Below are 136,102 nucleotides of genomic sequence, written 5' to 3'. Positions count from 1 at the left end.
TATTGATTTGGAATTTATCTTTGTGCACATGGATGATTTCCAGGCAGGACTAAGAGAGGATGCACCTTCACTCTTCAGCCCCCACAGGTGTGCTCTGCCCCAGCTCACTCCTTCCTCCCCTCCAGCAGGGCTGGACCTTCAGCATCCTCAGGACAACGCCCGTGCCGGGGTTTCAGGGCAGGGTGCTTCTCCAGGTCCCAAAGGAAAAGCACACAGGGATGTTGATTTTAGGGATATGCCCGTGCAGTGGGAGGCTCCCCTGTCCGGGTACCAGCCCTAGGGATGTGGAGAACCGGGACCACGTTATCAAACATTCTGGCCATGCCATCCTGCTCCCCCTCCGCTTCTTTCATCTTCCAGGAGCGGTGGGTGCTGGCAGCCGCATTCCCATGGTGATGGGTGGGCAAGCGACAGCCAGTGGGTTTGATGCCAAGTGCCGGAGCCGGCAGCTGATGGGCAGGACTGTGTGTTCATCCTCACACCACCCTTCCCCAGACAGAGCAGACGGGAGCGGGGGCTGCCCCACCTACATCACCTGCTATTTCCAAGGGGCTTTGTTAGTCCATCCTCTTCTAAGAGCTTTTAATTATGGTACTTAATGACCAGGCGTTGGAGACAGCATCTCCAGGCAGATGCCGGCTGACTCCCCGGGGAAGGGAGGCTGCCACGTCAAAAGCACGAAGGCAACAGGCAACGCCTGCCTGGGCAGGGGGCCAGCACCGGACCCCCGGAGCAGCCAGGTGTGAGCCAGGACCGGGGCAGGCAGCATCCCGCTCCAGGAACCCACGGCGAGGCAGACAGCAGGCAGGAATCCTGCTCCGCCGGTTCGCTGCCAGCACAAACCCTCCGCGGGGAGGATGCTGAGGGTTCAGGGCGATGGGGTGGGGTGGGGATGGTGCTGCTCAGGATTTTCCCCACGCGAGTGGGTGCTGGCTGCATGCTGCCCTGCACATCCCTGGCAGCAGTGGGAGAGCTGATGGCTCCGCACCAGAGAAGGAAGCAGGTTTATGTCCAAAAGCACAAAAGAAGTTCTCAAGACCAACAGCTTTTCTAAAACAAAAAGGAAAACACGATGGTAAAATGAAAAAAACACCACAAGATCTGGCAAGGTGACAGCCAGAGTCAAACTTCCTTTTAACCTGATTTTTAGAAGCTTCTCAGGTGCCTTTTAAAAAACCACAGTGGTTATTTAAAAGACACCAGATGGAAATGTCAGCCTGAGTCCCACACACAGACCTCAGGCCCTCAGAAACACCATACGGCACTGGTGGGCTCCCATCACACAGACGGGTGCTGAGCCACAGCCGCACGTCATGGACCACCGGAGAAAGAGGCCTGGAAAATGCTGTTTTCTGGTGGGTTTCTGAGCAAAGCCCTGGCCCAGGCTCCACTGGAGAGGAGGCTCGGCGAGGAGGCTTAGCCATAGCGCTCTTAATCCAGCTGCCCTGACAAACACAATCAGCATCCGAGTGGATTCCCCGGCATGGCCGGGGGCCCAGAGCACCCTGCGGGCTGGATCCGACCCCAGGGCAGGCAGGGAGTGCAACCAGTGGCTGGGGAAGCCCTTTACTATCAGCACTTCAAATCTCAGACATATGCAGGAGGAAGGGGAAAATGGTTGAAAAGCTTTTCTAAACCCACCCCACCCCCAGCATGGTTTGGGGGCTGCAGTTTCGCCCTGACCAGAGTTACTGGCCATAAATGCTCCCTGGGGAACCACTGCACCCCAGAAAGCCAGAGAGGCACCAGAGGTGACAAGAGGGGATGAAACCATCTCAGTCAGCAGCTTGCAGTACTCTTCCCTTAACCTCTGGTGGGATTTTGCAGGGGTGCAATGGGAGGATTAAATATAAGCAAGGAAGTGCAAGCAGATCCGGAGGAGAGGGAAGGGTCGGCAGTCCCCAGCAGACAATCGCAGCAGGGTGTGATTTATTGGGGAGTGTAATAGGTCCGGCCTCAGGTGCAAGCAGTGAAGATCAGACAGGTCACAGGTCCCAGCTGTCGGATAAATCAACTGTCCCAACCCCACGGCCCAGGGATGGGAAGTGAGCTCAAAACCACGGGCGTGACACGGCAAGAAATTGCTCACACATCTCCCTCGCACCACTTTGGAAAGGGCTGCAAGGGAGGGAGCCAGTGTCCACCTTCATGGAGAAAAGACCCCAACCCCTGACCAGTAGCTCACAGACCCCCAACATTCAACCCACAGAGATGGGGTCACATCCTGAACACCACAGCCAGGGGTGAACCTGCTCCTCTACTGCCAGCACCCTTCGGGTGGGCACCACTGCTCCTCCCTCCTCATGGCCGCAGGGAGAGCCCCACCATGCCGGCACCGCTGGGTCATCACCCCGGCACCGCCACGCCAGCTCCACTGCTCCACGTAAGCCAGCCCTGGGGGTTAAGCCTGGCTGGAGGAGGATTTAGAGGCAGGATGCTAAAGTGCATCGCCCAGCTCAGCAATTTGCAATCGCTTCTGCTCGCTCCAACGCTTCCCTTCCCTTGTCCGACCACCACAGGGAATGCGGCCGGCTCGGCCCCACCAACACATCCGCTTCGTCTCCCACTCGGATATTTGATGGCCAAAGGGTACCGGAAGGTCTAAATTCGGCCAGGTGGGACCCAGGTCCCCAGCAAGGTGACAGAGCTCAGCCCACCATGCCTCCTGTCTCTGCCATGCCTCACGCGTCCTCAGCAATCACTAACTGGTGCCCTGCAGCCCCAAGAATCATGACTACCTGTAAAAGATGCACAAAAGGCAGCCAAATTATTATTAATAGGTTTAAGTTCCCTCTAGAGGGAATCCCCTTCACTCTGCTGGCAATATTTAGAGGGCTGCAGATCTAAAACCACTGAGCTAAGCACGTCCTTAGAGAGATTAATGCCACCATATTATTCAAGAGACAACCACGAGCTTAAGACAGGGGAGCTTGCTTTGAAAATGAGAAAGTAACCAGCGTGAAAAACCTGCTTTTAAACACCTAATTCTGCACCGCTGCCTTTATCAGCTCTTAACGGCAGCGATCCCAACTGCAACTGGAAATATCTGCAAAGGGTTGGGACTACTGGCAGGGGAGAAGAGCCATCAGAAGGTGCAGAAGACCACCGTCTGCCCCTGTCCCCATCACCTCCCTCCGCAGCCAGGGCCAGATCCCTGGCCAAGAGAAGACTCAATCAGGAGATGAACTCCTTTGCTTTGGCACGTGGTGGTGTGACGATGCACATTGGTATCAAAGCACAGGAGGCACCGGGTCACAGCTCCCTGCGCGTCCCACCGAGGTGCTCCTCGAGCAGGGACCGAAGCCCTGCACCGGAGAGGACAAAGGTGCAGCAGCCCAGGGAGAGGAACCCGGCACAAAAGCTTCAACCATTGCAACACCAGGGGATTTTCCTAGCGATCCCCACTTACTGACAGCCTGGGTAAGCCTTTAGGATGGGCCCAACGAGACACGGACAGAGGGATGAGGTGTACAGACATCCAGCTGCCTCCTGCCAGGCTGCAAACCCAGGGAGTCCAGGCAGGGGAGAGGGATGTGGAGCAGACAAAGAGAGGAAAACAAGCAGGAGGACAGAAACAAGCAGAAACAAGCTCGTCCTGGCCACCTGCTCTTGCCAAGGCTGCTCACACACCACTGGCATGGTTTTACAATGCCAGATAAGGAGCATCCTAGTGGTAGATTACACAGGCTGCTTAAGCACTTTGCAAACAGTAGTTACAACAAGCCAGGGAGAAAAACACTCTGCTGCTGGCAGTGGGACAGCCCCAGCACCACTTTCCCAAGGACACTGGCATTTCCCCAGTGTCCAAAAGATGCAAAATTAAAGAAGGACAACAGCAGCCCCGGCAGCTGCCCTTGCGACGGGCAGCCACTGGCGCTGCTCCCACTCAAACCCACTCAGTTTGGCTTCTCCCCACCGTGCACAGGCTGGATAGGAGCAAACACAAGGGAATATCTGGAAAATTTATCCCTGATTTATTCAAGGTCTGGAGCGTTTGCACCCCAGGAGGAGTTCAGCAGGAAAATCCTCCCTTTTTCTCAGCACTTTATTTAAGATCTGATTGATAAAGCCTGGCCAGAAGCGAGCAGTCAGAGCATCCACCTGAATTGCTGCTGCTGGACCAAGTTTTCCCCTCTGGAAATAAACCTCCGGCTCTGGCTGCCCACCACCTGCCTGCTCCTGTGGGAAGGAAACCAAGATGAGCAATGAGCCCAGTGAAAGCGGTCAAAGATTGTCACTTAAAAAAATAAGTTATTTTTGGCCAAAGCGCCTAGCTCTGGAAGAGACATTTTTCACCCAGAAAACCCTGTTAGCACTTCAGTTTTACTGGAAAAGATAAAAAAGTAATGTTTTTCTCAGGTTTTCTTCAAAAAAACAATCACAAAAATGGTTCTTCCCCTGCAGAGGGATGGAAAGGCAAGGTTCAGTGTGCGGTGAATCGCTGCAAATATTTGCTGAATTTTTAGAGGAGAAAAAACCCAAACAAACTAAAAAACCCCCCAAAACCCAAAGAACTGGGTGCAGTTTCTGGAAGCCTGTGATTAAAACTTTTTCTATGGCAGGGCAGCTGGCAAGCTTGACTGGCAGGGCTTTTAAGACCAGCTCTAGCAAATCCCGTGTCTTAACCCCACTCTCCAGGCTCTGCCCCTGCTAACTCCCATCTCTGAGGTGCTGCAGCCCCCCACCAGTGAGGCTACAGAGACGAGCCCCCCAGGAGGTCACCCCTTTTCTGAGCCTTGGGCACTGGTAGCTGGAAGGTGGCACCAGCGGCTGCCACCTGCCTTGTCCCCAGCACCCCGATCTGGAAGAGCACCTCTCCATGCTCCCCCCGCCCCCATCTCCCAACACCCACGTGAAATCATCCTCCTCCATAAACTAGGCCAGCAATTAGCAGCACTCATTAGCTTTCCTACGCCCCAGGGATGCCAGGCTGGCCAGCCAATGCCCCCCCAGCGCCAATGCTCCCCAACGCCACCCCAACCAAACACCTCAACACCCCACGGCCAGATTACGGTTTGGGTCGTGCCGCTGCGTCCCCCCAAAAAAGCCCGAGCCCTTTGCAGGTTGCTCCTCCTCATGGGTGTTTTTTGCCCTTGAATCCTCAGGAACAGCCTTGCTCCAGAGGAAGCGGAGCTGGGGGAATTCTCCCAAACCTTAATTGAAAGAGGCGCTTAACGAGGAGAGTTTCTTTTGTCTGTTAATTGAAACAGGTTCTTACTGACAAAACTCTCCATGAATTTTAAGTGGATTCGCAGGGGGGGAAAAAATCCACTCAATGAATCAGGTTTTCCTGCTTTGAAATGTGCAGTGTTGGTTCCTGGGGCTCTCCAAGCGTGCAAGAGTCCTTCTGGATAAGCAGGGCCTGAATCCCAAGTATTTTAAAAATACAAAGGATGAGGGGAAAAATAATCTCACATGAATTTTTATATTTCACCGGAGTGGCAGCCTGCAGTCTCACCAGCAGGTCGCACGAGGACTCCTACCCAAAAAAACACTGACTGAAAACCCCTCAACGCCACCTTTTGCTGCTTCTGACACTTTGCTTGGCCAGATTTTCCCTGCAGGGATGCTGGTCCCACCACCGGTGCGAGGGTGATGCCGGATCGCAGAGAGCTGCAGGGCAGCAGCAATTCCCCTGCCTCCGCCACGGCAGCGCTGCGAGCCCCACGGGACGGGCCAGCTGCTTCGTTTTCTTGACAGCTTCCCATTATGGGGAATTTGAAGTTGGTAGGAGAGCAGATCCATCCTGCCACAGAAGAACTGCCAGCTGTTCCAGGGAGCGCAGGCTGCCCTGCCGAGCGCTAACATGGCCCCAAAATGGCACTTTTGCAAAGCAGAATCATAAAACCACAGAGTGAACCAGCTCATGGAGAGCAACCAACCCCCCAGCACCCCCATTTGGGAGAAATCCCTGCAAGGATGGAGCTCTGCACAAGCTGTCCCCTCCTCCCAGGGGCTTCTGAGGATGCTCCTGTCAGAGCACTCCATCCTGCCTGATGCCACGATGCTTTGCTGAGCTGCAGCCGACCTCCACTTCCCTGCAGCCTGCCAGGACAGACCCCGCCGGGAGCCCAAAGCACCCGCGGGGCTGGGTGCTCACAACCAGTATTGAATCAGGAGTCAGGTAAGTGCCTGGTGTGGGCCCAGACGTGCTCCGGCAGCGGCTCCCAGGCTGGCAGGTCCTTTGGGGAAGGGCCGGGCAGCGCACACTGACGCATGAGCGGGATGCTCCAGGGGCTGGCACACTCCAAGGTCGCGGCCGGGCCAGGCGGAGGTCAGATCTTTTATTAGACCAACAGACACAGTTGGAAAAACCGACACATTTTGGGCGCACAGGCATTCCTCAGGCCCAAGAGCACATCTGTTTTTTCCTAAAGGTATTAGTTAGGCTAATAAAAGACATTACCTCTGCACGCAAACTTTGTCACCCTTAAAAAGTATCAGAGGCTGCAATGCTCACCAGCCCTGGGGAAATGCAGAGAGCTGGAACAGGCACACAGTACAAGACACTTGCAAGATCTGTCTGGTTTCCACCCTCTAAGACACCGCTGGTAAAGCCCACGCTTACCCCCAGCAAGCGCAGCACCCGAGCTGCCTCCTGCCTCCCCTGTTTCCAGATCCGCATCTGAGGTTGCATGAACCAAGCAGCACGTCCACGGGAAGCCTGTTGCTTTAGTTTACCTGCTCCCAGGCTACAGCATCAGCCCTGTCCTCTCCTTCTCCTCTGCATGGGCTCCAAGCAAAGCAAATGCTCAAGGAACCAACCTTTGATGCCCCAACCTGCACCTCCATGCCAGCGCCGCACTGCCTGCCCCACGCACACCAGCTCCTGCTTCCAGCCGGTGAGAGCCGATAAAGCACTGGGGACACGTGCTGCTTCACATCCCACCGGCCAGCTGGGCCAGGGGACCGCACCACTCCCAGCCTCTCTACCCGGGGACACTCCCCACTCAGGTGGGCTCCCACGTCCCCACTCAGCCATCAGGCAAAGCATCCCCACCCCAGGTACCACACACAGCCTCCCTCCCTCCCCGCCTTCATCCGACGTAAATCCACGAGGCCAGCAGTGCACCAGCGCAGGCAAGGGATGAATCAAGGCTGCTGAAGAAGATGTAAAATGGCCTGAGCTGTACGTTTAGACTTCAGGCATCAATAGCATTTTGCAGCCGTACTTCAGAACTGTGCTGTTAACACTTTTTAGCGCATTCCTTTTCTTTATTTTAGCTGGTAACACCGCTCCAGGCTCCAAGCCCTGGGGCTGCAGGGCTGTTATAAGGCTGTGAAGAAGCAGGCGGTGGTCGGGAAGGAAGGGGGATACTCAGTGAGATGCTGACAAGTAGCTGGAAGGCATTTGGGTTTTGCTGAGGCCAAGGTACGGGAGGCAGAGCCAATAGAGCCACCCCGAGGAGCAGCAACACCCCGGGGTCTGTCATCCTCCTGGACCATACGCAGAGCTGTCGGGTGAGACACACATCTCCCTGTGCAGTGGAGTGAGCCGAGAGGGACACCCTGCACTGTACTTCCAAACCTCAACATGCCCAAGCCCAGAGAGACAGAAAACAGAGCCCCTGGGAGAGAGTCTCAGTCTCTCCGAGACAACCTGCATCTCCATGGCTTTGGACCAGAGCAGCAGCAGGGCTGAACTCTAGGCATGTCCCTTGCATAAATACCAGGGCAGCTCCTCCCGAGATAGCCCAAATTTAGGCATCTCTTGACCTTTCTAAACCCCTCTAGGAAGGCTCGTGCCACCTGAAGCAGCACGGAGGATCTCGGCCCCTTCCCTGGGCAGAGGGCTGCAGCAAGGTCCTGCTGTTTTTGGGGAAGACACGGCAACTGAGGCAACCCCAGCCCCCTCGCCGCCTGGCCGGCAGTCACGTGTGGGATTTACGGCTCGATATTGATTCGTCTTCTGCAAGCTCTGCCATTACAGTCGGTGGCTTTTGCAGGAAAACAACATGAATCATAAGCTACAGGCCGCCCTCTCCCTGCGTCCGCGCTGCGTGACTCACCGAGCCCTTCCAGGGGTCCCAGCGCGAGGGCTGCTCTGCTCCTCCGCACCTGGGGACGGGCGCAGAGGTGGGGTGCAGGAGGCACCATCTCCCGTAGGCACTTGGGGACTGAGCCATCGCAGCCCCTGAAGGTTATGAGGTGGTCTCCAAGAAGCAGTATCACACTCTCCCTCCACCCGAGTCCACCTTCCCCCTTCTCAGGCTCCAAAGCCGACGGCACACGCGTTGACGATGGTACATTGTAAAAATGCACAAAGCGATGCCACCACCTCGGCCAAAAACACGCAAGGAAGCTGAAGCCATTCCTGAGGTCCTAAAGTACCTTCAAGAACAGGGCTGGAAATATCAGCAAGATGGATTGGGAACCCCAGCCCTCCATGGCCATGAAGCAGTCGCAAGGTATAGGGGTTTAACATCTTGCCTCTCTCTGCTTTAAGTCCTAACCTCATTCTAGCAGGCTCTACCTCAAAAGCCAAAAATAAACAACTCAATAAGATACATCTAGGAGGTAAAATTCCACAAATCTCTTTTAAACAAAGCCCTCCATGACCCTGTCCCAGAGCACAAACAGCCAAAAGAGCAGCTCCATCTCCAGCACCCAGCCGGAAGCCCCCGAGATGGGATGCTCAGTGGGACCACAGCCCTCTGTCCCCACCCCAGGCACCCAGAGATGCCCCCAAAATCAAACCTGATCATAAAAGCCTGGAGGCAGAGAGGGGCAGGCGGTGCCGGTGACACTCTGCAGCAGGGACACGCTCATCCGTGCCATGCTTCACCATGACACGCTACTGAAAAAAATATTCATCATCCCCTCTTTGTTCCAGCCTAGTTTTTGACTTGTGAGGCATCTTTTTTCTTCTGTTTAAATTACCACCAGCAGCACATTAAAGGTGTCATGTTCTAGAGCACTGACAGCACCGTACAGAAAGAAAAGGGGGAGAAAACCCCAAAACAACCTGTAATAAAAAGTCTGTTTAGCTGGGGTGGGTTTTCCATTTCCACCCAAACACAACCAGACCAGACCCATCAGCTTCCTAAAGGTGCAGGAAGCGGGAAAGGCTTCGCATACGTGAGCTTTCCCATCAGCATCCATGCCCTGTGCCAGTGGCTCTGGGTTGGAAAGGCGGCATTTGGGGGCTGCAGCCGGCGGGGTGGCACAGCACGCACCAGCGCCGAGCGAGGTGACCCTGCAGGGTGGCTCAGGGACCAGCAGGATGGCAACGCCAGAGGTCCTGGCTTCCTCGCACCCACGCCCCAGGCACAGAGGGGTGTCGGGAAACACAAGCATTGCCATCACTGTCCTTGCTAAAAAGGAGCACCAACACGGCAAAGGGAAGATGCTCCGGCCATCCTGTCAGAGGCCAGCAAGGTTGGGGTTTTTTTTCCCTACTGTATAAAGCCCCGCACGTTTTTTCTATTGTTTAATTTCCTTCTTCTCCACCCACGGCAAGTTCACCCAGAAGCAAGAAACTTATTTCCTATTGAATTCGTCCTGGTTGTTTTATTTGGAAAAGGACAACTTCCTCAGCCACGGTGCCCATGTGCAGCCGAGCAGAGCAGGCGTGGGGCTGTTCACCTCCCCGTCTGCACCAGCCCAGCCCCAGTAAAAACCACTCTCAAGATTAAAGTAACAAAGATGCTGCTTTGCTGCAGGAAAAGCTGCTGTTTCAAGGCTGTCGGTGACAAAGGAGCATTGCAAGGCGCTGGCTTCCCAGCCCTGCGAGCACCGGTAGCGGGAAGCAGAGCAGCCCCACGGTGTGCTGCGGCAGCTGGGACCGCGGGACGGGAGAGCCCCGGCGAAGGGACGCGGTCGCAGCGCGGGGAGCGAGCACCAGCCTCGGCGGGACGCAAAGCCGTGCAGGCGATGCCGAAAGGTGGCCGAGCTGGCACGGCTCCTGTGCCACCGGGCATCACGGGCTGGCCCCCATCAGCAGGGACAGCCTGCCTGTGCAGCAGTGGAGGCAAAAAAAAACACAAAAGACTTGGGGGAAATAATAAATACAGCTATGCATGAGGGGCCCGGGAGTTCAGCGGTGGCTGGGTAAATGCTCGGACCCCTTCCAGAGGGGTGATAAGGTGCTTTACGGGGACTGCAGCCAGACCAGCCAAGCCATGCTGTGCCCCATCAAACCTGCTCTTGGCCGCACTGCCCTCATCTCCTTCAATCCTTTCTTATTTTGAACTAACGCCACTTGGGCTGCTCCTCCGGAGCGGGGACGCCTTAGGCCCCGCACCCCACTCCCGCGCTGCCCGTACTGCAGCTCGGCCTCGACTTTCCCAGCGGCGCCCGGCCCCGCTGCCCCGACCCCGCGGGGGGATGCCCGGGCAGCGGCGGGGCGAGGGCACCCCCGGCCACCCCGCACGGCTCCGCCGCTTCCTCCGGAGCCCCCCACCCCGTGCAGCGGGGAGGAGGGACGGGTGGGAAGATACCGGGGGGACGCGAGGCCTGAAGGAGCCGGGGGGTGGCGGGGCTGCGAGGGGCGGGGGGGGGCGCTCTGCGCCGGACCCCTCACTCGGCCACCCCCAGCCAGGCCCCGCCGGACCCCCGGCCCCTCCCGAGGGGCACCGGGCACCCCGGGGACCTGCCGGGGGAGGGCGGGCGCGGAGGGGAGCGGCTGTGCCCGGGGTGAGGGGAGGTGGGAGAAGCGTGGCGGGGCCCGGTCCCCCCAGCCCCGGTGCGAGGCCCGGCGGGTCCCGGCCCAGCGCTTACCGGCCGCCCTTTGTCTGCGCCTCCCGCCCCGGTCGGTCCGTACCTGCCTGCCCGGCCGGGCCCGCTCCGCTCCGCCAGGCCGCCGCCACCGCCGCCCGCTCGGCTCGGCTCGGCTCGGCTGGGCCCGGCCCCGCTCGGCGCGTCCCGCCCGCCGCCCCGGCCAGGCACCGCCCCCCCGCCCGGCCCGGCCCGGCCCCCCGCCGCCCCGGGGGCCGCGCTGGGCTCCCTGCCCGGGCCGGGGCGGGGGGGCGGCGGTACACCCCGAAAAGCGGGGGGCGGGCTGGCGGCCATACGGGCTGGGAGGGCAGCGGCGTCCCCGCTGCCGGCGGGGTTGGCCCCCCCCCGGGGCTCCGAGCACAGCTCCCAGCTCCTCTGCCCCGAGAGGAGAGTCGTGCCCGGCCCCCGTGGTGTCGGGGTGCGGGGGTGACCATGAGCCGTGCGACAATCTCCCGACGGGAGGGCTCCGTCCACCCCCCGGGCCTGGGGCGCGAGCGGTGATCGACCCGGCGATGCTCCCGCCGGGTCCCTGCGCTCACGCTGCTCCCCGGGACCAGCACCGTGGCGTGTCCCGAGGGTAAGGCCCAGGCAGCGGGTTTGGTGTAACTGGGGTGTCAGGCTGACGTCTCCTACAAAGAGTCCTTTTATCTTTCTCCCAGCACGTGTGCGCCCTTCGTGTTGCATTTTTGAAGCCAGTTAAGCCTGAGGTTGTCCCCATCCTCCTCCCCAGCCACAGAACCCATGTGTGATTTCAGAGCGCTGGTACATCGCATCGTTTCAGCTTTTCCACCCCAAGACAAGCTCAAGGTGCGCATCTGAGTCACGGGCTGGCTGCCCTCCGACCTGCATGCACACACACAGAATTCCCTTCATTCCTCAGAGAGGGGAAAAACGAGCTTAACACGGCTCAGCCGCTCCTCTCCTGCCCCTGCCCTCCCGGCGGAGGCTGCCGGGGGCATGTGGAGACACGCTCCGGTCCAGGGGAAGGGAGCCCGGGTTAATCTCCAGCAAGAGCCGCCCGGGTCCATCTCACCGCCCGCGTGAGAAGGGATGCAGTGCATGAAGAAGACCCCGCCAGGTTTCGTGTCCAGCCCATGGGGACAAGTTTCATGTCCAGCCGGCGGGGATGAGATGTGGCAGAAGGTCTGTTGGGTTTGGTTTTGGCAGTGTGCTCTGGGAGAGCTTCCGACTTAACAGGAGGCAAGGAAACAATTTCAGTCGAATGAAACGGGCAGATAAACAAACAAAAAAAAAAGAAGAAAGGAAATCGTAGGGAAGGAGACACAAAGAATTGCAGACAATTATGGCTGCAAATTTTCTAACGCACTCCGAATCGCTCATTGAAGTCGAAGGCTCCTTATCCTTAAACATTTCACTTCCCTCACAAGCCTTTTCTCTGAAGATCCCTGAATATCTTGCCTACCAGTAACCAAAGGTACTTGAAAGCTCAGAAAATAAAAAGGGACAAACAGGAAGTTTTTCAACTGCAAACTGCTGTAAAGGGTATTAAAGGGATTTTTTTTTCAGCCTTAAATGATTTGCAAACTCAGCCTGAAAATGTATCTCCACTGGGAACAGATTTCTGAGGCCATGCTAACCTCTGTCAGAGTTCTAGCAGAGGAGATTCATGCACAAATCATTGAGCAAAAAGCCAGCAATGAGTAATCAAAGGCATGCACCAAACTCCGAGGACAATCTGCAGAATCCACAATCTCCAGCGGTAAAGTTTTCCACTGGATAATTACTTCTGAGAAAAAGGAATTTGTTGAATTCTTGGTCTGGCATTTGCTAATACATTTTTTTAAAAAGTATGACCTACTCACTGGAAACAGAAGGCTGCTCAGAAAGGCATTGGTATTTATTAATACCAGTTCTACCATTTTACATGAGTATCAGGTAGCTTTTTTTTTGCCTGTCTTCTATTTGCAAACACAAAGGAAACCAGTTCCTTTCCTGCATGCTTTAACTTACAGGCTCTTCTTCAGCACATCTGTCGGAAAGAAGTGCAGCGGCTTTCCTCCGCATTGTCTCCAATTTATTAATCAACACTTTCAGCTCCCTACTGAGTTACAGCCAAATTATAGTCCCCTTGAAGTCCATGGCAGCACTTCCACCAACTTCATTAGGACCAGAAACTGGCTCTTGAAGTCTCTGCCAATTCCTTAAGTGCTTTAACTTCAGCGTTGGAGATTTCTTTTTTAATCTTCTTACGCCTGTTTCTGACACATCATTTTACATGTGTGCATGCACAAACTGCCTTTCTGAAACTAAAACCAGCCTTAAAAGTGAATGGAAAAGCTTCTTCTTTTTTTTACCTGTGAATGGCTGCATTTGGGACTCTGAATTTCTCTTTGCTGGGGCTATTAGAGGAAAGATGCCATTTTGAGGGGCCTGGAACTGTTGGAGAGCCCCAGCCACAGACCCTGCTCCATTCCAGGCAGACAGCAAGGGTTCAGCCTCCGAGGAGAGTTTTGGCCTCTTCCACTTCCAGTCTCTGTTTCAAGGCCACCAGTAAGGCCACTGGTCTGGTGGCTCGTGGGAACAAGACGCAGTCACGGAAACAGTGACATTCGAATGCCAAAAATTCCTGCTTGCAGGAAGCTCGGAGCTGGGGCCTTTGCAGGTCAGGCCAGTTGCTTCCCACTGACCCCTCTCAGCCAGGACCAGTTTACACCAGGACCAAAGCCCGGCAGGAGAAGAGGTCGAGGGCAGCATTTCCATTTGCTTTGGCTCTTGGGCTCCCTTTTTGTTTAGTCACCGGCTGAGTTATGAAATCCGCCTGCAGCGTCACTGTGTCTGTGGGTTTCCCATGGGCTGGAGAGGCTATTACCAAGGAGCAGCTGGAATGTTAATTACCATTAAGGAACTAAATCTGGGGGATTTCTCAAAGCAAATACACATCATCTCTGGCACTGACCCCACTGTGGCCTGAGCATCCTTCCCTGCCAGGCTGGAGGATGCAATCCTTGCAGTCCCTGCCGGGTGCCTCCCTTCTTGTTCATCCCAGCCTGGGAAGGTCCTCAGCGCTGTCCTCGGCAGCTAGGACAGCCTGGCCAGAGCTGGCATTTGAGCCCCAGGAACATTTTGCAGGGCAGGCAGTTCCCTTGCAGACACTCCAGGACTGATGCGAGGCAAAGCGAAAGAAAAGAATTTGTGCTTGGGAGTGGAGAAAGCCCCATCCCACACAGAGCCTGGAGGGACTGGGAGCAGCCGGCCTCTCAGCTGCTTTGGGGCTGAGAGCAGTGTTGTATTTTGAACTGCTGGGTGGTTTTTTTTTTTTTTTAGAAGCTCATCTGGTTATTTCAGCCTGTTGCCCCATAAGTGGAGGCTTGCCCGTTTCCTTGCCTCTGGCTTACAGCTGTTCCAGGGGAACATCTGTAGGCTGGTGCAAGCCTTGCGGAGGATCGTCACAGCCTGCCCTGCACACGTGGCTCCCTGGGGAGAAACCCACCCTGCCTGGCTCGGGCTGCCCGCGCACCCTTCACTGTCCCCACAGCTCCTTTTCGGACGGGTCACTGCACACGTGGCCTGACACAGGCTGGCCTCTGCAGCGCTCAGCTGCTGCTAACCCCTTCCTTCCCTCTTCCTTCAAATCAGGCCACGGTCGGTGTCACTGGAGCCCCTGGCTGGAATTACAGCAGTCTCGCCAATGTATCTTTTAAAAGCCTCTCCTTCAATATTTAAACAGGAAGATCCCCGACGCAGTGGCAAACTGCTAACAGAGAGAGAAGCGGGTGTGGGTGGCCCGCGGGGTCAAGGCAGGCGTTATGGTGGCACCCGTGAGTTACAGAGAGCTTTCCTGAGGAACGAGCCCAGCACTGTGGAGTGCAGGGAGTCTCACGGACCAAACCCTGGTGGCAGCTGAGAGGTTTTGCATCCTGAAGGGACCTGGGATGCTTGACCAGAGAAAGGAAAAGGTACCCAAAAAGACATCAGCCTTGCTGGGCACGTGGATGCTCCCCTAAAAAAATATTTGCTTGTTGGACCACCTTAATGTAAAACTTTACAAATTTACATTCTGTTTACTGTAGAGGTGGAACAAATCTCCCTTGGTAATTGCTCTGGGTGGTAGTCCCTGCACCATCGCTCACAGCTGCGAAGCCTACACCACTCCCATCGGCCACCTGAGTTCCCAACAGAGAATTAGGTGTATTGAAACCAATCCTCATTAAAATACTCGACTTCCATATAGGAAAACCACTATGGGAATTTACCCATAAGGGGATGTACAAACACCTTCTTGCGGTCAGGGCTGTGGCCTGAGCTCAGGGCAGGGACAAGCCTGGGCCCCCACCACCCCTCGCCACGCTCAGCCACCCGACAGCGGAGCAAGGGGGCAAGGCCTGCACCTCTAGCTGAGCCCGGGCAGCGCCGGCTGGCTGCGTGGCTGGGAGGAAGGGGCTGCGTGCTGGCATTACACCGATTTTCCTCCAGTTGTTTTTTAAACCGGTTCAGGCCTGCGTTTCCAACGCTCTCCCAGAACGGCTCTGTCTGGAGCACAAATACCCAACTGCGCATCCGCGCCCGCCGCCATCTTGGGAAGGGACCCTCGGCAAGCAGCCGCCGCCATCTTGGGGAGGGACCCGGGCGGGCGAGGCGGCCGCGCCATCTTGAGGAGGTCGGCCCGGCTTGCCCCCGGGAGCGCCGTTCACGGTTTTACGGCGGCGGCCGGCGCGGCGGGATCGGGGCAGAGTCCTCCGCCTGCGAGCGGGGACACGCCGCTTCCCCCGCGGCTCTCGGCCGCCTCCCGCCATCACTTCCGGGTGAGCGGCGGTGACCTCCGCCCCCTGACCCTACCGCTTCCTTTCCAGCGGCGGCCGCCGGAGGAGACGTGCAGGTGAGTGTGGGGCTGTGGCGTATCCGCCGCCATCCGCCTGCCTGCGCCTTGCCGCGGCCTCTCCGTCCGCCGCTCCCCTCCTCGGGCCCGGGGCTCCCCGGGGCAGTGCGGCCGGCGTGGGGGAGCCGCGCCCGGCGGAGCGGGGCGCTAGGCCGCGGGCGAGCCGGGGGCTGGCGTAGTTGGGCACCCGGGGGAATGCCGGCGCTCCGGGCCTGGCGGGGTGGAGGAGCGGGGAGGCCGGGCCGCGGGGTAAGGCCGCGGCTCTGTGCTTGGCCGAGGCTGCGGGAGGCGGTTGTGAGCCGGCTCAGCTCCGGGCGCGGCGGCGGTGCGAGCCTCCCCCCGCCCGCCGGGCCCTGAGGGCCGGGGCTGTGTCCGGTGCGGTGTCGGGTGGGCGCTGAGGAGCGGCGGGTCCGTGGCTCTGAGGTCAGGATCGGTGTTACAGCGCCCGGCGCTCGGTGTCCGTCTGTCGGGGCGGTATCGCTGGGCTCTGGCTCCCGGCTGGGGCCGGTGGCGGCCATGGAGCCGTCGGCCGGCTCTGTCAGAGGGGCCGTGGGGGCCTTGGTTTAACAGCCGGTGCTGTTTTCTGTGGGGAAGGGATCGTGGGGCTGAGGCCTGCGGGTGGAAGTAGGTTGTGCTCGGGTTGATTTCCTTGATGAACTCAGACGTCATTAGACACAGTTAAACTTTTCTCTTGTGCGAGGCGCCAGTTGCAGCTGGTCTCTGGCTGGAGAAGGCAACAGGCCACCTCCTCCCTGTGCTCAGCAGCACACAGGAACCCCGGGCACCTTCCATGGCTGGGTGTAGGCTCCAGGGACAGGAGGCTGACCTGGGCTAGTCCCAAGGATGTGGTTAGGAGACCAGTAACATGGAAAAACCCAAGCTACAACTTGAACGGTTTTCAGAGTCAGAGCTTTGTGACAGTACCTGGGTCTTTAATAATTGTTTAGTTAGGTATTTTCTTTCCTTAAAGCCATATAAACGGGAAAGGGGAAGGCCTTAGCGTTGCTGGCTGTCAAGGAAAGGCGCTCCCTCCCTGCAGTGGTGCCTGGGGACATCAGCTGCCCTGAAGCACAGCTCGGGTAGCTCCTGCTGTGAAGTGCAGCAGCAGAGACCCCACTACGCAGTTGTGGGTGGTGACCTGTCTGGCAGCATACAGCAAAGCCGGGAGTCATGGGGTTTGTAAGAAGCCCGCTTGTACCCCAAAATTACTACCTGTGTTTTGCCAGCGGTAACTCATTTATCTGGTTTAGTAAAAGGTTGCAGTAGCAGGGAATTTCATAAAGTCCTGTAAGAGAATGCTGAGAAATCCACCATCGCTCACACTTCTCTCTTGTTGTTGTTCAGAAATGGCACCTCGTAAGGGCAAGGAGAAGAAGGAAGAGCAGGTCATCAGCTTGGGCCCTCAGGTTGCTGAAGGAGAAAACGTCTTCGGCGTCTGCCATATCTTTGCTTCCTTCAATGACACTTTTGTCCATGTGACTGATCTCTCTGGCAAGTGAGTATTGAACGCTGGCCACTTCCCTGCAGTACCTGGCTTCTTTGGCTTTGGAAACGTCAATAACATTTGGCTAGAGGTTCCACCAAAGTCCTTGACTTTCTGCTGAGCTGTAAGATACGATGGTGTGTGTATGTGAACCACATGGCTTGGTGTGCTCCTCTGTGATGAATATTGTCTTCAGGGTACTGGATGGCAGCGCATTGATCCAGTAACATTCAAAATAACAGGTTCTGTCTGTACCCAGAAGCTGGTTTGTGGGGAGGAAAGAGGAAGGGCTTTTTTTCTGAATGTTGTCTTTCCCTTCCACAGGGAAACTATCTGCCGTGTGACTGGTGGCATGAAGGTGAAGGCAGACAGAGATGAGTCTTCTCCCTACGCGGCTATGCTGGCAGCCCAGGACGTTGCCCAGCGGTGCAAGGAACTGGGCATCACTGCCCTGCACATCAAGCTGCGTGCTACCGGTGGAAATAGGTACGTTGGAGGGGCTTGGCCTGGCATTCCCAGAGGATGTGTCCGGTCTTAGAACCATGCCAGATGGCACCACATCCCTTCTTTGCACTGCCTCAGTTGGTAAGGGAGATGCACCCTCCAAACTTAACTTTAAACTTGACCCGAAGGGTGTCTGTCACTTTGTATGACTACTGGCTGATGTCGTCTCTCACTGAGCATCTGGAGCTCGTCCTGAGTGGGTGTCTCCAGTTGACTGGAGCTGGGGTGTGCTCTTAGTTACCCGGTAGTAGTGGATGGGGAGCTGCTGTCAAACTTGGAGGCGTGTTACCTTGGAATGACAGTGAAGTGCCTGTCTGGTGGCTGATTGTGAATGGTTTAGGTCTGGGAACGGAGGAGGGTGAGTTCTAGTACTTGAACGTTTTGGGATGGGGAAACTGGTTTTAAGATTGTCGGTTGTGTTCAACTTCTGAATCATTGAAGGGGTTATTGGTTCTAACTCTCTCCTCCAGGACCAAAACTCCTGGACCTGGTGCCCAGTCAGCCCTGAGAGCTCTGGCCCGATCTGGAATGAAGATCGGCCGCATTGGTGAGTGGTGGAGACAGCGATAGCTAGATCTGTGTGTCATGGTATATCAGTGTAGAGCAAACAAACCAAACCAAAACCAAACAAATACCAGAGTTTTGAGGCATTTTTTAGTAAAAGGAGCTCTGTAGACATATGTGCCACTTGGTATGATGATTTGATGATTTAACTTTGGGATGTTCGTCTTGGCCTCTGTCAGATGGCACTGAAGGTATGATTTAATTTAAACAGATTCTTAACCTGACAGTTCACCAGGAGGTGGCGAGAGCAGCCTTCAGAAACCAAGTTTCTGTCTGCACAGTAAACCCCAGCTGCACAGCAGGGTGCTGATGCTCCTCTGACGTAACAGCATTTGTGCCAGAGCTGTTCAGTCTCCCAGCGATGCTGTGTTGGTCTCGGTTTAGGACTGTGACTCAGTAATAATGGAGTTTCTCTAACTGTTTGAGGGAGAGTCCCAAACTGCAGGGGAGTCACAAGAAGCACTGGTGTTGGCTGCTCTGAAAGTTTCATCGAGCACCCTCTGTTTCTTCGGAAGTGCTGTGTGATTTGAGTGGGATGGGAGATAGGGATTTTTGTTTCCTAAGCATTAAAGCCCCGGCTACCCAGCCCTGGGTGAGTTCCCAAACATCTCCACTCCCCTGGAGCATTGGCTCTGCCTGTGCGTGGCTCCTGCAGTGGCTGACTGCCGAGGTGTGGCTGTGGGGTGTTGGGGTGACTGCTGCGGTCGGGTGGCTGTGCCTGCTCGGTTTCTTGGGGTACCTCTGGAAGGTAACTGTGTTTTTTGTTCTCTTCTCCCTGCAGAGGATGTCACCCCCATCCCCTCTGACAGCACTCGCAGAAAGGGTGGTCGCCGTGGACGTCGTCTGTAAACAACGCTGCACCTTTCGTTATTAAAGCTCTCTTTTAAACCTCTTCTCAGCTGCGTGTTTTCTTACTGAGGTACAATCAGTTGAGTGGCTTCAGGTTAATTACATCCACAAATGGCTTATGCTCTGAAGCTGGGCTCTGAAGTTGGGCTTCTGCTTTGGGGTTGTTGTTAGTACTGTTGGCTTTTGAATATCATGGGAGAAGCTTCTAAAAGCCCTGGAATTACAGCTCTCAGCTGCTCTGTTTATATATTTATACTTCCAGAGGTATTTAAGAAAAATGCCTTCTCATTGTTAGTCATGCCCTGCTTCCCCCACTGATGTTTGCCCTCTGTGGAATGTGCTGCCATCACCTGGAATAAATGCCCACTTCCACCTTTGCCAGTGTTCTCTTCCGAGCTCTCCAGGCTTTGATACCGCTCCTGTTCCTGCCGCTTCCTCGGCTGGACCAGGATTTTAGGCCAAGAGGAGATTCATGGGCGTACAGTACTTGAAGTATAGTTTAAGATAGGAGGGTTCTGGCTGCTCATGGTGTCAAAGTTCTTCTCCAGCTCGAGAGAGATGAAACTGTTGGGATTCCTCCTGTGCGGCGGTGATGTCAGCCCTCGGAGCGCAGCGCCTGTTGCGCCGGGGGTCTGTCGCTGTCCTGCCCCCTCCCCAGCGCTGCGGGGCCTGTGGTGCTTTAGTGTAGAGGTGGCTGCAGCTCGTGGTGCGGTGCCTCTGCCCCTGCGGTCACGTACTGTTCAGTGGGACTCCTGGCGAGGAGTGAGCGAGCTCCTCTGGAGCTGGGAGAATGTTTGTCCAGGAATACTTGTGGTCAGGTTTAAGTGATTTTTATCAGATTGGTTGAAAAACTTTAGGATCCTTAGCACAGTTATATGGCAAATATGAATAGTTTTATACATGTGTGACCTATAAAGTGAAGCTGGAAGGCAGCATTCTGATGTCCTGGGCTCTTGGACAAGGTCTGCCTGCAGATCCCGAGACCCTCAGCCTTCACCACTTTCACGTTGGCTCTTTCCCACACCTTTGCATCTTAAAAGGCTTCGTGGGGGATTCCTTCCCCTGCCCACCTCTCCTGAGCCTCCCTCCCCTGACGGGAAGGGCCCCTGTGCCTGGTGGTGGTGCTGGAGGCGCTCTGTTCTCAGAGCAGTCTCTGTTCTGGTTAAGTTACTCCGGCTGGACCGGATCCAGGGCACGTTGCTCCTGTCAAGCTCTGTCTTCAGTTGTCGAGCCACAGCTCTTGCACAGTAAAAGGGAGCGAGTAGCAAAGCGGGCTGGCTGATCGGCAGCCGTGGTGCATGTCAGTCTTTGCAGTGAAAACTACTTGGATGCTTGCGGTTTCAGAGTGAGTCGTGATCTCTTGGAGATGTCCTTGCTGTGGAAAAGAAAGCTGGGCTTGTGAGCAAGCTAACTGCTGCTGGGTTTTCTGCAAACTGTTGCTTAATACATGAGTTCCTCTTTCTGTGGAAAAAATCTCAGCCTGGACCAATGTTCCCAAGCCAGCGTTTCCCTTGGCGCAGCCGTAGTGTTTAATTTGTAATTTTATATGTGGCCATGGAAGACTTTAGCATAAACTTCCCTTACTGTCTTAAAAGTGCACTATTTGCTGTTCAAATCACTGTTTTCCTGCACTTAAAGTATTCTTTGAAGTCTGTGTGGAGAAGGTGCTGAAAGCATGAAACCAGCAGCGGCTCGGGCAATGTGGAGCTGAACTGAGGAGGGAACGGGGCAGAGGAGTGCAGGGGAGCGAGACGCTGTTTGCGGGAGCTGAGGGTGTGTGTAACTAACAGCTCTAGTCAGTATTTTTTTTTTTACATACAGTGAAACCTGTTGCTGTTCTGATGTGTGTTACTCTGTCCCAGGTGACGTTAACGTGGCTGCTTCACAGGGTATGTTTGGGGAAAGCTCTGCAGGAATATAAAATCCAACGCAGGACCTTTGCAGCGGTACAAAGGTAACAGACCCTCGCTCATTGTTCTGAGTGCTGTTTGGGATGTTTTCTGCTCAGTTCTGTCTCCCTTCCGCAGCCACCCTGGTGCCAGCTACTTTATCCCTGCTGGTTGTAAGGGTGGATGTGGGAATGGGAAGGTGTCTGCTCCGTACTGCTCCAAGGGCGTGAGAAGGGAAGCGGTTTTTCATCCAGATGCTGGGTTCCCCCCATGTAGCAGGATCAGGCCGACCTCTGGGCAGCACGGACCTGGTTGGCACCCCGGTGGCCTTGGCCTTGCTTGGCTCTGGAGAGGAAGTTGCTGAAGCACCAGCTGGGACCCTCCTGTTGAACCCAGAGCTACTGCCTTGCTGGGTGTATCCTCCTCTGGGGAGGTTTTCTGGGGCTCACACAGGTGCTGGGAGCTTTGCCCAGCACAGGAAGGAGGATTTGCTTTATTAGCCCTTAATCTTTGGAAGCAGGAGCTCTGCTGGGTGCACGGGGCTGTTGAGGCTGAGCTCCTGTAAGCCCAACCTGTGCCACTTGCCACCCGGGCCAGCTCTTCCCTGGGCTCACTGCACAATTAATGGCAAAAATGGCTTTTATTTCTTAGCTGGCCTGACGTCTTTGAAACAACTTCCTGCACTGGTGTGAAACCCCCCAGGGAGGAAATGGTGATTGAGGAAGAGAAACCGGAGAGCCAGGCTTGTCCCTGCGCAGAGCAGGCTGCCCAGCACGCGTCCCGGGGCTCTCTGGAGGGAAAGACTCTCTGGGCTGAGCGGCGTGGAGGTGTTTCATGTGTCTTGCAGTTCCTGCCCCTATGCAGCTGGTTTGTCTTGTGTGATTTGGCCAGGAGCTGCATCACCTGCAAACCCCCTGCAGCTGGGGGATGGCTCCCTGGGTGGGTGGGGGACACGTGGCTGCCCACCCTGTGTCTCCCTGGCAGGGATGCTTGTCCCAGCGAGGTCATGGGGCTGCTTGGGGCGGGGGGGTGGGGCTGCAGTGCACCCCCAGCCCACAAAGTCCCTGGAGATGGGTCTGTGTTTGCTGGTGAGCCCTGCAGCTCAGCCGTTCCCCTTGGGTTTCCTTGGAGCTCTCCTGGGTGTCGTCTCACGAGCAGTGAGAAATGTGGGTTTGTTCACCAAACGTGGGTCTGTGCAGGGGCTGAGGGCTGCGAGGTGGAGGCTCAGCTGGTGATGAATGGTTTCATGTGAATGCCCGTGGGGTTATTTCCACCTCCCTGCCTCAAATAATTGCTCTGCCAGCTTGGGTTGAGGTCCCTGGGGGAACAGGCAGGTCTGAGCTGAGACCTGAAACTGCTCCTTGCTCCAGATGGTTTCTTTTTCCCCCAAAAGACAGATGCTTCCCCACCCTCCTGTAATGGTGCCTGTCAAGTTTTTCATGGACAGCACAAAATGTACACAAATATGAAGCCTCGGGGGTGACAGGGTGGTGATGAGCCTGTGCTGTGTCTGGGTGTCAGCCTCAGGCTGTGGAAGAGAGAGGGGGGTAAGGCAGGCTGAGAGCTGCTCTGTAAAAAGATCTGCAGCTTCCCAGGAAAATCAGTTTACAGACTGAAGACACTTTAGACGCTGCAGCCCTGTGCAGAAAGGTACAGCGGGGGGGAAGTGCTGTAGAAGTTAATGGAAATGTCTGTGTGCAGAGCGAGGGCTGATTTGGTGCTGTGGGGGGAGCCGGGCTCCCCCCCACCCCCCAGTTCATCGCCTGTGTTTGTGGTTTGCAGTCAGGCCCAGCTCCATGAAATTGTTGGGGCTTTCGCTCGCCGAGTTCCTGTTCAGGCTTTCCTTAGTTCCCCTTAGGGCTGAGGGTGCTCATGGATGCGCCCAGAGCGCATGGGGGGCTTGTGGCCTCGGTGAGGAGCCGAGCGAGGGCTGGGGCTGCGAGAAAAACCTGTGTCCCCCCAAACCCCCCAGTGCCTGCCGTGGGCTGAGAGCAACGGGAGAGACGAAAAATTTATGGAGCTGGAGACGGAGGTGGCTGGGGTCTGGCTGATGGACACCCTGGGGCCTGGGGGTCTGGGCACCCCTGGGTGCCCCGGGGATTTCTGGCTGGGTCCCATGAGCTGGGGGACGGGAGTGGGCTCTGAGCACGGGCGCTGTGATTTCCCACCCAGGAAGCTGGAGCATCGTCCCACCAGCACCTGCTTCTCCTCCAGAAACAGCATTTTCCCTGAGCCCCTGCCCTGCTCCTCAGAAATGCGTTTAGATTACTCCTCAAGGCCGCTCTCCCAGGGCGCTGCCGGGGTCTGGCCGTGCCAGCGGGGCGGCTGCGGGACTGACCCAGGAGAAGGGATGGAGTCGCTGCAGAAACCGGCCCATGCTCGCCCTAATTTTACCACTTTCTGGTGCTGGGGCCGTGCAGCGGGAGGTTTGCCTGGTAACTGGTGATGCCCGGACAGATTGCTTTTAATTTCACGCTTGGAGTTTCACTTGTGGCTCAACCCTGGCCGTGGTCGTGCTGGGTCCTGACGCTGGAGCTGGCTCGGTGCTGGGTGTGACGTGCCTGGCAAGGCCTAGCCCCCCAGCGCAGCGCTGGCATCGGGGTTGTGTTACCCTCGGGGTGCCCCCACGTTCTTGTATAAAATCCCCTAAAATCAGCATTATGGGGGTGGATGGCTGCTCTCGCCTACGTAGCGCTGGGTGGGCTGGGGGGGGGCTGGGGACCCACGCTGCCCCACTCCCACTGGTGCTTTGGGGGTCACACACCTTGAGGGGTGGCTGTTCCTCTCAGGTTTGGGGGTTCAGCCCCCCGAAGCTGTTGCAGGCAGGGCGAGAGGGGTGCTGCAAGAGGGAGGGGGCTTGAAAACACTTGGTGGTCCTCGAATCATTACCGCCTCAGTCGGAGAGGTGCTGGCCAAGCACCGCCCACCCAGGGGGGCTCCAAAATGACCCTCGAGGTGGGGGTTTGGGCCAAAGTGCAGCTTTTCCCTGACGGTGGAGGTGAGGGAGGAGGGGTGTACCCTGACGACAGGCCCCCGCAGAGGGTCCTGCTCAGCCTTTAGCGTGGGGACCCCTCCCCACAGCATCCCACCCCGTGGCCTCCCACCTCCCCCATCCCACCTCCACATCCTGGACCCCCATATCCCACCTCCTGCCCCCCCAAGGGGTACCAGAGCCCCCAGGCCCATGGCACCGGGTGTCACCAGGCTGAACGTCGTGACCTGCCCGCGGTGGGGGGGTGGCAAGCGATACCCCCCAAAGTGGCCACGGCGCTCACGGCCGCATCCAGCGTTATTTCTGGACCAGAGACCTGCCGAGCAGATGTCTGCCTGGCAACAGGTGATGCCAGTGCTGGCAGCCAATGGGGCTTTTTTTTGGGGGGCCCCCCCGGTGTGGTGGGGCAGGGTGGGGGCCTGGGGGGTATTTCCAGCGGCAGCACTCGGGGTGCTCATTGCCGATTGGGGTGTCGACAGCGGAGCTATGGCTGAAGAGCAGCGGGATCTCCTCTCCGACCGCGCCAGCGGCGTGCTCAGTGTTGGGGACAGCCAGAGGTGCCACTGCTGGGGACACGGGGGTGTGGGATCAAGGGGGCACAGGGAGGACAAAACGGGCACGACGGGGATGTGGGGCAGAGGGGGAAATGCATGGCTGTGGGGCGGAAGGGGATGCAGTTGGGCCAAGGGGGCACAGAGTGACTGTGGGGTGGAAGGTGGGGGTCACACTGTGGCTATGGGGTGCTGAGGAGCCAAGGTGGCCATGGCGTGGCTATGGGGTGGAAGGGGCTGGAGCATGGCTGTGGGGCAGGCAGGGGCACAGCGTGGCTATGGGGCGTGTGGGGGGTCACTGTATCTCTGGGTCAGATGGGGACACAGCATGGCTGTGGGGTGGCCGGGTTCACAGTGTGGCTATGGGGCAGGTGAGGGCATGGCCGTGGGGCAGAGGGGTTCAAGTCATGGCTGTGGGGTGGATGGGGAGCAGCACGGCTGCGGGGGGCTGGGGGCACTGCGTGGCTGTGGGGCAGACAGGCCGATGACGTGGCTATGGGGCAGGTGAGGCAGAGAGGATGGCCATGGGGCAGGCAGGGACACAGGGCAGACCCCGAGCCCAGCGGCTTTGTGGGGCCACCCGCCACTTCCCAGCCAGCCCCCATCTCCCAACCGCCTTGGGGGCCCCCCCACTCCAAACAGGGCCCCCCCCAAACCACTTCCAGCTAATCAGAAGCCCGGGAGCTCTGACATCATCAGTCACCAGGCAGACATCCCGGCAGCGAGGCCAACTCCGGACACTGCCTGCAGCAGCGGTGGCGGGCGGGCAGCACCCATGGGTGCCCCCCCCCTCTCATCGGGCAGCGGAGGCAGATGGTGGCTCCCTGGGGTGCTGCTGCACCCCACCAGTGCCCCGGTCATCCCGACAGGGCAGGATCTGGCCCGGGGAGGCCTCGGCAACAGGGCAAGCAGCCATGTGGTGCTTGGCTTTGCCTTCCCTCGGCACCCGAGTGCGACGGCAGTACTGTGTCACCCACCTGCCCAGCCTGCCTGGGTGCTGTCTCTGTGCTCGGGGTGCCCCACACCTTCGCTTTTTGCACAAAAAATTTTAACAATTAAATGCAGTCTGGCATTCCGTGGGATATGTCCGCTGCCCTCTGGGACCAGTGAGGTTTCAGGTGGCTTCATCACCCTACAAAAGGCGATGCCCAGAGTGATGCTGTGCCCCAAAATCCCCCGGCAGCGCCCTGCCCGCAGCCCCCGTGTGCCCACATGCTCCTCGGGTACCCCTCCCGTGCCTGCCCCCGCAGCGGGTTTCGGTTCCCCCAGTGTGACCTTCATGCTGAGATTTCACTTCTGCACGCTGCGATGGGGGAATTTGCATTTGTCTGGCTGCAAACCCCCCAGGAGGGGGGTGTTTGGGGTGGCGCAGACGGGGTGACGTGGGCTGCAGGAGGGGTTTTTGTGAGCGGGTGATGGCAGGGTATGAGGATATCTCCCGCTGCCGGTGGCTGGGGCTGAGCTCCCTCTCCATGTCCTGCAGGTCTGCGTTGGGCCGCAAAGCTGCCCTCTCTACATTCTCCATCCTGGTGGCCCTCCTGATCGCTGGCCAGGCTGTCACCGTCTACTTTGTCTACCAGCAGAGCGGGCAGATCAGCAAGCTGACCAAGACCACCCAGAACCTGCAGCTGGAGGCACTGCAGAGGAAACTGCCTGCCAGTCAGTAGCCCCACAGGCACCAGTGTGGTGGTGGGGGGGTGGCCAGGGAGAGGGGACAGGTCCCCCCGTCCCGGACCACCCGACCCGGCGCCCCTCACGCTGCTCCTTCCTCGGCAGGTGCCAAGCCGGTGAGCAAGATGAAGATGGCCATGGTGAACACGCCCCTGGCCATGAGGGTCATGCCGCTTGCCCCCTCTGTGGGCAACATGGTAAGAGATGCCCACCCACCGCTGCTTGGTGGCTGCTGCCGCTGCCAGCCCTCGTGCTCACGCTGTCCCTTTTGCCTTTTCTCTTGAGGACATGGCCCCCGCTAGCAACAAAACCGAGGACCAAGTGAAGCACCTGCTGCTGGTAAGGTCCCTTCTCCCCCTCTGACCCTGTAGCTGCAGGAGGTGATGCGACCCTCTGCTTCCAGCTTGCTGTCTCTTGGCTGGCTCTGGGGGCTCTTGGGGCACTCAGAGGTGGTGGGAGCTCCTCGCCTCCTGCAATGTCCAGCTGGTGGATATAAGTAGAGCTTCACCTTCCCCTTGCCCTTGTTTTTCTTTGCCCTGTCTCACCATGGTTGTCACTCTGCAGCAAGCAGACCCCAAGAATATGTTCCCGGAGCTGAAGGACAACCTGATGGGCAACATGAAGACCCTGAAGAACACCATGACTGATGCGGACTGGAAGGTCAGTGCTTGCTGCCACCCTACTCTTCCCCTTCTGGGAGCACCCCACTTTGGGGAGGGACTGGGCTGTCCCCACTTGGAAAAACAAAGCCCTGCTTGAGCCAGGCTTGGGTTACTCCCACTCTGAGGAAGGCGGTGGTGCTCACGACCTTCCTTGGCCCAAGCTGGAGCTTGTGGGATGGGTCCCCTGTGGTGCACACCACCCCCCCCGCCCCATGCCGGTTAACGTGCTGGTTCCCCTTGTTGCAGTCCTTTGAATCCTGGATGCACAAGTGGCTGCTCTTTGAAATGGCCAAGAACCCCAAGGAGCAGGACCAGAAGGCGATTCCGGCCCAGAAAGGTAACAGGAACGGGGGCTGCCGAGCTGGGGAGGGATGGGCCTGCCCCTTCGGGACCATCCCCAGCAGGTGCCAGCACGGGGCTACCCAAAGGCGACCAACCCTCCATCCCCTGACCATGGAACCTCTTTGTTCCATGGGAACCTCTGGTTGGTGGCCTTTGGGACATCACAGAGCCACTGCACGCTGCCTGCAGGGCATCTGGGACCAGCAAATGTCCAAAAAGTGGGAGCACCACACCAAACCCTCAGTCCTGGGCTGGCCCAAGAGCTTTAGAAAGGTCACTGGGGGGGGCGGGGCTTGCTCACCTTTTACATTTCATTTAACTGCTTCTGGAAGAAAAAGCTCCCACCGAGGCTGCTGGGCAGTAGAAGGGCCTGGGGGGGCCTCACGGTGTCTCCCCTTTGTTTTTTATTGCCCTAGTGCAAACTAAGTGCCAGGCGGAGGCCAATTCTGGGGGTGTCTGGCCGGGTCACTTCCGCCCGCAGTGCGATGAGAACGGCGACTACCTGCCCAAGCAGTGCAATGCCTCCACGGGCTACTGCTGGTGCTCCTACAAAAATGGCACCAGGATTGAGGGCACGGCTACTCGGGAAAAGCTGGACTGCCCTGGTAGGTCATGGGGAAGGGCAAGGAGAGGAACAAGCAGCTTGCATGGATGCTGCCCCCTCGTTCTGCTTGCGATTAGGGAGGAGGAGAGCTGCCAGGGAGAGGCGGGTGCCCAAGCTGTAGAGAACGTCCCTCACCCCCCTTTGAAAGCCTTAAAGCAGGAGGGGACCCTAAAATCCACAGCCCTCCTTGGGTAGCTGCAGCTAGAGCCAAGGCACACAGCCAACGTTTTCCATGGGCCCCCTCTTGCCCGCAAACCTGCAGTTCAGTGGAGGGGGGTGCAGGCTCGCCCCTGCTGCCCTCAGAGGGGTGTGGGGGGGGCAATGGGGCAGCCCCCAGGGGTGCAGCACCCAGGTCCTGCCCTCTCTCTGCAGATGCTGCCACCATGGAGCCGGAGGAGATGATCTTCTCCGGGGTGGACATGCTGAAGCTGGGTACGGAGAAAGGTGAGTCCAAACACGAGCACGGGGAAGGGGAAAGGGAAAGCCCTGGGGGCTGGGGGGGTACAGGTCCACCCCCAAGAGCTAGGGCAGCACCAAAGCACTGCTGGGGAGGGGGAGGTTGTGATGGAAAAAGCAGTTTGGGCTTTGGGAAGTCCTGGAGCCACCTTACTGACGTCCTTCTCTTTCCCCCACAACAGCCAAGTAGAAGAGGATGCCAGTGGATGCCTGTCCAGTCTTCAGCATCCCAGCTCCTGCGTTTTATTTTTTTTTTTGCTCTGTTTCATTTCTGCTCTTATATTGCTTTTCCAAGGCGATTAACAGCGGGCACCCCTGCCCCTCCAGGCATCGATTGTGACCCTTCCCCTGCTGCAGGGCTGAGCTGCCAACAGGATCAGTGCTAGAGGCAAAGTGTTCCCTCAGAGAGAGGGTAAAGCGGCTGGAAAGTGATTTTAACAACGTCAGACCCATAAATCCTGTTCCCTTTTGCTCATCAGCAGCCACAGCACCCAGGCAGCAGCAGAGCTCACCCCTGCTAAAGAACGAGCCATTAATGCTTTCTTATACTGAATGAACATTAAACGCAGCAAAACAACCTCCACCAGCTTCTTAACTGACCCCCGTAGGTTGAAGCCCTGTTAGATTACTACAGTAGAGGGTTTTTATTGTGGGATTGCTCAGCATTGTATAGATATTCGCCTTCAGCTTCTGCCTTCAGGATGGAGAACAGATACAGCAGCAGGTAACAGTGGGCAGAGGAGCTGACCCTGGAGTCACGAGGGGCTTCTAGTTTTTCTGAATATATCTAGTAGTTCCTTTATAAATGATCTCATAAGCTAATTATTTCAAATAAACTTTTGAATAAAAAAGTCTTATAAGCAACTCTAGCAGGATAGTGCTTGCAGTTTGCAGCTGTCCTAGGTTAAAAATAAATGAATCTTAAGAAAAAGGGGAAGAAGAAAGAAAATCTCTGCAAAGACACTTGGACATCCGTGTCCCCCGCCCCAGGATCAAACATAATCCTTGACCCATTCCTGGTCCACCCCTTGGTCAATCTCCCCAGTGCCCTGGGGTCCCCCTGCACCCCAGCACAGCCCGGGAGGCTGAAGTCACCTTTAAGAGAGTCACAGTGTGGGGGGAGAGGAGGAGAGCAGCCCCCTGCACCGGGAGCCATCTCCCTCCTGCGCCCGGGCCGCAGCCAGAGAGCTCTGCCCTCGCCTGCACAGCACAGGAGGGAGGAGGGCAAGGGGATCCGGTCCCTTTTTTCCCCCCCTCACCTAAACGCCAGGGAGTGAAGCAAGGAAACCGGGCACAAGCCCAGTACCAGGTGCGGGGTAGCAGCTGCCAGGGAGGCAGCAGGCTGGGTCTGCGCAGGGGGATGCACAAACCTGCTCTCCGCACCTGCCCCTACACAGCACTTTAGGAATGAAAAAAAAACCCCAAACCAATGCTAGAACAACACGTGGTTCAAAGCTGAGGAGCAACAGCATCTGCTTGTCCTCAGGGAGCAGGCAGAAAGCAATTAATTTTTCCCCAGGGGTTGAAGCAGTGCCTATGAACCTGGGCAGACCCTGGGCTCTGCTCTCATACCTGCAACATCCTCCTGAGACAGCTGAGCCCTGCCCCAGGCTCAGCCCCAGCGCCTGCCCTGCCTCTCTCGCCCGGCCTTCATCACCTCCCTTCCCTTGAAAGCAGCTGAAGCAAAATCTCACTGTTCTGTTTTAATTTTGTATTCCATAAAAAAAAATCCACAAAAAATTACACCGCCTTGGCTGAGAACAGCTGCTGGACACAGCTGTTCAGTGCAACTCGAGGGACACGATAATTACTTCCATCAGTGTTAGAATAAAAAGTAAACCCAAGAGCTCTCTTCCATAGTAGCAAAAGGACTGACACCACAAATCACAGAAGAGGAAAAAAAAAAAAAAGGTAAAAGTTTCTCTTAAAAATATAGCTCTGTGATGAGAAAGAGAAGGATGGCTGAGTGTCAACTAGGAGGAAAGCAGTTTAGGCAAGCTGGCTCTTCTCTGGTCAAACTGCCTCCTTCAGTTCAGTTCTTGTGCAACAGGCAAACCGTCGGGAGGGGCAATAAACATGTCTCTGGGCCCCAGCAGGGCAAGAGGAGGCAGAAGGTTACACTGCTCTGCTCTAAAAGTCACAGTTAAAAGAAGTTATAAATTATTATTTTTAAAAAAAAGTTGGAATTCTCCCGATGAACTTTCTTTTTCTCTCTTCTGTTTGATCTTCACCCATAAATCCTTAATCACAGGGATGCGGTACCTTTGGGGAGAGGAGTTAAAAAAGTTAGGGATGGGGAGGAGAACAGCCTTACAGCTGAGCAGAGCAAGGGCAGAGTCATCTGGTCCACTTCCAGGTGGCTACATCACCATCTAATCCACACTACTTCTCCGAGCTCCCTGTGGTCAGCAGCGACAGACAGACACAGGCCGCTTATCTCTGCTGATGACAGAGGACAGCAACATCCAGGCTGGACATCCAGTTCTCAGCAGCTAAAGAGTTGAGGTCAAACACATCCAGAGAAGCCAGCACGCTGCTGCGTAACTTTCCTTACACCGCTCCACTCCCTGGCCCTCTAATCTAAGGCCAGGCTGACTCAGGGAGCATTTAGAGGGCACATTGTCTTCTCAAGACCAGCCCAGGAGTACTGAATTTGGTCAAGGTTACCGCCGTTCAGAGGTACCAACGGATAGTCCCCACAGGCCATGTACCTTCTCACAATCCTTCAGGCTCAGCTGTTTTCTTCTTCTAAAAAGAAAAGGGTGAAAAATAAATCAGTATCATCCGCACCACAAACATGAAGGACCCCACAAAGCCACAGAGGCTTCTTGGCTACCATCTCTACAGGGACATACCCATTACAAGGAACATCCTATAGTCTCCCTCTGCCCCCCTTCCTAGCCCTTGGGATGGGATGCAGTAGCCTGCCAAGTCCTCAGGAGCTCCAGTTTCTGCTGGAAACCACTAGATCAACAGAGAGCTGAAGAGCACTTACTCCTTGGGCAGGTCCTCTGCAACCAAAAGGACCCCTGGGTTTGACACTTCCAGGGAAAAGGATCTCTCCTGGGGAAGTGATACAGGAACAAGCCTTTCTTCAAGCTTCCCCAATCCCAACTGACCAAAGGTCAGGGTGTCTCAAGAGTAGCCACAATTAACTGCAGCCTCCTCTGGGCTGCCAGCAAGGCCAGGACACGGCTCCGTTCCTCCCAGCCTGGCATGCTGCAGGGATGAGCATCACAACCACAGTTCAGAACGGCTCTCCCCACACTACCCCATCCCAGGGTCTCGCATATACCTTCTTCTTCTTCTTGTGAACCTCAGCAGAGCCATCTGCTACAGGGGCCCCTTCTGAAGACACCTTTTTGCTCTTCTTCTTTTCTTTTCCAGTCTTTTTTTCTGGCAGAGGGAAATAAAAGTCAGCTAAGAAAGGGACTCTGGTACTGCTAACCTGAGATGGAGCACAGTAGTAGAAGCATCTCCAGTAAGTTCCTGATCACATCCAAACCTGAGCAAGCTTTCCAGAGCAGTAACCAGGTGAGGGCAGAGCCCTCAAGGCAGCTGCACCCAGGGCTGTTTCTCCAGTAGAGCCAGAGCAGTTTGATCCCACCATCCATGCACACGTGTGGGCAGAATTACACAGGATCCCCTTCTTTCCATCTCCTGCTGCCCACCCACTCCAAGGCACTGCTTCAGCACTGGAGTAGCTGGACACATGCCAGAAATCAGAGCAAGGGGAGCTGCTAACACAGGATGGACACAAGGTTCAGCTCAACCCAACTGCTCCAGGAGGCTCCAGCTCACCCCTGTGCAACAGCCCACACAAGGGCTGCATCTCTGTGGAACAGAGACCCCAACAGATCTGGCCCACCCATTCCATCTCCCTTTTTTTAAAAAAAAAATCCTACAAGATCTAGCACAGAACCAGCTCTGATTTGCAAATGCAGTCTGCACTGCAAAGAAAAAAAATTGCCTTTGCATTAGGACAGCAGACAGACAGAGCATTAGAGAGGCGTGCAGACAGGAGGGGCAGGAAACACTCTCAGTTGGGAGCAAAGAGCAGGAGGCTGGTACCATCCTGCTCCTCCTCCAGGAGACTGGAAGCAGCAGTAATAGCCCTGAGTCAAATCTCTGGAATGAGCTGCTCACCATGGTGCAGCACAGACACTGATCAGGCAGGGTCAGGAAGGGGCAGTGCCACCCCGCGGGGACCAGCAGTGGCTGACATGGCAGATGACAGCGCAGATTTCAAGGCTGATCTCTTTTAAAGAGGCTGGCAGCAAGGGGCCGTGTTCAGGAAGCTCTGACTAACACAAAACCCTGCAAACATCAGCGCTGGGCTTCCTCTGCCATGGCCACAGCATGTCAGGGACCTTCTGCCTGCTGTCCCCAGCCACATTTCACCTTAGCTCTCCGCTAGCACGTGTTGTGTTTGCCACAGAGGAGCCAGGGCAGGCGGCTGGGTTAGCGGAGCGGTTCTGCCCTGCAGACTCAGAGCAGGCCACCACGAGAGCACAGAACACAGGCCTCACGGCTTACAACTAGCGAGAACTCTCCTGAGCCCAGCGCAGGCGGGCAGGCCACGCGAGGAGGGCAAAGAGACCTCGGGAGGTTCAACGCAGACTCACCTCAGCCCTTGGCCAGGCCTCAGCTAGATAGCTGTTTGCAGCCAGGACAAAGGTCAGGAAAGGAGAAAGCCCTGGAGGAACAGGTCATGCTGTAGAAGGTGCACAGGGACACCAGCTTGCTCTGCAAGCAGCAAGGATCAGTGTGAGTACTAACACAGTTCTCACTGTGCCAGATGCAGGACAGAGGGGCAGGAGAGCCCAGCTTGCTGCCTGCAACATGATCTGGTGCTGAGACTGCAGAAAAACACTCAAGTGGGGTGTTAAAAATCTGGCGTTGGCTTGGGGTGGGCCAAGAGGGAAGGAGCCAAGCAGGAAGCTAACAGGGAAGTGGGTGCTACTTACAAGGCCCCGTGCCAGAGGCTGAATGTGCATCAGCTGCAAGAACCTATTGCAAATGCAGCCCTAAGTGAGGGATGCTTACTTTTAGCTGATTTTTTCTTTTCCTTGCTGCCTGGCAGCTTCTCCAGGACACCAGCTGTTTTCTTCTTTTTCTTTTTGGGTACTTCTTCGATAGCTTGTCCTTTCCACTTCTTCTCCTTGGGCTGCCCAACAGCCACATCCTCTCCTGGAAGTTTCCGCTTCTGAGATGTTTTCTGTTTCTTGTTCTCTTTGTCTTTGCTCTTAGATGTTTTTGCAGCCTTGTCTGCTGTGGAGGAAGCTTTCTTCTTTTCCTTCTTTTCTTTTTTCTCCTTTTTCTTCTTCTTCTTCACTTCCAACCCTTCTAATGTTTGCACTGCAGGAACTTTGGCAGCAGTGGTGACCTCGGTGTCGCTCCCCGAGCTTGACCCCTCTGACTGGGGGATGGAGGACAGTGCATGTGACGCTGGGGTCACTTGCACCCCTTTTGCCCCAACATCATTCTCTTTCACGGCCAGGGCTTTCTTGAGTGGGGAAGGCTTAAGGCTGGCATGACCTGGCTCCATTTTTCCTGCCACCTTCTCTTTGTTGGAGTCTCCTGTGACTTCCTGCCTTGGAGGAGGGTTGTTTTCTGCAGAAACAGTGACAAGAGAGAGAAGACAACTCAGGGAGTGTTCATTACATACACCACAGAGTTACTGGAGGATGGAAACATGCATCTGAAGAGAAACATCCACTTCTTCCCGCAAGAGCAAAACCTGCTGGTCATCTCAACTACAGCAGAGCCAGAGGAAGATGCCTCAGCCTGAGATCAAGTATCTGGTGAGGGAAGTGGGTGACAACAGCCACAACAGCTTTGGCTGTTTGACCAGAGGAAACTGTAGCACAGGACAGGTGAGCACAGACAAAGCAGTCCTTCCCCAGGACACCACCCCCAGTAAGTCAGGGACTTCCCAAGGTGGAGGGGGTACCCACATCACCACGATTAACCATCACCTATCCCTCAGCACCTAGGCCTTCTTCAGCCTGTATATAGTTCTGACCTCCTCAACAGCCCTTTGCACAACTTAACAATGTGCCCAAGAGGACAAGAGAACTATCTGAGCCTCTAGAGGGGGCCAGAGCTCATGGGCAGACTAGAGCTCATCTGAAGGTGCCAGGGTCACACCCCAGCAGAAGCAGCTTCCAGCTCTGAGTTTTACAATTTGCCAACAAACCAGGGCAATAGGGAAATGGCAGGACATTTTGTTTCTCCAGAGGTCTTCCCACTTGCTTCCCAGCCTCTGCCCTTCAGATATGCTACAGAGCCCAGAAAGGCCAAGGAGAGGCTTGAATACCAGCACTGTATAGCAGATGTTCTTCAGCCAGTGTTTAAACCTTCCGTAGAAGCCATCACTACTGCAGCACACCAATGCAGCGTGCATCAGTTTCAGGGAGAGCCCTACCTGCTCCCATTAATTGCATTAATTATTGCAGTTAAAGCAGAACTTGCAGGAGGCAAAGGCACAAAGCACAGACTCGCAAGCCAGCCAGCACAAGGGTGTTCAAGGAGGAGAGGGCTGTGTCGTGGCCAGGGAAGCCAGCAGACGGCAGCAGCACTCCACGCGACTGGGCGCTGCGGTGCGGACACACTGGGAACAGGGCCCCGTCCCACTGCCACCCTCCCCTGCCAGCACGGCTTTGCTCCTGGGCCAAGCACATTCCCGACCATGCCAAAGGAGACCCACCTGCTTTGTGGTTTGCAGCCACCTGGTCGACGTCTGTGTCAGAGTCACTGCTGTCGCTGCTGTCGCTGTCGGCTGGGGCTGCTTTCACGGAGGCCTTGGCGAGGGAGTTTGCAGCAGTCACGGCTGCCTTTCCTTGCCCCGCTTTGCCTACAGGCTGGGGGGGAACCGTCTTTGGTGCCTGGGGTGCTGCTGGAGTCCTGGAGAGGCCCAGATAGCCTGTGAGGAGGGACTGAAACAGCACAGACGCACTGAGGAGTCACAGCAGGGCAGCCTCTCACCCACCAGACAGGCAGATCTGTCTCTGCTGCTATTGCCCCCATTCTCCAAGTGAAGGGCCCACCTTTGGCCACCCGTGGAGTAATCCTGCACCCTCAGCCAGCCCTGCAGAGAGGCCAGGGCTGCCAGGAGAGGGGGCCAGCACTGACAGACACTGGCTGAGCCGACAGCAGCAAGACCTGATGGTGAGAGGTTCTCCTCTTTGTTCTCGCCCAGTAAAGCAGGCGTGGGGGAGGCTCCTGGCCATTAGCATGCACCCAAGCACAGCTAATGCACTGCAGATGTGCTGCACGCCCTGCACGTTACTTACAAAGGGAATTTAATGGCTTGGACACGGGTTAAGTTACAAAAAAAAGTGGGGAAAAAAAGTCCTGCTGCTCTTGGCACTGTGCATCAGTTCTCCTGGTTTAACCCTTGCAAGGCACCATCTCCTCCCATCCCTTCCCCTGAGGAAGGCACCACAAGCCCTGGACCCAAGGCCCGGCTGCCTGGGGAAGCATTCCTGGTTCAAAAGCCTCTCTGCCCCCATCAGAAGGCCCTGCTCTCACAGCACTACACTGGGGAGCCCCCACTTCTGTGTTGGCAAAACCACTCAGTACCCCATTTGCTATGGCCGAGAAATGAATCCTCTCTCTGTCCTATTTAGGAGCCGGTTGCAAGACCCGAGAGGATCCCAGCCTGCTCAGGTACTGTACCTGTGACGCTGCCTCCTCCTCCTCACTGGACTCTGAGGAGGAGCTGTGGGCTGGCTGGGTCCCTCCTGGTTTCTGCAGCGAACCTGCTGGAAGAGCAGAGATTCATCCCATTAAACCCACCACTGCTGCCTGGGGCTGAGCTCGCCTACTCAGCACAGTTACTGCCACCAAAAGGCCTCCAAAGAAAGGGGAGCGCTCTGCCAAGCTGGAGAGGAGGAACCCCGCTCCAACCACCACGTGAAGGTGACACACCTCCCATGGGGTAACAAAACGCTGTCCCCACCCTGGCCTGGCCAGCAGCACTGAGAGTATCTTCTTGGGAGAACTGACCAGGTTTGGGGGGCTGCTTGGGTGTCTCCTCCTCGCTGCTGTCCGAGGAGCTGCTACTGTCCGAGTCCTCCGCTGCCGGGGCAGGCGGCGCGGCCTGGCTCAGCCGGGTGTCCTGCGCTGGCTGCAGGTCTGGCTTCTTCGACTTGGCAGAGGGATTCACCAGGAGCGAAGCAGCCGGTGGGGCAGCAGTGTTGGCTGGAGGAGCTTTTCCCACAGGAACCGTTTGCTTTAGGCAAGGAGCAGTGGGAGCCTAGGGAGAGGAAGATGAAATGCATCGGGGAAAGAGGAATAACTGCTTGTGCCTGTGAACTATAACAAGCAGCCCAGAGCACATGGGCTTGGACCACCTCGGCCCTTCTTCAGCCATACTGCTCCAGTTTGTGTCACGGTTAGCCCAAGAACCTCTCATGCAGGGCAGAGACCCCACCTCACCCTCGCTCACAGATGAAGCGGGCAGCTGTGGCCAAGCAGACAACTCCTGACCATACAGGGCACTGCTATCACAAGAGGAGGAAGAAACCAGCCAGCCAGCAGGGAGGCAGCAACAGCAAAGGTACTAGGGCTACCCTCTGCTCACCTACCTCACCCCATGGCATGATAACAGTGGTAAAAATAAAGCAGCCCCTCTCTAACTCCTCCACAAACATGCTCCCTCAGCCAGGGACATGGCACCAGCCTCAGACTCCATCTACCCGCTCTCCTCAGGGAACTCCCCACTTTAGTCTCCTCCGTCATTACCTCTCCCGCCAGCACGTCATGCTCCGAGGACTCGCTGCCCGAGCTCTCAGACACTCTGCTAACTGGAGGGACAGCGGGTGCTTTTATCCCCCTCCCCAAAGGCTGCGTGGCATTAGCCTTAGCAGCCCCTGCACTCGAAACCTTGGTTGCTTTGACGTTCTGCTGGGACAGACTCTAAAATAGATGAGAAAGAAAATCAGGACAGAGCACACCTTGGAGGGAAAAGAGGCAGAAGCACCGATCCACCACTAACTTCTGAGCCCTTCCATTATTTTCCGCACAGCACCAAGGCTTATGTTTATTTTTTTTTCCCTTTACCAGCCAGCTCCGTCTCCTACGAGCCTCTGGCACAGCCAGGAGCAGAGAAGTGAGGGACTGCCTAAAGCATCAGCTCAGTGCCCCAAAGGCACCCACCCTGAGGGCAGGCAGGCAAAATGCGATGTGCTTGCAGGCTGCGAGATCCCTACCCACTGCAGCACCAGCAACACTGCAGTTGCAAACCCTGCTTTTTGCAAAGTGGACACTTGGACTCCAGGATGCCTCCTACACTCTAAAAATCACACAAAGAGTTAACTGGCAACAGAGATAAAGCAAAGACACCAACCACAGGGCAAATCTGCCTTCAGGTCCACAGGCAAGCCACAGATTCGAGAGCAAATTAACAAGAAACAATTTTGTTGCCTCACATTTGAAACCTCCCATCAAACTAAACGTAAGAGGGGTTAAAAATAGAAGAGCCAAGGGCATGGAAATCAGACACTGACATCAGGTCTAAGACACAAATGCCAGCAGAGGAGGGAGCAGGAGCAACGAAGGAGTGCTCAGCCTCCTGGCTTGTGTTACAAACCAGGCTACGTGAGCAGCCCTCCCTCTCCAGATCTCTGACAAGTTGGGCCTTTGTGGGCTGACATTTCCCTCACACAACATCTGGCCTTCAGAAAAGAAAGCAAGGCTCCACCATGTAGAGAGCCGCCAATCCAACGTGAGCTCTCAGCCGTCTCTGCACAAAGCTCAAGTTACAGCAACTGCATTATTTTATACAATCTTGGTACTATAAACATGCTTTAATCAAGGACTGCTCAGGCTGGCTGCCTGCCCACCAGCTGGAGGGGATGGCCTTTCCACTGGCCACAGCCTCAGGCCAACTTGGGGAAGGGTTTCCTTGAGTGCACATAATCCCCCTCTCCGAGCAAGGGCACTGGCCAGAGAGGGGACGTGCATGTGCAGGACAAGAAGCACACTTGGCCACTAAGCCCTGGACTCAGAGCACCAGCCAAGCCACCACCACGTAGGAACAGTAGCCACGTTCCTCTCAGTCAATGCTTCTTCACGTGGTTTGTTTCTCAGGCTCAAACCGCAGCCGAGGCGCAGAGACACCCAAGACAGCTTCACAGCGAGGCAGCTCAGGCCCTAGGGAGCTCAGCCACGGCCCCACGAGACACGACACGAGGAGACTCGGGTGAGAGAGCTGGGATCAGCAAAATGACACTCGGCAGTGCCCTTGGCACAGATATGGAGTCACCTCCCTTCTCCAAGGCAGGAGTTTGGCTCCTCCAGCTGAAAAGCAGCAGGACCACTGTGCTACCCTTGAGGGCAGATCCTTCCAGCCTCACCAGACTTGTGCAGGGGGAGTCCAGAGAGCTCCAGCTGCACCCCACACCCAGGGGTTTGGGAGGAACCAGGGGGCAGGTTGCCTTGGAGCTACCCAGCTCATGGAAAGACTCTGCTGCAAGGATTTGGCTGCTTTTCCAGTCTAACTCCCTGGAGTAGGGCAAAAGGGACAGAGTCCCAGAGGAGGTCTAGGCTCGTGCATCTACTCATGTTCCTGCCAAAACATTCACACCCTCCACTGCTCTCACACACTGCAAGCTTGCTGCGGCCAACACATGCACCCAGAGCCAGGGTCAGTGAGACCCAGGGATGCTGCCAAGAAAACCTGATCCAGCCAACAGGAGAGCTCCTCTCTGCATCACTCATCACCCACCCCCAACTACCACCTCACAAGTCCTGAGATCTCCTGAGCATGCAGGGCTGAGTGTCCACACCCAGTGGGTCAGTGGCTCCTTACCTGAGAAGGGGGGACTATTTCCTCCTCTGAATCCGACTCCTCACTGGAATCATCGCTGCTGTCCACAGCTGGAGGGGCTGGTGCTGGAGCTGGAGCCTTCTTCACATTTGTTGGCTGGGGCACAGTATTGGTTTTTACTGCAGCAAAAGCGTAAGAGAAATGAGAAAGAGTTCACCATGAGAAAGAGTTGCTCTCTGTGGGTGCCCAGAGCAGGAGCTATCACAACAGGCTGGGCCATTCCACGTGCAAGAAGGAGAAGGAAATCCATGAGGACGAAGGTGAGAGATCCTGGCCACTACCAGTAGACTTACCAGCTTGTGAAGGCTGTGTCTGTGCCGCAGGGGACTCCTCTTCACTGTCAGACGAGTCACTGCTCCCACTTTCTGAAGCCTGGCTTTTCAAGGCGCTTCCCACTGCTTTTTGAGGCGGCCCAGCTTTAGCAGCTTGGCTCAGGTTGGGAACAGGCCCAGGCTGTTCTGTTAATCTCTTAACAAAAAAGAAACACAGGCCCAGAAATGTGGTATTAGTACAGGTGTTGTTTAGGAGTTTAAGTGCAGTTTCAGCTCAAGTTGGGTTTTGTTTTACCCTAACACAGCTGTTACTAAGACTCACTTCATCCTTGGCGTGTCAAGATTGGAAGGGGCTGCAGTTACTGCCCGGACTGAGCTGCCGAAGACACGTATCACTGCATTTAGCAACATGCTTTTGACAGGAAGCCCGAGCGTGTTTTACCACACGAGCACGCAGGGCTAACAGTGCTCAAACTCGTAACAGCAATTCCTTATTGAGGCCGAGACACTGGCTGGACAGGAGCCCGAGGGCAGGAGAAGCACCGCAACCCTGAGACCCCAAGAAAACCTCTCATTTAAGCGTGACCTCCCCCCAGCTTGGGGAATCAGCAGGAGCTGGGAAGCATTGTGCCAAAACACTTGCAAGATTCAGAGGCGGTATCAGAGCAGCTACATCCTAGAGCTGCTGGAGAGCTCAGCGTAGACACAAGGGCTGACACAAGCGTTTGGGAATACAGAGGGCAGGCAGAGACAGACCACGACCCACCTTGGACACTGATCTGTCAACTGGTCTAAGAATTTAGAAATCACCAGACAACAAAAAAACCATGCAACTCACTTGGCACCCATCAACACTCTGATGTCCCAGGACAGGCCATGAGCTACTGCCCCAAGCAACTGGTGTGTCAGGACTAGGAAGCCACAGTTATTGCAGCACCAGACACACAACTGCCAGGTGAGATTATCTCTTCCTGGCCCCTCTTCCGACTTGGGCCGAGGGTTGCAGACTCCCCTCCTGCCCGCTGCTGAAGGCTAGCGGTGCCAGAGGGAGAGGGAGCACTTGCTGAGAGATCTGGTAACTTCACCACCCGCAGATATTCTCCAGGCTCACAGTGCTCTGCGCCCACTCAGTTTACTCCACTCATCGCTCATCTCCGGGCTGCTCTGCCAAAGAGTACATCACGCTTGCCAGGGCGGGCAGACCCCATCCAAGCCGCACGTGACGGCAGCCCGCTTCAGCGCTCCGTCTCCAGGCCTCCCACAAGAAGGTGAGAGAGACTCCTGCCCAGCTGCAGAGCCCCTGCCAGCCCCCTCTCCCAACCCTGCCACGCTGGTAATGCAGCGACACCCTCTCGGCCCGCAGCAGAGGACCAGGACCACTTCGGCAGTGCCGCCTCACCTGGGGGCTGCTCCTGGCCTGCAGCCGAGAGCACCAGCCTAGCAGCCTCCGGGAGGATGGATCTTATGGTGCTTCCTGGCACAGCCCCACTGAGGGCTGCCACTGGGGCAGTGTTTATCATCTCCAAGCCAAACACTAAACAGACAACAGCATCTGCATGTTTATCCCATTACAGAACAGCTCTCCGAACAAGCCAAGCACATTTTGACTCTGCTTAGAGAAACAGAAACCTCCACAAGCGCTTCGGGAGGGGGGGATTGCAAACCTCACTTGTCTGTTTTGTTTTGATACCAGTGAGTCATTATCTCCAGGAGAGAGGCCAGATTTGCAATGCTGAAGAGAGAGAACTACTTGAAGCAGACGCAAGAATTCACACGCTCTACTTGAACGCGCTCGCTCCTCTCCCTCTCATCCCAAGCACTGCTGTGCAAGGAAGAGTCTACCACGATCAGACCCCCACTCACTCTTGAGACCTTCATAGCAACAGGACTGGCTTCTCCCTCTGCTTGGATGCACAGCACAAGGGCTGCTTCATTTCCTAATGCAGCAAGAGATTGGGAAAGAGCTGCCATACAGAGGCAGCCTGACACAGAAAGAACATAACAGCATCCACAGAGAAACCACCGTAAGCTTTACACAGCCTCGGGACTCCTCAGATCTTCCTGGGAGGAGGCCAAGGTCCCTCCATCCACCTCATCTTGGTCACTGCCAGATGGCTGACAGCTGCCACGTCCTATGGCACGGCCCTGGGTGGGATCGAGTCAGCAGCGTGGCTGAGTTACACCCAGGGAGCAGGGTAATGCAGGCAGAGAGCTCCTGACAACTTAAGAATCACAGGTAATGAAGTAACTCAGAGAGGAGAAAAATCATTCAGGAGGAAATAATTTTTCCTGCTCTCTCTCTCCAGCCCCCAAACCAGGAGCTGCCTGCGGCTCAGTACGAGTGTGATGACTCAGCTCCCGCACAACCCATCTGCCACTCTGCTGGGTCCATTTGCATCATGCAGCGCTGCATGACAAGAGGGGGAAACAACACCGAGCCACGTGCGCTCAGCACGTTGTAACCATCACACTCCAGTGCTGCCTGTGCCCTGCGGAAGCACTGTTAAGAGACATTAAGTCATTTAGCTTAGCTAAGTAAGTTTTAAATGGAGTCACTTAAGAGTTATAACATTGTGTGTGCGATTTAGTACGCTGTCTGCTTAGCTTCACTCACTTCACCTGAGTAGCTAGATTTGCCGAAGCCTTAGGCCACAAGCTGTAAACTTTCACCCAGATTTACTGAACTTCGACCAAACTTGTACCTACTCAAGCAAAACAAGGCCTCCAGCGCAAACCAGAAGATGAGGGTAACAAGCACCAACAGCAGCTGCAACCAGACAGGGGCCTGCCTGGAGACAGTGAAGAAATCCAAAGAGGAGTCAGAAGGTGTCAGAAGATCTCAGGCCAGAATCACCACTGGACCAAAGGGTGTGTGAAAGGCACATGGAGATCACATGAAGGGGGATGCAAAGTCTGTAAGGGTATAATTGCCCAGGGATTTCTTTGTTTGGGGTCCCTCTCCGGAGGCACCCAGCTTGAGTTGATTCTGCTGCTGTACTGCTTAAATAAATTACTTATTTTTCTAAGATTCAATGTCTGAGACTCTGCTTCGGGGAACCTAAGGTTTGAACTTTTTTAACAAGCACCGTCAATGTATCAGGACTGGGACCAGTTAGCTCAGCTGTATCACAACACAGCAAAGGTGCGACTGGGACCTGCAAGGGAGCAGGGACGGGGTTCAGGGAGGGAAAGAGACCCTCTCTCCATCTCTTGGGAGATTTGGCCTCTCCCCACAGGGTCTGTGGTTCAAGATGAAAACTTGCAGGCACAACTTCCACCAGTGCAGCCAGCACAGGTTTTCCTGGGATGCTCAAGGAAGACACAGGTTCCCAACACACACATGCATGCACATCTGGCACCCAGTCCTGGTAAGCAGAAGCCAAAGCCTGTCCACAGAGGGCTCACATGCCATCTTTGCCCCAAAACGTCCAGGAAAGAGGAAGCAGAGCAGAATTAGCAGTTCCAAAAGAAAAGCAGCTCACAGCATCTTTAAGGTCAATCCAGACTGTCCCCCATCACCATTCTTCCGCCCTAAAATATGCAAACACCTTGTCAATTTCTTTGACTAAATATTCCTGAGTCTTCAGGGGTAAACATACCAATTAAGCAGTTCAATTTAGGCATGATGTTCATTTTAATTGTACTAATCCACCCCCACAGGGAAAGATGAAGCAGCTTCCAACGCTCTGTATCTGTTTGGATCTTGCACAGAAGCCAGAGGAAGTTGCAGGATACAGTAAGTCAGTGGTTAGCATATGCCCAAGTAGCAGATGGCGAGGATGAGTTAAGAAGAGTTTGACTGGGAGGACAGGACTCTGGACACAGCTAAGCCTTATCTTCAGGCTTTGCTCATGGTCCCTGCCTGTAGGCTACTAACACAGGAAGAAACAGCCTGTTTGGCAAAAATTGAGCTCCCTCGATGACAAGCTCTTCCTTGCTGACTGGCTGTTGAGGGGTAATTGCCTGTTTGCAAGAGGGAAGATGCTGAAGTAGTTAAATAGCCATTGACAAGATGGTTACCTGCTGCTGCCAGCTTCAAATCAACACTGGGGGGAAAGAAGCCTACCCCAGCATGTCCTTCACCTACAACCCTGCTAGAATGGGCAAGTCTTGATAGTTTTACAGCGGGACCCCGTGGCACAGCTATCAGAATAGCTGCTCCTGCCACCCAGTGCTGAATCTTCACATATAATCACGCAGGAAGAGAGCAGCACAGAGCCAACTGTTAGAGATGCGTCCCCCTCCACCCACTTTAGCAGACCAAAGCTATAAAGACAAAAATGCAGAGCCTCTCTGGCTCCTGCCTGTCAATAGTGAAAGGACGTGTTGACAAAGAGCCTCCTTGCAAGGACACGTGAGGCTCTGCCCCCGGCTTCCCTTCCTCCCTTGCAGATAATCACCGTCATCTCCAAAACGTTGCTTTCAGGGCACTTCCCAAAGGGCCCTGCAGCTCAGCATCAATGCAGAAGGTCTCTGTACAATGTGCCTAAGGATGCTCTCAGGAAGGGATTTGTTTCCTTACGAGTTCAGCCACCTAAGTCTGAGTCCAGCGTGAGCTCGTGGTCCTTCTCTCAAGAGAGACCTAAACAAACCCACACAGGAGAGCCAAGACCAGGCTATCTGTGTCCCCACACACAAGGCCCACTCCAGAGGGGCAAGGCACGAGTGGAGTGAACCAGCTGGTATCAAACAGGTTACCCCCCACGCTCCTCTGGTATGGCTGGGTGAGAACAGTTAGGCTATACTTGTTTCCAAGCAGGAAGATCTTCCTTCTCTGAGGGACTAAGATACAGCATACTACATGCTACTGGTGTTTCAAGGAGATCAGTAGTAGCATTTAAGGGCTAAACAACTGTCTTGCATATCCCATCCCTTCGCACTGAGCTGAATGCAGCATCACCTACCTTCTGGCTGACAGGCACAGGGAGATCCTCCTCTTCACTGCCTGAGGAGTCAGAGCTCTCCACTGGCTTGGTACTTTCAGCAGGCTTCGTGGGAGCAGCAGTCCTTCCCAGTGTGGTTTTGGCCTGCTTTGGCACTGCTGGTTTTGGTGCTGGCTTCCCCTGGGGCAGTGGAAGTGTTTTTCCTGGAGCTGCTCTGCCAGAGAGTGATGCTGCTGGTGTAGGTTTCACTGGGGATGGGATGGCCTGGGAGGATTTTGGTGGTGCCTTTGTCTGGACAAGACAAGAACAGCATGAAACAAGGCAAATCCCACAGCAGCATAATTCACTTGCTCAGACTGTAGTCAAGGGAGGAGATTTCAGAGCCCCCTGGGAAAGGCAAATGCTGAAGGAAGATTAGCAACTTGCAGGATACAAGGCATCCTCTCATTTAATTGTACGGGGATAGTCTCCCAAGATGAGAAAGCTGATACTACCAGTCCCCTCCAGTGAGGTACACTGCAGCACTCTGCACTCTCCACAGCAGGGGAGCTAAGCTGCACTCCAGTCCAACAAATTAAAACACTATTTAGTGCAATTTATAGCAGAGAGGCAAATTCAACCATGACTATTTGCCTCTTCAGGTGGGAAAAGAATTGCCGGGGATTTTTTATTTAAGAGTACTGATAGATTTTTTTCTGTAATATTTTTTTTTTAAGAAAAGTACAATTACTTGACTAAAGCTCAGAGCAAAGACATTGAGGTGTCTTTAAATATCTGTCCTGGTTTTGGCTGGGATAGAGTTAATTTTTCTTCTTAGTAGCTAGAACAGTGCTGTGTTTTGGATTCAGTATGGGATTTGGTATGAGAAGAATGCTGATAATACACTGATGTTTTCAGTTGTTGCTATGAGATCAGGGACTCTCCAACTCCCATGTCCTGCCCGTGCACAGGTGTACAAGATGCTAGGAGGGAGCACAGCCAAAACAACGGACCCAAATCAGCCAATGCAATATTCCATATCATGTAACATCACGCTTGGTATATAAAGGAGGGGCGGCCAGGAAGGAGGGGGTCCTCCCTCTCTTCTGGGATTGCAGTTGTGGGATCCTGGTATTTCAGGATCGCTAGCTGGGAACGGGCTGGCTATCAGTCAGCGAGTGGCAAACAATCACATTGTGCATTAACCATTTGTACTTTCTATTATTGTTAGTTTTATTATAATTACTAAACTGTTTTTATCTCAGCCTACAAGTCTCCCTTTACCCTTCCAATTCTAACCCCCAGGCAGAGGGAGGGTGAACGAGCAGCTTCGTGGTGTTTGGCTGCTGGCCACCTTTAAACCACAACAAATCTTTCCTCCCACCCCCAACATGACTTTGTTACACACTACATGCATTTATAAAGTTTTCTTTTCACTCCAATTCCTAGCCCTGGAGAGGTGTGCAAGGAGAGACAGGGTCTCGGATAGACACACCTGGGTTACTGATGGAGTTTCCTCATCTTCGCTGTCTGATGAGTCGCTGCTCTCTGATGTGTCATCAGGCTTTGCAGCCCCAGGAACCGTTGTGGACGGGGGTTTGGCCTGGTTTGGTGGCAGTGCTGTTTGCCTCACTGCATTCTTCTTGAGGGACACTGGAGCAGCAGGTGCACTTTTCACAGGTGCTGCATTAACCTGCACTGTTTTCACAGCTGGTTTTGCCTGGGAACAGGAGAATCAGGTAACATCTCAGAAGAAACCAGCTGAGAACTGCAACTACGTGGAATCTGTTTTAAAGAAGGCTACCTTGCTAAGTTTGACCAGTACAGGTTTGTTCAGACCCACGGGCTGTTGAGTATCTGAAGCAAGTCACCTTCTCCACAGACTGCCTGACTACATCTGTGGAGTTGCACACCAATCACCTCTTACAGATCAAAGGATCTCCCTCAACTTCAGGCACTAGGAGGAACAGGGATGGAATGGTTGATGCTGGCTGGGGTTAGCGGAGCTCTTGGCCACACAGTGTGTTTCTCTGGCCTTGGGTTTGAGGATCTTGCACACCCAGGGAAGGGGGTGTTGTCAGACTACAGCACTGCAGCATTTCCTCTCTCCTTCAAGGGAAGGGATTTCCTAGAAAGGACCCTGGGTTGGAGAAGTTACCTGGACCACTGGAGTTGCAAGCTCCTCCTCCTCAGAGGATGTCTCATCACTTGATTCCTCACTGCTGCTCTCAGCGGCCCCAGCTGCCTGCTTTGTCTCTGAAACACAAGCAAGGAAATGTCACAGCTGCTGCCCTGAGCTCCCAGAGCATGATGTTAATGTGGCTTTTGAAGTCAGGAAAATAAAACAAGCTGCAGAGAGGGCTAAGGGGATTTGCAGGGAAGAGGGTCTAGCCCTGCTGAAAGCATCAGTGGCCTGCTGGGGATGGCTTCTCCAGTTAAATGTTGGCCCACAAACACCAATGCCCCGAGTGCAGGCAGAGATGGGAAATCCTTGGAACTGCCCAGCCACACACAGGAGGCCTGGCTGGGCCTCCTCTGGAAAAGAGCCAAGAGAAGGACCATTTACAGAGCTTCTATGAGCTATTCCTCACCACATACCCCCCCGCCAAACACACACACTTCAAAGCAGTAAAAGATTCCCTAAAGACTTCAAAACCCCAGAACAATCACTTTGCAATTAGGAATAAAGAGAAGATGCTGCAGTGCCTTTCCAAAAAGCTGAAAGCATCTGCAGTATTAGTTCTGCATCTCCTCCAGATATGCTACGCTGTTATCTCCAACCCCGTATTGCTGGGTGCTGCCAGACAGACATCTTAGCACAGAATCTGCCGCTTGAAATGGGAGCAAGCATGCTGGATTCATCCCAGAGCTCCAGAGCTGGCTCTATTGCAGTATTCTCACAGCCTCCCCAAGGAACAAGCATCCCTCTGAGCTTTCCAGCAAGGGAGCTGAAAGAAACAAGCTGAAGGCACAGTTCAGCCCTGATTCCAGCGAAGCTGGAGCACACATGCATTTACCACACCCCGCAGGCTCCTTACCCACTTTGGGGGCTGTGGCCTTCGCAGCCGGTGTCTCTTTTTCCTCCTCGCTCTCTGATGAGGAGCTGCTGCTGGAGCCTTCCGGTGCTTTGGTCGTTACTGGTGCTTTGCTTTGACCTACTTTGGCCACAGCTGTTGTGGCAGGTCCAGGCTTCCCAGGACCGGGCAGTTTCTGCCCAGCCTTGGCTGGAGCTGCAGATGCAGCCGGTGCACTGGGCTGCTGCTTATTTGAGACCACAGTTCTGTTTGCAGCAGAGAGCGTCGCCGGTTTGCCCGCTGGGGCAGTGGGTTTGTTAGGAGAATGCAGGGAGTTGGCAGCTTTGCCACTCACCACAGCTGGCGTCACCTACAGGAAACAAAAGAAATTAGAAGTTTATAGACAGATGAGGGGCTAAATTGGACAGAACATACCTTAAATAGCAATCTGTCAGCCAGGCAAGCCATAGAGCCCTTTAGGGAAGCACTTGGGGGACAGATATCTAAGAGAAGGCTTCTGCCAGCACAGGAGGGTGATTTAAATACGAATTCCACGCCAGTCCACAATTCTACACATGCCAACAAGTCTGGGACAGTCCTGGCCTCAGAGTACTATCAGCCTTCAAAGCCAAGAGAAGAATTGCCTTACCGTAACTGCACCTTTTCCAGCTGGTGTGTCATCTTCTGATGAGGAGTCATCATCTTCACTGCTTTCTACATTCACCCCTGAGTTTGTGGCCAGGGAAACGCTGGCTGCTGCACAGGAGAGAGCCACAGAGAAATCACATGAGCACGTTTCTCACATCAAGGTGGCCTCTGGTTTGCAGGAAGGCCCCAGCAGGCAGGGCAGGGTCCCATCTCCACACCTGCCCCAACACCACTGCCACTGTCCTCGTGACAGGAGAGTGCTTTGCTCCTCCACCCCATCCTTCTCCCCACCACCGAGACAAGGAACCTGCCAAGATCTGCACGGTTCCACGGGCTGGTCTACAGCAGATGAGACTGAGCCAAAACAGATCAGACACATGGGTTTTTGTTAGACTGTGCAAGCCAACGCCTCCCACATCAGCTGCACCAGGGATCGATGCCCACCTCAGACAGAGGGCACTGGCTTTCCAGACCAACTAACAAGTCCTTCCTTCATCCATGGCACAGGCCTGCCTTTGCTGGCCCAACACACACCTGGGACCAACTAGAAGGTGTCCTGCAGTGGGCAGTGTTAGGTTCCCAAGGCTTCATCCAAGCGACAACACTCATCCCTCCCCAATGAATCATAACAGGTTTTTTCTAGCTTCAGCAGACATCTGTGCTCCTCAGAAACTTCACATGAGAAGGGGGTGCTAAATTAGTTGTCCTATTTTTCTAAGAGCACGAGGGACTAGCCATCACTTCACAAGAATTTTCTCTAGCCAAGCAAGTTGGGCTGCTCCTACACAAGCTTCCAGTCCTACTCTGCCAACTCCAGGGAGATGAAAGGCTCCTACCATTTGCAGCTTTTGCCTTCTCTTTCTCATCCTCTTCTTTCTCTGAGCTCTCAGAACTGCTCACGGGATCAGGAACTCTGATCTTTTCTGGGATGGCTGCCTCCTCATCACTCACCTTTCTTCTCCTGGAATTTGAGGGAGTTCTGAGGGAACAGAATTTGTGTCAAAATGGCGAAAAAAAAGTCTTGAACAAATTGGAACACAATTATTCATTCACTCTTAGGTCAGGCTCCAGCCTAAGGACACAAAGTGTCATTCCTCCACAGCTCCTAAGGGAGAAATACTTCTCTAACCTGCAAGGGACATCTCTGGTCCTCCTCAAGCAACTCCTGAGGGCAACATATCCCTGCAATACTAAGAGGAGATACCGAACACAGACATTTTTTGTGTCCTAGGCAGACTCCTTCTCGCTTTAGCAGAGAAGGAAAAACTTATGGTCAGGCTGGTGCTCACCACAGAGCAAAGGCATCCTACGGAACTAATTCAGTCTCCAGGAGGCAGCCAGACAGTCAGTGAGTGCAGCCCCAGGGCTGTGATCCCCCAAAAGGTCTTGGTATTCCACAACGTCAGGAGAAGCGAATCTAAAGGCTGAAAAAGCCATTTGAACTTGGGCTCACAGGCCAAAAGGACAGAAAAATCAGGTTGCAGAGAGATTTAAGAAAGGAAGTGGCTGGAACTACAGAAAATGTGTTGAAATAAAGGGAAGAAAAGGCCACAGATGAGCATTAAGCACCTAAGCTGTTCAATTGGGTTAAAACAAGCTGGAGAAAGATGCTTCCAGGTGCTGAATTCTACCTGTACCAGCAGACAGACGTGGCTAAAGCTATCATTAATTTTCAAATGAAAACACAGGCAATACATTTGCTTTATTACGAGGATAACACTGGCTGGGCACATGTCTGTGTGTGATTCACACATGCAGTACTTCTAAGTTGGTAAAAGCCCTGAGACACCCACAATTATCAGAGGCGAAAAAAACCCTTGCTTTTGTGCCAGTTTAGCTTATTTTATTTGTTCATCTAATTTAAAAATAAAGTTAGTTTAACGATTTTGCCAGTAAAGATTGTGCTTATTACGAGTGTTTCAGTAGCATAGCTGTAACGGCAATTTTTTTGCAAACAGGCTTGGCCAAAGGCACATCTGCTATTACAAAGTACCGTGAACTACTGTAATAATCCCTTTAATAAAATAATAGGGCATGCCACACAGGCAGCTATGACACTCCAATGCCTTCCTGATCCAGCAGCAGCTGACAGCACAACAGAGCCTGCTGTGAAAATTTGTCCTGAGTGACCAGGAGCTCAGGGATACCGTGTGGGGGAAAACAGCGATGCCCTACAGCACTCCAGAGCATCTGAGGGCTGCAAGGCTCTGGGTGCTCCTGGGGCTGAGCTGATCCAGATTTCCCCTGCACCCAGGCACCCTTTCACCCGCTCTCAGCCTCCTCAGAGGCTACATATAGCCCTGGAGGGAGGCTACTCTTAAGTAACTGCAAAAAAAAAAAAAAAAAAAAAGATTCACTTTGTAAGAGTTTCTGAAGGACAGCACCAAGGATGGCCCCAGTTAGATGGGCAAAAGCTGCAGCACAGTCAGAGGAAAGCCATTTTCAGGCCAAAAGCCTACAAAGCAACAAGATGCGAGAATCACAGCTCACCCACACGAGAGCACTCCAGCTAGGCAGGGTACTTTCTTGATAAACAAAACTACTGGCCGCTACCTCCCTCATTGTGACTCCAAACTCAGGGCGACCAGGAATAAAAGGCGTACTTGTGGGGTGGGACCACAACAGAAGGGTGACACTATAGAAAAAGGAATTAAACATGATGCGAGTGCCCTGTCACACCACACCCCCCACACCCCTGCCCCCCAAATTTAAAAGCAGTAGTGTGTGGAAGGGTTTGCTGTAGCACTCAGGAGAACTAGCACAGCCAAAGGTGACCATCAATACTCAAGAGAGCAACAAATTGTTCGAGGGAGGAACTGCAAGCCTGTTTCTACACTGCTACATCCTCACCTAGATCCAGTCTTTCTCCTGCTCAAGTAAGAAAATCATGGAGACCCAAAAGCAACAACCGGGTAGCACCAAGGCATGAGGTTTCCTGGCAGAAGACTCCTTTGAAGCAAACACCCGCTTCTTGAGGCTGCTCACTCCAGCACTCCACAACGTGGGCACAGAAGCCCAGCTCCACCAATTCCCCGACGACCCGGCTCTGCAGCTGCTATAGGCCTCTCTGGAGCCCCGTGCTCCAGCATCACAACCCAGCGAGCAGTGCACAGGGTGGGTGCAAACGTCATCGCACCCCACAGACGGGAAGGCTCCACGCTGCAGACCTGGACATGGGGTACTCAGAGAAATGACTACGTGGGAAGGCGTCAGGCTGAACATGTAAGGGCTTGAAAGGACAGGCTGAAACCAAAAGACTTCCTCTGAGTCAGAAGATACGTGATCTATGCCAAGGTTTAAGTCCCTGTAAGAGCCTTGGCATTTCAGCATCTGCTCAAATTCTCTGTTCTTGGGTCAATATTCCTGCAAAGCACGTGGCTTTAAAAAGAAAGTGAAACAGAACTGTAGAAAATATTTTTGCCAGTAAAGCATGACTCTGAGCCCCACAGTACTCCGGTATTAACCCCAACCAGCAAGAACAGACTCAGCTGCTCAAAACTAGAGTGACAACTTCTCTCCAAGCTCAGGAAATTTTAAACCAAAGTAATCCTCAACATCTGAAACGAATCGGCCTGAAACCAGTGGCTAGGAAGAAAGTCTGCTGAGCAGCTATCATTGGAAATACTCTGACAATAGGAAATTCCAGCAAATAAAGATCACACGTGCCACGCAGCCTGGATGTTAACACAGTCTGGAATCTATTTGATAGTCATTTTATCCTTCAACTTACTTTTCCCAGTGGGTGAAGATGTCCTCGAGAGAGGCCGAGAGGGAAGGGAGCAACTTCTGTGAAAGCAGAGGAAAAACAAGTCAGGCTTCAGCTCCGTTTCAGGATGCGACCACCAGACAGGAGCAGAGACCGCAGAGGCCCCTCCAGGGATCCCCAGGAAAACGGGAACGTCTCCTCCCCGCAGACGCACCTCCCAGTAGAGCCCCCAGCTCCCCGCCGGCGGCCCGTCCCGCTGCACCCGGGGCCGCATCCTCTCCTCGGCGGCACCGGCGGGACTTCACCCGCAGCAGCACGTGTTCGGAGAGCAGCTGCCCCCCCGCTACAGGACGACTTTATCCGGTGGGCTGCCGGTCTCAGCCCTTCTCCCCGGCCGGTTAGGGGCCGGGGCAGCCCCCGGACATCGGGGAGGGGACCCACTAGGGGCCGAGCCAGCACGTGGGTCCAGCGCTACGGCCCGGAGTGGAATCGCAGGCCCAAGGCAGGCCCGGTGGGCGGTGAGGGAGCAAGGGGGACAAGGTCCCCCCGCGAGGCCCCGCCGAGGCCCGGGCTCCGGGGCCAGGCCGCCCCCCGCGAGGCCCCGCTGCCTCGTCCCCCCACCCGGGCCTTGCTGCCCGTTACCTGCCCGCTCTGCGCCTGGAGTTCGCGGGCCGCCCGGGCGTACCCGCCGCGGAGCAAGTGCTGGTGGATGAGGGCGAGCAGCTCCCGCCCCCCCCCGGCGTCCGCCGCCATGGCCCGGCCCGCTCGGCGCAGCCTGGGGGGCGCCGCGTGCCGCGCGGCCCGTGACGTCACATCCGCTTCCGCCGCGCGGCCCTCTGGGAAGTGGAGTGTCGTGGCGGGGTCGGCTCATGGCGGCGCCTCGCCTGGGGCCTGGCGGCCCTTACACCCGCCCCGCCGGGAGATGAGGGCGAAGAGAGAGGCAGCGAGGAGGACAGGCCGCTGTCCGACGCGGGGTGGGCAGGGCGGTGACTGTTTCAGCCGCGGCCACTGGCTTTTCCAGCTGCGAAGACAGAGGCCTCACCCTGACAGCGCTCCCGGGATGAATCCTCAGGGCTGATGTAGTGTTAAAGCTGCTCCGAGGAGCTGCGCAGGCATTTTGGGGGCTAAAACAAGCAAACAGCGACAGGGAGGATGGAGCTCCTGACACAGAGCAGCTGTTGGAGAGGGCCCATGCGGCAGAGGGGCTGCCCAGTTACCACCCCCCCGCCCTGTGCTGATACTTTCCAGGAAAAATCTGGCTCCCTTCACTTTGGCAGAGGTTTATTTTTGGAAGGTTTAATAATGTCCGTGGTGCGCCTGTCGCTCACTCAAAATACAGACCCTTTATTTGTATTTATAGGCAAGATTAAATATAAAACTGGCTCGGCTCCAGCTGGCTCTTGCACCAAACGTCTTTGACACCAGCATCATCCAAAGCCGTAAAGCCACTGGCCAGGTGGCAGTTTTACAGCTCCTGTAAATGAAACGCAGACCTGGCTAGTCCTTTCTGGGACTGACCTCCCCCTGCACAAACAGTCATTGATGCTTGGTGGAAACGTGGCCGTGGCACATGCCATGACTGGGTGGCTGGCCCGCGATGGTGTCCCAGTGCGACTGCCACTGCTATGAGGTGACCTGAGGTGCAAGGTCTGATCAGCTGGTGGCCTGGTTTGGAGACCTGGTTCTCCTAACTGGAGAGGAAGAGCCTGGTGAAACATCTCAGGGCAGAGCGGTGAATGGTGTCTCCTGGGGAGGCTGTGGACCAGGGCTGAGTGGACAGAGGCAGCCTGGGGCAGAGCCTGGGGAAGATCACTTCATGGACCTCTGAAAATTAGGTTGGGTGGAGATTCAGCCATTGTGGTCCACAAAGGGCACTGCCTGCTGCAGATATATTGATGAACAGATTTGGACCTATTTGACATGGTCTGGAATGGTTTTATACCTCCAGGAACTGCTCTGTTTGCTTTGTTTATCAAAAAACCCCAAATCTTAACACCAAACCAAACCTCCTCCGACCCTACCCCTGCCTCCACCAGGAGTCTGGTGATTACAGGAGGAGCTGCCCAGGCCTCAGGCAGAAAGGAGCAGAGGATCCCTCCTGGGCAATGAACTTCTCCAAACAAATGTCGAACCATTAAAGGACCCCTGTGTAGTGCAGGGAATTGGAATAGATTTAGATTGTTTAGACTGGTCTGAGTGGAGGGTCGATGGGACATTTAGCACTGGTGGGGAGGAGGGATGGGAGGATGGCAGGTAACCAGATTAGCAAGCCGTCAAGATGCCAGCAGAAAGACAAAGGAGGGCGAGCACAATACAGGCCAACCTCAGTTACAGGCAGGACAGGGCAGCAAAGCCCTGCAGGGCATGGTGGCAGTGGGCTGAGCTGGGTTGGAGGTGTATGGCCAGCTTTTCCAGAGCTCTCTGTTCTCTCCGTGCTTTGGGGAAACCAGGTGCATTAATTTTCCCTGATGTCGGGGTACCAAGAGTCCAACAAGCCCCTGCTCAGTTGGGTTTTAAGGCCTCCTCTCCTCTCCCATGGCTGAGAACTCACATACTCTAGCAAGCATAAAGGGTTTGGCTTTGACCAACTTTGGTAGAGCTTGGAAGGGAAGAAGGTAGATGAGCATAGATGGGAGGAAACATATTCAGGAGAGACTGCTCTCAAGAAAGGCAGATAGAGTATGTTAAAGGCCTGAGTGCCCATGGACAAATGGCTTGAAAAATTGACTCCATTTTTTCCCCCAAGTTTCTCTCCACAGGTCCTCTACAGTTCAGGGTCACCTGAGTCCAAAGCTTCGTACCCTCAAACCATGAATACCATTAGCAAACTGCAGCGTGGGGCCTGGGAGTAACACAACCCACTTGAATGAAGAAATCTGAAAAAAAATAATATGTACACTGCACCACAATTACAGGTAGAGAAGGTATTTGAGGCGGTTAGTAAACATGCCAAATAATAAATAGAGCTATTCAGTCGGCAAACAGCTGCATGATTATAAATAGGAAAATCTACCCCAGCCCAAAGCCAGCTGAGACCCAACAACATACACTTATTAAGGAGTGATTTTTTGTGTGTGTGCATTTTTTGGAGGGAGGTTGAAAATATTTTGCCCACTCTTTATTTTAGGAAGGTGAAATGTCCCTGGTGGATTTCAAAAGCTAACCTCCTGGGTATGCAATCTCCATGCCAAGACACTGAGTCACGAAGAGATTGGAGGAAGCTGTTTCAAATCCAGACAGGGGATAAAACAGCTGTAATTGAGTAGCCAGCTCAGCTCAGTCTGCTAATAACCGCACAGCCCCGTCCCTGCCCTCAGCTGTACAAGCTGAGAGCTTTGCTCACTGCCACTTTCACATGCTCTTTGGTTATTGCTTGGGGTCAAACTTGTCCACACCTATTCCGTTCTGAATGACTGCTTGTGTCTGGGCCAAACCCGGGTTCAGGGAGCGTGCTTGTAGGCTGGAGAGCACTGTCCTTCCTCCGTTGTGCCCGATGGGACCTGACAGCCTCTAGGCATGTCTGCTGGACCCTTGGGCTTGCAAGGACACTTTGCTGCTCTGCAAGCTTCAATTTAATGTATTTTTCCACCCACAAGTTTTTGGCATATAGTGTATCGTAGCAGCGGGGGACACATCTTCCATCGTGGTCCGACCTTTTTGTTTGGTGCATGTGGGGTTGCTTGTGTCTGTTTGGGGTTGCAGAAGGAGGGACTTTGTGATCCACAGGGATGCCAGGGTGGTACGTAGCACCTGTGGGGCCTAGATACTGGGGGATCCCAAGCTGTTTGCCCGAGGAAATTTCTGCCTCTGACTGCTGGTCTTTACACCATGGTGGTGGAGCAGAGACAACAGAAAAGGTGTTCTGCCTGTTTCTCAGCTGGTGCAACTCCTCACCTGACCCATTTCATGGCTGCTGATAGCAGCCAGAGCGTGAGCTGCAGGCACATTGCTCCTTCTGCCTCGGCTCCAGGGCAGGATCCCCCAGCCAAGGGGTGGGGTGGGGTGGCCAGGGACAGGACCCTTGTTACCCCCACCAGGTAACTCTGATGTGTCTCATGACTCAGACCGTTGGCTGAAAGCGCAAGCCACATTTAGGAGGATAATTTTCATGGCCCAGTTCAGAAGCTGAGCTGAATTTCCCTGCTCTGAGCGCCCTGCCAAGAGGGCTTCGAGCTCTCTCCCTCCTGGAAAGTGCCCCAAGGATGCCACCTGGGCTGAGCAGGAGGAGAGAGTATGGGAGGAAGTGGGGATGGGTCAGGGCAGGGGGAGTGCAAGAGAAAGCTGGAAATGAAAGGTGTTAGGGGACAGTGAGGAGAGGAGGTGGGGGCACAGGCAGAGAGAAGAGAGGGGGAGGAGTGAAGGGAGACATAGGGACAGAGAAAGGGGTTCTCATTTCCAAGGGAAGATGAAGCAGGGAAGGGAGGAGGGAAGCAAAAGAAAATCTGAGGAAGGATGGAGAAGAGGAATTGACCAAGGAGAAATAAAGCCACCCCAGTGGTTAGCTTGGGGGGATTTGTTCACTGGTGCCCCTGGTTTGGCAGCTCTGGGGGTGCGGAGGGAGGGTTGCCAGGTGCCGCTCTGCGGGGCTTTGAGTCACCGCCGAGATCAGCATCTCTCACCACACGCCCGGGGATCTCATCCTGGGCTGCAGCCAGGCCTGGGCAGTGCTGGGGGCAAAATTGTCCACAGCCAGTTTCCCTGCCCTCTGCCCAGCGGGGTGGGCTCGGGCTTTGCAAGGACAAGGAGCTGCTTTAGGAACAGTCTGACTCAGGAATCCCGTTTTTCCCTCCCCGCTTTGTTTTGCTGTTCTCTCCCCCCTCCTCCTTTTTCTTTGTCTGCTAATGCACAGCAGATGGGAGGAAATGCCATTTTAAATGCCACAGCATCCTGATGAAACGCGATGGGTTATGGCAATCTCGGATGAATCATGGCATTGTTTTGTGTACACGGCCCGCTGCGGCTCAGCCTCGCTTGGGCAGCTTTCTGCCTACAATTTTGCAAATACACTCAGAGTCATTTAGGCGTCCACGCCAGCCTGGTGGCAGGTGCCCTCCAGGACCTGAGTGTTCAAGTCACATTAATTAATTAACCAGCCGCACTTGTGGAGGCAAAACCGAGCCCACAGTGCTTTACCAGTGGCAAAAACAACAGCTAGCTTTGAAACATCTGGTCCACACTGCCTCTGGGGACGTGGGGCTTATAAATTACACTCAATTCCCATGTTACGTTTATAGGATTTCCGCACAAGGTGGAAGAACAGGATGGAGAGAACCTGACTTGGCGCAGCACAGCCCTCCCCATCACCACCATAGCCCTTGGACCCTCTGGAAAGCCGGGCTGTGTCCCCACACCTGCCTCTTCCTTGGCCCCACGGCCGGGACAGATCCACGGAGCCAAAGCTGAGGGGGGCTTCTGTGATGTGGCCACTTGCTGCTCGGGCTTTGCTTGGGGTGATCAGATCATTTCACCTAAGCTATCAGGCAGGCATCGAATAATATTGACTCACTCGCTGGCAGCCTGCTGACAGATGAGAAGGAGCAGCTCAGAAGTGAAAAAAAAATAAATTAAAAAAATATATATACACATATCCCAACAGTTCTATCACTGAAACTCATAGCGACCCAGCCCTGTTAGTTTCAAACTAATTAATTGTGGGAAAAAAAGTCACCTCTAAGTCTGCAGAATATAAAGCAGTCTTTTAATTTTGGTAGCTGAAAGAACAGATTTGAGAACTCCAACGAGCAGAAGACGTGACATTAAAATTTGGTTGCAATATGCTTAATTTTAACAGTCTAGATTGGAAGTGTATCTCTGGCTATGTCTAACTGCCTGTGTGTCTACTGGCGTGGCAGTTATTCAGCGCTGGCACTGAAGAGCTAGTAGCATTGAGCCATTTAATTTCTCATTTTTTTGGTAGTAGATCTAATATACATCAATGCAGCAAGCAGAAGGGCTGTTATTATTAATCAACCCCCATCCCAGCCCTGCTTTCCCCCAGGCTCTTGCTCTCTCGTTTGTAAGCGTATCCCCGTTAAAAGGCCTGGCAGCCTCGCGGTGCAGCACGGCCAACACCAACAGCCACAACAGCTCCGCTGTGTTTATCCAGATTTCAGCAGCTCTACCTGGGAGGAGAGGGGAAGGGGTCTGTGTTTGCATTCATGAAGCCAGAGGTCTGGGGTATTATTTTTCTCCCGTCGGGCATCCTTTGCTGCTTTAACTTCAGTCAAAAGCAGTGCGGCAGAAAAAGGAGGGGAAGGAGGGAGCGGGGAGAGGCGGGGAGTGCTAGCGCCGGGGTCGTGCTGCAGCCCTGCACCATGGCTTGCGCCTTTCCAGCATCCTGAGCTTTCTCAGCTCCATTCTGACCAGAGCAAAACTCTTGCTCCTGGCTCAGTGGCCCAATATGAGCCTGAGAGAGGAGGAACAACCCCTTGTTCTTCAGCAGTGAGCTGCCCCTCTAGCATAGTTGTGTCCTATAACTTCACGCAGGGAGGCTCCTGCTTGTGCTTCCATGCAAACCAGGAGCATCTTCCCCCCAGCCCTGGGGTCTCTGCCCCACAGTCCCTGACCATAACCACCACCTGCAGCCACTTGGTTTTCCCTGAAATCCCGCTGTGTGTTGTGTCTGGGAGGCTGGGAAGGAGAGGAAAGCTTGGTGGGGCAGGGTGGCTGGGCAGAATGGGTCACCCAGGGGAGGGTACACCGTGAGGAGCATCGCTGTGCAGCAGCGTGTCCCGCTGCCCTCCTCTGCTGGCACTGTCCTGGCATGGGCACAGCCGTGTGCTGGCAGTGGAGATGCAGCAATCTGAAAATGGGAAAAAAAGAGGAAAAAATAGGTAAGAATTCAGCCCCCTCTTTCTGGGAGTTTCTGCTTTGTACATTAGCGTTCCTTCCTGGTCCCCCTTGTGCCTGACCGTGGCTGCTGGGCATGAGGAGAGCACCATTAATGGGCTCTTGATGTGTGTTTATTTCGTTTAGCACATCCTGAGTGCCCTGGTGAGAGCTTTAGAGACATTCGTTACGGTGATTGCTTTCCCTGCTTATGAAGATGGAAAAAGCCACAGTGGTTAAGGGAGAGGAGTGGACAGACGCCAGATGCGTTAGTGCTCTGGGCAGTCACGGAGGGCCCGTTCGTTAGGTGTTTTGCCTCAGAAGGAGAAGGGTTGTGAAGAGCACAGCTTCGCCGTGACCTGCACCCCTTGTCCGAGAGGCTGCGGGTTGAGGGTAGACCCCGCAAAGGACATGAGACCCCGCAAGGGTCTCCCCTTGTTTGGTGGGGCGCAGTCTGAAGGCAGGGGATACTCAAGTGAGTATCCAACACGAGCCTTGACTCATGCTGCAGTGGTGCCAGCCCTTCCCGATGCTCGCAGCATGAGCAGATGAGGCTGGGGTGATGGTCCTGCTTACAGCATCCTTATCCTCCAAAAGCATGAGGCGGCTGCAGACCGAACACCCTGGCCCCGCGCGGGACAGGCAGGCGCAGCAGGGGAGGTGGTTCACCTGGCGCAGGCAGATGTCTGCTGGTGCCTGCAGTGACATCCCTCCCTCTGGGTCCGTTTCAAGGTGGCTTTCCCTCTCATGATGGGGGATTTTTCTGTGAGGTGATACAAGTGTGAGGTGTGAGAGCCCACTCAAGCAGAGCAGTGGGTGTTGCCCCACTCCTCCCAGCACAAGGAGGTCCTTCTCTGAGTGAGCACTCGGTGAACCACCCTCAAGCCATTACCTGACCACTCTGCCTGCTCCTGCCAGACAAGGGAGTAGGCAGGACAGAAAGCTTGTGCTCCTGGTACCCAAACCTGTCACCTCCTGGGCTTCCCAGGTGGGCTGTGGAGCTGTCAGCCTCTGCTCGGGTGGGACGCAGCCCCACGCTGGCTCCAGCTACATTCTCCAAATTGATGGGACTCTGATGTACCAGAAAAGCTCAAGTTTCACACAGGAACAACACGTGCACATGTGCTTGTGTAGAAGTAACATGGGAGGGGACCAGGCTTGGACCTGCGCCAATGTGGACAGCAGAGATGGGCTCCTGGAACAAAGTTAGTTCCTGCCCTCCCTGTCCTCCCTGAGGAGACAGCACGGCCAGAGATGCCCGTTCATCTGCATATGACAACAATACACAGGAATTGCAAGCAGATTCTTGCCTTATCTTGCTCGAGGGTTATTGCAGTAAAGGGATTTATTTTGGCTTTTCTGCCAAAAAAATGTACGCAGAGATTCCACCAAAGCACATATATATGTTTCCCTTGGAAACAGAAAAAACCCATTATCCAAAAAAGCCCTGCACTGTTATTAATCTCTGGGGTTTTATCCAAGTTTCATTAGAAATCTGGACATACTTGAAATGGCTTTCAGATAAAGCTGAATGAATCTCCTTCTGTCTTAGAGGCTGGTGTGGCCTGATTTCCTAGCTGAGATTTGGGTGGGTTGGGAATTGGGTAGGAGATTTCCAGCCACCTAAACTGGGAAGGAAGGAGTGCCTTAAAGAAACCCAATCTGAATGACTCGCAGACGCTTTCCGTGGCTTGCCGGGAGCGTGGGGCGAGCAGGGGTGTCCCAGTTGAGGGAAGCTCTTCCTTGGTCGACATTTAACCAGATGGGCAAGGAATTGCTCTCGAGATGTGTGACTCATAGGGCAGGAGAGCCGAGAGAGCCGATCCTCAGGGGGTGAGCAGCCTCCCTGAAGCTCCTGGGAGCAAAAAGCCAAAGCAAGGATGCTGGGGCAAGGAGCAGGCTGAAGGCACTCCCCTGCCTTCCCTGGAGCAGGGGTCCTGGATGTGGCCACCTCAAAGCCACAGCAAGCCTGCCAGCCCTTGTAAGCCACAAGAGGGTGACAAAGTCCCATCCTGTGCTGTGGTGGTCCTGGGCAAACCCAGAGATGTCCCCTGCTAGCAGAGGACAGCAGTCCCCCTTGGAGACTAAGCCGGGCTGGGCAACCAGAGGCTTTTGGACAGACCTTGCTGAAGTCCTAGATGGGAGAGAGCGCTGGCTGGAAATGGGATCCTGGTGCTGAGGAGCTGGGGACTTTTTTTTCTGCCTGGCTTTAGTTAGCATCAGTGTTGGCATCAGCAAAACGTTCCTGTTGCCAAAAGAGGGGGGAACTCCCCAAAATTGCTGTAACAGACAGGGAAAGAAACCTTGCCCTTGCTCCCTGTTGGTGGTCTAATGTGAAACCCACGTTTTACAGTAATTTTGGAAAAATGGAGATCTGCTCTGTAACTGTCCCTTCTGCTCACTGGGGAGCTGTGTGGCCAGCTGGCCCTGCACTTTCTGGTACTCCAAAGATGCTGGGGCTTGGGGACATGGTGGATGAGCCCCCCAAACTCAGACAAGGCTGGGATGGAGGCAGGCCGATGCCACTCCAGGAGCAGCTGCACCACCTGGGATGCAGGGAAGATGCTCCAGCCATGCTCTGGCTGCCCAGGATGTCCCCACAGTGCCGGTGGGTGCTGGCTCCAACACAGGTTGGAGCCTCCTTCATGCCCACGCGCTTGGGCTGCTGGTTGTCTTTTGGCCCCACAGGGAATCTGTGGCCTTCCCCGGGTAAAAGCAGTGGTCCTGGCTGCCTCTTCCCTCTCCCGCCTGCCTCCCAGGCTGCAGCATCCCTCCTGCGACGTTGTGTGGGCAGGGAGCACGGGGCTTCTCGCAAGACGATCTTTGCAATTCCGCTGCTAGAGGGACAACCCACGTTTCTGAACAGCAGCCTGAGGCACTGTCCAAGACAGAAATTAAAGTGCTCTGGGAGGTTTCCAAGCCGGAGTCTCATCCTCCCCCTGTCCCAGGAGGCCAGGGCAGCGGGTGTGGGCTTGACGGCATCTCCGGCCATGAGCTCCAGCCAGCTCCCTTGTAACTTCATCTGTCGCTGGAAGAAGAGCCTGCAGTGCACCAGACAGGAGGGTGGCTCTGCCAACCTCTGATCTTATCTGCTGATGAGAGCAGCTGTCGGGCTGGGAGCTGGCTGAGCCGCCCTGGGAAGGACGGGCGGCCTGGCTGGAGAGCTGGGTGCTCTTTTCCCACGGAGTGTGGCTTCATTTTACCCCTCATTCTGCTGCAGGAGCGTGCGTGTGCACCAGTGCATGTATGGATATGGTATATGGGGATGTATATTTGCCAATCCCTGCCTCCCATCTGTTTCTTATGCTGTTATTGATAGAAAGATGAAGGGAGAAGGGGGCGATTGCACCCCTGGGTGCTTCGGGGGTTGCCTGTGGGCCAGGGACGGGGGTGCTGGGGTGCGGCCGTGCAGCATGATGTGAAGGAGGGTGTGTGTCCGGGTAACACAGGCTCTCTTCTTGCAGCTGCAGCTTCTTCACTGAGTTTATACTCCAAGGAGATTCTTCTGTTTTCTCTTTAAATACTAGAAGTAATTAGATGCTGCTTATGAGTAATTGCTTGGACTAAACAGTCTGGTTTCATTTAAGTGGTCAGTATGAAATGCCTCATGATTTTGTAGGGAAAAAAGTAAGAAAGACTCCTCTCTCAGGCTCCCAGGAGCTGCCATGGGATTAAACCCCACCTTTCCTCACCCACCTGCGACTCTGCTGTGAAGACCTCCCCTAGGGAGGAGGGAGGAAACATCACCTCCCTCTGGAAGGGCGGTGAAGATGGAAGAGGGGCTGGTTATGCCGAAACTGAGGGAGCCGTGGGGTTCGGTGGGGAACAGCAGATCCCACACTTACCTACAGTCCCACAGCAACACGCAGAAAGGTTTGCTGCCGCTTCCCAAGCCAGAACTGTGGAAGCCTAAAGCCAATGTTAATGACTGGCTTGCAACACGCTGAATTTTACAGTCCTCAGTGAAAATTGTGACAGTAAATCTGCCTTGGGCTTCAGTCGTTAAGTTGCTCTCAATACCACAAAAATCCCTGCAAATTTTGTGTTGACTTTGGCTGTGTGAACGCCGTGCTCTGTTGCAGTGTTAATGGCAAAAGAGATTTTCAAGGCCTTGGACGTGGCGGCGCTGGTTTGGATGAGCCCGCGGCGGGGAGCGGATGGAGGGAACAGGCTCCGTTTGGTGCGTTCAGCACATTTTATCAGCTTATCCGATCCGTAGGCAGATGAAACAGTGCAAGTCAGGCGGGGTGAGAAGAGATTTCCCAACAGGGTAAGCAGGCATTTGGAGGCAGGAGGAGTGTGGGAACTGCAAGGGAGAGGAAGTTTTGAGACCTGGGGCTGGGGAAGGCTCTGTGCCCTCCCTGCCCGCAGAGATCTCGGGCTGTGGGGCAGGATCACACTGACCTGGCCAGGTTCTCCAGCCGTGCCCGGCGTCCCCCTGGACAAACTCCATATTTGCTGTTCCTCGTGCTGCTTCCTTGAACGTGGAGCCACGATCTGATGCATCTCAGAGCTGCGATACTGAGGAGCTGGACCAGGGCTGACCTGCGCAGCCGTTTCTGTGTTATCCTTGCAGCCCTGGGCTCCGGTCACCTAGCAACTGTGCATCGGATCGCACAGCAGCATTAAATAAATGGTGTTCGGCAGGACCGTGAACCCTGCCGGGCCCTGCATCCACATCCCCGCAGCTGGAGGCTTGGCTCTGGCAGCTCTGCGGTTGCCAGCCTGCAGCCTGTCACGTGCTGCCAGGGCAGCTACATAATCTGTGTTCGTGCTTCCCCCTTCCCAAATGCCCCCCGCCGTCATCCCAGATTTAAGGCAGTCCTGTGGCACCTGGTGCATTGGGAGTCGCTTTCAGTCTGAGAATCAACTTCTCCCAGGGTGGGATCCCAACCCCGCTTTGACTTGGATCCTGGGGCTGATCTACATCCCCTGCTTTCGTTTAGCTCAGTGTTTAGGGGAGCTGAATATGGGTTATACCTTTCCATTTATAGTTTTAGCAAAGCAGGATTGGATTTTGTTCCAGTCATTTTTTATCTTGACTAAAATGTCGGTTTTGAAGACCTATTATTAGCAATTTTGTATAGCTTCTGGATTACTGCAGATAATCATGAATCACCCTCTGCAGTATTGATATAGGTACTTTAAGCCTCCCAACAACCACCCTGTAAGTTATGCCTGCGACTGAGAGCAGAAAACCCTCGATGGTAATGGGTGGGCTTGAAATATGGGGACGGCACTCCAGATCCGGCATCTGCGGAGCACATTTATCTGCTGTCCTTGCGTGCAACAGGAGTCCTAGTGCACATGCCGTGGCTCAGCTCCAGCTCCCACCACCAGCCTGGGACTTTGCTTCCAGCCCCTTCCAACCCCTTCCCCACATTTTTCCTGCTTGGTGCCCACATTTCCTTGCAGGGTCCCCCAGCGCTGGGTTTGGTGCTTTCTGTTTGAGTAACCATGTTTCTCTGCTTGATCTGGTGGTTTTACTGGTGCCTGGTAGGCAGCTGCCTGTGCTGGGGTAAATGCAGCTTGCCCTGACCCACAGCTCTGGGAGGAGGCTGCTCCAGACCTCTCTGCTTTGAAATTAAGTTATTTCCACATTTCAGTCTCACCCTGCAGAGTTTAGCTGCAAATGCAATGTGCTGCCCCTGAAGAATCACTCCTGGAGTTTTCCATTTGAGTGAAATACTCCAGTGTGCTCCCCAGTAAATTCAGATGAGAGAAACTGGTTTTTCTTATTATTTGGTTCTGTTTCCCATTCAGGAGGGAGGAATCCAAGCTCCCGCTGATGGAGCTCATTGCACAGCTAGGAAGGGAACCTCTGGTAGGCTTTGGGCACGACTGATGCAGCAGCACGGTCATCCTGGACCTCTTCTCTGCTGGCTTAGGTCCAGAAGTCAGACCCGTCTCTGGGTTTAAACAAGGACCTTCTGGTTTGGCTCGTCTTGGAAAGCAATAGCAGCAACAAGGCTGGTGCATTACAAACCCAGGGCAGAGGGGAACGTGAGTGCAGAGTGTTCGAAGCTCCATCCCTTTGTATCTTGCTTTCCACCCTGATAAAACGTCTGTGGGCACCCTGGGCCTTCGAAGAAACTTCAAAGGAGGCAGCACACCCTCTCCTGTTAGCAATGAAGGCTGATGAATAATAGAGTGGACCCACCCACTTGTGCTTTAATCTGTCATGTTCTATGGAAATTAAGCCTTTCTCTTACAAGAAGGCAATTTGTGCTTTTGGCATCCTCGGCGAGAAAGAGCTCTCATCTCTCCTGCTGGATTATTGATATCTTCTGTATTAAGTAATACAATGTCTAATTGGGCTCTTTGCCTGTTCTGAACCTCTCCCCAGCCAGAATTCAACAGAACAGAGATCTTTGGAGACGGTGGGAGTGGGTGCTGCCAGCACCCGTGCCCAGGGCTTACTGCTGCCTGTGGAGATGGGGTGGGCAGGGGAGAGCCGCAGGCACCCGGGGTCTGGCCAACTGCACTCCCTGCCCTCTTCCAGCTCCAGCAGCTCGGTTGTGGTCAGCCTTGATGCAAAACCCTTTGAAATGCCCCTCCTGAGCTTTCTGCCTTCCTCTCCTGCCAGGAGGGAAAACAACCCTTGGTGCTGGGGGAGAAGCAGCCCCTCCACACCAGGCCCCCGGGGTGCTGAGGATACACATCCTGGGTAAACAGGCGGCTGTTCACCCTAATGGGTTACAGGTGCGAGCCTGGCTGGCATGGGCAGGTGTGTTTTCCTTGTGCTGAACCGGGGTTATAAACAAGCAGGGCGCTCAGGCCATCCTGCCCTGCCCTGCTGCAAGCTCCCCTGGTGAGAAAGGGCTCCTTGTCCTGGGCAGGCACCCAAGCCAAGCTGGGGAGTGCTGGGCTTCATCCTCCTCCTCCTCCTCCTCCTCCATGCCTTGGCTCAGGGCAGCGAGCAGAGCTCCAGGTAGGCATCCTGCCCACTGGCCGTCCCATCTCCTGCCAGCCAAAACCCACCAGCTGCCTTTGAAGAGGTTGCACCTGAAAGGGGAGATGGAAGCTAAGGGCAAACAGGAGCCGGGAGGCTGCCCAGCCTTGGGGAGCGGGTGGCCAGTCCCCAGCTGTGCTGTGGCTTGGGAGGGGACTCAGCACCCCGGTGGGGTGTTGGGAGGAGGTGGAGGGGCTGGGGCTGCTCCCATGGACCCAGGAGCATGCCGGGTCATGTGGTACCTGCCTGCCACGGCTGCTCCCAGGAGGAGAGCAGCAGCCTTCCCCGGGGCAGTGATGTGCTTGTCTCATGGGGAGGGGGGAACGGCCCTTGCCTGTCTGAGGGCTCTGCCAAAGGCGCCGGGGTGCAGCCCGGTGTGGCTGTGGGATGGAGGGACGTTTGCCAGGCGGGTGCTAGGAAGAATTGCTCTTTCTTCCCCAGCCTGGGTGAGGCTGGAGGTGATGCCAGCATCTTGCATACTTTGAGGATTGAGGAGGTTCTGTGTATCCCATGATAAATTGTGTCAGGAATGAAGGTGGGGGAGTCCAAAACCAATAGGCTGGGGAAGCCAATGTCAGGGTCACATGGCAGCGCTGCCAGAAACCAGCTATGCTAAATGCTTAAATCCTTCCTTCTGCCGCCTTGGGACCTTCTCTGCTTCAAAGAGAGCCCTTGGAGGCCAGGGAACCGCTGACTTTTTTTATATATATTTTTTTTTCTTAGTAAAGGTCAGCCTTTCTGGAAGGTGTGTGTGTGTTGAGGGCAGAGCAGTGTCCACTTCAGGAGCTTGGGCCATGAGAGCCTGATGGGACCAGGCACAAACCCACCCACCCAGCGTGCTCTCTAGCTTTCCATCAAGTGCTGCTGCATGCAGGCAGGTTCCTCGCCTCCAGCCTGTCCTGCCTGCGAGACCAGACTCGAGTTGCTTCCCCTGACATCCTTCCCGAATCCTGTGGGGATCCATGCCCCAACGCATCCCTGGTTCACATCAACCGGGAACTCTCCAGCCAGACTGCCAGCCATCACGAGAGCCCCAGGGCTCTGTTGGGAAGCCGCAACGGGGAGCGCCTCAATTCCAGGGAGGGGGGCTGGATTTTGGGCTTGGGAAGGGGGGGCAGGACGAGGAGAGGGAGCACCCAGGCGATGTGGAAAGCTTGCCATAAGGCATGGGAAGAAAGGAGCGGTGCCAAACCCATGGGCTCCTCTCCAGCTCTTCAAAGCAAGCACGCCAGTCGTTAGAGAGAGGAGAGGAGAAGGCGGCGAGCTGCAGTTTCCCGGGAGGTGGGGAAAGGCAAGGGGAGGAATATTATATGAAGTAGGGGAGCCGATGGACTGAAGTCTCCTGAATGAAGGGGAAGGAAGAAAACAAACGCGAGCAGGAAGGCGTAGAAGTCGTTTCACAGGAGAATTTGCAGAATCATTGAGATGTATCATCAGTGACCAAAAACGGAAGAAAAATTCCTTAGCCTAAGAGATGAACTGCTCTTATTTAGGGCTTTTAGTTTTTGTTTTGCTGGTGCTGGGCAATCGGGAGAGGAGGAAGGGGAGCAGCAGTGTTTTGATCAGGAACAAACCCAGGCCAAGCCCAACATGTGTTGTTAGAGGCTATGGTTTACATTAGAAAAGACTCTAATATTGTGCTACGGCTTCTAAGTGCGTTTTGATGATGATGATTATTTTCAACTGCGCAAATGGCATGAAATCGGGCAGGGTATTGGAAAAAAAAGGCCATTTGGCTCCAAGAACAACATCCACCAGTGCTGCCGAGCCCTTGTCAGAGGGACGGCTGATGCTCTCCTCTCTGCCCCCATAACGTGCTACCCCCCGTGGCTTTGGCATCCTATGTCACGGCTGCTGCTGCCGCACTCCTCATTCCTTTAATGATGATGGGGGTTGCATAAGCAGGAACTGATGCAAATTTGCTGTTTTCTCCTTCCCAGCTTCCAGAGAATGAATTATGGTGTGTTCAGAAACCTCCAAGTTCCCCCAAATCAAGCCCCATCCCTGTAATCTGGTTGGAGGTCTTGCCGCAGCGGTTGCCACTAGAAAATCGGCTTCTATCCACAGGATCCATGTGGCTGGAGACAGGGAGGTGCTGGGCTTGGGGTGGGGAAAATGAGGTCCTGGAGTGGGAAAATGTGATTTTGGGGGCTGGTGGGGAGGGGGCGGGTCTAAGCGCTGCCTGGCAGAAATGCTGCCCGCCCGCTGTGCACCAGAGAGGGGAGATGGTCCCTGGGAATATCCCTGGAGGATAAGACACTGGAGGAGCAAAGAAATCTCATGGCAGAGGGAAGACCAGGATAGGACCATGATCCATCCCCAGACCAAGGGCATGATGGCCGAGACCTCTTGGAGGTTGCCAAAGTGAGGCATTTGCCTCAAGCCCCATCCTCTGCCAGGCTTGGGACTGGCGATGCCTCCAGCCTCCTTCCTTCCCGCGAATCGCCTGGCTGCCCCCTCCTCTCAGCCTTTTTTTCCCCCCTTCTAGACAAAATAACATGCTCTCTCCATTCCTGGGACTGCTCCCTTCTTTTCCAGACTTGCCTAGGCCCTTTCATCGTGCCAATAAAACAGTAAATGCACCACACGTTGGCCAGGGAGAGCGGAAACCCTTAAACATCTAAGAGGTGAGAGCGACGTGCTGTGTTTTTTCGAGGCCAGGCTCAGCTCCCTGATGCCCTGTTAGGTCAAATGTCTTGCTCTGAAGAAGGAGAGAGGGGACTTATTAAAAACCTTTCATATTTCTTGTTTTTAAGGTCCTGTTTCGGCAGGCCGGAGGCCGAGGCGTGAGTGGGGCTGCCGAGGGGGAAGGGCACTGAGCCGGCGGCGTGCAAACAGATTGTGCAATATTTGCCTTGCACAGAGCTCCCATTGTAAAGCCTGGGAGTTCTGCTTTCAATAATTCCCCTGCCATAATGCCCCATTGATGGTGAGAGAAAGGCAGTATTGAGGGCTGAAGGGTCTCCGACCCCGGGAAGGGTTAAAAAATAAAGAAAAGGGGGAAAAAAAAAAAAAGATTTGAGGCTTAGTTTTAAACTTTGCTGTGTGGCCCTCATGGCAGATCGCAGGCGCTGAGAAATATGTGGAGCCTGTTTGCATAACCCCGTTTGCAGTGAGTGCTTTCAGAGCCAAAACGCAAGTGCGGCCGGAGCTGGGGGGCGGTGGGGAGAAAAAAGCAGGAAGGGCTGTGATTATTTTCATTCTTGCCCCAGGCCACATAAAATTAATAAAAAAAAAAAAAAAGAGGTAATATTCAAATATTTGGTTAGAGAACCAGCTGTGCAAATGCGAGGAGTTGTGCCAGCTGCAGGGACATAGAGGGACCTGGCACTGGTCAGGGTTTGCTGCCTCACAGGTCATCCCACCGGGTCAAAAAGCACCAAAAAGGAGCATATTGGGCTTTAGCTGATGGTTTTACCCTGGATGCTGTGTGATTTCTCAGTGTGAGGGGCTTGGTCTCAACTGGAAAGGGTCCACAGTCTGGGCTGGCGTGCGGGTGGGTGATGCTGTGGGTTGGGGAAGCTCGGTTGGGGTGCCGGTGGGTGATGCTCTGCCCACAGAGCTGCTGCCGGCCCTGCAGCCAGCGCCCAGCTCACCTGATGGGGCTCCCCATCACCTTGAACTGTTAAAACCACTGTGGATCAGGCTGGGAGGGAGATTCAGTGTCTTTTGTCACAACAACTGATGTGACAGGGCGGAGCGAGGCTGTCCTCGCCTGGGCAGAGGCAGGACCGAAGCAGGCAGGGTCCGCTGGCTGGCTCAGCATCCACGGCCAGGCTGGCTGCCAGGGGAAACCTCCCCGTTGTGCAACGCGCTGGAGCTCTCCAAGGAAGCTCCTGGCTCTTGAGACATCTTTGAGCAAAGCTGGATGAGTGACTGCCTTGAATTAAGAGCGGCTGGGGGGGGGGCTGCAGGCCCTGAGTACTTTTTCCATCCCTAGACCTTGTGATGCATTAATCACCCTCAGAGCAGCTGTGCAGCTTGAATCCTCCCGACCCTGAAACTCCAGAGTTGTCATTTCTTCCTCCTTTTCCTCCTCCCTCCGAGCCGCTCCCACCTCCTGCCTCCCTGTCAGATGATTTCAGCAGGTCTGGTTTGAGGGTCCCCTTGCACCCCATTTCTGCTGGGATCTAGAACAGTTTGGCGTACCCCTTGCTGATTTTCACCTTTTTATCATTTCTTGGAGGAGAACCCAGGCTGTGCCTCCCCCTTCCCTGGGAGGTGTCCGTGTGCTGCTGGGACCCAGCCAGCTGTCCCCAGACCTTCAGAGCAGGGTCACTGCCAACAAATTCACTATTTATTCACCCTTTGGCTCTTGGAAAAGCTCCCTGAGCTGAGTTAACCCCGCTGTTTCCTCCCCAGACCTGGAGCCAGCTTGGACATGCCACTGATTTCCCTGAGTTGGCTGCCCTGGCCGGGCACAGAAGGTCCCCTCTCTGTGCCAGCATGTGCCCACGTCTCTGCTGTTGGCTTCTTCCCTCCTTTCAACCCTCTGAGCTCTGGCCATCGACAGCAAATTAAATTTAGGGTGATTCTCCTAGCCTGTGCTTCCTCTGCCAAAGGTGTGAGCAGGATGTGACCCACCACGTGGCTGCAGAAGCTGCTGCAGCAGCAAATCCATGCACCTGGGAAGTGCTTAGCTCTGTTTTTGCTCCTTAGAGGTGACCAATGCATCCCTTCTGCTGCCTCCTCCTGCTCCTCCCTCCCTGCTCAATCCTCCATCCCCAAACAAGACACAGTTTATCAGCAATCTGTGTTGCCTTAAACACACTTTCTCTGCCGCATCTCAGCCCTGACATCTCCAATTTCCTCTCTAATCTGTAATATTCACCCAAAGTGACTATTATTTATTATTTGGAAAGAGCTGTGATTATAATCCCTGGTGATAACTTTGTCTCTGGTCCAACGTGTGTATGGAGCCCTGTGTGTGAGGCCACATGTTGGGGAGTCCCACAGCCCCAGGTAGTTCAAGGGGGGCACAGAGAGGTCTCCCCGGGCTGCAAGGGTCCATTGGGAACTGTGGAGGAGCACACAGGACCCAGGAGTTGGGGGTCCCGCACCACCCCCCACCTCTATTCTCCTTCAGTCAGGTCCAGATTTTTCCAAGAGGAGGGAATTGTTCAAAACTAAAGATGTCAGAGGAGAAGAGGGAGACGTGCAGGAGGCAGACGAGCAGTGGGAAGGAGCGAGGGGAAGGGAGAAGAGGAGCGGGTGGAAGAAATGAGTGATGAACTCCCGGGATTAATCAAACCTTGCTGAAGGGCTCGACCCAGCCCTGCTGTGCTCCTTTGAGCGAGCAGGGGTTTCTGCCAGCAGCGAAAGGCGCAGAAAACAGCCATCCATCTCTGCCTCCTGCTCCTGTCCCCCCGCACCCCTCCCTGTGCTCCTGCAAACCCCCTGAGCCCTGGCTGAAATGGGCGCTCTGCCTGTCCCTGTCCCATCTGCCTGTGTCTAAAGCCAGGAGGGAGAACCCCACCCTCCCTTTGCCTTTCCTGGGGGTCACCCCTGTCCCTGGGAGCAGGGAGCCTCGTGCTCCCTCCTGCCCACTCCTCCGCAGTGCCCAGGCTCCCATGGGGCAGTGGGGAGATGTGGGGCTCAGGGGGACTGGAGGCATCAGGGGGAGGGCAGTGCCTGGGGCAGAGTGTCGGGGGAGCCCAGGAAGGGGACCCAGAGAGGGGGATCCAGGAGAGGAGACATGGAGGGGACCTGGCAGAGGGAAGCCTGGGATTGGGGACAAGGGAGGGGGGCCCAGGGCAGGGGGCTGGGAGCCATCTGGCTCAGCTGCTTCTCTGAGCCAGCCCCTGCCTGAGTGCAGGCAGAGCCCTCCCAAAGGCCCCAGTGAGCCCCCACCACTGCAGCCCTGCGGTCCTAAAGGCAGGCAGGGTGCATTTGCTGGGGGGTCTGGTGGGGTGCCCTGTCTGCTGGGACCCCTTGGGTCCCCATCAGTACGATGCAAATAGCCACGGGGCTCAGCTCCTGGCTCTGCCAGGGGTGGGTGAACACAGGTGGGTTTGGGCTACCAAATCCCCCCTCCTGGGCCACATCCTCCCTTGGGGAAAGTCGAGGGGGTGAGATGCATGCTGGCCATGATGGCTTCCTGATGCCTGAATGGCCCTGTGAAAGGAATTACACAGGAGCATCGCTCATCTCTCCCAAAAGCTCCCCTGAAGCAACAGCACACTGACCTGGCCCCTTGTCCCAGTACCCCAAGCTCAGACCAGTACCCCTGCATTGGCAGAGGTCTCTAGCTCATGCCAAACCTTGCCCCTGGCTGGCTGTGGCCACTCTCTGCCTCAGTTTCCCCACCTGGAAAATGGGCGCAGCAGCACCCACCCCACTCTGTAATGCTCTGCGTGCTCCTGGGTGGTTTTATGCAACACTGGGGGTGTCCCAACAAGTTTTTGCAGCTTCTTCTTGCCTAGAATTTATTTGGATGGTGATTATGGCAGTGGGGGCAGCTGGCCCCAGCTGTCCCTTTCAGGGACCCAGCCCTCCCCGCTGCCCTCCCCAGCTGGATGCTGCAGGGGCTTCAGCTGAGCATCCCACCAGGCCCCTGGCCCACGTGTCACATGTCTCAGGGCAAGTGGGGAGGGAAGCATTGGTGGCTCAGGGAATGCCATGCTTAGGACCCTGCACGCTCCGGGGCTTCCCAGCTTTTTCCTGGAGCTGCTGAGCTGGGAGGGGCCGAGCCTGCAGCTCCCCATAAACCTGGTGACTTAGCCCACGTCCCAGTCAGATGTTGGGACTCTCTGCCTTGGAGAGGAGGGTGGGAAAAGGAGAGGGTGGCTCTTCCTCAGAGAGTGAAGAGAAGAGCTCGGCACCCCTGGGCTTGAACTTTAGCACCCTCTTCTGCAGGAGTTTGAAGAAAAGGATTGTCGTTTCCTGAGCGAGCCGTCCAGATAGCTGGGCAGGCGCAGGGCTGGAGCGGAGAAGCCAGCTACTTTCTCCGGCAAGGTTTTTATGGGGTTCTTCATAAAGAACACCGGCGAGAAAACGCCAAGAATCCAGGAAGTGTTTCTAGCACTCGGGACGCTTGGTGAGCAGCTCTGGGGCTGCCGTTAATCACTGCGAGGAGCCTGTCCTGCCGTGCAGATGTGTTTGATTGGAGCGGCGCGAGGGTTATTTTCTTTTGACTGAAGGCAACCCAGCCCCGGCGGATTAAGCTCTTTGTGTGCGCACTAGTGTGCCTTCACGGGAGCTGCTCCCACAAAACTGGCTGCAGGGGTTTCGGGGACTATCCCCTAGGTCGGGGGACTGTCCTGGAGGAGGGGAGACCTCCTGTTTCTGTGGCTTTGAGACGATGCCGGGACAGTAGCTCCCTTCGCAGGCAGCACAGTGTGCTCCGGGATGGCTGTCTATGCCCTCACAGGCTTCTCGCTCGTCAGCCTGCTCAGCTTTGGCTATTTATCCTGGGACTGGATGAAGCCCAGTTTGGTGGCTGACGTAGCCACGGACCCCATGGAGAAATCGCTGCCTCCCGCCTTCACCAGGCCACCCCACATCATCTTCATTCTGACTGATGACCAGGGCTACCACGACGTTGGGTATCACGGCTCGGATATCCAGACGCCAACGCTGGACAGGCTGGCAGCGGAGGGCGTTAAGCTGGAGAACTACTACATCCAACCCATCTGCACCCCATCCCGGAGCCAGCTGATAACCGGCAGGTAAGCCAGAGCCTGCTCACACCCCACTCATGTCCCCTCTTCCATCCCTTCCTTAGCTCTGCAGGGTTTAACCCCAGCTCGCCACTAGACAGATGCCCCAATGTATTGGCAGATGGTGGAGAGCCTCCAGAGAAAGGCGTCTTGCTGACTTTGTCTAGAAGGCTTCCTGGATAAATGGTTGATTTTCTCATGGGATAAATAGTGGCACATGGTAAGGCCAAAAATGTGGATGCCATTGGGTAATGGACGACACTTTGGGAAAGGGTGGTCTCTGGCCATGAGGTCCTTCGGTACCGGGCAAGGAGCTGTGTCCCCAGGCAGTGCCATCACACTGGCCCTTGGGGATTTGCTGCTGGGCTGTGGGGTTGAAGGATCATTCTGCCCTGCATCTATGAGTCCCTTGGGCTGTGCTTTTCCTGCTTGTGTGTTCAGTGCTGCGCTGGCCAGGGCAGGCTGGATGCTGGTCCATCAACCTCTCCCACGGTGGCACAGTCAGGTGTCCCATTATCCTGGGCTCTTCTGCCTCCTGGGACAGATGGGGCTGTCCCTGGAGCGGCGCTGGGAGGTCAGAACCCACTGTAGGAGGCAGATCCCATCAGATCATCTCCTGCTGAGGAGTGGGCCCCAGGGAAGTGCCTATGGATGCGGTCACCTGCTGCTTGGGGGTGGTGGAGCCTGCTGGGGTCCAGGCAAAGGCCTCTCTTTTCTCCTGACAGCTCTGGAGAGGTCCCAGACATCTCCAGGGTGTGCAGATCAGGGGAGGACACGGATGTGTGGGCACCCAGGTGGGACACCACAAACCCACAGGGATTTCTACGCAATTCTTGCTTGTGCTGCCCAGCCCTGACAGAGCCCAGCCACCTCCTCTGGGCTGGCAACAGCGGGGACAACTGCCGGGGGCATCCTGGGAGAGCAGACCAGTGTGCTTTTGAGATGTCTACTGAGCCCCCTCTCTTTTTTTTTTTGCATCTGCTTTTGGTGGTTTTGGATGGATGAGGAGCTCTGTGTCTCTGGCGTGGAGGTTGCTCCATGGGGTTGGGTGACATAGAGATCTGCATTTGGGGTCTCCAGCACATAAAGTGCTGTCATGTCCTCACCCAGCACTGCTCCCCATCACCACTGATTCCTCCTGGCTCTTTTCCAACAGGTACCAGATCCACACAGGGCTGCAGCACTCCATCATCCGCCCTCGGCAGCCCAACTGCCTGCCCCTCGATCAGGTCACCCTGCCACAGAAGCTGCAGGAAGCCGGCTACTCCACACACATGGTGGGCAAGTGGCACCTTGGCTTCTACAAGAAGGAGTGCCTGCCCACCCGCCGAGGCTTTGACACCTTCCTGGGCTCCCTGACAGGCAATGTGGACTACTACACCTACGACAACTGCGACGGGCCGGGTGTCTGTGGCTACGACCTGCACGAAGGGGAGGACGTGGCTTGGGACCAGAGTGGGAAGTACTCCACCTTCCTCTACACCCAGCGTGTCAGCAAGATCCTGGCATCCCACAGCCCCAAGGAGCCCATCTTCATCTATGTGGCCTTTCAAGCGGTCCACACGCCTCTGCAGTCACCCAAGGAGTACATCTACCGCTACCGCTCCATGGGCAACGTCGCTCGCCGCAAGTACGCCGCCATGGTGACGTGCATGGACGAGGCGGTGAAGAACATCACCTGGGCCCTCAAGAAGTATGGTTATTACGACAACAGTGTGATCGTGTTTTCCACTGACAACGGTGGGCAGACTTTCTCTGGGGGAAGCAACTGGCCACTACGGGGCCGCAAAGGGACGTACTGGGAAGGGGGAGTCCGTGGCATTGGTTTTGTCCACAGTCCCCTGATCAAGCGCAAGCGCCGAACCAGCTGGGCACTGGTTCACATCACAGACTGGTACCCGACTCTAGTCAGCCTGGCCAGGGGCAACCTGAGCAACGTCCCAGGCTTGGATGGCTACAACGTCTGGCCTGCCATCAGTGAGGGCAAGGAGTCGCCACGAACTGAAATCCTGCACAACATTGACCCACTGTACAACCATGCCAAGTATGGCTCCTTGGAGGACGGCTTTGGCATCTGGAACACAGCCGTGCAAGCCTCCATCCGGGTCGGGGAGTGGAAGCTCCTCACTGGTGACCCGGGGTACAGTGACTGGATCCCCCCACAGACCCTGACCAATTTCCCGGGGAGCTGGTGGAACCTGGAGCGTCTCACCGACGGCCTGAGGAAGTCCGTGTGGCTCTTCAACATCACCGCCGACCCCTACGAGCGCTACGACCTCTCGGACCAGCGCCCAGATGTGGTCAGGACCCTCCTGATGAGGTTGGTGCACTACAACCGGACCGCCATTCCAGTGCGGTATCCCGCAGAGAACCCCCGGGCTCACCCGGACTTCAATGGTGGCGCCTGGGGACCTTGGGCCAGTGAGGATGATGCGGAGGAGTGGGAAGGCATCGGGGAGCCCCTGAAGAGTAGGAACAAGAAGAAGAAGTGCAAGATCTGCAAGCTGCGCTCTTTCTTCCGCAAGCTGAACACCAGGCTCATGTCCAACCGCATCTGATGGGAGATTCCCCCAGCATCGACCCAGCCTGGCCAGGGTGGAGCTCTGGACGGCAGTGCCGCAGGGTGGGAGCGAGGGAGAGGGACAGATGGGGAGGTGGCCAGCATCCTCTTGCTTTTCCTTGCGCCAGGGTTCACCCCAAAACACTTGTCCTCTCTGGCTGGACAGAAAGGTGGTCCCAATGGGTGAGGAAGGGTGATGTGGGCTCAGCTGCGCTGCTTAGCAATGGTGTACAAGTCTGTTGAGCTGGGCTGGCCTGTGCACAGCCCCTTCCAAAGAGAGAGACCCTTTGCTCATGAACTCTGCAGGCAATCACAAGCTTTAAGTTGGCCATTGCAACGGCAGGAGAAAGCGCAGGACCCTGGGGTGGTGGTGCAGAGGGACTGGCCAGTCTCAGCAGCTCTGCCTGCAGGTTGTCCCTCATAATTTCCCTGCATATACATGCTCCTGACCTTCTGCCTGCTGTCAGGCAGCTGCCACCATTGCTCTTGCTCTGGGAACTTGAGGGCCTCCCTGAAACTCAAGACCACAGTGTTTTCCTATTATACTTCTTTGTGGAAGGATGGATTCCTGACCATGGATGTCAGACCTGAGACTGCCAAGTCTGGACTCAACCTTGCTGCTACAGGGATCTCACATGGGGCCTTGGTTTCTCCTCTCCACTGGCTTGAGGGGCCAGGAGCAGCCCTGGTGAGGAACTATGGCCCACGGAGAAGTGGTTGGATGCACTCAGAGGACAGATGGTTCTCCACGGCCCCACGTTTGGGAGGCAGGTTTGCCCCAAGCTCTGGTGGACTTCCCATGGGTCATCCATCCAGCAGACCCTTTCATCCACGGTTCTGCCTGACTGGACCCCACATGTTCATGGCTGTGGGCACCCATGTTCCTCCCCATGCATCCTACGCATCCAACCAGCCAACCATCCCTGGCTGCCCCTTCCCAGTGCTGGGGCTGTCCCCGTCCCCACGTCCCTTCTGGTGAACCTGGGGCAGAAGGAAGATCTCAAGAAGATCTCTGCAGAGACTGCTGTGCTGCTCTGTAGCTGAAGGACTTTAAAGCTGTGGAGGGGGACGGGGACGACTCCTGCTTGCCAGCGCCGCGTCCCCTCGCCGCAGATGGGCACCGCTCTCCCAGCAGCGCACGCGTAGGGGGGGAAACACCTCCCCATCATCCGCCTGCCATGGGGAGCCAGCCCATGCGATTGCCGGGGGCCAGCCAGCTCGGGAGCCGGGGCAGCCAGCAAAGCGCCGTGCCCCCGCGCCTTCGGCGGGGTGCGAGCGTGCATACGTGTGCTCGGAGGAGAGCTGGCAAGGATGAAAGAGGGTAAATAGCTTTAAAAGCGTTTTGGATGCATGGTGCATTTCCATTTACACAATGTGTTTTACATTTCTCCCCACAGGTTTCTCTTGGTGCAGCGTGTGTAGGCGAAGGCCCTGCTGTGAATTTTGAAAATAGTTATTTTTGTCTCTGGAAAATGAGGCCCGTTAGGACTTGTCAGCTCTTGGATGAGCAGTGTGGGCTTTCTTTTTTTTTTCTTTTTTTTTTTTCTCCTCTTTCTCTCTCTTGCAAAATAACATTCATTTAAAATCTGTCATTGAAAGATGTGACAATTGGCAGCGTGCACGCTGAATACCTTTCAGTGCGTTTTCAAGCCCTGTGTGTGAGAGAGGGACGGGAACGGGAAGAGAATGCAATGACACGTTTGTATTTTTTTTTTCTTACTCTTAGCTGGATTATTTGGGGGAATTGGGATTTTCTATAGAAACAAAGAAAAAAAAAAGCTGACAGCAAGGCAGAATAGAGGAGGCCTCTTGTTGTAGAGATGGGAAAGAGTTTGCAAAGCCAGAGTGTGGCAGCATGTGTGCCGGTCCCAGCTGCGCTGCGCACGCCCGTCACCGTGCCATCCTGTTGGCCCCCTGCATCCCTACGGGCACATCCCCTGCAGTGGCATCACAGACAGGTGGCAGAGGGGGACTCAGCTCCTCCATCAGCCCCATCTCCATCCCCAGATCCCTTAGCACGTCGCTCCATGGGGACTGGTCCCCACGGCATCACCCCAGCCGAGGTGAGCCCCGGGAGGATGCTGCACATCCTGGAACTACCTCAACCTGCCTGGTCCCACGGTTGTGCCCATCGACAACGGGGCTGTGGCACCGGCTGCCATTTGGCAAAGCCAACCGGTGGCTGAATAAAAAGCAACGCTTTGCTGAAGAAGAGGAGGCTGCTGCAGGCTGAGCCAGAGCCAGAGGAGGGCAGGGGGTGACGGCTGTGGGGGGCTCCGGCACGAGTCACGGCACAGGGGGAACCGGTGCCGGAGGGAGCGGGAGAGGGGGGCTGGCCATGGGGCGGTGACAAGGCTCGGGAAACAGCTTTCATTTCCATATTTATATAAACGCATCCAAGATTAGTCCTTCTTTTATTTTTTTTTCTTCAAAAATGGAAATTTCCATGAAAACATGTTTGATTTTTCTCCCTTCACTTTTACTAATATCCCCATGAAAAGGTTCATCTGGTCTTGCTTCATTTCCAGTTTCTGATCTGCTGGGCTGATGCCGTGTTGACACAGTCAGATTAGCCGTAGCATTGGATCTGCATTCTTCTTTTTTTTAATTAAAAAAAGTTGTATTCTGATTTTTTACAAAAAGAAACTGTTGAAGGAAAGTCTTAGTCACCAAAAACAAAGAGAAAAAGTAGGCAGGAGCATCTCTGGGTACTTGGAGAGTGCAGAACCTCCAGCCTGAGGACAGCAGTTGTCCTCCACCGCTGTTTCCAGTACCGCTGTATCTAACGTTGGGCTGGGAAGGGGCAGGTGGTGGCAGCCGCATGGGCTCCCCATCCCACCACTGCTCTTTAATGGTCTCTGTGGGACAAAAATGCACCAGTGTGTCAAAATCCTGTGTTTTCACACAGTTCAAGTCCCGTGGGAGTGCCTGTGTGCTCTGGCTGCCAAGGGGTTAATGCAGCTGGTGAGATGCTCAGGCGGTGGAGCTCCCTGCCCAGCCCTGATGCTGCACCCAGCAGATGTGTTTGCACAGACACGGGCTGAGCGCTCCCCTCCTTTCCAACCACCTTTCAAAGAGCTGTGGCAAGCCCACGGCTGCTCCACACCCCAGGCGGGAGCTGGATGCAGGGTGGGGCCCTGCGGAGGGGATGGGGCAGGGGGAAGCGTCTGGGGCCATCGGGGCTCTGGGCTGGGAGGAAACGAGCGCAGGGTGGGGTGGAGGAGTAGTGGCTGCCTCTCCTCCTCCGTCGTCGGGATGGAGCGCTGCCTCCAGCCTGCCAGCTGGAGGGAGTCAGGATGGGATGGGATGGAATTGGGGTGGGATGGAGATGGGGAGGGGAATAGGATGAGGATGGGATGGGTCAGGCAGGATTGGGGGTACCTCAGAGCCTCTCCAGCCCCATAGGTATCTTCCACCTGAGGGAGTAAAAGGGAGAACCCCAGTAGCAGGAAGGGGGATGGACATCTCAGCAAACCACCATGGTGGGAGGGCAGCAGGGCACCCTGGGCACCTCATGCTGGGGAGAGGGTGCTCTGGACCAGGGGCTGTATCTCAAGCCAGACAGTCGCATCCTTTCTCCTTCCAGGGGTCCGAGGATGTGTGGTTTTGCAGAGGTTTTTCCGCACCCAGAGCCAGCACACGATGGCCCCAGGGAGCCACATGGCACCTGCAGAGGGTCCCCAAGTATCCATGGCCACGTCTACAGGAGGGTCCCTGCCCATGAACCCTGGTGTTGGGGAAAGGGTGGCCCTGGGGACACCCTGTCCCAGCCAAAAGCAGTTTCATGTGGCCACAAGAACGAGTACTGGGGTCCGCAGGGACAGGGCACATTTACAAACACAACCCTAAATGTAAATCAGCTCTCCTTACCATGGTATTTATAATCTTTATCTAAAAATAACCCCAAATTCAGCTTCCCAGAGGACAGAAACTGAGCATCCCCCAGACCCCAGCTTGCGTGTGAAACCGTCCCAGTAATTTTGGGATCTCTGCAATATGTAATTCGCAGCCCCGCTGGTTGTGCATGCGAGGCACTGCTGAAAGCTCCCTGAGGCCCATGCAAGCCCTGTCCCGTGGGAGGAGGGGGACCTGCTGCAGCCCCCTGGGGACACACGGGTCCTCCCTGAGCCCCGTGGGGCAGCTGCCCATCCAGTGCATTTAGGGTTTGGTGTCAGACCTTGGGTGCCCACACTGGGGCAGTCCCATGCTGGGATGCAGAAACTAAATATCTGTAGGTAGAGCTGGAGCAGGCGTGGGGAGAGCAGAAGGCATTTCTGGAGAGGCAGGCGGGTGATGGAGAGGAGCTGCTGGGGATGAAGGTCTCCATCAGGCGGCCAGACCCGAGCATGGCAGCAGGAGAGCAGCTTGGCTCTCCAAAGCCCTGCAGGAACAAATCTTGGGGTGCCAGGAACAGAGATGTTGGCAGAGGTGAGACATCTGAAGAGGATCCTGAGGCCTCTGGGAGAGGGCTGGGACTGCTCCCCTCCCCTGGGAGATGGTGGGACAGCCCCCAACCCGGAGAGGGAAGGTCCCACCAGAGCTCCTGCTCCCTTTGGGTTGTCCCCAGGCACCGTGGAGCTGAGCCACGCAGCAGTTCCCGCTTGGGAAAACATCATCAGCAAAGCAGAGCATATTCAGCACCCAGAAGCCTGACACCCCCTCACCCTCCGAAAGGGAAAAATGCTGAGGAAAAAACTGAATAGGGAGGAGGGCAGGAAGGGAGGAACCCTTCCTGGAGAGCTGCGTCTCTGCCAGGCAGGAGAAACCTGGGGAGGGAGGCAGGGACCCCACAGGGGGCTTTGCCATCACCCCCTGCCCTGGGTGAGGGGTTTGGGGTGTGGAGGTCAGGGGGGAAGGAAGGGATGGAGGTGTCTCCCTCCTGGCCACGGGAGCACGGAGTCACGCGTGTGAGGCTGAACACACGTGCCAGCATGGGGGTGGGCACAGGAAGAGGGGGCAGGTCACATTGCGGCCCCCACGGGGGCATGCATGTTAGCACAGGCGGGAGCGAGGTGGGAGCACGCAGCTGCCCATGAGCCTTCATGGGTGTCCGGCTTGGCGGGGGCTCTTCCTTCCACCCTTCGGCTCCAAGGGGCTTCTGGCGGCCGGCAGCAAAAAGCTGGAGGAGGAGAGTGCTCTTCCGAGCATCCAGCTGCACCAGCCCCCGCGTCAGCCCCCTGCCTCCTGGCGTGGCCCCGGGGGTGGTGAATGAAGCCCCCTTTCACGTGGGAGCGGGATGGGGAGGAGACATGCACAGGCAGGGAGGCGTTCTGGGGACCAGAGTATCCCCAGGGCACAGATCACGCATGTGCATCACCCTCATCCCGAGTGAGGGGGCCCAGTGTGCTCTGCCCACTCTGTGGCATGGCCACAGTGGGTCTGGAGGCCATCAGCCCTTGGGGACCATGGTCCTGTCCCCATCCACAGGTGGGAATCGGGTCCCTGCCCTGCTGGATGCAGGGATGCAAGGTGGGGATGAAGGTGGGTAATGGTGCAATTAATGGAAAAGCCATTAGACCTTTCTCCTCCTCCCCCTCTTCTTCCTCACTCCGCCACTTGCTGTCCTCCTCCACTTCCACCTCCTTTCTTCTCTCCCTCTCTGCTCCTCCTTCTCTCTCTTCTCTCAAAGATTTCTCCCTATTTTTGTCTGGTTAGAGCCTTTTATTTTCCTTTTAACCCTTCCATGGCAGCCTGAAAGAGAACTCAGTCCATCTCAGCTGTCAAAGGCAATGCCCTCCCAGCCGGCAGTGGGAGCCCCTTCTCCAGGTGTGGTGGGGGCTCCTTCTGCTGCAAAATCATCCAGAAATGGGACAAAAGCTTAGAAAAAAGCTCTTCTGGGGGGGGCAGAAGGTGAGAAGGTGCAAGGGGTGGTGTAGATGGAGGAGAGGGTGCTGGGTCCCCAGTGGGTGCTGCCAGGGGTGCTGGCAGCAAGGTGGGCTTAGAGGGAAACCTCTCCCCTGAGGTCCTGGACCTCATTATTCCACTTTTATTGCCCTTTTGGTGCTTTCTTCTGTTAAACGCAGCAGAGAGGCGACTCAGCAGCAAAAAGCCGGAGGAGGAGGGGGGTAGACCTTCCACCTATCCCCACTCTGAAATCCCCCTGCTTTCCACCCTGGTTTGGGCACCGCGGGGAAGCAGCAGGACACAGCCTTTTTGCTCCCCCTCTAGCTGCGCTTTAGGCCAAGCTGCTCGCCCCACAATGAGGGGGGACCCTCGGGTGCTGCTCCCCCAGCAGCCCTGGGGCCCTTGGGGAGACCCATCGGACAAAGCAGGAGTGGGGAGCAGCTCCCAGGCACACCGAGCCCTCCCCTGCAGAGTGATTGGGGCCAGCCCTCCCCCAGGGAGGGAGCCTGGCTGATGGCGGGCCGGTCTGGGGACCTGGGGACTTGCCATGGTTTCTCCAGCTTCTCCTGACACACTTCTGCTCCATCTGCTCCCATCCACCGCGACCCGCTGCAGCACATCCCCCGTCCCGCAGCCCCCCAGGCCCCCGGAGGGATGCTGCTGCGGGCACCAGCAGGGCCTGTATTTTTTGGGGGGGGAAGGAGTTGCCGGGGTGACAGCATCCTCCTGCAACATGGAAACCATGGTTTCCATGGAAACCCTTTTTGCCCCAATTATTCTACCATCACCACATCCTTTAATTTGCCTTTAATATTTGCATTTTAGACCTCCCCCCACCCCGCAGCAGCTGGGTGACCCCCGGGCAGCCCCTGGAGCTGGGTCCCCAGCAGGGCCCTGGTCCCCATGGGCGGGCGACAGGTTTGGGAAGCGGTTGCCCCGGCAACAGAAACAGGGCGTTTCTGGCAGCGGTGGTCGCCATGGGGACGGGGATGCTGACGAAGGCTTGTGAAGCTGAGAAGACAAATTGCCCTCATCATTATCTCCGGGCTTGTCAATCAAACATATTCCCTTATTTACCTCGGCGAGGAGAGAGCCCCGGGAGCACACGGAGAGGGAGGGAGCAAGAGGAGAGCTGCTTGCCCCAAACTCCGCACTGGGGAGGGAGCATTTCCAGCCCCTCGGGATGGCCACCATCACCTGCAATCGCTTCACCGAGGAGTACCAGCTCTTCGAGGAACTGGGCAAGTAAGTTGGAGACGGGGCTGGATGCTCGGAGTGGGGCTGGGATGCTTGGAGTGGGGCTGTGCCCCAGTTGGGGAAGAGCTTCTGCAGCACTGGGAACCACCAGAGACGGTGGAAAGGAAACAGGCATGGAGCAAACGTACCGGGGAGCAGTGGGGGGGACTTGGGTTAGGATGGGGGCTGCCAGTCCCAGCCCTGCCCGCTCTGTCCCTTCCCGAGTTTGGGTGGTGCTGACGGGTACTCGGCTGGGGGGTCAGGTCACTCCAGGGGGCTGCCCGGGGAGGGGGAGGCTGCACCCCTTATGGAAAAGCCGCTCCAGAAAGAGGATGCTGCTGGCTCCCCCAGGAACTTCTCCAGCTGGGAGGAGGGACGGGACAGCTGAGGAGGGAAGCCAAAGCGGCGGGCGCCCCTCACATTCCTTTAGGGAATTTCTCTGTGTGGATTCAGCGGGGTTTGGCTAGTCCTGCAAGAGACCCAGCCTGCCTGGCAGCCCCCGGAAAATCCCGGCGGCTCTTGGACAGACACGGGGTATCTCCCACCCCTGTCTCTGTTCCAGCGTGAGTGCCCCCCGGGTGAGCCACTGCCTGACCCAGCTCTCCTGCCAGGGAGGGCTCAGCTCAGCAGGTCCGGGTGTCATCGCGTGTGCCTGGATCAGGGGGCATGTGTGTGTGCATGTGTGTGCCAACAGAGATGCCTGTGCCCAGTGAGGTGATCCTGGGGGGCACTGAACACCCCGGGGTGCAGCAGGAGATTCCAAGTCCTCCGTGCGGGGCAGAGGGATGCTCTGTGTCTCGCCAAATGTGTGGCTGTAAAACAGGTGCAGAACTGAGCAGGCGTGTGCCTGTGTTTTGGTTTCCGTGCCTTTTTTCAGAGCTGGTGTGTAAATGTGGGGCGTGAGGCCACGTTCCCCTTGGAGAGGCGCGGTGGCGGGCTGGGGGTGCCTGTGCCGGGTGGCTGGTGGCAGATGGGTGGCTGTGTCCGTCCGTAGGCACGGGCACTCGCTCCAGCCCCGCAGCCCCCGGGCTGGGGGCAGCCTGTGCCTAAACGTGCGTCTGCACGCGCGTGGGTGTGCGAAACGGGGGCGAGGGAGAAAGGAGAGAACAAAAATGGAGAAATAAAGAAGCTGAAACAGGGGAGGACTTTGTGCCAGGCTGAACGCTGTTTATATTCCCCAGCCAAATGGGGGGGACTGCGTTGCTGCTACAAAGTGCAGCTCCTTGGAGGCAAGCGGACCCCCCCCTGTCCCAGGACATGCATGTCCCATCCATCCCCTCAGCATCAGGGTGGCTGCGAGGGGCTGGCGGGGAGCAGTGGGTCCAGGGAGCAGGTCCCTGCAGTGGGGACAGTCCCAGCTGGCACTGCGGGCAGGGGGATGGGCACCCACTAGGGAGCTAGTGGCAAGGTGGGGTTTGGGACCTGCTTTTTCCAGAGGTTTCTTGGGTTTTCTGGGCTCTGAGGCTCTGTGGTGGTGGCAGGGGGTGGGCAGGAGAGGCAGCGGCTGCTGAGTGCCTGCAGGGAGGCTGCTGGGCCCTGGCTGGGTGGACGTGGCTGCAGGGAGGTGGAGGGGAGCTTGCAGGCCAGGCATGATGGGGGAGGACCAGGAGGGCTCCCGGAGGAGTTTGGGGTGCGACGTTTTGCTAGGTGGGTGCCGACACAGAGAGCTGAGCACCCAGACTTGGGGGCTATCCACACTGCTCAGCACCACAGTATAAAACCACCTCGACAGATGCATTTTAACATGTTCATGAATAAAGGAGCAAAGCTGGTGCAGTGACTTGCCAGCCCCCTGTGAGCACCGCACCCCGGCCCACCTGACCTCCAGGGGTGATGCAGGGGCAGCATGGCTTGGCCGGCAGCTTGGAGCAGCGTCCCCAGCTTGGAGCATCCCAGAGATTTCCCCTCTGCTCCGGGGGGCAGGTACCACTTCAGCACTGAGGCGTGTTCCAGGGTTAGGAGCTTCACCAGGCTGGTCAAGGCACCATGGAACTGGTTGGGGATTTTCCACCAGGACGGTTTCCAGCACATCCTGGCACATTCAAAAATCAGCAGTTTCCCATGGGGAAATTTCCGCTTCGTGGGTTTAGAGAGGGAAATCAGGACGGAGCGCTGCACCTCTGCTCCGCTGCGGCAGCCACTCGCGGTGGGCAGTGGCGTTCCTCCTCCAGCGAGATGCTCCCAGTGCTGGTCAGGGTGCAGGGTGGGCAGCACGGCTCCAGCCCACCCCGACCCCGAAAGGGAGCAGCATCCTGCAGGGGCTTGAAGCAGAAAGGCTCTGTCTTGAGTTTGCTGTCCCCAAAGGACTGGGATGGTCTGCTGGGGGGGACATGGGGTGTCTCGGAGCCTGGCTGGCAGGAGGGAGGTGCTGGGTGCCAGGCTGCTGCTGCACCCACCGTGCTCCTTTGCCATGTCCTTGGCTGTCACCCATCCTGACACCCAGGCAAGCTGGGGGTTTAAGATGCCACCCACTTAATGGTAGCACCAAGACGGGGCTTTGTGGGAGGCAGAGATGGGGAGGGGGTTCTGCAGAGCCTGCCCCATGGGGCATGAGCCCTTGGCGCATCCCTGCACCTCCTGGGCACGGGGAGGGCATCTGTCCCGAGCTGGGGACACGGAGCTGGGGAAAACCTGCTCCCGTGGCAGCCCTGGCAAAGCTGAGCAAGTGAGGGGCTGCTCTGATCCCCCCCGCCACCCCATGCTTGCAGGAGGGGATGGGGCAAGGAGGGGGGCAGCATGAGGGGGGACGGGGAGAGGATCCTGCCCACGGCCCCCCGGAGTAGGACAAACATGAAGCGCAGCTCCATCGGCGCCTCCAAATCCGCCCCCGCGGCAGGTTCAGGGAGAGGCTGGAGACAATTACCGTGCCGAGCGGTACGATCAGCCCCTCCGCTCCCAGAGCTGCAGGAGAGGGGTTTTATTAAAAAGGAAAAAAAATTAAATATATGGAGGAACAAAAAATCCCCAGCCCACACTCTTCTCTCTAGAAAGGAGATAAAATGCCTCGGAGGAGGAGGAGGTGTTGAAGAGAGGGAGGGCGGCAGCAGCGCAGCCCGGCACTGGCAGGGAAGGTGTGAAAAAGGGAGAAGCGGAGCATCCCGGCAGCAGAGCCGCTGCTCGGGCTGGCGGGGAGAGGCCCTGGGGACAAGGCATGGGGTCATGTCTGGCCCAGGGGACCAAGGGACAGGAGCTGGAGGCCTGAGACACAGCAGTGCCAGGGCTTGGGGCTGGAGGGACAGGGCTGGCTGCAGGGCTGTGGGTCCAGTGTCACCCTAAAATGGCAGCCGTTGGCGGGGATATGGACATGGTCCCTACCCATGGCCTTGTGAGTGATGTCCCCATCCAGTGCTAAAACTGGGACATGCTGTTTCATCTGGGATGAGTGCCCCACCTCTGAGCCAGGCAGAGATGGGGGTCCTCAGCTGCCACTGGGGTGGGGGTCAGACCCATTCAAAGAGCCCCGGGAGGGAAGGGACCCACGCTGCTGCACCCCAGCCAGGGAACAGGACACACATCTCCTTCCAAAGGGGTTTCTTGCACCACGATGGGGCTGAGCTCCCTGCCTGGCACCCCCTGCACTGCCCCACAAGCCCCCAGTGTGGGGGGGATGCCTGTGTTTGCAGGGCAGGAGTTGCTGGGTTTAGGTGGAGCCAAGGGGGGAATTTTTCCCCACATAGGGCTGGGAAGCACAGGAACAGCCTGGCACGGGGAGCAGAGCCCAGCTGCTGTGAAATGCCCAGTGGGGTCAAACACCCAACGTGGAGGGGTCCCAGCCAGTGCAGACTGAGACAGGGATGGGGCTGTGGCAACCATGTTGCACCCCCGGGTGTTCTGCACCCGCACCCAGCGCCTCGTGGGCTCACAGGGTCTCGCTTGTGCTTCACGGAGCACAAATAGACATTTGGTTTCTGTTAAAAAAGGCCTGAAGGAGCCAAAAGCTGCGAATGCAGCCGGGGGTGTGCAACCCTGTGCTCCGCGGGTGCAGCGCATCCCATCCTGCTTCCCACAGCTCCCCCTTCCACGCTGTTCGGTTTAGCTTGACTAAATGGATGAGCGAGGGGCTATGGGCACTGGGACCAGGAGTGGCTGGGGGTCCCCATGCTCCAGGGGGTCTGGGACACCTACGTCCCTCCAACCCCACGTCAGGTCCTGCAGTAAAATGCCGCAGCTGGGGTAGAAATCCCGAGCTGGGGCGGTAGGTGCAGGGGCTTCCCTGCTTGCTGCGCTCACTGCTGCAGATTCTCCTGGCACTGCAAAAGCAGCACGTGTCTTTAGGAAAAAATTAGAAAAGATGGGTCACAGGGACTCACTGGAGCCCCCAAATCCCGGGCAGTGTGGGGTTCCTGATGGGATGGGGAGAGTGGCACCGCGGGGCTGGCAATGGGTCCAGTCTCCCCCACCCATGGCAAGCTGGATATGAAGCATTTTGTCTCCGCTTTCCAATTAATCTGCCTCAGACTACAAGGATATTAACAGCTCAGCTCTCCCAGCAGCCAGGATTAAATGGCAGGATGGGGAGGCCGGGAAGCGCCGGGATGCTGTTCCTCAGCTCCTGCCCGGCACGTGCCGCGAGCGATGCTCTGCGCCGCGGTGCTGGGCGCGTGGGCTGCCGGCTCTGCTGGGGCTCCAGCCCCATCCCTCCGCACCCCGCCGCTCGCCTGTTCTCCTAAAGATCACATTCAAACCCAAATTGCCCGTCTCCACCCGCCCCCACCGGTAAAATCAATTATCCGCCGCCGCTCACCAGCCTGCGGCCTTTTATTCCTCAGCAGGGAGCGGGAGCGGGGCGCCGGGGAGCGAGGGGAAGGTGGGGTGGGAGGTGGGATTGCTTTTGATAGTTGTTATTTTAGCGATTGGAAGGGTTTGGCAGGAAAGGGAACCTGGTACAAAGGTTGTGCTCAGCAGGGCTGGAGCGTGCGTGTGTGCCTGTGTGTGTGTGTGCGATGTCGCAGCTCCCAGCATCGCGCCGGTGCGCTGTCAGTGCAACAGGCTGCCAGGGCTCAGGGTACGGGGTACAGGGGCAGAGGGGGTTCTTTGGAGCCCCTCCCGTGCTTGTTTGCCTGCCAGACTCCAAGATACTGTTGCACGTTGGCTCACACGTGTGCAAGCCGCAGCAGCATCAGTCCCTGTCCAGCTCGGCTGCAGTGGTTCTTCCTCGCAGGGTCCCCTGGGCTGTCCCTGCCCGTGTGACGGTTTTGCACCTGCGGGGGGGGGCCCTTGCACCGCTCACCTGCACCCACGGCTGGTGCTCGCACCCGCTTCTGCAAAGTGCTGCTGAGATTGCAAGGGCCAGAGCATGCAAAGCCACGCACATGGACTGAGGTGAAGTGGCCGAGTGCTGCGTGGCAGCTGCAGCCGTCCTGGTGTCTCTCAGGAGCCAGAACCCGGGTAAATCCCTGCTGCTTTTCTCGCAGGGGATAGGCAGGGAGGGAGAGGAGGAAAGGCGCACGATGCCTGGGGTATCCCAGGGGAGCACGGAGAGGCAAATCCTGCATCCATCCCCAGGTCTACCTGTGCTTGTCCCCATCATTCCCCAAGGACAGTGGTGCAGGGCGGGCAATGGAGAGCCCGCCAAGCCCCTTCCCCAGCCAGCACCCAGCCCCAGCCCCATCCCTGTGGCTGCCCCTCACCCCGCCGGCACATCAGGGCTGAGCCATGCCCTTCACTTCTCCCTCCGGCTTCTTGTCTTTCCAGGGGCGCTTTCTCCATCGTCCGGAGATGCGTGAAGGTGTTGGCAGGACAAGAGTATGCAGCCAAGATCATCAACACCAAGAAGCTGTCTGCTCGAGGTAGGTGCTGGGGGTATTTTTGGGGAGGCGAGAGGCGAGCAGGGTTTGCAGAGCGGGGAGTTCATCCCCTCTGCACGGTTCTGGGATGATGCCTTTGATGTGCAGTGATGTGGGGGGTATTTGATGTGCAGTGGGGGACCCCCTTATCCCACCCTGTCTCCACTGCAGTACACGCTTTGCTTCTTGATGGATGGGGCAAACGTCTGGAGGAGACGTCTAGGTGGCTGCTCACCACATCCATCCGATTGCAGGGATGTACCCACAGCCCAGCTGTGCCAGGGCTCTGGGGGGATCCCAGACCCCAACCTGCCCAGGGAGCCGCAGGACCCTATTTCTCTCCCTGAGACCCCCACCACCACCCTGCATGCCATGTTGTGGCAAAATAATGGTTACAGCCTTGCAACAAGTCAAACTGCTGCCAGCCTCAGGCGCTTGGTAGCACAGTTATTTTGGGAGCGTCACCTTCTCTGAGAGGGCCCCCACTGACACCCCCCAACCCCACTTTCAGGGGCTGCAGGTTCCCCTACTCATGTACCTACATCAATGGAAAGGGAAGGTCCTTCAAGATGGAGCTTGATTTCATTTCTACCTGGAGATGGGCTCTCACCCCTCGCTGCCATCTAATTAATCACACCGGTGGAGCACGTTGGCTGCTTTGCTGCTGGAAGAGGTGCTGGCAGGTCTGTCCTGGCTGTTCCTCGAGGCAAGGCTGAGCTGAGCGAGCCCAGAAAAGCTTCAGCCAGCCCGTGCCCTGAGGCAGGGACCCCTCTGCCCCCAGGCATCTGGCAGAGGAGCTGCAATGAGGAGGACGGAGAGGATGGGAGAGCAGCTGCTGTGTCCCCGGCTCCAGCTCCTCCTGGCTGGGTGCGTCAGGGAGCGCAGGATGGGTGCCAGGAGCGAGCACCCTGCCGGGAGGGTTTAATTAACTCCCTCCCTTGGTTTCTCTCCCTGATGCCACTGCTCACCTCTGAAGGCAAAACTGAAATGCAGAAAACGGTGACAAACTCCTTTCTGACCTCAAATTAAACCAGTGCTTTGCAATCTCCCTCCTGCAGCGCTGCCAAAGCAGCACAGCACTGACACTGAGCCCCCCCAGCTCCCCCCAGAGCTGCTCCTGCCCCTCCTCAGGGATGCAGACCATTCCCTTCCTCCGAGGCCGAAGACTCCCAGGCTGGGGCAGGATGTGGGGTGCTGGCCTCGGCCCTCGGCTCCTGCCTGCTGACAGCGGGGTGGGCAGCAAACACCTCCCGGTTTGCAGGGCTGCCTGGAGGAGCAGACTGAGCAGCCTTCCCTCTGCTCCCTCCTGCCTCTGCTCGCCCGCTCCGGCAGTTTGCCCGTCTCCATCCTCTTCTGGGGTTTGCTCTGTCCCTGCAGCGGCTGTGTCCGTCTGTCCCCTGGAGAGACCCCGCCGGGGTTATTTTCCCTGCTCTGCCAGCTGAAATCACCAGCTGCTTTTGCTAACAGTCTTGAAACCCCCGTTTCTGCAATGCTAGCATGGGGGATGGTGCTTCCCCAGGCTGGGAGCAATCCCCAAAGGGGCACGAGGAGCCTCTGTCCCACGGGGATGTGTCACTGGCTATGTCACCCGCAAAGGGCAGGAGGGCAGGTGTGCAGGGAGGAGAGGAGGAGGTGAGAGGAGCTGCAAAACATCCCCATGGATGTTGAGACATCCTCCCGGCTGCTAACATGGGGAGCCAGCAGGAGAGAAACTGGCGTTTTTGGAGGAGAAACGGGTTTTGGGTCCAGGCAGCAGCTGGGTTTGTGGGGTAGGCAAGTGGCTGCGGCCGTGGCTCACTGTCCCCAGCAGCACTTCTGTGCCCGGTGGATGTGCTGTACCATGTGGAGGAGTGGATGCTCTGACCCACGGCATCTGCCCCCACAAGCTCAGTAGGGCCCCTCTGCCTGAGGGACATCCCCCTGCCCCTTTGTCCTTCTGTCTGTCTGCCCCTCGGCCCCACTGCTCTGGCACAGCCATCGCACCCACATGCAAAGCCCCTGCGAGCCCTGTCATGGAGATTTGCGCAAGTGGGGGGGTCCCCTGCCAGCCTGTGGCCCCGTGCAGGAGTTGTACCCACATGATGCTCAGAGGAAGCTGCAGACCCGGAGGTGTCTGGGTGCCCCCATGCCCAGCCTGTCCTTGCTGTGCATTCACGGCCGGGAAGCTCAGCCTGAGCAGGACCCACGCAGGCTTAGAAAGAGCAAAGCCCCCAGAGCACAGGCTGCCTTCGCTCCCTGGGCGGTGGGTGGCTCATTTCAGGCAGCTCTTCCCCTTGCATTTCGCAGCTGAGCCCGTGGTACCAGGGGAGCGATGGCCACGCACCCCCAGGACCTTTCCTACCAGGTGATCGCACCCATCTCTGCCCTCCCTTTAAACTCCCTCATCCATTTTCCATTTCACCTGGTTTTCGCTGGTCTCCCACCCCCTCCCCATTCTGTTTGTGGTTTATCAAACCCCACCAGCCTCCCGGCATTCCCCGCCAAGCCGCCTGTGCTGGGCTTTTGCCTTCGCAGGCGTTTTGGTGGCAACAGATTGCGAGGGTACAAAGAGGGGGGAAGTGGCTGGGGGAGCCGCACAATGCTGCTGCTGTGGTGGCTCAGCGGGGAGCTGGAGCCGAGTTGGGTGGCTGGTGGCAGGGAAGGGATGGGGCAACCTCCTGCCCCCCACCAGTGGCCACGCTCACCCCTGTGCAGCCAAAGGCTCGGCTGGCAGCAGCGTACAGACACACAGAGGGTGTTGGGACTCACTCTGTACTTGGGGTCACATTCCCTGCCCTTTCCTGTGATCTCTGGCCTCTTCTAAGCAAGCAAAGGAGCTTTACTGGACACCAGCAATGCTGGGCTTCCCCGTGGGCCATTTGGCCCCAGCCACCAGCCTGCAGATGAGGAAACTGAGGCAGAGAGTGACAATCAGTGACTCACCTATGATCACTGTCAGGCAGGAGCAGAAGAGGGGGCAGAAAGCAGCTCCTCTGTTTCCCAGAGAAGTGCTTGCCCCACTGGCCACTCTGTTTCTCCATCCCATCCCTGTCCTCCACCCCACAATGGATTTTGGTTGCAAAAAGCAACAGCCTAAACCCTGACCTCTCCCTGTTGCCCCATCCCACCCTGGGAAGGTTGTCACCCATTGGGGAAATGCCGTGGGGACCTGAACGAGGATGCTGAGGCTGTCCCAGCCTTCAGCTCGCAGAGCCCAGTACAGGCTGCAAAACTCGCCCCAAGCCCTGGGGTGACTCGCCCACACCGAGCCCCGCAGTCACTGGATGGGTGATACTGAGCCCTGGGGGAAGGCTCCAGCCCCCAGAGGGAAGGGGCTGTACCGCCTTCACATCTCAGCGGTTGGAGACACCCAGGTTTGGTTTGATGCAGAGCGAGACTCTGGGGTGTGAACCTGCAAGGTAACAGCGATAGCACTGAGAGACGAACAGCCCTAATTATATCATCGCTTCTCCCGGCTGCTGGGTTCCTACTAGCACAAAATGCCTCCAGACAAGGCACCTCCATGCAGGGTGGCTGGGCCAGGTATAAGGAGGCAGAAAAGTGCAGAAGCAAGGGAAAAAAAAAATCAAAATTATTTGAAAATTCATTCTTTTGGCTCAGCTCAACTCGCTTTGCCCAGAGCTACGATGTCTTGTATCCCCCAGCCTGGGAACAGCTGGGGAGGGAGACCTGTGTCTCCTGTTTGGAGATGGGCACCGGAGCAAAGCAAATTTTCAGAGCCAGGGTTTTGCAATGTAGGAGAGCAAAGACCTGATGTGAAACAGCTGGGAGTGGAGAGGGGGGTGGAGCAGATAGCCCTGTTTCAGCTTGACATCTCATTGCTGGTCAGCTCTGTCTTTGACTGTTCAAATTGTACCATTCAGGGCCAGAAATGTCCCTGCTGATTGCCTGTGCTTGGCTGAATAAGAGAAAACCAAGCAGGCGCTGCTGGCAGTAATAATTCAGGCAGCTCTGGGATTTCTGGGAGGTGATGGGGGCTCGTTCAGCAAAGAGAAGGGAGGGAGGAGGGTGAGGCCTCATCCAGAGCCCAGGACTGCCCATGGCACTGGTGCCTGGGGGCTTGGCTGGGGGCTACATCCGTGCTGCAATAACATCTCTCAGGCCCCAGTGCTGAATGTGTTCCCAAACCCGTTATTCTTTAGCAAAAAAAAAAAGACAGGTTTGCCCCTTGCCAGCTGCTCTGTTCCCCCAGATTTCCCATGCCAGCAGCTCCTCCAGGAGAGCGTGGCAGGAGCTGAGAGCAGTTTATTCCCTTCCCCAGACCCTAATTTAGGGCTGTTGCCTCTTTCAGATCACCAGAAGCTGGAACGAGAAGCTCGGATCTGCCGCCTCCTGAAGCACCCCAACATCGGTAAGCGTGCCCCTCTCTTTGCCATGTGCCAGGTGAAGGAAGAGCCAGGCAAATCTGCCTGTGCTTTGTCCCTGGCTCTGCTGCCCACCTGCCCGCCCGTGGCCCGTTGGGGCTGGGGGGTCCCCATCAATGATTCAGCCCTGCCTGCAGCAGCACGGGCTGTTTGTCCTTCCCTTGCATGCCAGCCACCATCCCGGAGATAGAGAAGGGGCTTGGCAGCAGCCTGCCCTGTTGATCTGCAGAGCCATCCCTCTTCTTCCTCACGGGAGGCAGCATCTTCAAATGGGGTCATGGGAAGAAAGACCTCTACCAAGCACGGGGGTATTGAAGCAGGTCCTAGCTAACCCACTTGGCCATAGCTCCCTCAGGGAGAAGCAGGGCCCCAGTAGGCTGCAAGGGACTATTTTTACTCCTCTCCCCCCACCCGGGTGCTGTATTCCTCTGCATGCTCCAAAAAGCGGCTGCAGCTCCGAGCAGCAGCAGCAGCGCAGGGCGTGTAGGAGGAGCGATGGCGGGGGGAAGCGAAGACTTTCCCACCGACCGTCCATCTGAAAGTAGCCTCCTTCGGAAAAGCTGTTTCAGGAAAACTCCCGAGCCCCTGCAAAAGACAAAAATAGGCCAGAAGGAGAGAGAGAGAGGAGGAGAAAAAACTGCAGTAAAAAAAAACCCAAACCCCAGCCTTGAGAGTGATGCTGATGCAGGCTGCTGGTTCCCAGGGATGGTCCAGCAGTGGGAGCAGCGATGAAACCCCTCTCCCCTCTGCTGCACCCCGGGATGTGCCAACCCCGGTGGGATCCTGCAGCTTTTGGAAAAGCATCTGGGGGTAGGACAGGAGCTCTGCAGCCCTCTCATCCCTCAGCCGGCAGCTGGGAGGTTTCCCCTTTGGCTGAGCTTGTCCCTGGCCCCCTGGCTGCTCCGGGTGGCCTGGATCCGTCCTTCCCCAGGGAACCGCTGCAGCAGATCCAGGGAGCCGGACCTGGGGCCACTGGGACCAGCCACGCAGCTTCTGCCCCATAAATATTTCAGTTCAGAAAAAGCCTGTCAGCCTCCATCTGTCTCAGGCACACGGCTGTGTGACAGGTCTCCCCTGCATTGCCGGGGTGCTGGATGCTGCAGAATCTGGCCACCATCCTTCCTTCTGTCTCTGCTCTGGCAGCACCGATGCCTCACACGGGGGCTGCCCTGCCGGGGTTCCGGCGGGGAGTCCAGCCCCCCCTCCCCGGTCAGAGCGTCAGCTGGGGCCTTTCCTCTGCACCAAAATAGATGTGGGGATTGCTGACACCCGAAGGAAACATGCTGTAAGGTGTGTGAATGGCAAGAAATGCTAAAAACGGTGGAATCCACCCCAGGATGACTTGCAGCACAGTAGCTGGGCCATGCAGCCAAAGCTCCCCAGGCTCCCAGTCTCTCTCCAGCTTTTCCCTACCTCTGTCTTCCTCCCTTCCCTCTCCATCACCTGCCCGTGGGGCTGGTGGGGTCTCTGGGGACAGAAGACACCTTGTCCTGCAGTCCAGCCCCCCTGTGCTTTTTCCCCTATCCCTGCACTACACCTCGCTGTTTGGCCGTGACCGGCAGAGATGGTGGGCTTCGAGCAACCCTGCTGCATAGGGCTGGAAAGGGTTAACGGCATGAGAGCCTAATGAGCCCAATCTCACTGCTATTTATACCCAGGAGGCTCTTCTCCACCCCCCCACCCCACACCCTCACCCCCCCACTGTTCCTGCTGCCTGGAAACTCAGGCTCGCAGCTTCCCTTGCATGCGGCACAAGCCGGCTAATTACCCACCCAGGCGCTGGAACGAGCTGTGCCGCTGCAGACCAGCGGCTGCCGGGGGCATGGGGAAGGCGAGGCAGAAAACCTCTCTCCATCCCTCCCTGGGAGAAGCATCCCAGCTGCCCAGGGGCTTTGCTGGCCGCTCGCTCGCTCCCTGCAGCCGGGGTAGGTCATTCCCTCTCCCATGGGAATGCTGCGCTGCGATCCTGGAGGAACCAACCTGTGCTTTGCACCATGCCTGCAGGAGAGGCTTGCCCAGAAAGACACGAACGGGGAGTCGAGGGCAGGTCCAGGTCCCCACGACCTTGCAGCAGATCCACAGCACCGGGCGATGTATGAGGGAGAGCTGCCATTTCCCAGAGTTGTGAGTCCTTGCAGGGAAGTCTTGCTTTATCGGGGAAACTTTGGCTACACCCAGCCCTGGAGTTTTGACTCCAGGTACCCATCATCAGCTGTGTCCTGGTCCTGCCTGGGCTCTTGGCACTGAGCTGGAGTGGTTTGGCTGGTGCAGCTCTTTCTGACTATGGTCAGTAACAGATACTTGCAGAACCAGACTATATTTGGAACGGCTGATCCTTCTTATACCTTCTCGGCTCCTGGCAGCCACAGGCACTGGGACTTCCCCAAGCAGGGGATGTATCCGGACCATCTGCTTATAGTTACGCTGGCCCTATCCACACCAAACTCACCTAATCCCCCTTTGAACAGTTTGGCTTCTGCAGGATCCCATGCACAATACCCCCAATCCCTCTCGGGTGAGATGAAACGGGAGGAAATGTGCTTCTTACAGCAGAGGAAGGCAGAAAAGCTGGGATCATGTGTCAGAGAAAAACAGGGAGCAGACACTGGTGTCAGAGCGCAGGGATTGTCTATGGAGACCAGCAGTGGGGAAGGATGACCAGGGAGTGAGATGAGAAAACTGTGTCACTAGACAAGACCATGAGAGAGACCAAGAGGAAAGGTGCCATCCAGCTTAACAGACCCCCTCTGCCCCTTGCCCAGGCCAGGGCGAGGCGATGCTGCTGGCAGCTTGCTCTTGGCGGTGGTTGGATCTGCCTGCTGAGCTTGGAGGGAGGGGTAGGACCAGCACAGTGATGTTTGCTGGCCTGGGAGATAAGAGCGATGCAGCGCAGCGTCTGCACTAGATATTGGAGCTTGTTATCTCCTCCGGCTCAGACTCAAGTCTGGAGGATGTTTCCATACAGGGCTCAGCTGATTTAGCTGCAGCAAAATGGGCTGGAAGCAAAAATTCCCACAAAATCATTCACTTGAATGTTTCCTTTTCCTCCCTGGTTTCCAAAGATCTCAAAGATGTTGAAAGCTGTATTGGGCTGAAAACAGGTGAGCAGAGAGGAAGGGTTAAATATTTACAGTCTCAAGGAAATCAGAACAAAATGTGGGGGCCAGAGGATGCTGGACCAGTCTTTATTTATACATCCTACCTGTTTCTGTGCCTGTCCCCTCACTGCACATCTGCCTGCTAAGCTGTGAGCAGGGATCTGAGCCTCAATAACCGGAGCCCAGCTGCAGGGGGGCAGGTTGGCACCTGAGGGGAGCGGGTGCCCCTCAGTGTGATGAGCAGGATGAGATGCCAGCCCTGTGGGAAGAGACAGGGAGAGCGCTTCCTCTGAAGGAAACTCATCCCACAGTGATTCCTGGATATCCCCAACCCGAGACCTCCCAAGGAGAAAAGGAAGGTCACAAGCAGAAAATAAAAAAAGCCCCGTCGGTGCCAGGGCTGGCAGCCCAGCACCCTGGCTGAGCTCTCCCTGTGCCCGGGCACCTCTCCTGATGGGGCAGAGGACTGGGGGCACCCATCCCTGCAGCCTGCCCAGTGCCCAAGATAGGCCCAGCAGCTGCTCGGGACCCCGGCCAGGCATCAGCCCCGGGCAGTCCCTGATTTGGATCTGACCTTTGAGCCTTGCACCACTCCCCAAGGCTGGGGCCTTGGCTGCGGTCCCCTCTTGAGCAGGGACCCCCCCACACCCAGCCAGCAGCAATAACAAGAGGAGGAGGGAGGAGGGATAGCCCCGCTCTGCCCTTCCCCAGCTCCTGCCTCTGCCCAAAGGGGAGCAAAGGCGTTCCCGGGGAGCAGGGTGAGATCCAGGCGTACTCCGTAACCCTTCTGTCTCTGCCACAGTGAGGCTCCACGACAGCATCTCCGAAGAGGGCCACCACTACCTGATATTTGACCTGTGAGTAATGGTTAAATGCATCTCTTAATCCACCAGCAGCTGCATGCTTCCACCCCGGGGCGATGCACCCTGCACCCCCGCAGCCCCTCTGACCTTTTCCCCATCCTCCACCTCACCCAAGCCCTTCCCGCAGGCTGGGTTTGAACCAAGCGTGGGTCCTCCAAGCTGGGCAGAGGGCAGATCCCTGCCTTGCATCCCCAATGCTCCCCCCTCGAGCATGACACGGCAACATTTTGTGGGGGTTTGCCAGGGCTGGGTGTGCTGTAAATCAATCCAGCTCCCTCACGTGAGATGGCAGAGCCTGATTCCCGCCATGTTCTTGCAGGGTCACTGGTGGGGAGCTCTTTGAGGACATTGTGGCCAGGGAGTACTACAGTGAAGCGGATGCCAGGTGAGCACGGACACACGCCGGGCCATGGAGGGGTCAGCAGTTGTCCCCTTCATCCCTTGAGCTGCTCCCTCCCAGGATCCTATGCATCTGGCTTTCTGCAGCATAAGCTTCTTTCATGCTGGGAGGTGTTTTACAGCCGCTCTGCAGCGCGTACTCATAAAACATATGCATAGTGCAACCATAAAAAAAAAAAAAAGAGCTCTTTTTAACTTTTTAACTCACTCGGCTCCTGTGCCAAGATGTGCATGTGTTACCAGAGGGCTGGTCCCCAGCCATCGCTCCTCCTTCCCCGGGCTGATGGCATAGCCCACAGCCGACCTCTCTGTAAAAGAATTAGGTATTGGGGCTCCCTGGACTGGCAGGGAGGAAGCCCAGCATCAGGCTGGTGTCCCAGCCAGGAGCGTGATAGTACAGACACGTCGCAGTCCTCACCCTTTCCCCTTGCAGCTGCATTACAGTCATTTGCAAGCGTTTCTCTGGCATTTACCACTTGAAAGCACTAAGGAGGAGCAGTCAAGACAGGCTGGGTGGGAGGATGTGCTGGAGCTCCGCTCCCTCCCACACTCCCGCTGGCACTTTCCAGGTACCCTGCGGCAGAGGCAGGGGACTGGGTACTGCTTCAGCCACCTCTTTGGTCCTTGCAGCTCGGCCAGGGGACAGCACTAGCCTAATTTTTTTTGAGGGGACATGATTTGGCCCTCTCCAGTCTCCAGATATCACTGTGCCTCTTGGCTTTGTCCCCAGGATAAGCATAGCCCGTACAAACGTCCAAGTGAGCGGTAAGCTCTATGCTACCTCTCTCTGCATGGAAATATTCCTTATTTCTAGGCAGAAAACAATCTCATTTAATGGAGTGCCCACACTGAATCAACTTACAACCCATCCACTTACTGGTGTCATACAAATGAAATAAAATACATGTAAATAAAGACCTTCTGCCTTGCACACAGCTGTTTTGGAGCAGAAGTGATCATCGCCTCAGTCTTTTTCCCTTCCTTTCTCATGCATGCAGCTGAGCTGGGGTTTAATGAACTAGAGATAAAGCAAACAGACACAGTAAGAGTCACTTGCGTTAGAGGAGGCCAAGGAAATGGGGCTGAAGCGAAGGTTAGCTCTGCATCTGAGGAGCACATCTGCTCTGCCTGGGTTTGGAGACCAAATCTGGGCTGGCATTGAGACTCCACTGCTGCTCGCCAGCTCATCCCTCAGTGTTACTTCTGTGGGGACCCCATGGCCTCAGTCGTAGCTCCCATGCTCCTGCTCACTGCGACAGGTCTCCATGGGTGTGTGGATTTCGGTGCAGGGGGATGCTGAGCTGTGCTGTAGGGCTGCGGGTGGAAAGTGTGATGGGGAGAGGGGCAGGGAATGTGAAATGCAGCTGAGTAGAAGGGTCTGAGGAAACTCTGCCTTGCTGGCCACTTTCTGTGAGGTTTCTCCTCTCTCCCGCAGCCACTGCATCCAGCAGATCCTGGAGGCCGTCCTGCACTGCCACCAGATGGGGGTGGTCCACCGGGATCTGAAGGTAGGAGCTGCAGGGGAAGGGCCTGTAGGAGGACGTGGGGACCCCATCTGCGATGCAAAACCCTGTGGAGCAATGCCCAGTGTCCTCCAGGGCAGCTGAAACACAGCGGGGAGCAATGCCGCGTAGGAGCTCTTGGGAAGCCACAGATCAAAGATCAGCTCTGGGGTGAAATGACACAAGGGAGAGTGTATAGAGAGGTCCTTGTAGTCCATGGTTCTCTAAGGAGCTGTGTGTAACAGGACAAAACAGTTGGGGAGCACATCCAGAGCCCTGATCTTCCTCAATGCTGTGCTGGGAAGCCCCCCCATGACAGCAGAGCCCCCAGAGGGCTTTCGCTCCTCTCCAAGCCCTGTCTCTTCCTGCAGCCCGAGAACCTGCTGCTGGCATCCAAGCTGAAGGGCGCTGCCGTCAAGCTGGCTGACTTTGGCCTTGCCATCGAGGTGGAGGGGGACCAACAAGCATGGTTTGGTGAGTAGGACTGGCTCGAGGTGGGGCATCCTCCAGCCCTCAGCATGTTTGGTCAGGGTGGGCTCCAGGAGGGACACATATCCCCAGGACCTGAACCTCGGGTTACGGGAGCACCTCGGCAGCACCAGCCTAGGAAGCACAGTGACTGAGGAAGAGTTTGATGGCTCCAGCTGTGCCCCTGGAAACAGGCCGGTATTGATGCAGGGCACAGGCAAACAGCTCCACAGGGAGTCGGTGAGCCACCGAGATGCCCTGGTGAGCTGGACAAGCCAGTGGCAGGAGCAGACCCAGGGGAGGAAAGCCTCTTGCAAGTGCTGTAGGTGCACAGCAGAGCACTCCAGCCTTCTGCACCATCCTGGGGTTTGACTGCTGTCACTGGCTCTTGCTCTTTGCTCTGCTCTTGGGAGATACAGAGGTTTCTGGAGGGAGGGTGCCTGTCCTGCCAGCTCGGTGTGTGCCAGGGCCAGGGCTCTCATGGCAGCTGGCTGGGCACCAGGTGAGCTGTGCAGGGATGTGGTGTGTGATGGGCTGTCTGTCCCAGGTTTCGCTGGCACCCCGGGATACCTGTCCCCCGAGGTGCTCCGGAAGGATCCCTATGGCAAAGCTGTGGACCTGTGGGCTTGCGGTAAGTCGGGGCTGAAATGCTGGGAATGGGCTGAGTTGGGCTGCATGGGATGAGCCAGGCTGTCCATGCAGCGTGTCCCAAGTCGCAGTCACTGGACATGTCTCGGTGAGGTCAGGGTGGAGGATTTACCTGAGAGGTGGCACATTACCCTGGGCTGTACCCAGAGCAACACCCTCCTTCCCAGTCCAGTGGCACCCTCCTCTGAAGGATCATCCCCCCCTGTTATGCACCCAACCCCCCCCAGGCAGGGGAGATGCTCCTTTGCCCTGCAGTGCTGGTGGAGTCGGGCAGTGCCTCGTGTATCCGCAGCCGCAGGGGAGCCCTGATGGGGCACCCAGTTGAGGCTGTGTGTGGTGGCTGCCAGAGCCACGTATGTCTGGAGCATGGAGCTGGACCCACCAGCGAGCCTTTTGCTTTTTAATCAGGGAGAAAATCCTCCCATTTCCCTAATTTCTCAGTTTCTCTGCTTGAGTTGGGCCAGTCCCTGGGCTGGGTCTGCTCATACCTCCAGCAATGAACTCTCTCACTGATCACTCTTTTCCTCTCCTGGGCAGGCGTCATCCTCTACATCCTGCTGGTCGGGTACCCGCCCTTTTGGGATGAAGACCAGCACCGACTTTACCAGCAGATCAAGGCTGGGGCTTATGATGTGAGTGGGTTTGTCTTGCTCCTCCCTTTCACGGTCTCCCCTCTCTCCCGCTGTCCCTGCCTTGCAGTCTGCTGCCCCAGAAGAGCAACCAGGACAAATTCAGGCAGATGGGAGCAAGTTTCTTTCCTCTGCTCTGGTCACAGAGGGTTGGTCAAGCTGCCATGCCCAGGTGCTCACACTGGCATGTTTCAGATCCACTTTGCAGGACAGATAGATCTTGTCCTGGGCCTCCCACCTTTCTCCCTCCACCCCTGCCCTCCAGTTTTGCAGCTGGCAGCTCTTTCCAGTTGCTACTGTCTCTCCAACCTGTCTCATGGGCAGGAGCAAAAGGTTGCAGAACCAGCCCAAGTGCAAAGGTGCTTCTGCTCCTTCTAATGCTCCCTGCAATCTCTCACCCTGATCCCTTTGCTTTGGCAGTTCCCCTCCCCTGAGTGGGACACGGTGACTCCTGAAGCAAAAGATCTCATCAACAAGATGTTGACCATAAACCCGTCCAAGCGCATCACGGCAGCGGAGGCTCTGAAGCACCCCTGGATATCGGTGAGTTTGGTGGCACTCACTGGTTAGGGTTGAAGGTCTAGAGATGTGGGGGTTTGCAAGGGGGGAACATCTCACTGGGGAGCATGTGTTATCAAACATGCTGTCTGGCTCTTTTCCCCATCCTGGGAAGATGGTTTCCTGGCATGGTTCCTCCCAGTGCTCTCAGAGCAGCCTTTCCCCTGAGGCTTTACAGCAGAGAAAAGCCGAGTGTGAATGCAAACAGCATGTCCTAAGGGAGCTGGTGATGAGAGGAACACACATGTTCCCAGCCCTGGTGGGGACAGGCTGGTTTCTTGGTGTCACGCTGCGCTGGCGGTGGCGGGGGGTGGGGGGTGTTTCCTCAGGGATGGTTTGGGCAGGCTCATGTTTATCCATACACCCCACCAGCAATCCCCTTGCACCTCTCGCTGCACCCTGCTGCTCCGGCTGTCGGTTCTCACTCTGAATCGGCTCCTAAAGGCAGGAGGAGTCCACGGGCTTAACCCTGGGACCCCATGCCATGTACAAACCCTGAGCACACTGCTAAACATGGCTGGTCAGTCAAGGGGTTAACTCAGGGGGCAGCCAGCTCTCCCTGCAAACTCCCCCACTGCCAGAGCAGATCCTGCTGACTCCAGAGCAGCAATCTCCCGCTGCCTATTAAAGTTTTATCTGCTGCTGCTGCTGCTGTAGGCAGCTCTGCCCCGTGCCATGGCTGCAGGAGTCCACACACGTGTGCCTGCGGGTGACAGTGGGGCGGGGGGAGCCCTTTCCCCCTCGGTGCCTGCTCTGAGCTGGGTCTCTCTCCTCCCAGCACCGTGCCACCGTGGCATCATGCATGCACAGGCAGGAGACGGTGGACTGTCTGAAGAAATTCAATGCCCGGAGGAAGCTGAAGGTAACTCTCAAACTCTCCAAGCTGTCCACAAAATGCATGATCAGGTCATTGGTGGCTTTGTTCCCCATGTGGGAAAGGACAGGGTGGCGTCTCTGGGTCAGTGGTATGGGAGAGACAGACGTTTGGGGATCCCCGTTGTGAAGAAGGGAAAATAGACCAAGTGGGGTGGTGGCTGCATCTGCCTGGGGGGTTCCCAAGTGCTTAGAAGAAAGCCAGGGTGAAGGAAAGCACTGAGTCACACAGCTGCCCTGGATGCTGGGGTGAGGACTGTCCCACTGGAATCAGTGTCAAGAAAGCTCCTCTTTGAGGCAGGGCGTGGATCTGAGGCACGCGAGACCCCTTTGCCTGATGACCAAGCCACTTTGCAGCCAAGGGACAAAGTGATCCTTAGACAGGGAAAAAGCTCTGGCTCACTAACACCAGCAGCCCCACAGGCTTCCCCTTCTTGGATGCTGCCTGTGCCACAGCCTGGACCTCCTCAGAAATCACCATCTCCCCAGGCTTCGCTGTCGAGCTGGAGCACCTCCATGAAGCACCCATCTCCCGGGTGCTGCTCAGCCTCAGCTGGCAGCGCAGCACTGGGAACGGGCTCTGGAAATCGCAATGCCTCCTCCAGAGCTGGAGGCAGAATGGGACAGTGCGGGTCTGTGCTGCAGAGTCATCAGCACTCCAGGCCTGACTGCAATGTGGCACAGAGCAGTACAGCTGCAGGCTACTAACAAGATTATCAAAAAAAGAAACTGGATATGAACTATTATTACTTTTCAGCTAGACAAGTAATCAAATTAGTTCAGGCATACACTTCAAAATAGTAATCCATTACTGTAAGCAATTAGTCCAAAGTAATCTCATTACATGCTGAGCAACTAGTTAGTAGAGTCAGAGGGGAAGCATTTTTATGAATGTTATTTTGCGGTGGTGATCTTTGTGTGGCTCCCATGAAAAATCCCTGCCCTGCCGCTCTTAGCTGGCACGGCTTTAATTGCAATTAAATCCAGTTCCGCTCCCGGTGGCTCCCCTTGCCGCCAGCTGCTGGCCCCGGTCAGTGGAGTCGTGCTACATCTAGGGCAGGGTAGAACGAGACCAAAATGTGCCCCGGGGATATTTAATATCCCTTTAATCTTGAAGGGAAGGCTGTTTCAGAGAATGCAACCCAACGCCCTGGTGTTGGGGATATGGAGTCGGGTACCAAGGGCTTGCTTTTGATGGCAGGAGGAGAATATCAGCTCGTGGGCCAGTTTCCTTCCAGCGAGGTGGCCAGGGGACAGGTGACAAGCAGGGATTTCCTTCCCCAGGGCTGGGGGGAGTGGCAGGGGTGTGGGGGGCTGGGGCCCAGCACGCCCTTTCCTTCTGCCTTCTGTGTCTTTCAGGGAGCCATCCTCACCACCATGCTGGCCACCAGGAACTTCTCCGGTAGGTGCTGTCACCAGGGCTCATCTCCATGTCTTACAGGGTGCCCAGGGCAAACCCATAGGGTCTCTGGAGAGCCGTCGTTGCCTCGGGTGTCACAGGGGGCTGAGGTTGCAGCCTGGTGCCTCTAGGGATGGGTGGCATTGGGTGGTGGTCCAGGCCAGCTCATCTGGCACCTCCAGGCTGGCTGCTGGCTTGGGATGCAAGAGAAAAGGTGTCTGGCTGAGGTGCAGCGGTCCCCAGAGGTTCAGGGTTTTGGGGTTTGTGTGCACCCAACCATCTGGCTTGTGCCAGCGTGGGGATGCGGGTGCTGCAGGCAGCCAGGGCTCAAGGCAGCTGGTTTTGTGTCCTCCTTGGAGATGTTTGTGGCTCGGAGAGAGCATCCTCCGCACCAGGAAGATGTTGGAAAGTTCCCTGGGTGCCACTGCAGCCAGATTGCAGCAGAGTCTCTTAGGCGTCTCTCCCAGCAGGAGGGTGCTGATCCTTCAGGGCCCCCCGCTCTCCTCCCTACGTCCCAAGGGCCACACAGAGACACAGGAGCATGGCCAGAGCATGACAGCCCAGCCAGTGCACAGGGAGAGGTCTTGGTGCAGCCACAAGCCCCACTGCCCCAGTGCCCTTGCCAAGAGCTGTCCTCTCTGGGGACACCCTGCTGCCTTGGAGCAAGCCTTGCAGCTGGGATTTCACAGGCAAGGATCAGCGGGTCCTGGCGATTCCCAGGCATGGAACCAAGAAGGTGCCGGGAGACTGCAGAGCTCGTCCGCTTGCTGTCACCTCCAGTGCTGGAGATGGCCCCAGCAGAGGTGCCGCAGGGGTGGGACAAGCCAGCCAAGCCCAGCACACCAGTTCAGTGGGCTGGTGGCAGCTGTTTGGTGTTAGATGGGTGTTTTGGGGTGCTTCACTGAGGCGCCCCAGGAGTCAGGTGTAGCAGGTGGGCAGGGGGGGAGACGGGGGCTGCTGGCCCAGCCAGGTGCCAGGGGAGAGGCTGTGGCCAGGGTTGGTATCTGCATTTGTCGTGGGGGGATCGTGCTGACACATTTAGCACTTGTGGGCACCGTGTGGCGGGGCTGGAGGAGTCCAACAGCTGGGGGGATCCGGTGTCAGGCCCCGCGCCGGGAGACGCAGCAGACACGAAGCATCAAAGGGCAGGAAATTCAAAAGCATCTTTGTAGCTTTGCCTGTCCCACGCACAGCCCAGGGGCTCTCCGGAGCACAGTGGGGCTGGTGGGAGATGGGGTCCTGCGTGGGGCTGAGCCCCACTGATCCCGCCCTACTTTGGGGGTGCAGGGGGAGCGGGGTGGCTTGCGCAGCCCGGGGGGCTGGGGCAGTGCTGACAGCGGTAGGTGGGCACTGGGGAAGGCGTCTGCTTTTCATCATTGTCAAAATGTGGGCTGCAGCTGTCGGGCCGGCGGGCCGGCAGCACATGATCCCGGCAGCATGGGGCTAAAATTAGAGGGCAGCAGGCGGGCAGCCCATTCCACCACACTGCTGCGCCGTGCTCGGTCGCCAGCACCCCCCGGCCGGAGCCCGCCTGCCGCCAAACAGCCCTGTTGGCCCCCTCCGAGCCACCCCGAGGACTCAGCGTGACGTTAGGAGACGGGTCATGCCCCCGGCCGAGAGCCGCCGGGGTAGGACAGGACAGTACCGGCAAGGTCGCCCCTGAGCTCCCAGGGGCTGTACTGGGGGTCGCTGGAGAGGGGACAAAACCCACCGGCTGGTCCCACGGGGTCTTGCTGCTCTGCTGCCTGGCACCATGCTGCTGATCCTCGGCCTCCTGGTCTTGGTGCCCTGCCTGGCTCTCCTAACCTCCTTCCTCCTCTCTCCAGGAGGCAAAAGCGGTGGCAACAAGAAGAATGATGGCGTGAAGGTAAGCCCCCACCCCGCCACCCTCTCCCGCCTGCCCCTCCACTGCTGGGGTGGCGGTGGGGGTCTCCGTGCTGTGCCGGTGGTCCCCGCGACACCCTGCACTTTAAAGGGCAGCTGTTGGCCCGGCTGTCCCAGTGTGTCCCCGTGCCACCAGCTCAACTCCTGCCAGGACAGGCAGTGCAGAGGAGGCTTTGCAGGGCGGCGAGCAAAGGGAGCGGGCTGGTGCTGGAGGGGTGCGAGGGGGGAATTTGCTGCTGTTTCACTGCCTAAAAAATGTGCTTGCCCCTTGCTGCATCCAGTGTGGGGGAGAGGCTGGACCAGGAGAGGGGACAGGGGACAAGGGGAGGCAGCTTTGCAGCCCAGAGCCGTGGCTTCAGCCTGGCAGCAGCCATCTGATGAGATATGTGGCTGCATCTTCCACTTGCCCAAGCACGCATCCTGCTGTGGCTGGTGGGGCTGGGCTCATCCCCCAGCTCCTGTCCCATCCCATCCCCAAGGGCTGGTGTGCTGCTGGGTGACACATGGGTGCCTCTAACCCTCTCGGCAGCACTGCTGGCCCCCTGTGCCCAGCACAGACAAAGCAAACAAACTTGGTGATGCTTGACAGAGCAAATGGCTTGGTGATGCTCTAAAAACAAGCTGGGGCTTGGAGGACCTTGTTTCTCAGTCTGCAGAGCTCTGAAGTTCACCTGCCTCTCTGAGGTGGGGCCACAGCTCTTCTCCAGGACAGGGTGGCTCCTGGAAGCAGCAAAATCCTGCTGCCGAGCGGCTTCTTCTGATGATATGAAGATGTGGTGGTTAGCCGTGGTTAGCGAGATCTGTCAAACCCCTCCTGCAGGAAAGAATGGCCCATGTGAGGGTCTTTCTCTCCTTACCAGTTCCCTTCATGAATACAGGTGATCACTCAGCAGGGGAGAGCTGGTGTGATCGCATCTCCCATCGCAGGGCAAGGTGCAAGGTGTCAGGCAGAGCTTTGGAAGCCTGACTGCAGCACGGCTGCTCTTCTTCCTCTGGCCCTTTCATAGGGACCCAGCTGTCGGGCTGTGAGGGGCGCAAGGTTTTGGAAGAGCAGAGCCCTCAGCTGGCTTCCTCCCTCCTCAGTCCAAATGGTCAGAGGAGCCAGAGGTCTGGGGATGGCTTGTCTTTCTCTCACTTCTTCCAGACCCAGTGGCTGGGACAGGCCAAGCCTGCAAGGTTTCAGACCATGCACAACCCTTCAAACCTGGGCTCAGCTGCACAAAAGACCATTCTGGCCATGCAGCATTATTCTGCAACATGAAGCTGATGGCCTGCATTGCGATGAGAGGACGTTGCTTTGGGCCATGGTGTCATGTGGATGTCACTGTGGATGTGATTGCTAGTTTTGGACAACAGTGCTGGCACAGAGGGGACAGGTCCCATGGGAGTCACAGCAACCCATCTGCCAGCCACTGCTGGCCTGTCCTCTGCTGCTCTGAGGTCCCAGCTGCTTCTGGGAGTCACCTGAGAAGTGACACCGCACATAGAGCTGACTTGGTGTGACTTGCTGGAGCACAGGTGAGAGCAATCAGGAGATGTGGTTTTAAGCTGTAAAAGGCGAGACTGGAGGATGGAGAGGCTTCATCAGGCACAGTCCTGAATCTGATTTTCCAGCCGAAAGGGACAGCCTTGAATTTAATCTCTAGAATCACACAGATGATGTGGTGGTAGAAGACCATTTGCAAGCCCAGCTTCCTAATGATGCTCCCTCTTGGTCTTCAAAGTGGCTTTGAGGGTGGACATTATGCTGGGAAGAGGGTCACTTGCTGTCATAGCAAAATAGCTAGTTTGGGTAAAGAGCTTTCTGGCCTATCACTGAAGCTCAGCAAGGAAGGTCTGGTTTCAGAGTGGGATCAGAGAGGCTGGTTTGTATCCCCAGTCCTCAGCCCTTTGCTGGTGAGCAGGGAGCAGTGAGTGAGGCTTATCCTGAGTGCAGTCTACCAGCCAACACTGAGCTCAAGAGGGTGTACGAGCTCTGGAAAATGAGTTTGCTTTTCTATCACCCCCTTTCCAACAGGTGGAGGTAAGACAGCCTGGCTAGATGGCCAGGAAGGTAGAGGAGGAGAAGACAAAGTAGAGGAAGGCTCATTCCCAACAGGTTGCTTGTGTTGGCCACCATCAGTGTTACCATTCCCACCTCTCATTCCCCTTCTCAGCCTAGGGGGACTTGCAGCATAACCCTCTCACAGGGGCACAGGGAGGCTGGGTGCTCCGGGCAAAGCTTTAGTGGCCACCATGGGCATCTGGCAAGTGCCAGAGCATCACCGGGTGGCATTCATCTCTCTCCATCTTGTTGGAAAAATGAGGCAAGAACCTGGAAACCTGCCTTGGGTGGGTGGGAAGGTGGGAACAGTCCCGCCTGCTCAGAGCAGGGCTGTAAGTCAGGCCATGTGGTGTGGTTCATTGTCAGAAGAGTTGGGTCCCCATTTGGAGAAACCTGCTGGACTGACCGTCCCCATGACAGCAGGCAGGTCCCAGGCACCCAGCCCTGCCGTTCCTGCCCAGAGCTATGCAGGTGGGCAGCAGGTAGCTGGTGTTGCCCCCCAGCCTGCCCGCACAGCCCTCCAGCATCAGGATGGTGCTAGCCCAGGCTCAGAGAGCTCAAAACTCACCTTCCTGAGGAGGTTCTTCCCCTATGAAAAGCATTTACAGGACCAAAAATCCCCCTCGAGCCCAGCTCTGGGGTCTGTGGGAGGTCTTCTGGTCCCAGCAGCTGTAATACCTTCACTGCCCTGTGTAGTGTCACATCTCGTCGCATTGTAAACTAATGAAATCACTGCCCCATGTTGCATCCTGTCCCGTCCTAAATTAATGAGCTCACTGCCCCGTGTTGCATCCTGTTACTGTATGTCCAGACTCGACGCGGTCACTGCTTTATGTTGCATTCTGTTGCGTCTGAAATTTCTGCAGTTTACTGCCCCGTCTCATGTCCTTGGGTAGCAGAAGCTGTCAGCCCTTCCTGCAGACAGCCCAGCTCCGACAGCTCCATTTCCCATGAATTTCCTCCTGAAATACCACAGCTCACTCTGCCCTTTAGGACATCTGTTGTTTCAGTGAAGGAGGGGTGAGGATTAACATAGGACCTAGTGAGGGAGGGGAGACCTGCACTGGCAGAGGGGGAAACTTAGTGATGATGCTGGTGGGAGCCAGTTAGGGTGTGAAAGGAGTTATGAGGAGGAATGGATATCAGCAGTTTTGACACTGCAGCCCCCCCACGCACCCTAACGGGTCACTTCATGGACTCTTCCAAGAGATTTGCACTGTGTGTGCAGCTTTTCCATCTGCAGGGCAGGCAGAGCCGGTGCCTCGTTAAATACACTGGTAAAACACTTTGTTATTTGGCACTGCAGCTTCTGATTCCTGCGCACTGGTGTTCCCTGTCGCCTGCTGTGATTCATCCCCTGGGAGCTGGAGGTGGAGAAAGGGCAGGAGGCCAGCATGCACGTCCCCCTCTCTTGGCTAGATTAAAGATGGAGACGGGGAGAAGAAAACAGCAAGGAAGGAGAGTCCATAAGTAGTTTGGGATTGCAAGCAGAAACATGGCTATGGGGTCATCCAACCCAAAAGCCTTAAAGCCTAGTGGTAGAGGTCAAGGATGGAGGTAAATATGTGAATGCGTAAGGCTTCTCTTTGGAGGAGACTTGTCCTGATTTAAAGCATTGGAGCTGTTCTCAGGACAGCTTCCCACATGGTGTGCCTGCCTTGCAGGGTCCAGTAGCAATAGCCATGCTGGATTTAAACCAGCCAACTTAGTACTGGTCTAGGTTCAAAGCTAACTGAGTGCCTCTGCACTAGTCAGCAGCATGGCCAGATGCACCTAGAACAACTCCAGAGTCTGTAAACGTCACTATGGCATTCACACTGGGTGCAGGACTATACAGATGGTGGAGCTGCCTTAGCTTTTCAGTGTCCAACTCTTCCTGTGAGCTTGCTGGCTTGGTCACAAAGCTGCCAGAGTGGTCACTGACTCCTAGAGGAGTCCCTTTTGGACTAGCCAGGTCCTTGGGATGAGCAACACCAGAGATTGTGGCAGGTCAGGAGAGAAAGGTGCCAGCAGGAAGGAGGGGAGGGAGCTGGCACGGCACCACCAGCACCGCAGCCAGCGGCACGTCCCTACAGGAGCACCAGGTTGCCAGCCTGCACCTTTCGTTTGCCCCTCCACGAGGACCACGAAGGGTGGCTCAGGAGCTGCTGCCTCTCACGTGCCGCTCTCAGCCTTTCTCACTCTGTGTCTCTTCCTGTTCCATCTCTTCTCCTTGTTTTTCCAGAAAAGAAAGTCCAGTTCCAGCGTTCAGTTAATGGTGAGTGTCCTTCGTCTTCCTCAATGCCGATATTGCTGGGCCTCTCCACATGTTCCAGCTTTCCCCGTTTTTGGAAGTTACCTCGGGGTAGGGAAGAAGGGACACTGGGGTTGGAGGGAACATCCTCAAAGCCGTATCACCCACAAACCCCATTAGCAGGGTTGGTGCAGGCACTTGCTGGCCACCAGCTGGTGGGAAGCCAGCCCTGGTTCTTGCTGATGGGTTCTCATGCCGTTTCTCCCAGTTCTCCTGACTCAGGTCTGCAGGCTGCATCGGTCCAAGGAGCCTTGGAGAAACACCTTCCATGCCTCTGCGGGGACTGTATGGTCATGGGACACCTTGCCAACCTACATCGGGGTATTATGGGTAATACATAAGCAAGGCTCTGCTGGGAAGAGCTAGCAGAGCCATTGCTCTAGCTCCGCTAGCAGAGTCGCCTTGATGGGGCTCCTGGAGAGAGACAGGGGGTCAGTACCCCCCTCCCCCCCAAATCTGTGTAGTGCTCAGCTGTTTCTTGAAAGAGCTGTGTCTCAGCCTTCAGTGGTCCATGTGGGTCTTGGAAGCACTCTGTTTTATTGTACATTTCTCTCCCTACTCTGCGGTCAGTGTGGTCTCTCTCACTCCTGCACAGTCCCCTCTTTCTCATCCCAGCTCCTCCTCGCTGTTTAATTTGTACATCTCTCTCTTTATCGTACAGTCAACATGGTGTCTTCCACCCCTGCACAGCCCCTCTCCCTGCCCTTCCGGCAATGCTCCTAGGAACCCACCAAACCCCCCGGACCTGCCCCCATCTCTGTCCCCACAGGTGTCGGTAGGAAAGGCAGCGCCGTTCCTACGAGACCCTCCACAGCCCAGCTCTTGTGCCCTTGGCTACAAGGAGTGGAGGTCAGGGAGGGCTCTGCCAGTGCTGCCCTAGAGCTGTGGTTGAGGACGGGTTGGACCTGCTGGCGTTTTCCTTGGTTTCTGTCCGTTGGCACAGTCAAGCGCTGTGGGGTCAGACTCGGGGGGCTGTCGAACACACAAGCTCCGTCTGGCGCAGGGCAAAGACCCCTCTCACCGTCCTGTCTCTCCTTTCTGTTCTTTGCTCAGGAATCGTCGGAGAGCACCAACACCACCATCGAGGATGAAGACACCAAAGGTACCGGCGGGGGCACGCGGGGAGGTGGGCAGGCTGTTTCGGAGGGGTGCCGTGGGGTTGTTAGTCTGGCCACCCCTAATGAGATACTGGCTACGGCAAAACCCACCACCACTGAGCTGCCTCAGGGCCCTTCAGAAGTTGCTTTAACTCCTTAGGTGCTTTCACTGCTAGGTCACTGCCACAAGCAGCTGGGGCACTGTTGGCGAGGAATGGGGGAGCTCCCAAAACCAGGCATGTTCCCTGAAAGCAGGCATGGAAATGGCAGAAATCTGCAGAGATAGCAGCCCGGCTGCCCGCTCCTCCAAAATAAATGGCCCTTTGGGAAAAGCCTCCAGAGGAAATCCCTGCCTCCCTCCCGCCCGCCTGCCAGAGCCAGCTTTCTAAGAATAACCCAGGGAATAATTTATCAGTGCTAATTTGTAAAGTCTCTGGACGAAGCGATCTCAGCACAAAGCAAGATGGACTTTGGCCTGATGTGAGAGTTAATGTGACACTTGTCCTCCTGAGGAAGGACTCCCTGAGAGCAGATGTGGAGGCAGGTGGTGCTCAGCAAGTGATGGGGGTCCCTCTCCTCCTTTCTGAATGACTCTCGGGAATGTGATCCCTCTCATTTTATTAGCCACAATACAAAAAAAAATTAAGTCAAACATGACAACGATTTGCATTTGAAGCAGAGCCTTGTTAATAAGCGTGGGGTTACCTCTGACAGCTCCTTCTGCATCCCAGGAAGCCAAGCCTGCTCTCACAGCTCAGTCCCTTCCCAGATAATCTGGCAGCGCTCGGAGTCCCTGGCAGCACCCGCACAGTGCCATGCCCTTCACGGGGTCCCTCCTTGTTCCTCCTGGGATGGTTGCCCACGTCACCCACCTGTCCTCCCAGCTGAGACCCTCTTCTCCCATCTCAGAGAGAGGTGAGACCATCTTTGGTCCAGTTTGCTCTGGCTGGCGCCTGCTGTGAGTTCACAGGGTAGAAGGTCCCAGCTTGGCAAGGCTTTGCAGCCAAGATCAACCTGTGTCAACTTCTGGGCCCAGGGCAACTCACCACTCGGTGATTAACCCTTTTGCTCTTTAGGAAAATACAGGGTTTTTCAGTTTTGTCCTGACTTTCGGGGTCTTTCCTCTCTGGAGGTGAAGAGCCCTTCCCCACATCTCTCTCCCAAGCTGCTCTTCTGTTTTTCCCCTGGACAGTTTCCAATGTCTCCCAATGTCCTGTGGTCTGTTTCTAATGAGAAAAAGATATCTCACTGATATTGCAACACCAGCACTTCTGGTCTGTTTTCTCCTTTTATTTTCTTTTTATCTTTAAACCAACAGTACGGAAGCAAGAAATCATTAAAGTCACAGAGCAGCTGATCGAAGCAATAAGCAATGGCGACTTTGAGTCCTACACGTGAGTGTCCCCAGCGTGGGTTTGGGCCGGGGTGAGGGCTCAGCCTCCTGGAGCGGGTGCTCTCACCACGACAATACATCCTTGGAGGTTTTACTGCTGCCCAGGGCAGGGTGACCAGGTTGACATGATGGTGGGGCATGGAGACCATCCAAGAGAAGCAAGGGACATCATTTTCCAAACCTGATGCTTCTCTCACACTAAGATGACAACATATCTCTGGTCTCATTATCATGGATGAGCCCATTTTCTGGTTTGCAGAAAGATGAATAACTGTAAGTGTGATTTATGGTGGAAGAAGGAACATTGCATCCATGGTATCCATTATATCCAGATTGCCACAGGCTGCTTGGAAGCTTTCTACTCACTGTGCTGATGCTCTTCAGAGTACACTTCTGTGTCCGGGGCCTATTTAATTAGTGATATCTGAGCAAGTGCAGGTCTTCATCCCTGCCTCAGAGAATTTTGATACAGAGCAGAGAATATGAGTTTCCCCCTGCTGTTTTTCTCTCTTATGATGAAGATGGCAGTGTTTTGGGAGGTTTAATTGAAGATGGTGACTGATGGAGAATTCAGCCTGACTCATTGGAGTCCTGGCTGCAGTCAGTGGACTGGAGGCGAGGTAGGGTGGGCTTCATGCAGAGTGCAGGGATGAGGTCAGATTTCTGCTTGAATTACTTGCTGGTGCAGAGGCTCCTCAGGCTCAGGCTGAGGGAGTTATCCTGAGCATGAGCTATTTGGGTTTTGCAGGCTCTCGTGGTGGAAGCAGTGAGATAACCTCTCCCTTCTGTCTCCCCTTTCTGCTTCCCCAGGAAGATGTGCGACCCTGGGATGACTGCCTTCGAGCCCGAGGCTCTGGGAAACCTCGTGGAAGGCCTGGATTTCCACCGATTCTACTTTGAAAACCGTAAGCAGCCCCCTTACCTGCCAAGGGACCCTTTCCACCTCCCATGGGCCCGGCTGTGTCTTGATCTCCATCAGCTTGCTGGAGAGAGGAGGATAAGGGTGGCTTTGGGATTGCCTCTGGCTGATCTGGAAGATCCCAGCAGAAGGTGAATCAAGCCTGGGGCTGGGCTGTATGCAGAAGAGTTGTTTGATTAGCTGCTTTCTAGGTGGATCCATCCTGAACCCACCCATGTAGCATTTACTCAGCCCCTCCAAGCAGAGAGCCTAACCCAAGCATCTCCCCTTCCCACATTGCTGCCACCCTGGGCAAGAGCCACCAAAACTCCTTCCCCTGCCTAAAGCCACTTGTGCTTGTCCTCTCTACAGTGTGGTCCCGGAACAGCAAGCCTGTGCACACGACGATCCTGAACCCCCACATCCACCTGATGGGAGACGAGTCTGCCTGCATCGCCTACATCCGCATCACACAGTACGTGGACGCGGGAGGGATCCCTCGCACTGCCCAGTCCGAGGAGACCCGCATCTGGCACCGCCGGGATGGCAAATGGCAAATCGTCCACTTCCACAGATCTGGCGCGCCCTCCGTCCTACCGCAGTAAGCCCTGTGAGGCTCCGGGGATGGGGCAGGGTGGGCAGGGAGGGGACGGTGCGGACTCCTTGTGGCATTGAGGCTGCAAAGCAGGTGGGATCCTGCCCCGAGGATTCACGGTGGGGAGGAGGTGGCTGATTGCTGTGAGGTGGCGATGGGGAGAGGGTCGCTCTGCCAAAGGGATGGTTGAAGCAAACTCCTCCTTTTCCCGGTTTGTGTTTTGCAGCTGAAGCGCGGTCCTGCCCGTGTTGGGTTTGTCACTGACTGACTACCAAGGGGAGACCTCCTCTGACATCTTCACCTACGGGACTTTGGCTGTTGGCTCTGCTGCTTGGTTCCTGCTGGAATAACCCCTCGCTTCTCACCGCACACACGCAACAGCCCCGCCAGCGCCACGCAAGCATCCCATCAAACCTCCCCACCCCGCTGGGGCCGTGGCACTGGGCCCCCTTCCTCTGCATGAACCAAGAAAAGAGAAACCATGAACCTAAACCCGAGCATCTGGCCGGTGAGATGACACGTGCCGGGGTAAAGGCCTCCCTCCTCGGCTACATGGCGTTGGTGGGACTCCCCACTACCCGGCACGTCTCCTGAATTGGGCTCAGACTCGTCATCTGCCTCCATCCCCATCTCTGCTGGGAGCCCCCTGAGGAAGAGGAGGGCAGGGGGGCTGTTTTGAGCCGCTCTGTGCCGCACCCTCTCTGTGCGCTGGTGGATTTTGCTCTGCTGCTATCAAGGTCCCCATCTGCTGCTGTGGCTCCCACCTGCTGCCAACCCAAGCTCCCGCTTCCCAGCAGCCTCGGCCAGGGAACCGCAATTTAAACCATTTGCAAAGTCCATTTTTGTGAGGAGGGCAGTGTTCGGATGGGTGAGTAAAGGCTATCTGTTTATTTTCCCTTCCCAGGAGTGTAGGCTGGCTCCTTCCCAGGGAGTGAGTAGGTTTGCACCCTGGCTCCGGGCGGCTGCCACGCCGAGAGGGATGCTCTCCCTCCTTCCTCCCTTCTCCCTTCGGAGCAGGGACTGGTGAAGCTGGGAGAAGAGAGGAGGAGAAAGACAACTGCTTCCTAGCCCCGCATCGGCACAGCCGGGAGCCGGGGATCTCCCAGCCATGTCATGGCAGTAGCATCACTCCCTTGCCCTCCTCCTCACCCACCACCCAGCCTGGAGCCTTTGTCCCAGCACCTAGCCCCGCCGAGCACCAACCCCTGCCCTCGCATGCAGCACCCAGCGCTCCCCCGCGCCCAACTCCCAGGCTGGGACGCGGGCAGCTGAGTTGGCCACTGATTCGGGGTGCAAAACTCCATCCATTGCCCACACAACTCCTTCCAGCGACGACAAGGAATGCAAGCTTTATAAAGTAACAAAACTCTGCAGAATCTGATTGTGCTTTGAAGAAAACAAACAAGCCTTTAGCTGTCTTCTACTTTGAGCGCATGCCTTTTTATAGGGAAAAGAAAACAACCTACTGTGTATTTCGTAACTTGATTTTGAGTATTTGCTGAAATGGATCTTTATGTAATAACTAGAAACATTCAACTGTTTAGGGCAGGGAGGGCGGGGGGGATTTTCGGGATTGCTGTTTTTTGTTGCGTTTACATTTGGAGAGGGGGTACGCCGCCATGATGCTCCTACCAGGGGTCCCGCGGCTGCCAGCCCCCACCCCGCACCGCGGCTGCTCATCCCATCCCATCCCACAGCACCGGGCGGGCAAAGGCACCCACCTCCAGGGGCATCCCCCCTCCCTGGGGCGCCTTCCCGCACCCCACGGGTCTTCCTGCAGGGCAAACCCAGGTGGTGGCTCTTGGGGAGCCACTGGGACGTGGCTTTCAGGACAAGAAGACATGGCCGGGAAGGGGAATTTTGGTCTCACCTCTTTTCTGTCAGGTAGAGGTCTGAGAGTGGGTATTTTTCCGGCAATTCTTCCGTTTCTTGTTCTCTTTTTTCCGACTGGAACCTCTTTGCTTGTTGACATGAGACTCCTGCAGCGCTGCTGCCCTGGGGGACTTTCTAGCTGCACTCTCTTCATCTGCATGGCGTTTAACTTTCTAGACGGTGCGTGTGTTGAAAAACAAAGAAATGAACAAAAAAACGCTTGTTTTGGACGTAAAAAAAAAGGAAAAAAATGAAAAAAAAAAAAAGGAAATGTTTTCTCCATGTAAATTCTGAGCGTGTATTTTGCCTTTTCTGTGGTTTTGAACGCTTTGCTCTCTGTCGAGGCAGGGACGGCTGCCGCGTGAAATGCAGCCACGTCCTTGCAGACTGCAAAAATATTTTCCCACTGGATGGAGGGGAAGAAATCCAAACTGCTGGGGCATGAACAGGCCCTGAGAAGTGTGCCAGCGGTGTGATGGTTGCTGGCAATGTGTGTAGGAGATGCCTTTTTGGGGGCAAATCACACAGGTGCTCCATGGGTGCAAATGTGTGTCTCCATGCCCTTGGTGAACCTGTGCTGTTTGACCGTGGAGCTGTGTTGGCTTGCAAGAGTTGGCCCCAAAGCAGGGAAATCCATGCAGGGAGAGGATTAGCTTTTAAGGTAGAGTTTGGGTGTTTTTACAGATCTGTTTTTCTTCCTGTAGTCATGTAGTGCTGAAGTTTTTTTAATTTTTAAAGGAAGGACTCAGCTCTTTCACAGTTCTCTCTCTCCCTCTCCAGAGCTGGCTCTGAAGCCAGCCACGGTGAGTGTCTCATCCACCTCCTGATGCTCAGGCTCTCCGGGTGCCAGGAGTATTTTTTGGGATTGGTATGAGATGGGTGAGGAAGGAGGAGGTCATGGCAGGGCTTTGCATGGGAGCTGTAGTGCAGATGCTATTTCAGTCTGGTTTTGGAGCTGCTGCTAACTGTGGACCTCAGGTGGGCTGTGAGGGTGAAGCTGCTCCAGCAGCATTACTGGAGAAGAGACTGGGACAGAGAGTGCAGTGGGGTTTGCCAGGGATGACGAATGAGATGCTGGGGTAGATACAATCTCCTTTCATTGAGAGCCCACTTTGGACACTCACTGCTAGGGAGGAACATCTTGGTTTCCAGGAAGGCTTTGAGGTGTCTTCTTGGAGGTGGTTTCTCCTCTTTGAGGTTTCCCTATGGTTACCTCTCCAGGGACAGATTCCTCTGGAGGCAACTGGATGTCTTTGCAACACCTAAAATGCTCCCGATCCTTTCCAAGGAAAGCAGAGTCTGGGGTTTCAACTCCTTCTAGTCTTCCAGTCAAGCTGAAGCCTGACCAAGGAAGACCCAACTTCCCAACCTGCCCATGCTGGCAGTGTTAAGCACCTGCACTTTAGGGGTCTGTTCTGCCTGATTTCTCTTCCCCCACCTCGCCCTGCTTCTCCAGAGCAGGTTCCAGTATTCCCAGAGCATCTCTGAGCAAGCACTGATATACCACCACCCTTTCTTTCAGTAGCCATGGTGAACAGCTTCTGTGTCTGTCTTCCTTCACATTTCCTGATTTCTCCTAAACTTGCAAGAAAATGAAAAGAATAATAATCAACAGCCACCATCCTCCTTTGGTTCACAGAGCCAGGGATGCTGCTGTTACATCTGTACTTTGAAGCTGTTGGCACTGTCCCTGTCACGTGCTAATTGGCATCACCCCAACAATCCCACCATGATTCTGGGGATGACAAGGTTCAGGGCACGTTCCCAATAGGCAATATGGACAAGACCACCTTGTTGGTATGGAGTTTACCGCCACGGACCTCCTGTCCCCATCAGCCTCAAGGCTGGAGAACAGGCTGTGGCACATTTCATTTCCTAGTACAGACAGAGCCCGACTCACCTGGTTGCCTGGCCGTCTGGGTCAAACTGAACTCAGAAGTCCTCCAAACTGATCATCTCTTCCACCTCCCACAGACCACAGGGAATATCTGAGTGGAAGCACTTGCTGTGGTGGTCTCAGGCTTGCAGATTCACAGATGGCCTTGGGAGTCGCCTGTTTTCCCTGTCTGGCTGCCAGGATCCAGCTGCAACATCATCATTTCTCAGGTCTTGCTGGTGCATCCACTCTGGAAGAGGAAGAGGCTGCTCCTGGGCCTCTGCTCTTTCTGGAGGAGCGGGTGCTCTGCTCCTTGCCCTGGCCAGGCACAGCCAGGAGAGCTGTCATTCCCCCCAATTCCGAGTAAATGCCCCCTCTGCCAGGCACCAAACCCCTGTCTGACCCTAAACCTGCCTCCTCTCCCTTTGTCCTCCATGAGTTGATGCCCCCATGGAGCCCCAGAGGCTGGAGCAGGCAGCAGCAGCCATCTGCTCCCGCTCTGAGCTCACAGTCTGCTCTGCAGCCCATGACCAGGGGACTAGCAAACAGCAGTGCCGTGTTTAAGAGGGCAGCCACATAGCCCCATGGACCAAGAGATGTCTGTCAGCAAAAGATCCCATAATCATCTCCTCTGATCATCCCAGGAGCTGAGCTAACCCTTCTTCCCCACTGCAGGACACATCTCATGGTGTACACCACTCTCTTGATGCAACAATCATCCTCCTGCTAGCAGGGTAGAGACCTTGCCATCACCCATTTCCAGAGGTGCAGGTCCCAGCCCATCTGTACCAGACAGGGAAACCCAGACATGAACAGACTGTGAGAACATCGGAGAAGGGGCTGGTGGCCCCTCTGCCATCCATCTCCCAAAGGCCACCCACCAGCTCCCTGTCCCTTGGCTGAATGTCCTTCCCACCTGCAGGTCAACAGGGAGTGGGAGAGGGGGCGGTGGAGGGGGCTGTGTCGAGCGGCTCCTTCCTTCTTTGGGTTGTTGTCCCTTTTTTCTAACTGTTGCACAATTTTAGGGCTTTTGTAACATTTTTTTGACAAGCAGGGAAAATATGTTAACAGTGGTTTAAGAAAAAAATGAGATATCTCTCTCTCTCTTATATATTATATATATAAAAATATATATATACTCACAGGAAATCTCTATGGAAATATTTATTTAAGATGATTGCAAAAAATGTATTATAATCAAGAGTATACCGAGCTTTGTCACATAACAAAAAATCAGGCCCCAGGGAGGGGTAGCTGCCTGTCCCCTCGTGTCTGTCAGTCCGTACAGTTGCAGCTGAAGCCTTTCTCTTATCTTTTTGTAAGTGCACTCGAACTGTCGAGCAGTGTGACCGTGTTGGATTCAGTGGGAGCTTGATGGGGGGGGAGGGATTGATTTTGTTTCCTTTTCCTTTGTTTTTTTGGAACCTGTGGCTGTGAACAGAATGATCACTGCTCAAATCGGATGCTCTATTTGGGGAGGGCGGCGGGGGGACTGGGAGCGGGGTGGGTGTGGGAGGGAGGGCGAGTGTCAGTTTTATTCTTGGTGTTCAAGTGCAATAAATAGCTACCAACTTCTGAGCATGGAAACGGATGATTCTCCGTCACTGCAGTGACTCAGACCGTCTGCCACCCCCTTGTCCCTCCGTCACCGCGCTCTTGTCCTCGAAAGCATCAATGCTGGGATCAAGCCTTGGGCAGTGGCAGCAGGCACTTTCCTCCTGCCCGTGGGATGCTGGTACCCTGGGTGCTGCCTGCCCCTGGCCACCAGCATCCCTGGGGCTTCAGGAGAGCTTGATGTCGCCCCCAGACCTGGCTGCTCCCAACCCAGCCCTTTTTCTCAGGGAGAGGGCTCCGGGGGATGCAGGTATGTGGGACACCCCAGGAGCTGCCCGGGGCTGGCTGGGAGGTGGGGGCTGAGCTGTCGCCCTTGCCCACTGGCCAGCAAGAACAGTTTTGGGGGAGCTGATGCTGCAGAGTGTGGGGCACAGAAACCCCCAGCCGAGCCCAGGATGGTTTTGGGGGGCTCCCAGGGGCAGCTGCCACGCTTTGCCCATGCAGGCAGGCTGGTACCCTGGGGGGGGGTTGGGGACGGGCTGCGACAGGCCCTGTCCCTGCCCCGCACACCCCAGGCCCAACTGCTCGCCGGGGTGACCCCGTCGGGGCATGGGAGCGGGTGTCCTCCCCACACACACCCCGCCATGTGCCGCGGCCCCAGCAGGTGTCAGCACCGGACCGCTTCGGTCACCGCTGTCACCCCCTTCCCCAGCCCGGGACGGACAGGACGAGGGGCAGAGACCCAGGCACCCCCAGGACTGCCCCCCTGCCCACCACCACCCGGACGGGCCGAAGGGTCTTGAGAAAAGCCTGGGAGAAAGCCCTGGGCTCGCCAGGAGAGGTGCGGGACACAGGGGGAGGTCAAAGCATCAGGAGTGGAGCTGGTGCCCGGGGGTGTGGGGTGGATGGCATTGGACCCCAGGCCACGTTGCGGGGTACAGGTGCACCACCAGTCCCAGGAGCAGGGTGTGATGCCACGAGCGAGTCCCACGCCTCGCCGCACACAGCCACACATGACACAAGGGACGTGTCCTCCGGCTGTGCCCCTGCCCCGGCACCCGAAAAACTTTTGCCCTTGGTTTCCCCTCACCGCTGTCAGCTTTGCTCCTCACCACATCCCCAGCATAGTCTCCGCTCCATCCTTCCCCTTCCTCTGGAATGCAAGATTGATGGCAGCTGCCAAGGGAGTGCCCAGAGGATCCCAGGATTACAGGGGGAATTTGGGGAACAGGGCAGGACCCCATGCAGGTAGGAAAAGGTCAGAGACATGCAGAGACCGGACCAGCTTGGTCAGCCCAAGGCACCTCCACCTCCATGCCGCAGGAAGGCGTCAGGCTCTCCTGGTTGCTCTGGCACACTGTGGCTGGCAGTGACATCACGAATCTCCCGAGTCTGTCATCCGCTCCATCACACTGTGAAGAACCCCCACGTGTGCCCCTCCTGGGGCCAGCCCAGCCCGGGCTCCCCGTCCAGCACCCACAGCGATGGCTGGGCAACACCGTGACCTCCTGAGGCCTCCTGCTCGGTAAATAGTGTCAAGGTTAGAGCGAGGGATTCATTGGGGCCATAAATGTTTATGGCAGGCCCTCCCCGCTCCCCAGCCGCCACGGCCTGAACTTTCCATCAGCGACACTTTTATGGTTGGCCTCTAATGATTAACCCGGGGTCTAGTGGCCGAAGGTGCTTTGCAGAGCAGTCGTGCTGCCGGAGCCTCATTCGCCCCAAGAAACTGGGACTGGGGGACACCCCGTCATCCCCACAGGCTGCAGACGTGGTGGAGTATAGCAAGGGGGACGTGGAAAGCCATTGGTGGTCCTGCAGGGAGAAGGAAGGGCAGAGCCAGACGGGGAGGGAGATCAGCATTCCCGGGCACGGGGAGGCGGGTGAGCAGAAGGAGAGGGTGTTGGAGCTGGGCCTATGCTCATGGAGGGGCAAAGGCAATAATTAAATGTCCTCCACCATAGGAAAGGGTTGTTAAGGAAAACCACAGCCTCGTGCCAAGATTCACCCTGGAGGCTCAGCCCACAGGGCTGGACCCAGGTCTGCGTGGCCCATCGGGTTAAAATAGCCCAGTGCACCAGGGCTACGTGCATAATCCAGACATAAACCCTAATTTTTCTGTTTATCCTGCGTTTTTGGCTTTTACCTGACCAGGACAGAGATATGCAGGACAAAGCCCAGGGGGGCTGTGCCTCCCATCCCTGGAAGCCCCCCTAGATGTGCCCTTCTCGCATGCTGAGGAACCCCCAAATAACCCAGTAGAGGCTGTGTCACACACCACTTTTTAATGGCGAGCCGACGGTACACGGGAGAAAGCGCACACGACACCAGGGTGATGGGGACTGGCAGCATCAGGTCCAAACAGCCCCACCCAGGAGCTCACCAGCAACCCCCAGACCAGCAGCATTGGCAGGAGATGGGGCCTCTGGGACATGGGCCCCAGGCTGAGCTACCCCAAAATCACACGCAGGCACTGAAACCCAACCCTTCGCCTTTCTCTGGGAAAAGCAGCACCCAGGGCTAGGGACAGCCCTCGGATCCCCCTTGGGGATGGACACGGGTCCTCCTTTGGCACTGGGTCCAGCTGAGACCTGTCCCTGACCTCCTGCACACATAGAGAATGGGCCATCCAGTCTCTTCCCTTCCCTCAGCTCATCCCAGCCCTGTCAGACACCACGAGGAAGAGCTGCCCTGACCCACTGAGGTCCCTGGGGGACTTACAAGCCTGGAAAGGCCCAAGTTTGTTTGTTTCTAAAGCATTTTTTTCCCCCTTCTAATTGTTTTTAACTGCTCATTTCTGAGGTCAGATTTCTTCAGCAGGACACTGATGTGTGCTGGTTTTGCTGGAATATCTCATGTGCGCAGAGCACACTGATACACACTGTCCTCAGGGCACGGAGGATATTGCAGTCCTTTCTTACACGTATTTGTGGATTATTACGGTCCTTTCTCACACGTATTTGTGGGTTATTGGAGTTAAATACACATGAGCAGAGAACATACCAACACCCAACACAGAGGATCTCCTCCTCCTCCCCGCCTCCTGCAGCCTGAGCATCCCTGCAGCCCGACCATCCCTGCAGCCCGAGCATCCCTGCGTGGGGAGGGCAGGGCTACGGCTGAGGGTGGGAGCGGGGCAGCCCGGACACGCACCAGACACTGTCACAAGAACGCACGGACTCATCACACAGCTTGCCACACTGAACAGAAACACCTCGGGGGAACTGGGACAGGCAGTAGCTCCACCCTGGTGGGTCCAGGGCAGTGGTGAGGAGGACGGCAGGGTCGGCAGCCCCCAACTGCTCCCCTAAACCCACCCCCGAGCCATCCTGAAGTGCTGCAGTGCAACCTGTGCAAATTGGAGGGCGGTGAACCCCCACCCCCAGCTCGTGGGGTGCTGGGTCCTCTCACATCATGGACTCCTCTTCCTCCTCCTCCTCCATCTCCCGGTCCACCTCAATAGCCGTGTTCTCGTAGCTGGTGATGCCCCCGTATTTCCGCATGTGGACCATCAGTGGCTTGGGGGACTGGCTGCCAGCCAGGCTCGCCACGTACATGCCGGTCCGGTTCTCCTCCAGCGATGGGCCCCAGTCCATGGCGGGCCGGCTGGCTTGCTGGACTCGCTGCCGGGAGACAGGAGGAGGCAGCACGGGCACCCTGCACCAGCACCCCCTCTGCTCCCCACCCAGCAGCTCACCCCCCTGCCCATGGGGGTCGGTGTGGTCTGCCAGCCCCGAGGGACTGAAGGAGCCCCCAGAGAAGATGGGATGGGGCCAAAAGCCTGTCCTGAAACTTTTTGGGAAGGCAGCTCTGTAGAAGTACCCTGCTGTGGTCTGGGGAGGTGTTATGCTCTGCAGGTGCTGGTGGGGTGGGCTTGCAGGAGCTAGGGGCTGTTGTAGGTGATTCCTGGCCGTGCCACCATGCCCATGGCTGTGCCAAGCTAGGTTGTGGCCAGTAAGTACTTCAGCTGGCAAGTTGCTGCCTGGGGAGGGCAGCAAGCTCTGCTGCCTCTGCTTTTAACAGCCTGGGGAGAGCAGCAAAGCCCAGCCAGGGCTGGGAAGGCTATGAGCAGCCAGCAGCTCCATAACCTGCTCCTTGGTGAAACCTTTCAGCAGAGAGATCCCACCTGTGCTGCCTGGGGCTGCCTGTACGGTCCGGCAGCTGCCTTCCTTGCTCTGTCGTTGCTCCTGCAAAATGGGTGCAAAGTCCCATGCGCCCATGCCCACCCCACACTCGGGACAATGTACTTCCCCCCAGGGCAGGGTGTAGCAGGCTTGTTTTGGAGGGGGGATGCCCACAGGGCTGTCCCTTGGGAAGCAGCGTGATGCAGTGGCTGCCTGGATGGAAATGCCCTGGGACGTGCCGCCTCTTACACCCCATGGGCATCAAGGAGGGACAGGGACACACACCTCCAGGAGAGAGGATGCAGAAATTGTGGGAGGACACAGGCTCAGCAGGGGCTCATGGTCACCCCACACATTTCTGGGGTACTCCCCAGCAATGCTGGGCCCCAACACCTCCTACCTCCCACAGTGTTCCTTCTTCTCGGAGCACAGCCACCACCATGCCCAAGGGAATCATCAGGAAGGAGAGAACTCCCATGAGGATGCCCAAGACCTCGGCCCAGGTGGGGAAGCGGTAGCTGCCGTACTCAGAGGGCTGGTACTTGATGATGTTGTACACCAGCAGAGCCTGTGGGGTGGGAAGAAAGTGAGGAGAGCCCAGAGCCCTCTGAAGGTCTCACACTCAAAAAAGCCCTGGAGACCTCCCAGCAGAACCAGAATGGTCCCTAGGGCACGAGACACCAGCAGATTGACTTCTTGCAAGGGGAGGTCATCCAGGGATGCTGGCACCACTGTGGCTCTCCAGCATCATCCTGCACCTCAAGCTGAGCAGTTACCATCATCGTTGCCGGTGACAGGATCATCCAGCAGGCTCTGAAGTAGGGCCCTGGTTTGAAGCCCAGCATCATGTGGATATCTCGGCAGAACCTCTTCATCCCTGGAGGAGGGAGAGGGACTCAGAAGCCGTGATCCCTCCCCCAGAGCCAGGTGCCTGTACCAGGTTGCCCTGCACCAACCAAAAGCAGTGGTTTGCATTCTCTACAGCAAAGAAGTGTCTTCCCTCCCAGCTGGGAGATGCAGCCTAGCTGGTGCTGTCTGAGAGACCAGGCTCAGCACCCCATGTATCTCTGGTGACATGAATCTGGTGATGGCCAAGAAGAAACAAGAGGTTGGAGAGGTTGGAGCAGAGGTGTTCCATGCTCCATTGTGAGGCTGCTGGCTCCCCTACTGCTCCCTCTAAATCCCTTTCCTCATACAAACAGCCCACCCATCCCCCATGCCCCTTACCATAGACACGTGTCACCACGAGGCAGGTGGTGATCACCACCACCATGAGACCAAAGCCAGCACTGTAGTCATCCAGTAGGACCAGCCAGTACATCCCACCCTGTGGAGACAACACAGTGGCCAACATCCCTGGGACCAGCATCCCAACAAACCCCCACCCATGTCCTCCTGCCTTTGGGGACATGTCCCCTTAGCCCCTTTGTGGGCACCGGGGAAGACAGCAGTCAGGCACCCTCAGGGGACATCACTCTTCTTCTGCGGTTGGTACAGGGACAGGAATAACTCTGTGTCGCTTCCCTTGGACCTCACATTCCCAGGAAGCCCAGGATCATCGATTGTCTCTCTTCCATCTTGTTTGCTGATGTGAATACACTTGTCTCTGCAAATTGGTCCCTGGCCCTAAGCTCTCCCCAAAATGAGGCCCTAGTCAGTCCCCACAATGCATCCGGCCCCACACCCTTACCTCTGTTGTGAGGATGAGCCCCATCAAGAAGAGAGCAATGCAGATGACAGCTGAGAAAGAAGCTTTCTTTGGCCGCAGGTAGTAGGGAAATTCATCTGTCACTGCTGTAACAATGGTCTCCATAAAGGCAAACTGCACACAAAGGAGAAGAGGGTCCCCTGAGCCCCCCAGGCTTCCTGGGCACCATGGCTGGCTTGGTGGGCTCTGTCCTTACCTGGCTGTCTAGGCCTAAGGTTAACAGCATGAAGAAGAACAGGAAAGACCAGAATGGAGAAAGGGGGAGCATTGTCATGGCCTGCGGGTACACCACAAAAGCTAGGCCAGGACCTAGGGGAGGCAAAGGACAGCAGGGTGAAAAGGGGGTGACAGCTCTGGGCACAGGGGGATGGAGGAGAGGAGAGCCCAGCAGACTGGCACTGCGGCAGGGACCTGCCAGGGCGCTGGCAGGATGGGCAGGAGGAGACCTGCACCAGAGGGTGGAGAGGTGCAGCAGAACCAGCCTGGTCCTTGCTCAGGCCTTTATTAGACATCACTTGGTGCTGTTCAGGATTTGCACAGCAGGAAGTGGTCTCTCCCTTCCCCTCCCTCCGCCGGCCAGCTGAGCATACAGCTCCAGCCCTCACGCTGACATCCTCGGATGTGTTCCATCCTGGAAGGGATGTTCCTCAGTGCACCCAGGCAGGCGGTGAAGGAGAAAGGGTCTTCATTTGGCCTCACCTGCTTTTGCCACCTGGTTAACAGGGACCCCAAGCTCCTGGGACATGTATCCCAAAACGGAGAAGATGGCAAACCCTGCAAGGATGCTGGTGATGGCATTGCCCAGGGTCACTATGAAGGTGTCCCTACAGAGGAGAAAGAAGATGCTCTGAACATGCCCATTCCTACCCACCCCACACCAGTGCACAGTGACATTACCAGCCCCAGGTGCCACAATGAAGTGACCCAGTGTGATTCTCCTCCAGGACCTCTCTTGGCATGTGCTTTCCAGGGTCAAAAGGAGCAGATATATCTAATGACACGGGTCCTTTTGTGAGGTTTCTCCCAAACTTGCTTTCCCCTGTGGAGGGGATCAGCCCCAATGTCCAACACCCAAACTCCCCTCTCTGCTGGTGACCTGCAACAGATGCTGGGGACAGGACAAACGTGCATAACTCTAACCTCAAATATCCTCAGCCTTGAGCGCCTACAGCCCTTGTGCCTTGATGCTTAGGAGAATTTTCTTTCACAGATCCCTCTGTCCCTCTTGAGCCTGTGCAAGCTGGGTGACCATGTGTAGCACTGCGTGCTTTTGCTGACTTTGAACCCACCAGCTGAGGTTTTCATGGCTCCCCTCAACCCACAATTTTTACAAGACAGCAGCTGGCTCCCACCTGTATATATTCTGATGGAAGGTGTTGTATGAGGCGAAGGTGAGGAGGCCCCCAAAGCCTACCCCAAGAGAGTAGAAAATCTGCAGGGCTGCCTCGATCCACACCTGGGGGAAGGAAACAGGCTTGAGGAGAGCAGGGGTTTGGAAACCTTTCCCTGAGGAAGAGGGAGTTGGAAATACATTTCCCCAGAGCTCCCTGCACATCTTCCCCAGCCCTCCAGGCATGCAAAGCCCACAAGGTCTTTGCCTTTCCTTGCTAACACGCTCACCACTTGTGGGTCCGCTGGGTAGTGGGAGGGTTGATAAGAGCATTTAGAGCCAGCCCAGCATGGCCTTAAACACCCTTGTAAAACTGGTGGTCTCTGCTACCAACACTGCTGACCCAAGGAAAGTCCCAGCTCCACACACCAAAAAAACCACAGCAGCGAAATCCACCACAGGCACCCATCGCCACCCCAAAGCCTGTCACAGGGGCTGGTCTAATCCTGCCCATGGCCCTGGTACCCAGGGGAGGTGGTGAAAATACCATCTCCTGCATGGACAGCCAGAAATGCAGGCACAGGGCTGGACCAGGTGGGAAGAGAGGTATAGACAAGGTGTGGAGCAAAGACAGACTGCTGAAAGGCAAATACTGTTGGGCTGGAAGCAACCAAGAGAGAGGACTTTGGGTTGGGGGGTGGTCAGAAAAGGCACCTGAGTAAGGGAACCACCTCTGTTACATGCTGGAGGTGGCAGGAGAAGGTTCATTTTTGTGTCTTGAACAAATTGCACAAGAACCTGCTCACCTTGGAAGACAGCAAGTGATCAAACTGGGGTGTGAGGTAAAACCGGATCCCCTTCCAGGCCCCCTCCAGGGTCACACCACGAATGAGCAGCATCACCAGGATGAGGTACGGGAAGGTGGCGGTGAAGTACACGACCTGCAGGAGAGCAGAGCCAGCTGGGAGAGCCGGGAGCAAGAGCACAGCAGTCCCCCATAGCCCTGTCCCCAGTGTGGGAGACCACATCGCCTGGCATCACCCTGCAGTGCTGGGGTCCTCGGGATGTGGCAGGGCCGGTGGTGTCAGTCCTGCCAGGGTCTGGGTGTGCAAGCTGTCCCCAAAGTGACCTGCGTCCAGCTGATGCTGTTTATGGGTCTCAGTTTCCCAGACGTGCAGAGAATCACAGGCACTGGTGAGCATTGCTGTAGATCCCCCCAAAAGAGACTGTCCGGCCCTTACCTTGCCAGAGGATTTGACTCCCTTTAGGATGCACAGATAGACGATAGTCCAAGAAAGGAGCAGGCACAGGCACAAGTTCCAGCGGATCCTCCCGGGATCCCCGATCCCAGAGCTCCCTTGGATGTGCAGGACGTACCGGCTAGGGAGAAAGGAGAACCGCTGGCGAGCAGCCACGGGCACCCCCCGCCTTCTTCCAGAGGCCCTCTCTGAACCTAGCAATGCCTCTGCTGCAAAAATAACTTGGTCAAAAATCCCAGCAATGAGAGGGCAACAAGGCACTGTCAGCTATTTGCTGGGGAAAGAGGAGCAGTGGGTGTGATTTCTCCACCATGCATTAAAGAGCCCAGAAGGGATGCCTGGCAGCTTGAGAGCAAATTCCCAGCCAGTCCAGGCATGGAATGTATTTCAGTGTGACATAAGTCCAGGCCAGCAAAGCAGCGCTAGATCATGGATACCTCCCACATCCCAGGGACATGATCCCAACAACTAAACTGAGGTATCACCCACAGCTGACCACGAGAGCCTATCTCTGCACCCACAACACCAACCATGAATGCCCACCATGCCATGAGATGTGCGGCACAGACCCTTCACCCCTTGTCCCATCCCCACGCTCTCCCTGGCTGGATGCCAACTGTGTCCCCACGGCTGGGTCAGGCTGACCTCTTTACCTCCAGTACTCCTCGCTGGGGCTGACGGTGTTGGTGATGTTGACGGGGAAGGTGGTGTTCCCCGCCTTGATGATGTGGTGGTCCAGGCACAGGTCGGTGTTCCACCAGTTGCCGCAGTGCTGCCAGGGCAAGTCGCTTGTGAGGGATGCAAAGAGGTAGAAGAGAACGTAAGCAATGATCATATTGTAGTAAATGGCCACCAGGGAGACGATGAGGATCGTGCCCATGCCAACTCCTGGAGAAAGGAGAGGGTAAAGAAGGAGTGAGCCATCTCTGCAGAGCAGAGCACATCCAAAACCAGGCTCAGACACTGGATCTCAGCAGCCAAATGTTTAACCAGTCAGAGGTTCACCTGGTGGTGGTGGGGGAGCCTCTTACACCTCCCAGACATGCCTTCTCTGAATTGATCTATTGCATCATACAAATGATTTTACTCCAACTTAATGTTGACAATAAAAGTATTTGATATGACCTTTTTCTGAACATTTTACTCTTACCTTTGTCTTTAACAGTCATTGTTTAGATTTGATGCTGTATATTGTACACCAGCTGGCTTAATAATTTTCATACAATCTCTAGAGCTGGTCATGACATCCAGAGCCTCCAAAGACTGATAGATCTCATACATATCTTGCAGCTACTAAAACAGCTAACCCAGAAGTCAAGCCTGATCCACCTTCCCCCAGAATTTAACCTTTGATTCTAACAAGAGCTTTGAGGATCATGGGATGCAGCTGCTGGTCCATGTCCTCATCAAGCAGCTCTTCCAGAGGCCCGGCAGAAGCTCTGGACTTTGCTCACGCACCTTTAAAGAGAGGGCTTATCTTCCAGACAGCAAGCGGCCCCAGGCTGGAGAACTGGCCAAGTGACAGCTCCATGAAGAAGATGGGGATCCCACAGATGGCCAGCATGATGAAGTAAGGAACCAGGAAAGCTCCTGCAAAAAGCAAGAAAAATCCCTTAAAAATAGCACAGAACAAACACCTAAAGCCCATCTATGACAGGGAATAAAGTTCATTCAACATCTATGGCCCTGAAGGATCTACACCAAAATCTGGAAGACATCAAGGGGCAGCAGCTCACCATTAGTGCAGGAGGAAGGGGCTGTGATTCACCCAGTTCCGTGCTTCCACCCCACTCCCAACACTCTTTTCTCCTTGAATCTTTCACAAACACTGTGAAATTCTCCAGTTATTACTGCATGTGACAAGCAATTGCTCTGGGACAGTTGAACAATCTGGGCACTTTGCACTACCACACTGGGCTCTTGTGTTGCAAAAGGCTTGCTCCCCTCCTTCGATACCATTTGATGACCCTGCAGAGTCCTGGAGGACACCAGGCCAAGATGCAATTTGAAACCAAGAGGGATGCTGAGGTGGTATTCAGTCCAGCATGGAGCTGGGGATGTCTCCAAGGCCATGAGGCAGAGGTGGGCTGCTGAGTCCCTCCCACATATGGGTACACATGGTTAATGCCCTACAGCAAGCATGGGGGGCAGCAGGAGGCTTCACCCCACAACAACGAACACTACTTCCCAGCCCTGAGAAGGGGAAGGGGCATCTCTTCAGAGGCAGGTCCCACCAGCCCAGCTCAGTGAGGGGGAGACGTGGCCATTCCAAAGGATGCTCAAATACCTCCTCCATTGGTGTAAGCCCTGTAGGGGAACCTCCAGACGTTTCCGAGGCCCACGCAGTATCCGATGCAGGAGAGGAGGAAATCCAGACGCCCTGTCCAGTTCCCTCTGTCTTCCGGGCACTCGGAGCCCAGTTCCCCGTCCTGGCTGCTGGGGCTCACCAGGAGCTCTGGTGTCACTGGCTGAGTGAGAGAGCAGGGGATGGGAGAGGGCAGCCGGGGGTCGAGGAAGGAATAAAAACAGGGGATGAAAAGTGGGAGAGAGGGAAGGAGTGCCGAGAGGTCAGGTGTGAATTTGTGACCCCGTCACAGCATTGACACTTGTCCTTTGGGGACACCCCATCTCAGCAGCTCTCTGTGCATCACTCCAGCGATGTCCTGCTCTGCTGCTGAGCAAGGAAAAGGGATAAATGTGATCTCACATGGCCAGAGCTCCCCTGGGAAAGGCAGGATGACCCCGCTTCACCCTGGGAGGCCAGGACCCATCTTGTGACCCCCAGTTTCCCAAGAAATCCTTTCAAGGGGTCACAATAAACTTTCCTGATCGCCTACAGTACAGGGGTGTGAGGACAGCAGGGGAAGAACCACTGCCAGTGTGTCAGGGAGTGTGACACCCCAGCCCCATGTGCCCCTGCCACACCGGGCACTCAGCTGTTGTTAAATGTTCTGTGTGTTTTTCATGCTTTTCCAACTGCCAAAAACCATGGGGATTTTGTGATGTGGTCCCAGTTGTCCCTGCTGAGAGAGCTCCTTCCAGCTTTCCTAATCTGCCCTGGATCAGTGAGGCACAGGCAGCTCTTCAGCAGGCAGGGGATTGACCCATTCCCATCCTCCCCGGCTGCCTCAGCTCTGCAAGAGGGAGGTGTGAGCCCTGCAAAAGACATTTAGGTTGGTGTGATACACTGGCAGGGCTTCTTGGTGTTTGTGTGTTTACATCAGGTCTACAGTGAGATGTTTGGTTTATCTGAACTCCCCCAGAATCCTGACCTGGGGGAGTGGGGAAAGCATACCCACTGGCTCCCATCCCACCAGCAGTCACCAAAGCTGAAAGCCTCAGCCAGCAGCTGCTGGGTAAGATCCCATCATAGATATTCCCTTGGCAAGACCAGGCAGCAAAACAGGTGGAATGAGCATCCTGTCCCTGTGCCACTGCGTGTTGCTGTGCCCCTGCCTGGGAGTATGCTGAGTTCAGCCGGTATGAGGCACAGAGGCAGAAGAATGCTGGGATCCCTGCTAACAAGGCACCAGGACCAGGGCAGGAGGAGTCCATTTGGGAACCTTCCCTTCTTCTTGGGCTCTCGAAAGAAAAAAGAAGCCATCTCCATGTCCCTGAGTTCACAGATTGTAGGGAGCAAGCCCATGGGGTTGAGGGAGAGGATGCTGGATTTGGAAGGATCAGCCAGAAGGAGTTGTGGGACCCCTACACCAGTGTGCACACACGCTCAGAGCCTGCAGCAGGCCTCTATCCCCTGGGACATCAGAGCTGACTGGCAAACAGAGCCCAGCACTGCCTTGCCACAGCCCCCAGGGAAGGTGACAGCCTCTCTTCATCCTTCTCCTCTTCCTCTCCTGCTGGACCACAGGATGCTCTTGCTGCTGGTTCCCATGGAGACAAGGAGCCGTGTTGCCAATGATGACGATGGCTGCAGGCTCCCACCCTTCACAGGGTGCACCCCACTCCTCCAGCCACCCAGCACTGCACATGTGCTGCTCGCAGCCCAAAGGCACCAAACACAGAGGTGAACCTGTCCCCACCCGGCATAAAAATCCCTCAAGGGACAGGACAAGACAGCACAAACTCTTCCCAAAGCCAACCTGAAATGCACAGCCCGAGCAAAGGCGTTACACCATAACCCCCCACTGAACGCCTATCCCTGCTGGATGCCACCATCACAAGGCAAAGGCCAGAAGGAAAAGCTTAAGAAACACAGGCTGAAAAGTCAAAATATGACCCAAACATAATACTGTTGCTATAAAACTATTGCTACCTGGCAGTCCTCCTGAGGCTGTTAAACACGACTCTCCAGCTTAGCAATTTCTCCAGACCATGGCCATACCTGCTGATTAAGCCAGCGTGCACAGAGGCATCACCCAGGCATTTGCAGGTGATGGACAGACTGCTCTGCAACATCCCTCCCGAAAGTTTCAGCGACTAAAACCTGTATTCACAAAGGTCCCTGCCAGGTGGGGACAGGAGCTATGGGGCCATCACAATTTGGTCTTCTCCAAAAAAATGACTTCCCAGTCCCTCACACTGCCTGGAAGACTCTCACTTTCCAGGTTTACATCACAGAAAAATAGCAAGCAGGGATGCTGGGAGATCATTAAATCCTCTCACCTAATTCCTGCACCTCTGCCTGAATCCTAAACAGCTGCAGGAGGGCACCGGTGGAGCTGCGTGACCTGATTAAATGCAGGTGGCCATCCATCAGATGTAGCATGGAAATCAACACAGAGGCAACAAAAGGAAGGAACTGGCAGGACCTTTTCCAAACTGCACACAGCCTGGTCCCCCTCTCAGTCACCTGTTTTGGAGGTCATGGGATGTAGTTTGTCACCTGTGTCTCGGTGATGACTGCTCCCCTTATTAATATCTTTAGCTGGAGCTTTGCAGTTTAAATTTGAGACCCCAGGGCAGAAAGCAGAGATTGCTCAGGAGTCAGATAGACCCCAAGGACTGTGACATTGTGGTCCCCACCAGGCAGGATGGGGAGGCACGGGCCAGGGATGCTGATGGAAAATGCACGCGGAGGCTGCTCCATGGCTACGATGCCCAAAAATGCCTCAAATCACAGCCTTTCCACAGACATCACAGAAAACCTTGCCTATTTGCCTGACTTGCAAAAATGCAAAATGCCGTATTTAAGGATTCCAGCCCATCTTTGTCCCAGATAGCGGAGAGATGCACACCTCTCTGCTTCAGGCTGCTAGAAATTTCACACAGCGGCTCAGTTCCAGCCCTTTTTTTAGGATTAATGCTCCCTTTCAGCCTTTGTCATAACAGGAATTTTCTTTTTCAGCAGCAGCTGAAGTGCTCTAGTGCTACAATATTGCTCTAGTGCTTTCCACTGTCAACTGCCATCGTTCAAACTGGGCTCCCATCTCGCGGTTATAAACAGACGGGGACTAACAGCTCCCTTGGCAACCACGTCCTCTTTGAACATGGCATCGCTTTCCATTATTCACCAGAAGATGCTCCCAAAGAAGTCAGCAAAGCAAAGGTCACTGAGAAGAAAAAGCACTTTAGTGTCTGCCAAGATAAGAGCTGGCTTCCATATGGGAATTGCCCTACGCTAATTATTTTCTGTAAATCAATTTACTTAAACCAGTGCAAGACTCAGCTGTATCCGTGAAAAGCCAGCCAGATTAAAGTTACTTTTTCATCATATTTTATCTCCATCCAAACTGGCATTGTGGGGTTATTTTGTCAGTGTTTTATGTGTGGACCACAGCCTTTGATAGGGGGAAATGCCACCCAACGCCAGATTTCTCCCCTGCGGATCTGAGCCGTGTGCGAGCACAGTGCGTCTGTAAAGTGTGAGTCACTTCAGATTAGTTTGAATTGCTTGTTAATCTCTCAGAGGAAAAAAAACACCACAGCATAAAAATTAATTCAAATGTAATATTGCTTAGGAAGTGAAGTAAATAAAGCATCTCTATGGTGTGAAAGAGCCCTTGAAGGGCTGAGCTAACCCGGTTTCCCCCAGCCTGGGATCACAGCACGTGCCAGGAGAGGGAGCAAGCGACGCTGGAGCCAGCACAGGGGTTTTGGGGGCCGGAGACTGCTGAGGCTGAAGCAAACTCATTACAGTGATGTCCAGAGCGCAGGGAGCATGCACAGCTGTGAATTCTTGTGCTCTTTCATCTGAAAACCCTGGGGAAGGAGCGGGGAAGGTTTAAGGCAGTTTGTGGCAGGAAGAGGAGGGCAGCGGCTCAGGCAGCCTGGCTGGGCATGGGGAGGGGCAGCCCAAATCCTGGCTCCCACCACTGTCCTCCATGGGCTTTAGCCCATTTCTAGCAAATAATCCCCCAAAGCAAATAAGCAAACAAATAAAAACCATCCACTCAGCTCTTCTGGAAATACTTTTATGCAAAAGCCAACCTGAAATCCTTAGAGCCTGAGAAAGATCTTCTCTATTAAAGAGGAATTTCCATATGTCTAAAACATGTCTGGTGAGAAGGCTTAAAACTCCCGGCTCACCGATGGGAAGCAGATCACAATGAGAGGGAGAGGAGGCTGTCAGGGTCCCGGGCGGGCACTGCAGCCGGGGCTGTGCAAACTCTTCCATGGGACAAGCCTGATGCTGGTGTCAGACATGGTGGTCCCAAGGTGCTGGGTGGCTGCAAGCACCAGGTTTTCCATCTGGAGATCAGCAAGAGTATTTTTGGGTAATGAAGGACAGCAGGGCCCTAAGCAGTGCTGGGAATAGGGAAAATAACTCCGGAGACATCTGCTTTCCATTCTGGTTGATCACTGTGGGACTAAATGAATTCCTGAATAAATGTTAAACAGGATCACCAGCAGCAGAGAAATTCAAGTATCTCAAAAAGCCTTTGAAAGGGACAAAGACAACTTTTAATGGATCTTGCAGTCACAAAGTCATCTGAAAAAGCAATTTGTAGGAAAGAGGAGGAGAAGGAAGAGCCAGATGATGCCTCCAAACAACAGTGAAGAAAGGTAGGCAGCCCTGAGGCTGCCAGGGCCATCAGATAGCTGCTGGCTTTCACCAGGCCACTGCTGGCTTTTTTATGTCCTGTCCCAATATCCTAGGAATTTCCTGGCAGGGATGAAACTCTCCTGGGTTTTCATTCATCCAAAGGCTGGTACAGGTTGGTGTTGCCCTGCCCCAGAGTTAGTGGCCATAGTTTGGCAGAGGGCAGAGCCAAAGGGGCTCACAGCCCTGGGTCACTGCCCTGGATGCTCTGGAAAGGGCTGACCCACCGGCAGCGGCAGCGTGTCCCCACGAGGGAGATGTGGCTGCCAGCCTCTGCCACCCCACTCCACCGTGTCCCCATGTGGGATGGGCATGAGAAGGGGCTTGGTCCCTGACGTGGGGGAAGAGGGGGTCTCAGAGAGCCTGGTAAGAGCAAAGCAACAGTGGAGGGGAGCTTGGGATAGGAAAGCCTGAAGGCTGGTTTTGAAAAGGGTTTCCAGCTGGATATAAAAAGGGTTTCTAGCTCTGCCTGCTCCGCCCTGAACCCAGAGTTCAGGGTCCAGCACCACACAGACCCCTTTAAACCCTACAGAGGAGGAGGAGGCGGCACTCCAAGCTGCAGTGGGAAAGGCACTGCCCAGCTCCCTGTGCTCATCCCGGCGGGGGGGAACCCCTCACCACCCCCACCCCGAGACCAGGCAGTCCCCGGGGCTGGCAGGAGCAGTGTCCCTGGGGTGACACGCTGCAGGGAGCCAGCTCTGCCCCCGGGTGCCCACCCACAGCCGCCTGGCCAGACACAACATGAATCATCGCCGGCAGCACCTGCTCGCAGGGGAGGGATGAGAGAGAGCATCCATCCAGCCGGAGCAGGCAGCAGGCAGCTCTGCCCACAGCTCAGGGCCTCTGGGGCTAATTGCAGTGAGGCAGAAGTGGTGGTTACAAAATGCCCCCCATCCCTCTCCCCACGATCGTGCTTTGGCCCCACACACGCACACTATCCCCGTTTGCAATCCCTGCCAGGGGAGAGTCTGCCAGCTGCACACAGAGGCTCCCCGGGCAGGGAATAGTGGGGCGATGGACATGCCTTGCCCCCCGCTCCCCAGGTCCCCGCTTCCCGGCTCTCACCTCCCGGAGATGCTGCTGCCGAGTCTTCTTCATCCCAGAATCCTGTTGCTATGCGCTCTCCGCTCTGACACTTTTTCCTCTCGTTTTCTCCGGCGACAGGGAGGGAGAAGGGGGAAGCGGGCGAAGCGATAACAGGGAAGGAGGGGTGCCACTTTCCTGCTGGCTGGGCTGGCGGGGCGGAGGGAGGCAGGGGGGACGGGGGGAGCAGGGCTGGAGTTGAGGATGGCTGCGTGCTGAGCAGGGAGGGAGGAGGGAATGGCTCTCAGCAGGCTGGAGAAGGGCTGTCTGTCAAACGCACCTCTCCCGGGGGTGTCCGGGACCTCAGCCCCCTGCCAGGGCAGCAAGGAGGAACGGCTGCTGCCTTACTCATGCCACGAATGCGTCAGGTCTCCCTAGGGATGGACCTGACTTTGCAGGCACCCTGCCACTGGGCACCCTGGGGGTCCCACGTGCCCCGGACAGTGGTGGCAGCACTGCAAGTGCACATGCAAGAAGCTGCCAGCATCTTTCTGTCTGACTCTGAGCTGATTTTCCTATGGCAGAACAGGGCTGGTGCCTGAGCAGGTCAGGAGTGGCTGCTCCTCATGCTGCCCAAGCCCAGTCCTCAGCCCAGGGGAGGGGGATGCTCACTAGCCATCGGTCCCTTTGGGTAGGACCCCACCATTCTGGGGGCAAGAGCAATCCTCGGGCAGGCCCCAGGGTGAGCAGCCGAGCCCCGTAAATCGTGGGCCCGATGCTGGAGCACAGGTCACATCTCCAGGGTTCAGACATTCCTGTTGAAGCAGCAGTGGGATCCTACAGCTCCAAAGCCCAGGGAGATGGACGCTTTTCCCCATCACACTCAGTCAAACCCCCAGTGAGGTGGCAGAGAGCTGATATGTGGCTCCTTTTCCCACTTTCATGGTGGGAAATGTCTGCTGTGGGGCTGCAAGAGGGGACAACCCCAGATGCCCCAGGGTCAGTGTGGTACCAGGAGAGCTGCTGTCTGC

General features: G+C 56.0%; 7 protein-coding genes across 16 annotated transcripts in view; 4 read left to right on the top strand and 3 right to left on the bottom strand.

Annotated features, from left to right (window-relative positions):
- NDST1 (N-deacetylase and N-sulfotransferase 1) overlaps positions 1 to 10,843 on the bottom strand; it is a 22,159-nt gene extending 11,316 nt beyond the window's left edge. The window contains exon 1 of one of the 2 annotated variants that reach the window (XM_074838619.1): positions 10,763 to 10,843. The gene's annotated coding sequence lies outside the window, so the exon portion shown is untranslated. Of the gene's footprint in view, positions 1 to 10,719; positions 10,743 to 10,762 lie in introns of those variants that run through there. The other variant, XM_074838620.1, reaches the window with a different exon arrangement.
- Positions 10,844 to 15,322: 4,479 nt separating this feature from the next.
- RPS14 (ribosomal protein S14) lies at positions 15,323 to 18,997 on the top strand. Its single transcript, XM_074838891.1, has 5 exons — positions 15,323 to 15,553; positions 16,898 to 17,048; positions 17,361 to 17,522; positions 18,011 to 18,087; positions 18,886 to 18,997. The coding sequence occupies exons 2-5, from the start codon at positions 16,900 to 16,902 to the stop codon at positions 18,951 to 18,953; spliced, it is 456 nt and encodes a 151-aa protein (XP_074694992.1). The 5' UTR covers positions 15,323 to 15,553; positions 16,898 to 16,899; the 3' UTR covers positions 18,954 to 18,997.
- A 4,975-nt stretch (positions 18,998 to 23,972) lies between these two features.
- Positions 23,973 to 28,984, top strand: CD74 (CD74 molecule). Of its 2 annotated transcripts, XM_074838889.1 has the most exons (9): positions 23,973 to 24,391; positions 25,869 to 26,044; positions 26,162 to 26,253; positions 26,342 to 26,395; positions 26,621 to 26,716; positions 26,965 to 27,055; positions 27,477 to 27,665; positions 28,037 to 28,108; positions 28,303 to 28,984. In XM_074838889.1, the coding sequence occupies exons 1-9, from the start codon at positions 24,027 to 24,029 to the stop codon at positions 28,308 to 28,310; spliced, it is 1,143 nt and encodes a 380-aa protein (XP_074694990.1). In that variant the 5' UTR covers positions 23,973 to 24,026; the 3' UTR covers positions 28,311 to 28,984. The 2 variants fall into 2 exon arrangements, with proteins under 2 accessions (XP_074694990.1, XP_074694991.1); XM_074838890.1 differs by lacking the exon at positions 27,477 to 27,665 and having other exon boundaries at positions 23,978 to 24,391.
- An 826-nt stretch (positions 28,985 to 29,810) lies between these two features.
- Positions 29,811 to 52,241, bottom strand: TCOF1 (treacle ribosome biogenesis factor 1). 6 transcript variants are annotated; one of them, XM_074838882.1, is made up of 17 exons: positions 52,099 to 52,241; positions 51,481 to 51,536; positions 48,587 to 48,729; positions 47,752 to 47,858; positions 47,127 to 47,472; positions 46,247 to 46,344; positions 45,584 to 45,808; positions 44,131 to 44,400; positions 39,248 to 39,422; positions 38,937 to 39,073; positions 36,131 to 36,380; positions 35,801 to 35,886; positions 34,830 to 35,058; positions 33,167 to 33,733; positions 31,416 to 31,516; positions 30,832 to 30,868; positions 29,811 to 30,382 (listed from the first exon to the last, which is right to left on the bottom strand). In XM_074838882.1, exons 1-16 carry the CDS (start codon positions 52,207 to 52,209, stop codon positions 30,836 to 30,838), a joined length of 2,934 nt encoding a protein of 977 aa, XP_074694983.1. In that variant the 5' UTR covers positions 52,210 to 52,241; the 3' UTR covers positions 29,811 to 30,382; positions 30,832 to 30,835. The 6 variants fall into 6 exon arrangements, with proteins under 6 accessions (XP_074694983.1, XP_074694986.1, XP_074694984.1 ...); XM_074838885.1 differs by having other exon boundaries at positions 30,832 to 30,865; XM_074838883.1 differs by having other exon boundaries at positions 35,801 to 35,883.
- Positions 52,242 to 72,583: 20,342 nt separating this feature from the next.
- On the top strand, positions 72,584 to 75,452 carry ARSI (arylsulfatase family member I). The gene is made up of 2 exons (XM_074838697.1): positions 72,584 to 72,903; positions 74,051 to 75,452. The coding sequence occupies exons 1-2, from the start codon at positions 72,584 to 72,586 to the stop codon at positions 75,450 to 75,452; spliced, it is 1,722 nt and encodes a 573-aa protein (XP_074694798.1).
- A 6,638-nt stretch (positions 75,453 to 82,090) lies between these two features.
- Positions 82,091 to 118,651, top strand: CAMK2A (calcium/calmodulin dependent protein kinase II alpha). Of its 3 annotated transcripts, none has more exons than XM_074838264.1 (19): positions 82,091 to 82,543; positions 88,229 to 88,323; positions 92,612 to 92,671; positions 96,585 to 96,639; positions 96,965 to 97,030; positions 98,480 to 98,552; positions 98,918 to 99,020; positions 99,562 to 99,645; positions 100,200 to 100,294; positions 100,712 to 100,834; positions 101,628 to 101,711; positions 103,082 to 103,124; positions 104,948 to 104,988; positions 109,274 to 109,306; positions 110,396 to 110,444; positions 111,758 to 111,833; positions 112,643 to 112,737; positions 113,103 to 113,331; positions 113,552 to 118,651. In XM_074838264.1, exons 1-19 carry the CDS (start codon positions 82,482 to 82,484, stop codon positions 113,553 to 113,555), a joined length of 1,470 nt encoding a protein of 489 aa, XP_074694365.1. In that variant the 5' UTR covers positions 82,091 to 82,481; the 3' UTR covers positions 113,556 to 118,651. The 3 variants fall into 3 exon arrangements, with proteins under 3 accessions (XP_074694365.1, XP_074694364.1, XP_074694366.1); XM_074838263.1 differs by having other exon boundaries at positions 113,103 to 113,340; XM_074838265.1 differs by lacking the exon at positions 109,274 to 109,306 and having other exon boundaries at positions 113,103 to 113,340.
- A 2,303-nt stretch (positions 118,652 to 120,954) lies between these two features.
- SLC6A7 (solute carrier family 6 member 7) lies at positions 120,955 to 135,249 on the bottom strand. Its single transcript, XM_074838262.1, has 14 exons — positions 135,114 to 135,249; positions 129,336 to 129,516; positions 128,507 to 128,638; positions 127,702 to 127,936; positions 127,031 to 127,169; positions 126,596 to 126,730; positions 125,812 to 125,915; positions 125,159 to 125,283; positions 124,656 to 124,768; positions 124,442 to 124,573; positions 123,979 to 124,078; positions 123,528 to 123,628; positions 123,152 to 123,319; positions 120,955 to 122,250 (listed from the first exon to the last, which is right to left on the bottom strand). The coding sequence occupies exons 1-14, from the start codon at positions 135,144 to 135,146 to the stop codon at positions 122,035 to 122,037; spliced, it is 1,914 nt and encodes a 637-aa protein (XP_074694363.1). The 5' UTR covers positions 135,147 to 135,249; the 3' UTR covers positions 120,955 to 122,034.
- Positions 135,250 to 136,102: the final 853 nt, after the last annotated feature.

This window comes from Strix aluco, chromosome 13 (assembly GCF_031877795.1).
Source record: "Strix aluco isolate bStrAlu1 chromosome 13, bStrAlu1.hap1, whole genome shotgun sequence".
NCBI lineage: Eukaryota > Metazoa > Chordata > Aves > Strigiformes > Strigidae > Strix > Strix aluco.
Note: the sequence above shows the minus strand (reverse complement) of the source record. Positions and strands in the feature narration are given on the sequence as shown.

Coding starts and splice junctions, on each gene's coding strand:
- TCOF1 (XM_074838882.1), bottom strand. CDS start 52,209: ATGGCGGCGGACGCCGGGGGGGGGCGGGAGCTGCTCGCCCTCATCCAC. Junction 35,059..35,800: donor AGGAGGAGGCAGCGTCACAG/GTACAGTACCTG, acceptor GTGCTGTTTCAG/TCCCTCCTCACAGGCTATCT. Junction 33,734..34,829: donor GGCTGCAAACCACAAAGCAG/GTGGGTCTCCTT, acceptor CTGTTTCTGCAG/AAAACAACCCTCCTCCAAGG.
- CD74 (XM_074838889.1), top strand. CDS start 24,027: ATGGCACCGGGTGTCACCAGGCTGAACGTCGTGACCTGCCCGCGGTGG. Junction 24,392..25,868: donor AGTGTTGGGGACAGCCAGAG/GTGCCACTGCTG, acceptor CATGTCCTGCAG/GTCTGCGTTGGGCCGCAAAG. Junction 27,056..27,476: donor GGCGATTCCGGCCCAGAAAG/GTAACAGGAACG, acceptor TTATTGCCCTAG/TGCAAACTAAGTGCCAGGCG.
- ARSI (XM_074838697.1), top strand. CDS start 72,584: ATGGCTGTCTATGCCCTCACAGGCTTCTCGCTCGTCAGCCTGCTCAGC. Junction 72,904..74,050: donor AGCCAGCTGATAACCGGCAG/GTAAGCCAGAGC, acceptor CTTTTCCAACAG/GTACCAGATCCACACAGGGC.
- CAMK2A (XM_074838264.1), top strand. CDS start 82,482: ATGGCCACCATCACCTGCAATCGCTTCACCGAGGAGTACCAGCTCTTC. Junction 99,646..100,199: donor TGTGGACCTGTGGGCTTGCG/GTAAGTCGGGGC, acceptor TCTCCTGGGCAG/GCGTCATCCTCTACATCCTG. Junction 100,835..101,627: donor TGAAGCACCCCTGGATATCG/GTGAGTTTGGTG, acceptor CTCTCCTCCCAG/CACCGTGCCACCGTGGCATC.
- RPS14 (XM_074838891.1), top strand. CDS start 16,900: ATGGCACCTCGTAAGGGCAAGGAGAAGAAGGAAGAGCAGGTCATCAGC. Junction 17,049..17,360: donor GTGACTGATCTCTCTGGCAA/GTGAGTATTGAA, acceptor TCCCTTCCACAG/GGAAACTATCTGCCGTGTGA. Junction 17,523..18,010: donor CGTGCTACCGGTGGAAATAG/GTACGTTGGAGG, acceptor TCTCTCCTCCAG/GACCAAAACTCCTGGACCTG.
- SLC6A7 (XM_074838262.1), bottom strand. CDS start 135,146: ATGAAGAAGACTCGGCAGCAGCATCTCCGGGAG. Junction 125,916..126,595: donor ATCACTTGCTGTCTTCCAAG/GTGAGCAGGTTC, acceptor TCCTTCCCCCAG/GTGTGGATCGAGGCAGCCCT. Junction 124,769..125,158: donor TAACCAGGTGGCAAAAGCAG/GTGAGGCCAAAT, acceptor TGCCTCCCCTAG/GTCCTGGCCTAGCTTTTGTG.